We start from the raw sequence: 123,035 nt of genomic DNA, 5'->3' as shown, positions 1-123,035 counted from the left end.
TGTCTCTCTCTCCTAATTGTCTCTAACGTGTCTCTCTCTCCTAATTGGCTCTACCGTGTCTCTCTCTCCTAATTGGCTCTACCGTGTCTCTCTCTCCTAATTGTCTCTAACGTGTCTCTCTCTCCTAATTGGCTCTACCGTGTCTCTCTCTCCTAATTGGTTCTACTGGGTCTCTCTCCCTTCATTGGTTCGCACAGCAGCAGGAGCCATTTTTTTCTGCTGTTTTCAGTCATAGCCAGCGAGCCAATGAGGAGAGAGTGGGGGGCGGCACTGAGCCCCACTGTCATGGATATCAGGTACCAGAAATCAATAAATAAAGTGGAGGTTCACCCTCATAAACAACATTCATTTAAACAAAGGGGCTTAGTCATTCTTAAAACATTTCGCTGTTAAAACGATGTTTTAAAACGCTTGCATGCCTGTTTTTCCCCTATGTGAACCAGGCACTTCCTGGTCTGTGTGTTGCGGGACTGGGCGTGTCGCTCTGTTGTAGCATTGCCGCAATGCTTCCTGGGTTTACAGTGTCACGCTGCCCAGGAAAGAATTCTCAAGCGCAGGACTCAAAATCGCGCGATATTTCCGCACGCCCGTTATTTTCAGGACGCCGCCCGTAGTCAAAGCAACTGCGCATGCGTGGGATAGAGCGGTGAATGCTGGGACTACAGCATTCACCGCATCCCGGAAGAAAGTCCTGTGGGGCTTCAGACTGCCCGGACATAAGAACATAAGATGGAAACGTCCATCTCAAATTTATATAAAATATATTTTTTGGGCAATTCGTTATGTAGGTGCATACAACAGCAGGGCGGGTGAGTAGACGATTGGATGTAGTAAAAGCGGGTGAAAGGCTTTTAAAAAAAAAAAACGTAATTCGGGGGAACCACCGCTTTAATCCATCTGCACTGTTTAGCATGGATGGTATCTGTTAGATTTCTTTCATTCAGCCCCCCAGGCTTAGCTACAGAAATCCATAGTCCTTGAGTCTTCAAAAAAAAAAAAAAAATGAAATGGCAACATTGTTTCCGAGTTTCTAGCATAACTCCCAGGGGACAGCAAGAGGAAGGATAAACATAGGTAAAGGTAAAGGTAAAATAGGAATAGATGATTTGACTGAACGTACTAAAGTAGCCAAGTTGTATTTAAAATGCACTTATTTTATAACACGTACCAAACCATTGTAGCCAACATAATAAAACACTACATCTGTTTAATTAGAAATTTATTGCATTATTATTATATTTCTTATAATTATAATATACTATACAATCACAGACATTGCTGTCAAACGATCGGAGGTATATAGGAACATAACATGATACTTTGTCCATTCTGACTGCTGGAAATGAGATGGGCCTCTTACAGGACTAATGCCGCGTACACGCGGTGGGAATTTCCGATAAGAAAAGTTCGATGTGAGCTTTTGGTCGGAAATTCCGAACGTGTGTAGGATCCATCGGACTTTTTCTCTCGGAATTTCCGACAGCAAAAAATAAAAAAAAAGGTTTCTTAAATTTTCCGATTGGAAAAGTTCTTGTCGGAAATTCCGATCGTCTGTATGCAATTCCGACTCGCAAAAAGCACGCATGCTCGGAATCATTGAACTTAATTTTCTCGACTCTTGACGGGTTCTTGACGGCTGGAATTTTGTGTGATCGTTTGCATGCAACACAAGTTTGAGACAAAATTCCGTCTGAAAAAAAAACAAGTTTTTCTTGCCGGAATTTCCGATCGTGCGTACGCGGCATTACATTGAAAAATATGGGCCAAACAAAATAATGTGATTGTATGAATATATATACTGTTTATGTACACACACACTAGGTACTGGGATGTGCATCCTGCTGTACCTGACTGTGAGCTGGGCTCATATGAAGTGACTGAGCTATGATGCACAGAGAACCGGGTGTCTTGTGAATCCATCAATCAGTCAATACAAAGATGAATCACCTTTAGGAAAAACAGCCGTGGTTTGGCATATATTAAGTGTATATTATTAAATACATCACTTTACCAAAATAAATAAAATGGGGATAACGTTATATATGTACAACTGGATATGATCCATTGCATCAAAGTTAAAGTGAACCCGTTCATTCCTCAAGACATTCTAAATGACACCCACCAAAACTCTGGCTTCAACCGGAGAATCGGAATGGCTGCTAAATGACCAACTCTATGAGATAATTCTTCCTATAGAAACCCACTCTGCCCGGCCCAACCCCTAATATTAGTAACAACTCTAAGCACTGAGGATAGTTTTCTATAGGAAAGTGTGATGCTCATAGTATAGGCATGTTAGGGCATTTAGCCACTGGGTTCCAATAATCGTAACCAGGGCTTTTTTTCAGGGGAACTTGGCTCAGACCCTTGGGGGGGGGGGGCTGCTCACCACAATCACTTGTAAACACAGAAGTCCGATTTCTGTGTTTACAAGTGACAGTTCTGCCCTCTGGCCCAGATCCACAAAGAAGTTACGCTGGCGTATCTATTGATACGCCACGTAACTTCTAGGTTGCTCCGGCGTATCTTTGTTTTGTATCCACAAAACAAGATACGCCTAAAGCTGTGCTAGATCCGACTGACGTACGTCTTAGTACGCCGTCGGATCTAAGGTGCATATTTACGCTGGCCGCTAGGTGGCGCTTCCGTCGATTTCCGCGTCGAGTATGCAAATTAGCTAGATACGCCAATCCACAAACGTACGCCCGCCTGGCGCATATTTTTACGTAGTTTTCGCAAGGATTTTTTCGGCGTAACGTTACCCCTGCTATATGAGGCGTACTCAATGTTAAGTATGGACGTCGGGCCAGCGTCGAATTTTACGTTGTTTGCGTAAAACGTTCGCGAATAGGGCTTTGCGTAGAATTACGTTCACGTCGAAAGCATTGGCTTGTTGAGTGTTAATTTGGAGCATGCGCACTGGGATACCCCCATGGACGGCGCATGCGCCATTAAAAAAAAAACGTAATTTACGTCGGGTCAAGACGTATTAACATAAAACACGCCCACAACTTAGGCCCCGTACACACGAGAGGATCGATCCGCTGAAATTTATCCGCGGACCGGTTTCAGCGGATAGATCCTCTCGTGTGTACTAGGCCTAAGGGATTTGAATTGCGCGCCCTTACGCCGACACATTTACACTACGCCGCCGTAACTTACGGCGCAAATTCTTTGTGGATACGGGAAATACGCTGTAAGTTACGGCAGCGTAGTGTATCTGAGATACGCTACGCCGGACGTAAACATGCGCCGATGTACGTGGATCTGGCCCTCTGTGTGTAACCCCCCTGAACCATCCAAGTGTTCGTGAAAGTTGACTGACCACACCCACTATTTGATGTGATTTGGAGGGTGTGTGAGGGGGGAGGGGTTTTGGAGGGTCGTGGTTGAGTTCCAGCACCTATTATTTGAGGAAAAAAAGCCCTGATCGTAACAGATTTAAATAAAAATGATTAAAGAAAAAAGTGTCTTCATCACAGCCAATAAAAGTCCATGGCTTATATTCATTCTGTAGGTCAGAAAATGAAATAGTGATTGTCTGCTACAGACAACATCCTAGTTTCTCCGTCACTCTAGTTGTAGTAAATGAGTCTTTGTATATGGTGGGATTGTGAGAAGCCATGTGTGTAGAAGTGCTGTTTCCCATGTCTTTGTATATACACGTCTCTAGATTCATCTTTATACAATGGAATGCCGTCACTCATGCCGGTCTTTCTCGATCAAGGTCTTTGCACGCTACATTGTCATCTTGGGAGATGTCACTCTCTGCCGGGTGCTCCAGAACCTTCTTTTGCTTCCTCAAACATTTCCTGGAGGCTATGAAAACAGAGGAGGGTGAGTGATATATAAAAGCCCAGGCGGTGCAGGTCAGGAGAACCATGGAAATCTCTCACAGATGCGGAGAATATGAAATTACAGAATATTCCCCTTTATTATGGAAGAAATTGAGTACATTATTCTATCTTATATTCTATGGCCCGGATTCTCGTACGAGTTACGCCGATACGCTGTCGTATCTCTGAGTCTGAGCCGTAGTATCTATGCGCCTGATTCTTAGAATCAGTTACGCATAGATTTGTATTAGATCCGACCGACGTAAGTCTCTTACTCCGTCGTATCGTAACTGCATATTTAAACTGGCCGCTAGGGGCGTGTACGCTGATTTACGCCTTGAAATATGTAAATCAGCTAGATCCGCAAATTCACGAACGTACACCCGGCCGACGCAGTACAGATACGCTGTTTATGTTAGGCTTTTCCCGGCCTAAAGTTACCCCTGCTATATGAGGCGTACATGCGGCGTACCAATGTTAAGTATGGACGTCGTTCCCGCGTCAAATTTTGAAAATTTTACGTCGTTTGCGTAAGTTGTTCGCGAATAGGGCTGGGCGTCATTTACGTTCACGTCAAAAGCATTGGCTTCTTGCGGGTTAATTTGTGGCATGCGCACTGGGATACTTTCACGGACGGCGCATGTGCCGTTCGTAAAAAGCGTCATTTACGTGGAGTCACATAAAATTTACATAACACACGCCCACATCTACCACATTTGAATTAGGCGGGCTTACGCCGGCCTATTTACGCTACGCCGCCGCAACTTTCGTTTGAGAATACGGCACTTGCCTGTAAAAGTTGCGGAGGCGTAACGTAAATAGGATACGTTACGCCTGCACAAAGATACGGCATTCTACGTGAATCCGGGCCTATGTGTATAATACAGCTACAGAAGCACATGGAGATCTCAGTACCATTATTTGTAGAAATGGTGTTTTCATTAGTGAGTTTTAAATTAAAGGAGAAGTCCAGCCTGAGCGCGTTTGGCTGGGCTTCTCCTCTGGGTCACAGGAGTGCAATTAGTTTTGCACTCCTGTCACCCGTTTTCAGCAGAAAGCGGTCTGAAGTCCTCTCTCTGCTGACGTCACCAGGATCAGTCCAGGCACCGCATCATCACGACTCTGGAAGTCTGAATCAGCCAGATGCCTGGACTGATGGCCGTCTCAGCCTCTCAGCGAGCAGCCCCTCCACAGTTCAGTGCTCCAATGAGTGTGGAGGAGCAGAGCAGGAGAGCCGCTGATTGACAGGCAGCAGCTCTCTGCTCTGGGAGGTGCGAGAACTGAGCCATCGGCGGTGTTCGGTGGCTCGGTTCTCAGTGAAGAGGCGGCGGGGGACAGATCCGGCATCAGTCCAGTGCTACATCCACCTAGGTAAGAATAAATATGGGATAAAAAAAAAAATCTGTAGAAAAGAAGGTATGGACAGCCGCACTCCAAAAAAAACTTGATGGTTGTCTTTATTTTAAAAGGATAAATGCACTACAAATCACTGCAAAAAATACAGGGATGAGCCACTGACGCGTTTCGCACTATCAACTAGTGCGTAGTCATAGCTCATGACTAAGCACTAGTTGATAGTGCGAAACACGTCAGCTGCTCATCCCTGTATTTTTTGCAGTGATTTGTAGTGCATTTATCCTTTTAAAATGAAGACAACCATCAAGTTTTTTTGGAGTGCGGCTGTCCATACCTTCTTTTCTACTAATTGCCTTGTGCATTGTCGGCACCCTTGATTTCCTGAGAGGACACAGATCATTCACCTGGAGCGGTAACTCCCTTCCCATAAAAATAAAATAAAAATCCCAAACTTCTCTTTTAATGAAAGACTTAGGCCCCATACACACGATAGAATCCATCCGCAGATAAATCCCAGCAAATGGGTTTCTGCGGATAGATCCTATGGTGTGTACACGCCAGCGGATCTTTTTCCGCGGAGAAATCTCCTCTGGGATGGATTCCAGCAGATCGGATATTTGCTGACATGCACAACAAATCCATCTGCTGGAGTCCATTCCAACGGATGGATCCGCTCGTCTGTAAAGACTCACCGGATCCATCCGTCCAAAGGGATTCCCCGCACGCGTCGTAATGATTTGACGCATGCGTGGAATTCCTTATATGACAGCGTCGCGCCACGTCATCGCCAGAGGATTTCCGCGCGGATTTCAATGCGATGGTGTGTACACTCCATCGCATAGAAATCTGCGGAAATCTTTGAGAGGATTTATCCGTGGAAACGGCCTGCTGGACCGTATCCGCGGATAAATTCTCTCGTGTGTATGGGGCCTAACAGAAATATACTGTATGTGGGCTGTCATTGCAGATCTTCTTCTGAAATTGCTAGTTGCCTGTTCTTCTGTACTGTGTAGCTTCAATACTTTCTTAGTTACTGTCTGAACTAGACAATCAGTTTATGGCAAAATGGCAACATCGTGCTGTCTATGACTTCTAGCTTCACCGGGTTTGGGGTGAAGGTTGGTGATGTTACTACTGCTGCTCACTGTTCTGCATGCTGAGAAGAAAGCTGTACCTGGGAAACCTGCTAGCAAGCATCTCCCTGCTTCTGCATCATGCAGTTTGTGAATCTGTGCTTCCTCCACCAATCCTGATGCATCTTGTTTATTTCACCATCATTCATCATCACTCGGTCTTACTTTCCAGGTTAGCGTTCTCCGGCTGTTTAAATGGCTGGGCCTCAATGACGTCAGTCCCGTGCACTTGGTGTGCCGTCTATTTAGAGCGCAGTGTGCATGCGCCGGCGACGTCACTGACTGCTTCAAGCGTGAATATCTCCTAGACGCAAGTTTAGGGGACATTCACTGTACCTACAGGTAAGCCTTATTATAGGCTTACCTGTAGGTAGACATCAGAAAGTGGAGTTTACTACTACCCACTTAGGGACAGATTCACGTACATTTGCATGGGCGCAGCGTTTGTGAGATACGCTACGCCGCTGTAACTTACTTTTCAAAGCTTTGAATCCAGAAATAATTTGCGCCGTAAGTTACGGCAGCTTAGTGTATCTCTCACGGCGTAACGACGCGTAATTCAAATCGGCGAGTACGGGGGGTGTTTCATTTAAATGAAGCGCGTCCCCGCGCCGAACGAACTGCGCATGTGCCGTCCCTAAATTTCCCGCCGTGCATTGCGCTAAATGACTTCGCAAGGACGTCATTGTTTTGACGTGGACATAAATTACGTCCAGCCCGATTCACGGACGACTTACGCAAACAAAATAAAAACATTTAAAATTCGACACGGGAACGACGGCCATACTTAACATTGCGTACGCCACCAAATAGCAGCTTTAATTATAAGCCGAACGGAAACAACGTAAAAGAATGCGACGGCCGCTCGTACGTTCGTGGATCGTCGGAAATAGCTAGTTTGCATACTCGACGCGGATTACGACGGGAACGCCACCCAGCGGACGCCGAAGAATTGCATCTAAGATCTGAAGGCGTACGAAGACGTACGCCTGTCAGATATAACCCAGATGCCGTAGTATCTTGTTTTGAGGATTCAAAACAAAGACACAACGCGGGAAATTTGAAAGTACGCCGGTGTATCACTAGATACGCCGGCGTACTTCCTTTGTGGATCTACCCCTTAGTCTAAATAGTTTGTTTTAGATAAACCTGGTCTCTAAAACAGAACCAAATAAACGGTAAGATTTTGTTCTATCTGTGCAATGCAATACAGTATATTGTTTCCCCTGGCTGCTAATAGAACAGCTGTAGTTACACCTTTGCTCTGGTTCTTTGAAAGTTCTATTACACCCACCATGAGACAGTCTCTTCTTCCACCGGCTGTGATTCCTTTCACTAGGATAATTGCCTCTGGATGTCTCTGCCTGGGACTGCTGGGATCGTTCTATCTCCCCCTGGAAAACAGAATTTAGAATAAAGATGAGAATTCCAGGAAAATGTTGCCAGCTTGAAGCGGTTGTAAACCGCAGCATTTTTTTATTACCCTGCAAGGTAATGTCATAATATGCTAGTATGCATCGCATGCTAGCTCATTATGATGAACTTAACTTAAAACAAAGCCCTTCTAGCTATTCAGAGTTGCGGAAGCTCCCATCTTTACCCGTCTTGCTTCCAGGCTCGCGGCTCTGGCTCTGTGACTGGCCCGGAGCCGCGATGACATCACCAACCAAATTACGGCATGGGTGTCACTAGCTGCAGGTAAAGTAAACATCTCCTAAACGGCGAAGGTTTAGGAGATATTTACACTACCTATAGGTAAACCTTATTATTGGCTTACCTATAGGTAAAAGTTAGTGATTAAAGTTTACTTCCATACTCCTGGTTTAAAGGAACACTAAGGGCCAGATTCTCGCCCAGAGGCGTATCTTTGCGGCGGCGTAACGTATGCTGCCAGCTACCCGCGATCATGGGAACGAGAGCCAGCATGGGGACTTGTGTGTGTAGACACACAAATCCCTGTTCTGTCAGGGGAGACGAGACATATTGGGCCAGATTCTTGTAGAACGGCGTATTCCTTGCGGCGGCGTAACGTATCCGATTTACATTACGCCTCCGCAACTTAGACGGGCAAGTGCTGTATTCTCAAAGCACTTGCTCCGTAAGTTGCAGCGGCGTAGCGTAAATCGGCCTGCGTAAGCTCGCCTAATTCAAATGTGGGACAGGAAGCATGTTTTATGTTAATCTTCTGTGACCCGACGTGATTGACGTTTTTTAACGAACGGCGCATTGTGTGCATTGCTCCTAATACGCCGCAAGGACGTATTGGTTTTGACGTGGACGTAAATTACGTCCAGCCCCATTCACGGACGAGTCACGCAAACGACGCAAAATTTTCAAATTTCTTTGCGGGAACGACGGCCATACTTAACATTGGTACGCCGCACTTAGGCCACCATATAGCAGGGGTAACTATACGCCGGAAAAAGCCTAATGTAAATGGCGTAAATGTACTGCGTCGGCCGGGCGGGCGTACGTTCGTGAATTTGCGTATCTTGCTGATTTACATATTTCGACGCGTAAATCAGCGTACACGCCCCTAGCGGTCAGCGTAAAAATGATCTAATAGATATCTATGCATAACTGATTCCAAGAATCAGGCGCATAGATACGACGGCACAACGCCGTCGTATCTCCACTGAGAATCCGGGCCTAAAGGTTAGTTTTTTATTAGATCAATTGATTGCTGTAAGCTAGAGCATTTAAATATAACTTACATCGTTTTTCCTTTTGACCTCCAAAATACAGTAATCCAGGTTTGAAAATGCCATTTCCTGTCTCTCCTCTTCTTGCTTTCCACCAGCATCTGAGCTGTTTTGCATGGTGGAAAGCCTGTAAAAACATATGCCTGTAAAACTCCTGAAAAAAGCCATAGTGTACATGGACACATTGGCTAACAGGGAGAAGAGTTTTCAGGCTGAAAAAATGAGAGCTCAAAAAAGCTCAAAGGCCTGGAAGAGCTGCTTCTTTGAGCTGCAGTGTGCATGAGCTCTAAGGGCATGAAAAAGAATGAAAAAGCATTAAAAAGCTCAAAGAAGCTTGAAAACACGGGGAGGGAGGGTTTGTGAAAAAAACAAAATGCTTATGCTAAAAAAAAGCTCAAAGGAGCTCAAAGAAGCTCAAAATAGCCCAAAAAAGTACAAGCTTATTTGCGCAAAAATAAAAGCTCAAATTCCTGATGATAGCTGCAGTGTGCATGAGCCCTAAAGATGGAAGGGCATTTCAAACCTGCACCTGCAGGCTTCATCACAGTATCACTCTTTTCAGCCGGCGATTCTCTTCCATGCCGAATTAAGCCACTCGATCACTTCTGTGGGTGGCGGAAGGGGGTCCCATTAAGGTGCCCGGGAGCGATTCGGCCAATGGTGCACGTGCCCGGGAGCGAGGAACCAACGTCGTTCCCCTCTCTCTGTAACCCGGGAAACCGCGACGAGTAGTGTGTCACTTCTGGTTCCGCCCCCTTGTTTACTTGGCCACCAGCAACCAAGAAAGCAGCCAATCTGTGTCTGATCAGCTGAATGGGAAGCCAGAGGAGAGATAAAGAGGACCTGTCACGGCCCATGCTGTCACAAGGGATGTTGTTTATTCCTTGATTGCAATAAAGTTAGTACAAAAAAAAATGTAAAAAAAATATGTAATCTTGTAAAAAAAAAATTCTTTAAAGTGCCCCTTACACGCAAATGCGAACGCTATGCCCATGTGATCGCACCACACATGTGAGGTACTGTCGCAAACATCAGAGTGAGATGAATAATTCTAGCACCAGACCTCCTGTGCAACTACTGGTAACCTGTAAAGGTGTTTAAAGTGTCATCTATGGAGAATTTTAAGCATTGAAGTTTTCCGCTATTCCATGGGGAGATGCAATTTCAAAGCATGACATGTTAGGTATCTATTTACTCAATGTAACATCATCTTTCACATTATACCAAAAAATTGGCAAACTTTAGTGGTTTTTTTTTTAAGAAGATTAAAAGGCAGAAGGTTTTTCATCTTAATGCATTCCATACATTAAGATAAACAACGTTCTGTGTGTAGCAGTTTTCCCAGCACCCCCTAATTACTTACCCGAGCCCCTTATTTCTCCAGCGATGTCCATGAGTGTCTTAGCTGTCCCAGACACTCCTCCTGGTTGGCTGAGACAGCAGCAGCGCCGTTGGCTCCCGTGGCTGTCAATCAAATTCAGTCAGCCAATCAGGGGATAGGGTCGGGCTCTGTGTCTGACTCAGCTTGGGTGCCCCCACAGGGAGCTGCTGACTGAAGGGGCACTCACCAGAGGGAGGGGATAGGAGAGCAGAAGAGGGACCAGAGAAGAGGAGGATCTGGGCTGCTCTGTGCAAATCCAACTGCACAGAGGAGGTAAGTATAACATGTTTGTTCTTTTAAAAATAAACATGTTATTTTAAAAATAAACAAAAAAACAAGCCTTTACAATCACTTAATTCATGAAAGTGTTTTTTTTACCAAAAAAATTGCGTTTGAAAAACCGCTGCGCAAATACCATGTGACAAAAAAAATTGCAACACCCACCATTTTATTCTATAGGGTCTAAAATATATATAATGTTTGGGGGTTCTAAGTAATTTTCTAGCAAATAAAAGTCGATTTTTACATGTAGGAGCAAAGTGGTTATTAGAATACATTTTCATAGGAACACTACATACCTCACTATCGGATGTATCTAAATCTTCATCCATGTCTCGGTGTGGTGAATTCCCATCTGTTGCTTGTCCTTCTTCCTCCTCATCTGTTGGTACAGGACAGACATGTTATACAATTCACCCCCAATTTATTTTACTGACTGTCTACTAAGGATGAGCTCTGGCGTGTTCGCATAGAACACGTGCAGGGCCCGCCAGGAAGTGTGCACGGCGCTGCGCTAATCACAGCCAGGGAGACATTGTCCCAATGCTCGGGTGCAGGGATCGTGAAATGTCTCCCTGGCTGTTATTAGCGCGGCGCCATGCACACTTCCTGGCGGGCTCTGCACGTGTTCTATGCGAACACGCCAGAGCTCATCCTTACTGTCTACCAGGGTTGTTAACCGCCAGTAAATTTACTGACAGCTTGTAAAAATCGTCTACCTGATTCTTACCTGTCCTACACTTCCTCATTCCTCTGCCGCAGCTACTGACAAAACACCCTGTACTTCCAGAAATGGGGAAGCATGTGACCTCCTCCCATGATGCACTGCTGAGGCCTGTCAGCCAATCACTAGGCCTGAGCAATGGCACATGACGAAGGGGGTTATGTCACTGCTCCCTCTAAAGCTTTAAAAGCAGCTGAAAGAAGCCGGTATTAAAGTGTAAATAAATAAACCTAACAATACGCTTCTTTTGGGATCTGTTAAATTGAAAGTGTAATGATATCCAGTAAAAAAAAATAAAAAAAAATTCACTAAGCTTGAATAGCAATTTCACAACTTCGTAAATGTAGAGAAGGTCAAAACAAAATGGCCCAGATTCAGTAAGCAATTGCACCTGCGTAACCATAGTTACGCAGCGCAATTGCTGACTTGCGCCGGGTAACGAGTTCTCCTGATTCAGAGAACTCGTTACGCCGACTGCAGCCTAAAATCTGCGTGGCATAAGGCTCTTATGCCACGCAGATTTTAGGCTGCATTCTTGCGATGACCGCTAGGGGGCGCTCCCATTGTGATCTGTGTATAGTATGCAAATTGAATACTAACATCGATTCACCAAGCTGCTTAAAAAACGCACCTAAAGCCACGTATTGCACACATGTTCCGGGGTTTGAGCACCAAAGGATTCCATTCATTTTTTTCTGCCCATTGGAATGCATTAATTCTCAAATGTGCTTAAACACGTTCAGGCATGTCAAGTGTTTTTTTTCTTCTCCTGCGCTTGTGATGCAGCAAAATACATTTTTTAGACCTTAAAATAGGCCCCTTAAGGGTGACCGTTCTAGGATGGCAGCAAATGAAAGGAATGAGGGAAAAGGTTATTAGTAAACCTACTTCATGTGCATGGATATATTAAAGGACCTACAGTAATGCTCAATGTAACTTAATGTAATACAGGGGTGCAGTGGCGGTTCTTCCATAGAGGGCGCTGGAGCGCCACCCCCTCTGGCTCTCGCCCGCCACTGAGTCTAATAACATACATTCATTGCATTGCATGAATGTATGTTATTGTTGCCAGCTGCCGCTGGTCTATTCAGAAATGGCCGGAACTTGGGCGCCGGCCACCTGAATAACGGCAGCTGGTTGGCTGTGCAGAAGTGCCTATCAGAGCCACTGCAGGGGTGTATGTACAGGCGTCGCAGGGGTCGCCATTGCGACCCGGCCCCATGCTCCAGGGGGCCTGAGCAGCCTCCCTGTATGCTTGGACAGGAGGGCGGAGGGGGCGGCGACATGTAGAAGAACTGATCCCTCCATGCAGCCTCTAAATGTCCACTTCTTCTCTTCTCCCTCCCGCAAACATTCAGCAGCTTCAGGAGGGAAATGGAGTGCATCTGTTCATCTGGCCCCCTCTTGCCCCCCCCCTGCAGCGTTGCCAGGTTTCCCCTTCCCACCTCCTGCTGGAAGGAAGCCCCCTGCGGGACCGTAATAAAGGGTCCCACAATGGGAGTAAAGGGCCCTGGGATAAGTGGGAAGGGCCCCAGTCGGGGGCCAGGAGGGCCCTTTATGGTTTCTTGCACCAAGGCCCTAAAGCAGGGATATGCAATTAGCGGACCTCCAGCTGTTGCAGAACTAAAAGTCCCATGAGGCATAGCAAGACTCAGCCACAAGCATGACTCCCACAGGCAGAGGCATGATGGGACTTGTAGTTTTGCAACAGCTGGATGTCCGCTAATTGAATATCCCTGTCCTAAAGGTTCTAGGTATGCCTCTGATGTAATGTATGTAGCTAAGCAGTACATTCAATGCAGCTACAGTCATATATTATGTTGAATGTAGACCTGTGCAATTTGTTTCGGTCCGAATACCAATTCGGACTAATTTTTGGTTATTTGGATGCAAAATTATTAAATAAAACTAAATTTTAACGAAAACAAAATGAAATTTGACAAAAGCGAAACTAAATTAAACAAATTTTGAAAACCAAACAAAACGAATTCCATAATGACACAAAACTAGCAACATAATGGGCTAGATTCAGATAGATTAGCGGATCTTTAGATCCGCGTAATCTATCTGATTTACGATCCGCCGGCGCAAATTTGAGAGGCTAGTGCAGTATTCAGAAAGCACTTACCTCGAAACTTGCGCCGGCGGATCGTAATTCCCCCGGCGGGAATTCAAATTCCGCGGCTAGGGGGAGTGTAGTATTTAAATCAGGCGCGTCCCCACGCCGATTTAAATGCGCATGCGGCCTCCTCGCTAGGACGTCATTGGTTTCGGCATGAACGTAAATTACGTCCATCCGTATTCGCGACCGACTTACGCAAACAACGTAAAAATTCAAAACTCGGCGCGGGAACGACGGCCATACTTAACATTGGATACGCCGCATATAGCAGGGGTAAGTATCCGCCGGAAAAAGCCGAACGCAAACGACGTAAAAAAAAAAGCGACGGGCGGGCGTTCGTTTCTGAATCGGCGGATCTCCGCATTTGCATATTCGTCGCGTTTACAAATGGAAGCGCCACCTAGCGGCCGGCGGGAGATTGCAGCCTAAGATCCGACGGTGTAAGTCACTTACACCTGTCGGATCTAAGGGAGATCTATGCGTAATCTGATTCTTATGAATCAGTCGCATAGATCCGACTGTCGGATCTCAATGATACGACGGCGTATCAGGAGATACGCCGTCATATCTCGATCTGAATCTCCCCCAATGAATCTATCCGAAACTGAACAAAATAATTTTTCCGTTCTGCACATGTCTAGTGGAATGTAATATAGTGTAAGATATGTAGCCATGCAGTACAGTAGTTAATGTAGCTACAAAAATGTATTTATCTTTGGGCAGCATGACTTACTGTATCTGGCTTGGACCAGCTAAATGCCACATCTAACAGCTGATAGACGATCAAATGTGTATAGTGGATTGTTCATAATTCCTGAACAACAAGCCGCGTACACACGAAAAATGTCGGAAATTCCAACAAGAGAACCGTTGAAATGTTGGCTCAAACTTGTGTTGCATACACACGGTCACACAAATGTTGTCTGAAATTCCGACCGCCAAGAACGCGATCACGTACAACACTACAACGTGCCGAGAAAAATTACGTTCAATGATTCCGAGCATGCGTCGAATTGATTGCGAGCATGCGTTTTTTTTTGTGCGTCGGAATTGCATGCAGACGATCAGAATTTCCGACAAGAATTTTTCCCGTCGGAAAAATTGAGAACCAGCTCTCAAATTTTTGCTGTCGGAAATTCCGACAGAAAATGTCCGATGGAGCCTACACACGGTCGGAATTTCCGACCAAAAGCTCCCATCGAACATTTGTTGTCGGAAATTCCGATCGTGTGTACGCGGCAAAGGAATGGGATCCTTGGGGATTTCTTCAAGAGATATATTTTTCTGTGCATCACCCTGTTCTCTCCAGCAATTCTAGAATGCTGAGCAGCCGACAAATACTTTTCATTGATTTGCAGAACTTTTTAAGCGGTCTTCCTTTATTCACCTGATTCCCGATGTCTCTTTTTTCCCTTTCCTGGTCTTTTCATGATGGGAAGCAACTCTCTGGTCACCTCTGTGCTCATGTTATGTTTCTGAAAGAGAAGATCTTTGTTTAAGAATTGGAATCATTGTTTTTTATAGGTTGTGTTTGCAATTGACTTTCCTAACAAAAGTTAGGACAGACTTTTAAAATGAATTTAGCTTAAAAACTGGAAAAAAATTAAAAACAGCAGTGATTAAATACCACCAAAAAAAAACTCTATTTGTGTGGAAAAAAAAATCATTTGGGTACAGCGTTGCATGACCGCGCAATTGTCATTGAAAGTGTGACAGTGCTGAAAGATAAAAATTGGCCTGGGCAGGAAGGGGGTGATAGTGCCGGGTATTGAAGAGGTTAAAAAAGCTGCTAGCAGGCTTCATCACTTCTTGAAGCTTATTATAAGCCTGCTAGCAGTTTGCTTAAAGTGGAACCAGCACTCCCATTAGGATCTGTGTTCAAAATTTAGAAACTTGAGTTGAATGGCACTTAAACCACTTAAGACCCGGACCAATATGCAGGTTAAGGACCTTGCCCCTTTTTGCGATTCGGCACTGCGTCGCTTTAACAGACAATTGCGCGGTCGTGGGACGTGGCTCCCATACAAAATTGGTGTCCTTTTTTTCCCACAAATAGATCTTTCTTTTGGTGGTATTTGATCACCTCTGCGGTTTTTATTTTTTGCGCTATAAACAAAAATAGAGCGACAATTTTGAAAAAAATGCAATATTTTTTATTTTTTGCTATAATAAATATCCCCAAAAAAGATATACATTTTTTTTTCCTCAGTTTAGGCCGATACGTATTCTTCTACCTATTTTTGGTAAAAAAAAATTATAGCGTTTACAAAATAGGGGATAGTTTTATGGCATTTTTATTAATAATAATTTTTTTACTACTAATGGAGGCGATCAGCAATTTTTTTTCGTGACTGCGACATTATGGCGGACACGTCGGACAATTTCGACACAATTTTGGGACCGTTGTCATTTTCACAGCGAAAAGTGCTATACAAATGCACTGATTACTGTGAAAATGACAATTGCAGTTTAGGAGTTAACCACTAGGGGGCGCTGTAGGGGTTAAGTGTGACCTCATATGTGTTTCTAACTGTAGGGGGGGCGGGGCTGGACGTGTGACGTCAGTGATCGTCTTTCCCTATATCAGGGAACAGACGATCACTGACACTGCCACAATGAAGAACGGGGAACAGGGCCGCCATCAGGGGGGTACAGGCAGTACACCTGTAAGGGGCCCGGAGGCCCCCAGGGCCCCAGATGGCAACTCCCCTTTAATGTTTAATATATTTTTATTTAATTTGTTATTAAAGGCCCCGGATGGCAACCCCCCCTTTTTTTTTATTTATTTTTTATAAAAAAAAAAAAATTCTAATATATATATATATATTATATATATATAATTATTATTAAAGGGCCCAGAGGTCCCCAGGGCCCCGGGTGGCAACCCCTCCTTTTTTTATGAAAAAAATATTTTTTTTTATATTATTTTATTTCTTTTTTTTATATATATATATTTGTTTTTATTAAAGGGCTCAGAGGTCCCCAGGGCCCCATGTGGCAAACCCCCCCTTTTTTTTAATAAATGTTTATTTATTTATTTTTAATTTTTTTATTAAAGGGCCCAAAGGTCCCCAGGGCCCTGGATGGCTACCACCCCCCCCCCTTTTTTTTTATATATATTTTTATATATATATATATACCGTATTTGCCGGTGTATAAGGCGACCGGGCGTATAAGACGACCCCCTAATTTTACATTTTTCTTAAGATTATTTGCATGTACTCACCGTATAAGACGACCCCCCTTCCGAGGCTTCCGACACTTCATATTTCTTCCTTCTGGAGCCATATTCTTCTTCCTTCTTGCTGGAGCTGGAGCCAATCACAGCGAGCGATGTATTCTATTAATGAATACAAAGCCTGCTTGGATTGGCAGAGGCTGTAACATCATCAGCCCACTCCTCTCTGACTCTCAAAGCCAATCCGAGCAGGCTACTGTATGTAGCCTGCTCGGATTGGCAGAGGTTGTTACTCCAATCCGAGCAGGCTCTGTATTAATTTGAATACGTCACTCACCGGGATTGGCTAAGTGGTATATAATGTATATAGCCGAAGCTACATACAGTATTACCGCACATCCAGCAGGCATCCGAGCAGTTGACCCGGCGTATAAGACGACCCCTGCCTTTTGGCCATTTTTTTTAAGTGTAAAAGGTAGTCTTATACGCCAGCAAATACAGTATATATATATATATATATATATATATATATATATATATATATATATATATATATATATATATATATATATATATATATATATATATATGAATGAATGAATGAATGAATGAATGAATGAATGAATGAATGAATGAAAAACTTATAAAGCGCGGCGCATGCGAACTGAATCGCTTCTGGGCGCTAGTTGTTCGTGTCTCATGTCATCAAAAGAGCAGAGTTTTGATTCGTCTTCTGAAAGTCAGGTGGTTTTCCTCCAACCGAATGCTGGTTGGTAAAGCGTTCCATAGTCTAGGACCCTGAAAAGCAAACCTTCTTTCTCCTTTGGACTTGTATTTGGTTTTTGGTACCCTGACCAGATTTTGGTCGGTGGATCGCAGAACGCGATTCGAATTGTGAGGTTCTATCTTGTCGCAAAGATATTGCGGAGCCTTCCCATGGATGCACTTATGCACTTTAAATGCAATTCTGTCTTTTACTGGCAGCCAGTGAAGGGTTCTCAACGAAGGTGAGATTGATTCCCATTTTTTTTTCCCAGTCACAAGTCTGGCGGCCGTATTCTGTACGACTTGCAGACGAGAGATTTGGTACTTTGGGAGTCCGAGGTAAAGGGCATTTGCATAGTCCAGTCTGGAATTCACGATTGTTCCCACCACGACTGCTACGTCTTCTTTGGGGATAAATGGAATAAGTCTGCGTAGTAGGCGCAACAGATGGTGCGCTCCGCTGACTACTGACCCTATTTGTGCGTCCATTGTCATGAAGGTGTCGAAGATGACCCCGAGACTTTTGACTTTGGAGCTAGGGGTGATGATTTGGCCCAGAATGGGCGGGGGTGTCCAGGTTGTTGCCAGTTGACTCTTTCGGCTGGCGTGAAACATAAGGAGTTCTGTTTTTGAACTGTTGAGTTTAAGATAACTCTTAGTCATCCAGTTTTCTATCAAAGAGAGACATTTCTCTAAACTGAGATGATGATCCTTTTTGTTGCAGATGCGAAAATACAGTTGCGTATCGTCTGCATAAGAGTGATAGAGTAGTTCTTGGCTACTGATAATATCAAAGAGAGGGCGAAGATAGATGTTGAAAAGCACCGGTGACAGGGGGGATCCTTGGGGGACTCCACATGACACCGTGCGCTTTTCCGACGTGAAACAACCCAATTTAACTGTTTGTGATCGGTTTTCAAGAAAGGAAGAAAACCATGGTAAATCACCTTCTGCGACTTCTGCTACCTTGGCTAGTCGCATCAGTAACAGTTTGTGGTCTACCGTGTCAAAGGCTGCGCTTAGGTCCAGCAGAACCAGGAGACAAGATTCTCCTTCGTCTGCGGCCTCGAGGGCATCGTCCCATATTTTGAGTAAGGCCGTTTCTGTCCCGTGTCCGGGACGGAAGCCTGATTGTAATGGATCCAGTAGATTGTGGGTATCTAGATGCTGTTGCAGCTGTTGTACCACTACTTTCTCCATTATCTTGGAGAGAACATTAAGGCCTGTTATGGGACGGCGGTGAGTTGGGTCCTTGGGATCCAGGTTAGGTTTTTTCAAGATGGGCTGGATTGTGCCCTCTATATATATATTTTTTTTTTTTTTATTAATAAAGGGCCCAGAGGTTTCTTTTTTTTTATTAATATTAAAGGGCCCAGAGGTCCCGGATGGCAACCCCCCTTTTTTGTAATTTATTTTTATAAAAAAAAAAAAAATATTGTATGGCTTTATATATATATTTTTCTTTATTTCTTATTTTTTTTGTAAAGGCCCCCCCCCCATTTCTCAATTTGTGGCAGCCCCCCCCCCCCCACTTCAACAAAGCTTTCTAAAAACTCTGCAAATGCTTTGTTAAAGCTTGATGTTCACACTGCTCTTATACGAAACGCGTGTAAAACAGGCCTTACATTTTCTAGTTGTACCCACCATCAGGTCCTGCTCTGTGACTCTCTCGCGTTCGCTATTAGCCACCAACATGAAATCTTCTGTGCGGACTCCATGATCCAATACCGATGCCCTGTTCGGAGGTGAATCTTTATTCCTGGAAGATAGATTTGCCGTATGGCTTTCATAATGGCCCTTTGGTTCTCTGTTGACGTCACTCTGAGAGCTGTAATACCCTCTCCTGGTATCAGACAGATCAAGTGGCTTATCTGGCATGACGTCTTCTTCAGAATGGACTCTCTTCTCTGGCTCTGCACACTTGTCCTCTTTATGTGACCAATCCTTCTTCTCTTCCTCTTGATGTCTGTTATTCTTCCAATGTGTGCTTAAGGCTTGCATCAGTGACAGCTCCTTCTCAGCGGGGCTTTCTCTCATTAGATATTTAGGCCCATCGGTTGGTGAACTGGGTGATCTGAGTTCTTGGTTCTGCTTGGCTGTTGAATATTGAAGCTTGTCTCTTTGGTTGGTTAGACTCATTCTGTTCTTGTATCCTTGCTCCCTCATGTATAACATGGCGCCCTGTAACTCCGCCATTGCGGCTTTTTCCTCCCAGTCATCGTCCGAACGCTTCCTCTCCACTGGCGGCTCACGATTCTTGGCCATAACATACCGAACTGGCCCGTCACTGGGCATGCCTTGATTGCGCTGCGCAAGGCGTCTTTGTATGAAGTGGTGCCGCAGAAGGTTCAGTTGTTCTTCAGGGATGACGTGTTTCAGCGCATCCAGAGGGGAAGGTGGTTCAGGCAAATCTGTTCTGTTTTCCTTTGGATGTCTGCAAAATAGATCAGAAAGAATAACATTTTCTTTCCTAATTACTCAATAACACAGTACTAGGGCCAGATCCACAAACTAATTACGGCGGCGTATCTCAAAGTTCCCGCGTCGTATCTTTGTTTTGTATCCACAAAACAAGATACGACTGAATGAGGGATCGATCCGACAGGCGTACGTCTTAGTACGCCGTCGGATCGTAGGTGGCATATTTAGGTGGCGTTTCCGTCGAATTCCGCGCCGAGTATGCAAATTAGCTAGATACGGCGATCCACGAACGTAAGTCCGGCCGGCGCATTTTTTTACGTCGTTTGCGTTCGGCTTTTTCCGGCGTATAGTTACCCCTGCTATATGAGGCGTATCCTATGTTAAGTATGGCCGTCGTTCCCGCGTCAAATTTTGAAAATGTTACGTCGTTTGCGTAAGTCGTTCGCGAATAGGGCTTTGCGTAGAATGACGTCACCGTCGTAAACATTGGCTTGTTCCGGTTTAATTGCGAGCATGCGCACTGGGATACCTCCATGGACGGCGCATGCGGAGTTGAAAAAAAACGTAATTTACGTCAGGTCACAACGTATTTACATAAAACACGCCCCGTCACATCCATTTGAATTCCGCGCCCTTACGCCGCCAAAGTTACACTACGGCGCCGTAACTTACGGCGTGCATTCTTTGAGGATAAAAAAAAATATGTAAGTTACGGCGCGCAGTGTATCAGAGATACAACGGAAATATGCACCAGGGTACGTGGATCTGGCCCCTAGAATCTATTGGCTGAAAGCCCAACTACAGGGCGAGGACAAGGTGTGGGCAGAAGGGATGGCTGCCCTGGGCACCATGAGGTGGGGGGGGGGCACCATAAGGAGAATGGAGGGGAGGGGATTTGTGTTAGAAGGGGGAATTTGGGGGCGGCAGAAGGAAAGTATTGTTCTATGAGGGGAAATTTGGGGGGGGGGGGGCTAGGAGCAGTAATTTAGGAGGATTTGTTTCGGGAGGGGGGATGGATGGAAGAAATTTGTTCTAGGAGAGAGTATTTGGGGGTGTGATCAGTGTTGGGAGGAGAGATTTGAAGTGGGGGGGATGTACTAGGAGGGGAAATTGTAGGGGTAGAGGAATTGTGCTAGGAGGGGTGATTTTTTTGGGAGGGGGGCATTTGAGCAGGGGGGTTTTGGAGGATGGAGGGCAAATATTTGTGCTGAGAAGGGAATTTTTCAGGGGGGTATATTTGTACTTGGTGGAGGGATAATTTACTTATGCATACGGGCATAGGCGTGCGCACAGGGTGTGCCAGGTGTGCCCAGGCACACCCTAATCACCCTGTGCAGCACAGATTTGCCCTGTGGCCTTGCCCCCATCCCCTTTTCTCCACAACGCTGCAGGCTTCCCACCTCTCCTCTTCCTAATGGAAGCAGCAGGCTACAAAAAATTGGCGCTGGCGCAGAGAAAATGGCGGCAAAATGCTGTTGCTGCCAGGATGTTTTAGGATGAATGGGGGAAGGGGCCATTAAATATGTAGTTTACCGGTCCCTTCCCTTTCTGAATGAACATTGAGAGTGATCAGCAAGGTGTGTTTGAGCTTTGGGGTGCACACCCTAATGCAGTGTTTCTCAATTCCAGTCCTCAGGCCCCCCCAACAGGTCAGGTTTTCAGGATTTCCATTATTTTGCACAGGTGATTTGATCAGTTTCACTGCCTTAGTAATCACCACAGCCTTTTCATCTGAGGGAAATCCTGAAAACCTGACCTGTTGGGGGGGCCTGAGGACTGGAATTGAGAAACACTGCCCTAATGCAATAGGCTGTGCACACCTATGCATACGGGATTTACAGATTATTACTCAGTGTTTTTGTGGGGGGGATTTTTGCCGACACATAATGCTCATACATCTTGGGGGGGGGGGGGGGGGTGTAAGCAGCTTGGCATGTGCACCCTGGGCTCTAGATGAATTTGGCTCAGCACAACCCAACTATATAGAGAAACTCCAGCAATAGATTAAATCACACAGTGAAGTGGTATTGCTGTCCAGAAGATACTACAACTTTGCTAAAATCCAAAAGCTCCTAAGTTGTATGTCCACCAGACGATAAACTTGGATAGGCTGGGCCCTTAATCTGCATTCCAAGGCCTAACTGTAGTTGTAACTGCTGTGTATCTATAAAGATACCTATAGGCAAAGGACAAGGATGCCCCGTACTCACGTACTGACTTTTTGCCGCTGGGAAACCCCAGGGGAAAGCCGAGAACCGGCTCGGCAGCTTTTTCCCCCTATACACGGCTCCATCGCAGTGTTTTCCATAAGAAAAAGACCGCCGGGAATCGCGGCAGGAAAAACGAGAACATGCTCTAATTTTTCCCGCTGGGATTGCCGACGGTTTTCCTGTCGGGAAAACTGCCATGGAGCATACACACGGCCAGTTTTCCTGGCCAAAAGATGCCATGGCAGTTTTCCCGACGGGAAAACTTGTCGTGTGTACGAGGCAGGAGACACATTTCTCATGGTGGATACAAGAAGTGTGGGGAATTGTGTGTTTTCTCTCCTTGGTCTTATGTGATTTCTATGGTTTTTGTACTGTTTTGGTTTTATGGTGTTATATTGTTGTTTTATTAGTTGATTTTAACTGTGGTACATATTTTATATTGTTATTATGTTAATTTATGCCTGTAACACTCAGTCTTGTTGTGAATTGTTAAGGTCTGGAAGCGTTTTGATACCTTCGGGTGATTCTACGCTATACAAGCAATAAGCAATAAACAATAAACAATAAGAAGCAATGAGTAGAGGCATGCAGTAAACACAAATAAAGTAGATATTGCTTACACATCATTGGCAGAGCTGTGTCTGTGGATGGGTGATGATGCGCCGCTCTGTCCGCACTTAACTCCTGGTCTCATTACAGCGATGGTTCCATGAAGCTGGTTGGAGATCCTCTGCTGGTTATGAGTGGTCAGTAGGACCTTCTGCACCCCGGACATAGTCTACAATAAGACAGACTATGTTGAACCATATATCTAAAAAGACATTCTCAATAATCTCATTGGGTACGATGGGTTGTGCGCTTCCATGACCTGGTTGTGTCAGGCAACTCACTTCACCCTTCTAACAAGTTAAAATTTCAGGTAGCTGGAGGCAGGGCCGATCCGCCCTATAGGCTCACTATGCAAGGCGCTTAGGGCCCCCGCAGAGCTGCGGGGGGCCCCACAAATTACTAGAGGCCCCGCCTGGTGAGAAGTCATTTTCGGCCCCTCACCCTGCTTCTCAACTCGCTGGCTGCATGGGAGAAGAGGTAAGAAGTCAGCTACCCCCCACTTCTAACTTTAATGTAAGATGTCAGCAGAACATCCCCCCCCCCCCCCCCCTCCGTTTCTCAACTTTAATGTGACACATCACTGTCGGCAGCGCCCCCCCCCCCCTGCTTCTCAACTTTAATGTGACATGTCATTTTGCTTAGGGCCCCAGGGAGGTCAGGATCGGGACTGGCTGGAGGGGTTGGGAAGCACTGCAGAGCAGTCAAAGTGCAATTAGATCCATGGGGACTGAGCATTAGTCCTGCATGGTGCACACACGGTAGAGTATTGCCGCATACAGACGGTCGTTTTTTGTGATGAAAAAAAACGAAGTTTTAAATCATGAAATAAAACGACGTTTTTGAAACATCATTTTCAAAAACGAAGTTGCCTACACACCATCGTTTTTTCACAATGCTCTAGCAAAGCGAGGTTACGTTTCACCACTTTTTTCCATTGAAGCTCACTTCATAACTAGCTTCTGGGCATGCGCGGGTTTAAAAACGTCGTTTTATAAGTCGTTTTTTGCTACACACGGTCAATTTCTGTGAAACAAAAACGACGTTTTGAAAAACGACACAAAAAATTCGAGCATGTTCGAATTTTTTTTTGGTCGTTTTTTTGAAGACATAAAACGACGTTTTGCCCACACACGATCATTTTAAATGACGTTTTTTAAAACGTCGTTTTTTTTCATCTCAAAAAACGACCGTCTGTACGCGGCATTTGACTTATTCTGCATTTTGTTCTGTGCTCCCCCTGGTGGGTAATGATTGATACACTTTATAATCATGCATTCATAGGTGTAAGGCTCACCTTCAAACGAGGTGAAAAATGTTGTGATACATCACGTACCAAGTCAATGTTCCGGGTTTCGTTGTTGGTCATGTGGGTGTTCTTGAGCACTGGTGACAGAGTTAGGACAGTAGGACTTGTTTCTGAAATGAGATAAATGGAATGTCAGTGACCATATTTTACAATGGATACAGTGACACCGACACTGATGAACCCTGTGATTGTCACAGCATCCAACCAGATTTCAACTGCCATGTTTCACTAGAAGAGATGAAATTTACTAAAATGTCATCTCTTTGTGGCTCCAGACTCCATATTGAGGTTACATCTAAAAGGCTAGGCATATGGTCACAAAACATTTACTGAAGGGACGGCACAGTCAGGAGCGGACTGACCATACGGGCACTCAGGCACTGCCCGAGGGCCCCATGCCACTAGGGGGCCCCATCAGGGTTACCAGGCTCAGAAAAACCAGGGACAGTATGTAAAAATCTGTGTTTTTAAAAAAATCCCAAGATTATAGCTGCCCCGCCTCTCCAGTACCTTTTCAGTGTGTGTGTGTGTGTGTGTGTGTGTGTGTGTGTATACTGTGTGTGTATATTGTGCGTCTGTGTGTGTATACTGTGTATGTATACTGTATTAGCTAGATTCAGGATGGCGAGCGCATAGTTGCAGCGGCGTAGCGTATGGCATTTACGCTACGCCGCCGTAAGTTAGCGAGGCAAGTACATGATTCACAAAGTACTTGCCTGCTAAGTTACGGCTGCGTAGCGTAAATGCAGCGGGAGCAAGCGCGCCTAATTCAAAATAGGCTGAGGGGGTGTGTTTTATGTTAATTTGGGTTGACCTGACGTGATTGACGTTTTTTTGGAACGGCGCATGCGCCGTCCGCGTACATATCCCAGTATGCATTGCGGCTAAGTACGCCGCACGGTCCTATTGGTTTCGACGTGGACGTAAATGACGTAAATCCCTATTCACGGACGACTTACGCAAACGACGTAAAATTTTCGAATTTCGACGTGGGAACGACGGCCATACTTAACATTACTATTCCAGCTATTTGATGGAATAACTTTAGGCCTGATAATGCGTTACGTAAACGGCATATCTGTACTGCATCGGCCGGGCGTAAGTTCGTGAATAGGCGTATCTAGTGATTTACATATTCTACGCAGACCGCAAAGGAAGCGCCACCTAGCGGTCAGTCTAAAAATTACACTTTAGGATACGACGGTGTAAGACAGACACTTACGTCGCTCATATCTGAGCCTAATTTAAGCTCAGACTTAGGCTTCAGACTTAGGCTGGCGTATCTACTGATACGCCAGCCTAAGTCTTTCTGAATCTGGCTATATGTGTGTGTGTATTCTGTGTGGCCCCATAATCTCCTATTGCCCGTGGGCCCCATGAGTTGTCAGTCCGCCCCTGGGCACAGTTCTTTCTCAACTCCCCTCCCTTTCAATGGAGGTCACATGACAGTGCCCATGTCTTTACATATGTGGTCAGCAATAACATGAACTTTGAGGAAATTTTTCTCTAGAAAAATGAAAGAGTAATTCCCCCTCTGGGTGATCTATGTACATTTCAGGGATTTTAACAAATGTTGTTGCAGATTCCTACCTTTTGTTATAGAATGCATTGAGGTGAAAATCTGCGAGGGTTTGCAACCCCTTTAGGGGAACAGGAGTGTCGTGCTCGTCCCCAACCTTGGACTACAGGAGAGTCAGGGACGCCCACTAACACACAGCTCCTTTTTCTATCAGCAAAGTAGTGGGCATCCTGACTCTCCTGTGGTCCAAGGGAGGGGGCGAGCACGACACTCCACACCAGGGAGAAAGCCTTGCATTACTGTGTGTAGTTACAGACAGAAGAACAGGAAGTGAGGATTTCTCAGAAGAAATAAGGACATTTAAAAGCAAAATGGAAGGATGAGGTAAGTGAAGTGAAGGAGGACTGCACTAAGGTAAAGGAATCTACCGTATTTATCGGGGTATTGCGCGCTCCGGCGTATAGCGCGCACCCCTAAAGTGGACCCGCATTTCTGTAAAAAAAACGATTTTAGTACTTACAGTTTTGGTGTCTTGCATGGCGTCCATCGGCGGCCTCGGCCTCTCGCGGTCACGTCCTGTACGTCCAGGACGTGACTGCGAGAGAACCTGAGCCTGCCCGACTATACACGAGTGTACTGCGCTGGGTATATGCCGGCGCAGTAGTTCAAACTCGGCGCGGGAAGCGGGTATCGGCGTATATCGCGCACCCACGATTTTGCCCTGAATTTCCGGGCAAAAAAGTGCACGGTATACGCCGATAAATACAGTATTTATTGAAAAAAATTGTATCTTTACAACCCCTTTAAGGAAGAAGATGAATATTACAACTGGGTAACCGGCATTTTCAGACGCAAAGATCACCCAGGGCAGCCTTCACGTTTGTCCCACAGCAGGGATTACTTTTAAATCAGTGTGCTCCCTCTAGTGGCTGATACTTGTTGCTGATGGCAGAGTAATCATACCTTGAACCAGCTATGAGAATGCATATGATGCTACTCAAGTCACACTTAGGAGGCCCTATGTGGGGGTATAACTGACCTTCTGAAGCTTTGTGATCAGAAACATTTTCTTGGGCTTCGCCGTCTTTACTTGTCTGGGTTATGTGTTGTTCTGGGTTGTTTTTGAGGTTGGCAGCAGGGACCTCTGAGTGCGGTGATTGTGACGTGGCATTACTTTCGGGGCTATGGCTTCTAGATCTGTTCTTCTCACTGCAAACAAGCACAAGCCGTGTGTATTATGAGATTTTCAGCACACTCTGGTCAGAGTGACATGAGAGCCATACAAGGAAATCCAAAGTAGACAGAGGGCCAGATCCACAAAAGAATTACGCCGGCGTATCTATTGATACGCCGCGTAATTTCAAAGTTCCCGCGTCGTATCTTTGTTTTGTATCTACAAAAAAAGATACGACTGCATCTGGGCTCGATCCGACAGGTGTACGTCTTAGTACGCCGTCGGATCTTAGGTGCATTTTTCCGCTGGCCGCTAGGTGGCGTTTCCATCGAAATCCGCGTTGAGTATGCAAATTAGCTAGATACGGCGATCCACGAACGTACGCATTTTTTTACGTCGTTTGCGTTTGGCTTTTTACGGCGTATAGTTACCCCTGCTATATGAGGCGTACTCAATGTTAAGTATGGCCGTAGTTCCCACGTCGAATTTAAAAAATGTTACGTTGTTTGCATAAGTCGTTCGCGAATAGGGCTTTGCGTAGAATGACGTCACCGTCGTAAACATTGGCTTGTTCCGGTTTAATTTCAAGCATGCGCACTGGGATACCCCCACGGACTGCACATACGCAGTTGAAAAAAAACGTCATTTACGTCGGGTCAAGATGTATTTACATAAAACACGCCCCCATCACATCCATTTGAATGGCGTGCCCCTACGCCGCCAAAGATACACTACGCCGCAGTAACTTGCAGCGCGTTTTCTTTGAGGATGCCAAAAAAAAAGTAAGTTACAGCAGCGTAGTGTATCTTAGATACGCTACGCCCGACGCAAATATGCGCCGATGTACGTGGATCTGCCCCAGAATGTCCATTCCTGCAAATGGCAGCAACCATCCTGAAATAATGAGGATCTATCACTTACTCCAAACGTCTGTTTTTTCTCAGCTCCTCATAGAGAGACTTGTTTTCTTCCTTTAACAAATTAAATTGATTGGCTGAAATAAAAGCAAATAAAAGTGTGCTAAAGACCGTAAAGTAAAAAAAAAAAAAAAAAATATAGCAAAAGCTGTCAAAGATGCATTACATTACATCTTTAAAGCTGAACTCCAGGCAAACAGCTAAATCCAGAAATGCATTACATACATGAAAGCTGTAAGATTATTATTTATGTCACATAGCACAGCCAACCTGGTGACCTGACTCTTCTCTGCTGCAGTTAAATCTTTACAGCCTGGTCAGCTTCCTGCCCCCAAACCTGTGATTGGACAATGAAGAAGCACATGGCAAACCAATGGGGTCATCTCTTTCCTCCTGTCAACATGTTCTTTATTAGCATATGTGCATACACAACACCCAGATGTCGGGAGACGAAACGCGTAGGGTGGGGCTTGTCTGGATGTGATGTGAGCGCGTGCCAAAGGTCTGTGCTCGCAACCAGGTCATTGCCGCTGGAGCCATCATGACTTTAAAGAGAATACCCCTGTATCTTAGTGTCGGAGGCGACACGCTTCTTTGTAAGTGCATTTTTGTGGATTGTTAGCCAGATTCAGGTAGACGTGCCTAACTTTAGGCAGGCGTAGCGTATCTTATATACGCTACGCCGCCGGAAGTTAGAGAGGCAAGTGCTGTATTCACAAACAACTTGCGTCCTAATTTACGGCGGCGTAGTGTAAATGTGCCGGCGTAAGCGCGCCTAATTCAAATGTGGAAGAGGTGGGCGTGTTTTATGTAAATTAAGCATGACCCCACGTAAATGACATTTTGAACGAATGGCTCATGCGCTGTCCGTGGACGTAACCCAGTGTGCATGCTCCAAATTACGCCGCAAAGACTCATTGGTTTTGACGTGAACGTAAATTACGGCCAGCCCCATTCACGGACGACTTACACAAATGACGTAAAACGTGAAAAATTCGACGCGGTTCCGACGTACATACTACATTGGCTGCGCCATCTTTTTGGTGGTTTATCTTTACGCCTGAAACCGCCTTACGTAAATGGCGTATCTTTACTGCGACGGGCAAGCGTACGTTCGTGAATAGGCGTATCTCGCTGATTTACGTATTCTAGGCGTAAATCAGCGTACACGCCCCTAGCGGCCAGCGTAATTAGACAGCTAAGATACGACGGCGCCGGCAGTCGTATCTTAGCAACATTTAAGCGTATGTCAATTTGAGAATATGCTTAAATATACGACGGCGCAGATTCGGAGTTACGACGGCGTATCTACTGATACGCCGTCGTATCTCTACCTGAATCTGGCTAATTATCAATAAATGTCAGTTTTTATATGATGGAGATCACCGGTTTTCTCTTTTTATCTGGTTTGAATGAGCAGTATGAACAGGTGCTGGTATTCCCGATCAGGGAGTGAAAGTTTCCTCTGAAGATAAAAGCAGATTAAAAAGTGGGGTTCCTGTACTTAAATAAAGGGCTAAAGCACTTGTATACTGGGGTTTGTGCCGCCAGTATTAAGCCTCTGGTGAGTTATTAGATTGTCTAATGGTGGTCAGCACATCACAAGAGTTGGATTACATAAGGAACTAAGGTATTTGGGAGAAAAGCACTCTGTATGAAGTTTACAAGTTTGGCTCGGGACCAGGGGTGGACTGACAACTTATGGGGCCCCCAGGCAATGAAAGATTATGGGGCCCCCGGGCTTACAGATGGCCACCACGCCAGGAGGCAGTGCAGAGGCAGGGCAGCTAAAATCTCAGGATTTTCACATCAAAAGCACGTCGGTTTCGGACATATCAGGGACAGATGTAAAAAAAAAACACAGATTTTTACATACTGTCCCTGGTTTTATTGAGCCTGGCAACCCTGACGGGGCCCCCTAGTGGCATGGGGCCCTCGGGCAGTGCCCGAGAGCCCCAATGGTCAGTCCACCCCTGCTCGGGACACTTTCATTAATAGAGTTTTTTCACACATATGCATGGGACACTTGAAGGTGTGATTTGATGCACTGGACACTTCACTTCCCAGCAATACAGCTGCTGAATTTTGTAGCAGCAGTAAAGAGCTTCCAGTGGCAGCGTGTGAATTTTTTTTTGGGGGGGGGTGGGAGGGAGCAAACAGCGCTCAGATCGGCTGTTGTGTACAGCCGCCCCATTGCCAGTAAGGGAACCCGGCAGTGAAACCTTTTAGCTTCACGCCCGGTTCCCTACTGCGCATGCGCGCTGTGCATTTCAATTGGTCCGGCGGCGGAGAAAGGAGGAGAGGGCCGGACTTCTGATGAGGTCCAACGGAAGTGGGGACAGGGTACCTGTCAAAAACAGGTCCCCCCAACCCCCTGAAAGGTGGCAAATGTGGAACCTGAAGGGGGGGGGGGACGAATAAAAGGAAGTTCCACTTTTGGGTGGAACTCCGCTTTAAAATCAATTCACTAAAAAACACGCACATTCGTTATTTATCACCTGGTGTTTGCTGGCGGTATTTCAGAAAAGTACAAAATAACAATTAGAGGGACTCTTCACTGGCCAGGAAGTGAAAAGTATACAATGTATCAGTTTGAAAAATGTTTTGTGAATAAATGCACTTTAGAATGTTTTGATAGTTTCACAATATTGCTGTGTGCTTTCTGGTGCAGTGTTAGCATGCAAAAAAATAAATAAACAAAAAATGCAAAAAAAAAACACAAAAAATAATGTAAAATGTAGGTGCTAAAAAAATACATTATTTTACAAATGCGTTAAATATTTATGTTTTGTGCTAGGACCTAACACAAAACATAAATATTTAACGCATTTGTAAAATAATGTATTTTTTTTTTTTGCGAATAGTCTACATTTGAGATAAATAATGCATGAGTTATTATAACTCAAAAATCCATGCAGTATTTATCTCTTATGCCGCGTACACACGACTGTTTTTCATGACGAGAAAAATGCCTTTTTTTTAATCGGTCATTAAAAACGATCGTGTGTAGGCTCCAGAGCATTTTTTTCAACGAGAAAAATGGGCATTAAAAATGTAGAACCTGCTCTATTTTTTCTCGTCCTCTTTCACGTCGTCATTTTTCTCATCGTGAAAAACGGTCGTGTGTAGGCTTTAACGAAGGGGGAAAAAATGTGCATGCTCAGAAGCAAGTTATGAGAAGGGAAATTTTCATAATCAGCCCAAAGGGTGGCGCCATTCGAATGGAACTTCCCCTTTATAGTGCGGTCGTACGTGTTGTACGTCACCGCGCTTTGCTCTAACATTTTTTTTCACAATCATGTGTAAGCAAGGCAGGCTTGACAAGAATCACATCGAGAAAAACTTTGTTTTTTGCCATGACATGAAAAACGGTCGCGTGTACGCGGCATTAGAGAATTGGATTCCCCCATTCACATCAAATGTTGATGGGGGAATCAGGTCAGATTTTTTTTTTTCAACCTGCTGGTTGAATGAAAAAGCTGACTCATCTATGGCCAGCGAGTGAAGAAAACTGACTCATCTATGGCCTATCAAATGAAGAAAACTGACTCATCTATGGCCTATCGAATGAACAAAACTGTCTTATCTATGGCCAGGGAATGAACAAAACTGACTCATCTATGGTCAGCAAATGAAGAAAACTGACTCGTCTATGGCCAGCGAATGAAGAAAACTGACTGATCTATGGCCAGCGAATTAAGAAAACTGACTCATCTATGGCCAGTGAATGAAGAAAACTGACTCATCTATGGCCAGTGAATGAAGAAAACTGACTCATCTATGGCCAGCGAATGAAGAAAACTGACTCATCTATGGCCAGCGAATGAAGAAAACTGACTCATCTATGGCCAGCGAATGAAGAAAACTGACTCATCTATGGCCAGCAAATGAAGAAAACTGACTCATCTATGGCCAGCGAATGAAGAAAACTGACTCATCTATGGCCAGCGAATGAAGAAAACTGACTCATCTATGGCCAGCTTTAGACTGGACTTGGGCCTCATTTACCAAAGTGCATCAAACAGGAATTCAGGGTAACAAATCAGACGTTGTCTTCAAATTCCTAACTTCCTAAAAAATCTGATATGGAACCTGACTGGCTAAGAATGGCCAATGCCATTTTCCTTCCCACTGTTTCTTGTCAGATGCTAGAGTCTCTTGACTTTTCTGTGTCTTGGGAAGTCTACTGGGGAGATTTCTATGTTGGGTCTGCACACATGCCCATTATGAGGGGGTCCCACCATCCCGGCTGGATTTCTATTCTTTTTATATTATGGAGAATGTAACAGGTGAAGCTAGAGCGAGTGGGAAAGCTTCAATCTCCCATGTGCACAGGAACACAGCCGGGATTTATGGCAAGAGCTCACTGTTAGAGTAAAGACATATAAGAAAAAAATGGCTGACAAAGATGACCAAATTCCAACCATTGCTAAAACAGCCCATTTGGGTAGACTGACACTTTAAAATGATGGTAACTCTGTCAGTGGGGTACTCAGGGCCATGTGGGGATACTGTGGCCCTGTGATTATACTTACTGAGCGAGGAAATCTGCTGCAGATTGTGAAAGTGACAGGTCTCATATTCTTGCTGCTTCTTCTTGGCCAGTTCTTGGGTCACCGTACACCTGTCACACAGTCCGGCTCTCAACCTGAACAACAAAACAAAAAGAACCATAATTAACTAACTTGCCATGAATAATATGTAAAGTGGAACTAAAGGCAAAAAGTAAAAATGTGACCAGGCAGGCTTTTTATTGCAGAGGAAAATGGTCTCCTCCGAAATATAATACAGTTGCCTACCTGTTCGCAGGCCCCTCTAGAGTTTACACTGAGCTGCGCATGTGCGGGAGAGTGACATCTCCCAAAGCAGCCGAAGACCAGCACCCTGAAGAAACTGGGGTGCAGATGTCAACAATTGCAAGGGACCTTGCAGGCATTGGACTGTTGGAGCATAGATGAGTATTTGTGCCTTTAGTACTGCTTTAAGTTCATGTATAGCCAAAAGTTTTCATTTTTTGTGAGAGTAAGGCCTCGTACACACGACCGTTTTCCTCGGCAAAATCCATCAAGAAAAATGCTGGCAGAGCATTTTTGCCGAGAAAAACGGTCGTGTGTATGTTTGAGGAAATTGAGACTTCCGACGAGAAAAAAGACAGCATGTTCTCTTTTTTTCTCGTCGAGATCCACAACCGTTTTCTCGATGAGAAAAAAAGAGAACATGCTGTCTTTTTTCTCGTCGGGAGTCTCAATTTCCTCGTCGTGTTTCTCGTCGGGCTGGTTTACGACGAGAAACATGTTCGTGTGTATGCTTAGAAACCCGCGCATGCTCAGAATAAAGTATGAGACGGGAGCGCACCTTTGGTAAAACTACCGTTCGTAATAGAGATAGCACATTCGTCACGCTGTAACAGACTGAAAAGCGCGAATCGTCTCTCACCAAACTTTTACTTAACACGCGGTAACATGAGATTAGCAAAAGCAGCCCCAAGGGTGGTGCCAGTGGGATCAAACTTCCCTTTATAGTACCATCGTACGTGTTGTACGTCACCGCGTTTGAGAACGACGAGATTTTGTCTTGAAAGTGTGTATGCAAGGAAAGCTTGACAAGATTCTCGACAAGCCTGACAAGGAACTCGTCGAGGAAAACAACGTTTCTTTTACGACGAGATTCTCGGTCGTGTGTACGAGGCCTAAGGATTAGAATCCCTTTATGTTTTTTCTTGCTGTCTGTGTCCCTGGTAATAAGAGTCACCCCTCTATCTCTCCTGGTGGATATTGTCACCAAAACGTAAAGTGAGGGAAAATCCAAGATTTACTGCTGTCATCTGAACATGAGCTGAGGGAAAATCTATGAATGGCAGGGATGTATCTACAGGGGTGCAGGGGTCATAATTACAACCCAGCCCCATGCTCTGGGGGGCCCATGTGGCCCCCTGTACACCTGGATAGGAGCAGTGGCAGCATTTAGAGTAATGGATCACCTTCCTCCTACACCTGCTGAATGCTAGCTTCTCCTCCTCACCCTCCTGCAGCCATTCAGTAGCTGCAGGAGGGAGGGGAAAGGTTCCTCAATATGCTAGCACCCCTCCTATCCAGCTTCGTAATGCTCCCCCCCAGGCCCCCATTTTCCCCTGGGGATGTGGTCAGGATGGAGAGAGGGGAATGGGACAGTAAATATGTAATTTACCGGCCCCTTTCTTGTCTGAGTAAATAAAGTCCGTGATCCGTACCGCACAGTAAACTTGTGTTTACTATGTTTCAGTTTGTAAATAAACGGGAAGCTCTGTACAGAGCTATTTCTGACCATTCATTGTGTACAGCTGAGGCTCCAGAGATGGAGATTGAGGGCTGTGTCCTCAATCTCATTTCTCTGTCTAGAAGGTGAAACATCAGAGGTCTGTTTAGACCCCTGATATTTCACCAAAGCCCCCCAACAGGGCTCCTATTTTTTTTTTTTTTTAATAATATTGTAAAATAACAAAACACGAAAAAAAACATAAAATGGTAAAAATAAAATAACAAAAATAAAAAACAACTGACACCATTGGTGAATTACCACTGCTGCAAAGGTTGCGTTTGCGATGTAGGCAAGACCTGAATCAGACACAGTTCTCACCTGTTCTCAAGAACTTTAATATTTTCATTGAGGATTTTGTGCTGCTCCCGCAGTATGTGATTCTTAGAGAACAGCTCCTCGAGCCTCTGGGTGTCCCTAAAGGTATAGAGATAAGACAAAAACATATGACATTGGGAACAGCTAAAACATTCTCCACCTATACAAATAAAAGTGTCAACAGATATTATTCTCAATGGTTATTAGTGGTAGGAAATGCTGATTAGACATTAGGCCGCCAACAATTTTTTTAGCTTCCACTGGCATCCATGTGGGTACTCCAATATCACTACTATACATACAAAAGAGAAAAGAGAGGAGCACCAGCCTTGTGCATTATCTTTACACACTGTTTATTAAGAAGAAATAAATAGATGATATAGTCATAAACCAAAAAAAGGAGCATGCTTATCACAAATGACCAAACACAGGAACGCCAGAACTTGGGAAGTTGCCAAACGAGTCTACAGATGTTAACGCGTTTCCAGGGGTCCTCCCTTCATCAGAGCTTTAATGAGCATGTTCCTTTTTTTGGTTTGTAAATATAATCACCTATTTCCCCTTTCTTAATAAACCAGGGGCCAGATTCAGATAGGAGATACGACGGCGTATCTCCTGATACGCCGTCGTATCTCTGAGTGCCGGCCGTCGTATCTATGCGCCTGATTCAGAGAATCAGTTACGCACAGATACACCGTCGTATCTTAGGCTGCATAATCACTCTGGCCGCTAGGTGGCGCTTCCGTATAGTTACGCGAGGAATATGCTAAATAGGTATTTACGCCGATTCAGAAACGTACGTCCCGCCGGCGCATTTTTTGTACTTCGTTTGCGTTAGGCTCTTTCCGGCGTATAGTTATCCCTGCTATATGAGGCGTAGCTAATGTTAAGTATGGACGTCGTTCCCGCGCCGAGTTTTGAAAATTTTACGTCGTTTGCGTAAGTCGTTCGCGAATAGGGCTTTGCGGCGTAATTTCGAGCATGCGCACTGGGATTTTTTCACGAACGGCGCATGTTCACAAAAAACGTCAAATACGCGGGGTCAAGTGAAATTTAAATAAAACACGCCCCCAACATCCCCATTTGAATTAGGCGGGCTTACGCCGCCACACATACGTTACGCCGCCTTAACTAAGGGCGTAAGTTCTTTCTGCATACGGAACTTGCGCCCAAAGTTACGACGGCTTAACGTATCTGAGATACGTTACGCCAGCAGAAAGATCCGCTGATCTTTCTGAATCCAGCCCCATGTGTAAAGATAATGCACTAGGCTGTTCTTTTGTATGCTCTGTCCTAATCATCAAAGCTATCCATACCTACCTACTTTATTCATGTGGTATCCTTTAGGCCCCATACACGCTATTAGATTTTCTGCAGATTTTTGTCTTTAGATTTACCAAGACCATGTAGTGCAAGGGTCTGCCTGATTGCATACGGGTTGACCTCATATTATATGGTATTGGTAAATCTGAAAACAAAAATCTGCAGAAAATCTAATAGTGTGTAATAGTGAAGCTCAGCACACCTTATGGCACCAGCTGGCTCTATGACCCTATACACACTATTAGATTTTCTGCAGATTTTTGTCTTCAGATTTTTCCAAAACCATATAATATGAGATCAAACCTTGAGGCCACTTTTACACGTGCGGATCCCGGGAGGATCCGTTTTTGGACATCCGCTTGCTCAGCAGGGATTGCTCCGTTGATCCCCGCTGAGCCGGCGGATGACTAGTCCATCTCTGCACACTGTGCAGAAATGGACCGGTCAGATCTCCGCTTTCCTCTATGGGGGGATCGGATGAAAATGGACCATCTGTCCGTTTTCATCAGATCCGCAGACGGATGGAAAAATAGGGTTTTCTTCTGTCATCAGTTTACAAGGCATAGCAGAGACTGATGTCATTGGATGTCAACAGATATTCATCCGCTGACATCCGCTATCCCATAGGGATACATGTATGTCTGTTTTTCATCCGAAAATGGATGGATGCCCGTGTGAAAGGGGCCTTAGAGTTTTAATTTGTATGCAATCAGGTAGGTCCCTCTGTTCTGCCATTAATATAGCCCAGGACCAGCACTTCTCTATGAACAACTGGGATTTATAGCATGCTTAGTGCTGTCATTCACCAATGACTCTGACATTGAATGTTTTAAATGATGTAATTAGAGTGTAAAAAGAACCATTTTGTGAAAGTAAAAGCAGGTAAACAGGCTGTAAGTACATGCAGCATGGAGCAGTATTGTTGTTTATTACCACAATGACCATTTGTCACCTTGTTTTGCACTCACCTGCATTTCTCCACTGTCATCTCTGAAAGCTTTGCCTGCATTCCTGCAAAGAAAAAACATAGAAAGTCCATTAACTCGTCCTTCACCTCCAAGTGCTGGGCTCCTGGTGCTAAAGACTGCTGTGCAAGATTTGCAGCTTATGTGAAAATGTACAAACCAAAGGCTTTAAAAACATAATGCATGCTACTTAGTGCTGGTACTGAATAGGTAGGATGTATTATACAGCTCTAGGATGTATTATACTAGAGAAGGTTTTGCAAGTTAGGATTATCTTGCTAGTACTCATAAAAGACAGACTTTTATTGCTTTATTCAGCTATTGAAGTCACATTGAGAGATGATTGCATGTCTATTCACACTTCGTTAATTTTCAGACACATAAAGAAACCATGGGAAATCTGTCAGCTGAGTTAGACCTTTCCTAACTGATCACTTGAATTCCCCTTACATAAGACTAAGCCATGAATATATGCACAGTCTATAAACATGCATGCTTAATCAATAGGTGTGTAGCAACCTCTAGTGTGTGCTAGGTGTAGGGCAGGGTTGTTATTCTGGGTTTGTTAGTGGAGGTAAAATTAGTTATCTCAGGGCTAGGCCTGAGCTGTGAATCTGGCTCAGGGTTCAGTGATATGACTAACCCTGACAGCTCCTCTGGTGCCTCCCCCTGGTCTAGAAGGTTGTAGAAACTTCCTGAGCTAGTGGGTTTAGGTTAGGAGGAGCTGTATGGAATATTTATGAGGGCCTCAGCCAATCCACAGTAAAGGGCTGGCAGGGGGCAAGGCTTACCTCATAAATAGGCATCAGCTATGGCAGCAGGGCAGTCGGGTGGACGATGACGATATAGTGCTGTGGAGGCTGTTGTGGCCCTCTGGGGTACCCCCTAGTCTGGGGGGGGGGGGTGACCTTAGGCCAGAGCTCCGGTGCTGGAAGGATCCTGCCACAACACATGGAGGAAGTCTTTCCTGGAGGCACAGTAGTAAGTGGAAGGACAGTGTGAGTAGAGCAGCACTACTGCGGATTTACAAGGGGGGAGACTGCCACATGTAGTCAGTTCTCCCTGAAGACCACAGTGTGCCAAGTCTTCATCCCTTCCCTGGGAGATCTTCTGCAGAGTCAGTCTGGAGGACTGTGGACAGGGCTGGACTGGGACAGAAATTTGGCCCTGGACTTCATCCAGACTGGCCCATTTTGACAGGTCTCTCCCATGGCGGCCGGACAACTCCCGCACCCCACCGGCCACCCAAGCGCCCTCTCCCCCTTCACTAGCCACTAGCCGTTCTACTTTATTAGAGTAGAACGGCTGGAACTGGTACTCTTATAGGCAGTACCAGTGGGGAAGCTAGACATTATTTCACCCGGGGCAAAGAATCAGTTCGGTGCCCCCCCTTATGGGACAAGATTAGGCAGAAGGGAGAAACTCCCAGGCCATAGCTGTTGAGTCAGCTGTCTGTCCCCTCCCCCATGTTCCTCTGTCGTCCCCCATGCTCCTCTGTCGTTCCCCCTGCTCCTCTGGTCCTCCCCCTTCTTCTCTGTTCCCCCCCAGGTGAGCTCTGCGGGGAGGGAGAGGAGGTGAGCGCTGTGGGAAGGGAGAGACAGAGGACCGGAGAGAGGGCGGCGGTCTGCTGTCACTAAAGTCGGCCCACTGAGCCATCGGCCCACCGGGAAACTCCCTGTAGTCCCAATGGCCAGTCCATCCCTGACTGTGGAGGAAAGTTAGCCTGGAGGGCTAGAGAAAGGGGCAGCTGCAGCCAGGTGGGTTGGCAGTGCCTGAAGAGGTGGTACTGGGACCAGTAGCCACGGGAGGGGGGAAAGTATATGCTGATCACTGTGTTCTGCTACACAACAATGGGCTTCAAGTTCCTGCCTGCAAAGGGCCATTGCTAAATCTGTCTGTGCCTGTCAGATCCATTTACGGTGATCCAGCTGCAGTCTCCAAGCAAGTGTGTACAGGAGGAGGGTCAAGGAGACTGTATATAGACTGTTTATAGGAAGATGTCCCTGAAGTTGTTGCTAAAGTTTTGCTGAAGTCAACTGGGCATCCCATAACCTCCCATCCCCATCCAAGTTATTAACCCTCAATAAACCACGAAAACAAAGTCACAGACTGTTCTCTGTCTCTGGAGTGCTCGTGAAAATTTGGTGTGCCTGGCTGTGCAGGGTGAGGAATCCCAGTTTATCTGCGGCTCCTTAGGGGGTGTGCTACACGTGCATCCATGCCTGTGCATCCAACATTCTAGAGCAGGGGTCTCCAAACATTCTAAACAAAGGGCCGGTTTATTGTCCTTCAGACTCTTGGAGGGCCGTACTTTGGCCAGCGGGAGTGGAAGATTTCCTGCCATCAGTGGGAGTAAACATCTGGTATTAGGGGGAGGAATAGTGCCCCATAGCAGGTATCATAGGGAGGAATAGTGCCCCATTAGTGACGCCAGTGGGAAAAATGGTGCTCCACTGTCAGTGTCAGATGGCAGAATAGGGTCTCGTATCAGTGGGAGGGAAAGTGCCCCAAGGGCCGGATAAAGGCAAGCAAAGGGCCGCATCTGGCCCTGGGGCCGCAGTTTGGAGACCACTGTTCTAAAGGATGATCTGATGTTAGAAGTTATCAGAATGGGTTAATGACACTAGCTTTAAAGCTAGGGCTTTCCTTTAAGCAAGTCACATGTTCTGGTTCAGCCGGTACATATCCAAATGCCTCTAGTGCAGGAGAACAGGTAAAGGTGGAGGCTTATTTCATATACTTTTACATGTTTATCAAAGGAGTGGTTAATAATTATTCTAACAGCACAATTGCTGCAAGCAAGAAAGAGATTGCAGCTTTTAAACAGGGTTTGTGGTTAAAATAACTGAAAGTGATGTCACACTTATAAGTGGGAGCCTTGGAGACAGTTAAAAGGTTTTCTATCATTGTTTTAAAAGACTCGTAAACTTTAAACATTAAATGCCCTGTAAAAAAAAAGACACATAAAGGCAAATTTTCCTGTAATTTTTTTAGAATGGCAAAAACACTAAAATCTTCCAAGATTTTCAGCCATCACTTGACGGTGCGCATTCTTTGTTTTATCCTTTCACGTATTCCTCTGCGGTTCAACCACTGACCACAAGTTTAAAAGTTTTTTCTGGATTTTATTACCCATTACCTTCAATTGCAATATATTTTGGGAAGGCTCTGCTATTCATTTGGACAGCATACCCCGAGGAAGCCCCATTTTAGGGCAAAACATGTTGGGAACCACACCATTGTGCTGTACCTTTTAAGGACTGTACTGTAATGCCTTGTACACGTGATCGGTTTTCCCCCGGCGGTAAAAATCCGCCGGGGGGAAAACCAAGAACCTGCTCGGTAGCTTTTTCCCCCTTCACACAGCCGGGTTTCCTGGCAGGAAAACTACCATGAGAGCTTTGGTCGGTAAACCCGGCCGTGTGTATGCTCCACAGCAGGTTTTCCCCATAGGTAAACTACCGGCTTAAAAACCGCCAGGAATCCCGGTGGGGAAAAAAGAGAACATGCTCTCATTTTTCCCGCCGGGATTCCCAGCAGTTTTCCTGTCGGGAAAACTGCGATGGAGCATACACACGGAAGGGTTTTCCCGGCCAAAAGCTGTCATGGTGCGTACGAGGCATATGAGCTCTTTTCTAATGCAACTGCATTGTTTTTATGAATTAATAAAATGTACACTTTTTAATAAATTCTTCCTATTGATTTATTATGCACCAAAAAAATCCCACAAATCTCCAATATACAAATTAACTAAGGGATGTGGTGCTACACTGTTGGTATATTGTCCAGAAGCTGAGGTTTTTCCTTTACTCTCAGATCCATTAAAGCACAAGCAAAGAAAACGGTGAAAATCCTTTGGCGTCAGTCTGAGAATCTAAACACTCTTCAAATCAAATACCACCACAAATTTCTATACCAATAGGAAATCCAGCACCAATTTTCCTGCTTTCCCAAATACACTTAAATTAAAGAGAGTAGAGGAGAGAAGCACAGGACAGGGGAAAGGCAAGAGGAACATTGACCAGAGATAACAGGTAAATGTATAAGCAGGAGGTTGACCATTTTATTGGTGAAACCAGTACAAATGTACCCGGACCACATAAAACATGTTTTTTTTTGCCTTGACAATTGTGATTTTTTTTTTTTTCCTGGACGGGCAAAGCGGGCCTGCATCCAAATGTTTGGATCCTAACAGTTTATTCGGCTGTTTCCCAATCTGAAGCTCATTGTGGTTGTATTGAATGGAAACAGCTTGCAATATCGCAGTGTGTTTAACTCTGTGCCAAATGCATTGTTAAACGTCTGCTCAGGCTCATTGAGTATAAAATATTCAGTACGGTAACAATTCAGGCCCACGTGACAAACCCGTCTTGCAAGTTTCTGTCTTTTTACACAACTCAAACAGGTATTTGCACTTCAACTTAAACTGTGTTTGTGTTATAAGAAGAGGTGACATTGAGGGAGGTCCAAAATGCCTGTTAAATTCCATATACCATCAGCCGGTAATAGACCCACAACCTTATTTTATAGGGGTAATTTAACCACTTAAGCCCCGGATCATATTGCTGCCCAAAGACCCAAGGTGTTTTTACAGTTTGGGACTGCGTCGCTTTAACAGACAATTGCGTGGTCGTGCGACGTGGCTCCCAAACAAAATTGGCGTCCTTTTTTTCCCACAAATAGAGCTTTCTTTTGGTGGTATTTGATCACCACGGCGGTTTTTATTTTTTGCGCTATAAACAAAAATAGAGCGACAATTTTGAAAAAAATGCAATATTTTTTACTTTTTGCTATAATAAATATCCCCCAAAAACATATATAAAAAAAAATATTTTCCTCAGTTTAGGCCGATACGTATTCTTGTACCTATTTTTGGTAAAAAAAATCGCAATAAGCGTTTATCGATTGGTTTGCGCAAAATTTATAGCGTTTACAAAATAGGGGATAGTTTTATTGCATTTTTATTTTATTTTTTTTTTTTACTACTAATGGCGGCGATCAGCGATTTTTTTCGTGACTGCGACATTATGGCGGACACTTCGGACAATTTTTACACATTTTTGGGATTTTTGTCATTTTCACAGCAAAAAATGCATTTAAATTGCATTCTTTATTGTGAAAATGACAGTTGCAGTTTGGGAGTTAACCACAGGTGGCGCTGTAGGATTTGGTGTACACTGTGTGTGTGTTTACAACAGTAGGGGGGTGTGGCTGTAGTAATGACGTCATTGATCGTGTCTTCCCTATAAAGGGGATGACGCGATCGATGCGCCGACACAGTGAAGCACGGGGAAGCCGTGTTTACACACGGCTCTCCCCGTTCTTCAGCTCCGGGGAGCGATCGCGACGGAGCGGCTATAAACAAATAGCCGCGCCGTCGTCCCAGATCGCTCCCCGAGGGGACCCGACCGCCGCAAGTCGCGGGGGGGGGGGGTCCCGATCGGACCCCCGACCCACGTCTAGGCAGGGACGTACAGGTACGCCAATGTGCCTGTCTGTGCCATTCTGCCGACGTATATGTACAGGCGGCGGTCGGGAAGGGGTTAAAAGGTCACTAGTTGCCTTTTGTAAAATAGTTTTTAAAAAAGGAACCTGGCCTAAAAGATTTCTATGATAACAACAGTGTCTTCCTTGTGCTGCCTTATGTCAGCTTTTGGATTCCTGTGTTGCTGTTGAGCCCCCTTGGGTCCAAGGCAAGGTCGTACATGGGGTCTCAACTGCAGTCCTAGTGAAGATTAAAGGGGTTGTAAAGGTACAATTTATTTTTCCTAAATAGCTTCCCTTACCTTAGTGCAGTCCTCCTTCACTTACCTCATCCTTCCATTTTGCTTTTAAATGTCCTTATTTCTTCTGAGAAATCCTCATTTCCCACTCTTCTGTCTGTAACTCCACACAGTAATGTGAGGCTTTCTCCCTGGTGTGGAGTGTCATAATCGCCCCCTACAGGAGAGTCAGGACGCCCACTAACACACAGCTCCTTTCTCTATCTGCAACGTAGAGAGCGTCCTGACTATCCTGTAGTCCAAGGGAGGGGGCGAGCATGACACTCCACACCAGGGAGAAAGCCTTGCATTACTGTGTGGAGTTACAGACAGAAGAACAGGAAGTGAGGATTTCTCAGAAGAAATAAGGACATTTAAAAGCAAAATGGAAGGATGAGGTAAGTGAAGGAGGACTGCACTAAGGTAAAGGAAGCTATTTAGGAAAAAAAAAATTGTACCTTTACAACCCCTTTAAGCCCCTGAAACCACCTTCTGTCATTCATATGTCAAAGACCACAAACTTACTAGTTAGTAAAGGTTTTGCTATGTGACAGCTGAATGACAGGGGGTGGAATTACAGACATGTCACTCTAGTTATTCTATAGCTGGTGACAACCCGTGGTGTGGTTTTGTTGCTACCCAAACCAGTTAGGCTTCATTACATCCATTCCGTTTTTTTTTCTGACCAATGACGGGGTGACTTCCATTAATCACTTGACCTCCGATAGATTCCCCCCCCCCTTTCATAAACAAGCCAATTTTTTGAGATACGGCACTGCGTTAATTTAACTGACAAATGCGCGGTCATGTGACGCTGTACCCAAATAAAATGTATGTAATTTTTTCCAGTAATAGAGCTTTCTTTAGATAGTATTTGATCACCTTTTTTATTTATTTCACTATAAACAAAAACAGAACAACAACAAATAAAAGAAAACAATGGGCCAGATTTAGAAAGATCCACGTATCTTTCTGCTGACGTAACGTATCTTATTTACGCTACGCCGCCGCAAGTTTTTCAGGCAAGTGCTTTATTCACAAAGCACTTGCCTGTGAAGTTGCGGCGGCGTAGCCTAAATCGCCCGGCGGAATTCAAATTCGGCGGGTAGGGGGCGTGTATAATTTAAATGATGCGCGTCCCCGCGCCGCCTGACGAGTCGCCCCAGTGTGAACCGGCTCTACTGTTACATTGTTTACAAATCCACCCTTACAGTTTTCAGTTTACATCGTTTTATATAATAAAAGATGTGTAAACAATAAACAAAGTTCTTTAGGAAAATGCCCAATGACCGAGGCCAACAATAATTGTGGCACATGAAACTTTCCCTACCATGATTTGGCCAGTAGTTTTTTTCTTGCCTTGATATGACACAGAATCATAAACAGCGACTGACTGAGGAGGAGGACAAGTCTGTTCAAGAGCCGTTGTCTTGCGGCCTGTCTGAACGAGACACGAAACAATGCGGCCTTACCACCAGTTCTACTAGTTTAACCAACACAGCCCACAACTCACTTGCTCTTTCCCAGGGCATTTTTCTCACGATTCTTTTCAAAGCGTGCCTCGTCCTGTACCTCAGTACAGTACACCACAAAGAATAAAGGACCAACAATCCCAAACTGACACTCGATTTTCCACAAATACTCTACATTTGTAAAGCTTCCCATTTTTTTGTTTTACAGATAATAAGATATCTAACAATTTTTTTAAATATCTGTTATGCAGCCTATTATTCTATGTTAGGCCCCTTACCCACGACGGGGCGCCTCATTGGAGTGCGCCTGCCCAGCGGGGAATCTGTCTGTTAATCCCTGCTGAGCAGGCGGATGGCTGGTCCATGTCCACTCTGCTTTTGCAGAACAGACACAGACACAACCTCTATGGGTGGCAGTGGTGTATTAAGGTTTCGTGCTGCCCTAGGCCTGACTAAACTCGTGCACCCCCTAATTTAAATATGACCCACCCCTTCCTGTCAAGGCCACGCCCCTTTCTGTTTAAGACCCGTCCTGAAATTTTTGAGTGGGGATACTAGTTCTTAGGGCCTGGGGGGGGGTGGATTCCCTTAATTTGCATAGATTTCCTCTCACTGCCTGTTTGGCTATGGGGCAGGAAATGAAGGGAAATCTCTGCAATGGGACGGAGATGGTAAAAAATAAACTGACAGGGGCTATAACCCTCCCTTACTCTATCAAAAATGAAAAAAAAAGTGTTGCCTATGGTTCTAATTTAAGCACAAATTTCTGATAATTTGATGGAGAGGAGTAAGAAGATATAACCATGCCAATGGTACAGCAGAAAACATATAGCACAGTAAGGAAGGTTTGTGGTCCAGGATGATAGGACAGTCAAAATTAGAAGCAGCTTGCGTTACACTAACAGTGTAGTGCAATCCGGCAAGGACTCTTTCCGTGCTGCCCCCCTGCAATGTGCTGCCCTAGGCCCGGGCCTTGTTGGCCTAGGCCAGGATACAGCGTTGATGGGTGGTCAGATGTAAACAGACCGCCTGTGCATTTACGCCCGATGGAATCAATTCACCAGTTCGGATGTCGACGGGTGTCAACAGACACGTGTCCGTTGATGCCCGCCGCTCCATAGAGACTGTAGTGTGAATGAACCCTAATGCCACGTACACAGGACCATTTTTTATGAGGAGAAAAATGCAATTTTTTAAATTGGTCGTTAAAAACTATCGTGTGTGGGCTACAGAGCATTTTTCTCGTTGAGAAAAATGGCCATTAAAAATTTAGAAAATTTCTCGTCGTTTTTCTCGTCGTGAAAAACGGTCGTGTGTACGCTTTAACGACGGGGAAAAGAACGTGCATGCTCAGAAGCAAGTCATGAGACGGGAAATTAGCATAATCAGCCCAAAGGGTGGCGCCATTCAAGTGGAACTTCCCCTTTATAGTGCCGTCGTGCGTGTTGTACGTCACTGCGCTTTGCTCGAGCATTTTTTATCACAATTGTGTGTATGCAAGGCAGGCTTGAGAGGAATCACATTGAGAAAAACTTTGTTTTTTTTTCCATGACATGAAAAACGGTCGTGTGTATGCGGCATAACGCTGGAAACTTGCTGACAGAAGGAGTGTGCTTCTTCTAGGTTCAGCCAAGGAGGTTAGATAGCCAATTGTGCTGCTAGGTACCTGTGAGGGTGTGCCACCTGGATCACAAGACTGGATGAACTCAAAAATCCTTCAGCAGGTTGCACAATTCACATATATGTATTTGGGGATTCACAAAGCAGTATGGGAACGGTCAGTATGGATTCCCAGAGCACCGTTATAAAACTAGCCAGCAATAGCAATTCCAGAATTTCACTACAACAGGAAGTGGATGATTAAATCAGCAAGAAGTAACACCTTACCTAGCACCTCCTTGTCATGGATGTCCTTCAGTTTGTGGAGAGCTTCGCTAAAGTTCTCATTTGCCATGTTCCTGTCAGCAGTAGCCAATTTCTGTAGCAATCATTTACTTGTTGTCCCTGAAAAAAAAAAAAAAATTCTCAGAGTGTTTTTTTCTTTTTCAATTATTTGTATTTCGTTTTATTATCAATAAAAGATCTAAAACAGTGACTACATATAGAAAATGATAACATGGTGACAAGTAGTGGTGGTAAGGAAAAAAATCAGTATACAAAACATTAGTGCCTGTGACTAATAGAGCATACTCGGCACACCAAGGAGAGTCCAGGATGTAGAAGACAGAGGTAGCATGATGGTACATTCCACACGCTAGCTCCTACAATGGAGGATGAAAAGCATAACTAGTACATTTGAATAATCTAGATTAGGGGTCTGCAAACTTTCTGGACAAAGGACCTGTTTACCGTCCTTTAAGTTTTAGGGGGACCAGACTGTGGCCAGTGGGTTTAGACAATGCGCTGGTGTCATTGAGAGTAAACAGTACCCCATAATGGGTTTTAGTTGAAGGAATACTGCCCTATTGTTGGTATCAGTGGGAGGGATGGTGCCCTATCATTGTTTTTCTGTGGGAGGAATGATGCCCCATCATTGATGGCTGTGGGAGGAATGATGCCCCATCATTGATGGCTGTGGGAGGAATGGTGGCCCATCATTGGTGTATGTAGGAGAAATTGTGCACCATAATTAGTGTCTATGGGAGCAATGGGGCCCATCATTGGTGTCTGTAGGAGGAATGGTGCCCCATCATTGGTGTCTGTGGGAGGATTGGTGCCCATAATTGGGGTCTATGAGAGGAATGGTGCACCATCATTGTTGTATGTGGGAGGAATGTTGCCCTATCATTGGTGTCTTTGGGAGGAATGTTGCCCCATCATTGTATGTGGGAGGAATGTTGCCTTAACATTGGTGTCAGTGGATGGCATGGTGACCAAAGGGCCAGATAAAGGCAATCAAAGTGCCACAGTTTGGAGACCACTGACCACTGATGATCACAGAATAGCTTGTAGCAGACTTCAAGTAAATGGACCCTAAACCACAGAGATTATTATGGAAACATGGTTGGCCTTTATGTACACTAGCCCACATTTACCACGGCCATCGGAAAGCGCTGCAAAACCGCGTAACAATTTTGCTGCATTTTTCACTTTGCCGCAGTCGGCAATCAAAACGTTCTTATCCTGAAGCTCACCTGAATCCAGCAGCTCCGAAACTCTGCTAAATGTCTATGAGTACATTGACACATAGGCGGCGTACACACGGTCGAACATGTCCGCTGAAACTGGTCCGCGAACCAGTTTCCGCGGACATGTCCGACCGTGTGTACGGCCTAGCGGACAGGTTTCCAGCGGACAAAAGTTTCTTAGCATGCTAAGAAACTTGTCCGCTGGAAACATGTCCGATAGTTAGTACACCTAATCGGACATGTCCGCTGGTTATGACGTGTAACCAGCGTCCCGAAATCCCGCGCATGCGTCGAATTGATTCGACGCATGCGTGGAAGCATTGCACTTCGGTTTCTTCTACGTCACCGTGTTCTCTGTCCGCTGGGATTTTGGTCTGATGGTGTGTACACACATCAGACCAAAAGCTCCCAGGAGACATGTCCGATGAAAACGGTCCGCGGACCGTTTTCATCGGACATGTCTCCTCGTGTGTACGGGGCCTTAGGCTTTTATGGGGTTGAGTTAAGGAGCGTTGGCAAAAAAATGCCAAAGTTCCTAAACTCAAGTTTAGGGGTTGCCAGTGTAGACCAATGTACATGAATTCTTAATCAGAGATGGTGAATGAATGAATGAATGACTTGTATAGCGCTACACATGTGAACTGAATCGCCTCTGGGCGCTTTTCCAGCCAGTGTCTGCTTGGCTGGTGCGGTCATTTTACCCCGTAGGACCTCGACACGCTAGGGACACACAGTCATACACACATATATACATATATATACTGGGCAATTTTGGACAAGATCCAATTTACCTATCAGCATGTCTTTGGAGTGTGGGAGGAAACCGGAGTTCCCGGAGGAAACCCACGCAGACACAGGGAGAACATGCAAACTCCAGGCAGATGGTGTCGTGGTCGGGATTCGAACCAGCGACCCTTTTGCTGCTAGGCGAATGTGCTACTCACTACACCACTGTGAGAGGAAACCCAACCCACCCTCCCCACACCTTATCAAACTTACGGGGTACACTGCTATTCAAGTTGCCTTATAAAAGTGAAGGGCCCTGTTGACCAACACCTTCCAAGCTGCTAATGTTGAAACTGCAGCTTTTTTCAGGATATATCATTTGTGTAAATTGTGCAGCTGTAAAAGGGCCCTGAGGGACCCATTTATGCTAGATGTGGGTCAGATGGGCGCATGTAGACCTGGACTTGGTTCAATCAAGCTAGAAATTGATACAAAGTAAATCGTTTTAGTTTTTTTTTTACTTGGCCAGTGGTTTGATGGGGGGCCCAAAACTGGCCTTTGTGAGCCCTTTAAAGACAGGTAGCTACAGTTATACAGCTTTGTCTGAGTGGGGTCATCACACGACTAATTTGTTTATCTTCTTCAATCATTTTTAACATTTTATACCCAGAAGGAAGATCTCTGTTGCATTGTGGTTGTGTGCAGCTGACAACGGAATGCAGCATACTAAGATAAATGACATGAACGGCAGCTTGAAAATCATATAATGATTTATACTACTGGATTGCGCCTATTTAGCCCATGTGCAAGTGTAGGCCCAGCCATCTATAAAAGTGGGAGATCCTCGGGGTGAATGGGCAGGGACGGCAGCAGTACAAGCTGGGATCTTAGGTTGTAGGGTGTGTTTAGCTGACAGTTTTGGAACTGTATGTAAAGCGTGTCCCTTGACTAATTATACAGAAAACTCGTTATTTCAGTTCATGTTGACTGTCTGGTTGAACTTGTGAGCACCGACGTTTAACTCCACTCATTATAACAAACATGCTTAAAAAGTCAGTCTGTATTTAATCATAATGTCTGTCAGTGGCAGCCCGTCCAAAAGGGGCGCAGGGTCACCGCCCTTCATATACATGCGTCCGCCCCCCTAATCTACATGCGGGCCCTGGACGCATACATTCCAATGGGGTGTTTTTTCTTTTTTTAAGCACGTGATTTGAGCCAGAGGCTCTAATAGGCTTAAAAAAAGGGTGGGCTTGGGGGTGCCGAGCACTGCACCCCGAGCACACCTACTTGTGTGACAATAGCTATTGTCACACTAATTCTCCTCCCGGCCAATCAGGAAGCGGGTCACCCGATTTACCGGAAGGAGAGGTGATCCAACTGGCCGCCTAGGAGAAGGAGGGAGGAGACTCACGGCGTGATGCAGGGGAGGAGGAGATGCAGGGGAAGCCACCACCACCCAGATGGGGTAAGTGCAGGGCCCATGGACCAACCGACTGGGGGAGGGTGGCGGGTTGGTGACCTAGCGACTGACCGGTGGGGGGAAGTGTCTGTGGGTTCATTGTTTGCTACTCTCCAAAAAATATACCACCAGCTGCCACTGATATCTGTTACTGAGACATTTTTAGTGCTTTTATCCTTGAATCAATGAATCCACTGTGTGGCGTTAAACTGCCCATAGGAATGCGTCCACGGTCTTCCAACATGGTGGACTTGGCCAAAACGACTGTCTCTGTGGTCAGCCACATGCCTATCTGCTTTTGGGGGTAACATCTACCAGCAATTAATTTGCGGGCTTGAAATAACAATCGAGTAATAGGGACATATGTATTTTCTGGTAAAGTAGCCTCGTCCAACATGTTCAATAAACATATCCCTGGATCTTCTGCTAAAGTAACCTGAAAAAACGATGTTATAGTAGTCAGAACCTCTTGCCAGTATCTATGAAGTTTTGGACATCTTCACATCATGTGGATCAAAGTGGTAGGACCACTGTTACATTTAGGACAACAGGAATTCTCTCTATGATGCTGGGCAAATGTGTTTCTCCAGTGATATCTCCTCCTTGAAAGGTCTCTGGCATTTGCATGGACACAATAAACACCAAAACAAAGGTCCACGCTTCACAATCGGCAGACTTACTCCATGTTTTCACACCTGGAATGAGCATTCCATTCCTAAAGCCCCTCTGTCAAAACTGTGCCCAACTTTGCAGACATAGCTAAGTGTGGCGACTAATGTTGCCCCGAGATATCTGGGCAGTGAAGGGACACACCTAACCAAGCATGCATGAGAGTAGGGAGTGCTTGGTTTTGGTCACAGACATTATTTAACAGGAATTTATTTTTTCATGCATTTCTGCGGTTTTCTCGCTTGGTAAACCACACAGAGTCTGATCACACCAGTTGCAGAACTGAGGTAGTGTATGAACACCCCACAGTTGGCTACATAGACACATTTTCAAGTTGCGTACAAAAACTATACTTAAATAAGTGCCATGCCAGTGCCCGTACGCATACAGTATATGTCTGACTTGGCTCTGGCTTCATGCCTATTCTGGGTCAGAGTACGTTATAAAGCAAGGGTGAAGATGACAGCCCTGGGGTGCTTTTGACACCTTCTAGTGAGGTCTTTGACTTAAAGCATAAGCTGCATTGACTTGGGAGCTCTGAACACTAGTTACATAGTTACATAGTTAGTCAGGTTGAAAAAAGACACAAGTCCATCCAGTTCAACCACAAAAAAATAATCAAACGAAATAAAAAACACAGTACAATCCCGTACACCCAACTCCATACCCACAGTTGATCCAGAGGAAGGCGAAAAACCTCAGCAGAGCATGAGATCCAATTTGCTACAGCAGGGGAAAAAATTCCTTCCTGATCCCCCGAGAGGCAATCAGATATTCCTTGGATCAACTTTACCTACAAATGTTAGTACTCAGTTATATTATGTACATTTATGAAAGTATCCAGGCCTTTCTTAAAGCAATCTACTGAGCTGGCCAGAACCACCTCTGGAGGGAGTCTGTTCCACATTTTCACAGCTCTTATGCCGCGTACACACGATCAGTCCATCCGATGAGAACGGACCGATGGACCATTTTCATCGGTTAACCGATGAAGCTGACTGATGTCCGTCGCGCCTACACACCATCGGTTAAAAAACCGATCGTGTCAGAACGCGGTGACGTAAAACACACAACGTGCTGAAAAAACGAAGTTCAATGCTTCCAAGCATGCGTCGACTTGATTCTGAGCATGCGTGTATTTTTAACCGATGGTCGTGCCTACTAACGATCGGTTTTGTGCTATCGGTTAGGAATCCATTGGTTAAATTTAAAACAAGTTGGCTTTTTTTTAACCGATGGTTAAATAACCGATAACCAAATTTACTTTCCTGCTTCTGTGATTGGCTGACTGATTTTCCCAGATGTTTGCACTAAGATACACTAAGATACAAGTAAGATTTTAGGCATCCTCTGCAACAGAGATTCAATACCTAAAGGGAGTAAACTTCTAATGCAATGCAGATCAGATGAACGACTCATTTATGGGCAGCCTAAAGCCCCGTACACACGATCGAGCTTTTGTCCGGCCAAACTCACATCGGAATTCCATCGGCGGTAACTGCAAGGTGTATTTTCACCCTAATGCATAGGATGTATTAAGGTGAAAAAACAGGAAGCCTGGTACACACTATGAGTCATTTTTAACTGTCAGCTCCGGCCAGAGCAGATGTACTGGCGATCCAACTTATCTCCCCCCGGCTGAGCTCTTGTGTTTTGACAGGGGGATAAACGCCGTCCCATCCCCCCGTCCCCCCACCAGAACACTCTGATCAACGCTCTCATTGTCGGAGTGGGCGAAGGCCGAATGTCAGACTATTTTAAATTGAACTGGCTGATGTCGCCCGACATTCGGCCTGTGTGTACAGAGCTTAAGGCAAAGGGTAGATAAACTGACTTCCAGTCAGTGCCCCACCATGGTTTTCTGCTGATGAAGAGCTGCTGTGTTCCAGGCTGGTTGGACAATGGTTGGAGGATCTCCCCATCACCACTTCTTTTCAGGTCTCCGGCATGAGAACAGATGCTGCATTGCGGTCATTCTCAGGTCCCCTTCAACTTTACTTTGCTGCAACATTCATCTGGAGGTATCTTTATTAATAACTATATGCTTATACCAGGTTATTTATATGTGCACAATTCCACCAGGACTTTTGTTATACCATTTGCTGATAATACTTATTTTTACATTGGATGTATACTACGGTAGTAGTTCTTCTGCTCCCAATGAATTTGATTAGTTTACTGGTTAATTTCCCAGGAAGAAAATCTCCTTCGTTCACAGAAGCCCTGTTCTGGGCGGAGGCACTGCCAGCTTTATTATCAAACTCACTTTTCCACTTAGCGTAGATTCTGGTTCTCTTATTTACCCACAGGTTTATCACAATATCCCATTCGGGGAGGGCCATTTGTCATAAACCCTTCCTTCAAAAGAGGTCTACACATGTCTGTTAAATACCTAGGGCCAGATTCACGCCGGGAAAAGCAGACTAGCGACGGCGTAAGAGAATGCGACGACCGCGCGTACCTTCGTGGATCGCCGTAAACAGCTAATTAGCATACCGGATGCGGAAAACGACGCAAACTAAGATCTGAAGGCGTACAAAGCCGTACGCCTGTCGGATCTTACCCAAATGCCGTCGTATCTTGGTTTGAGAATTCAAACTAAAGATACGACGCGGGAAATTTGGAAGTACGCCGGAGTATCAGCAGATACTCCGGCGTACTTCTTCTGTGAATCTGGCCCCTAAATTTTAGTGTTTCTTTAATATATGTCTAAAGCCTTACACTTTTTTTTTTGTTTTGTATAGAATATGTAAGTGTTTAGATCCCTGTCAGGTTGTCCTTTCTTTTCCTGTTCTGGTAAAATCAAATTTTTGATGTTCCATTACGTTCAGTCCTGCTAACAATGGCCAGACAAGGACAAAACATAGAGGTTGGCTTTAGATACACTTTAAATAAACAGAAAAAAAAGATTCAGAAATTCCTTATAAAACTACCAATCAAGACACACCGACAAACAATGTCAGAACGATCGTAGAACCTTTTAATTGCCAGCTGACATTCTGGGAGAGCCAGGAACGCCGTCATGCTATTAAGAGCATCAGGAATGGGCTCAGGTTTTGCACAGCATAAATGTTCTTCAGATCATTAGTGCATAGCCAATAGAAGGCATCCTTCACGCAGATCAATTTTGTAATTCTGCCAACATAACCACCCGGAAAATAAACAGATTCCCTGCAGCAGAGAACATAGCTGAATCAATGCTGTTGTATATACAAGCGGTGCAGTCCTGAGACAGTAAATTCGTCCAGTATTAGGGTGTGACCCGTCTGCTGGGTTTCATTAGCAGGAAACCTGATGACTTCTCAAAAACCTTGCTGTGGAAAAACACCCCACACGACACAATGGTGAGCAGCCTGTAGGCCATAATCTTTGGAATATGATGCCACAGTTTACTTCCATCATGTATCCATAATTATACGACATTAAAAAGGTGTTGTGAAGGTACAATTTTTTTTCCTTAAATAGCTTCTTTACCTTAGTGCAGTCCTCCTTCACTTACCTCATCCTTCCATTTTGCTTTTAAATGTCCTTATTTCTTCTGAGAAATCCTCACTTCCTGTTCTTCTGTCTGTAACTCCACACAGTAATGCAAGGCTCTCCCTGGTGTGGAGTGTCGTGCTCGCCCCCTCCCTTGGACTACAGGAGAGTCAGAATGCTCTCTACGTTGCAGATAGAGAAAGGAGCTGTGTGTTAGTGGGCGTCCTGACTCTCCTGTAGTCCAAGGGAGGGGGCGAGCACGACACTCCACACCAGGGAGAAAGCCTCACATTACTGTGTGGAGTTACAGACAGAAGAACAGGAAGTGAGGATTTCTCAGAAGAAATAAGGACATTTAAAAGCAAAATGGAAGGATGAGGTAAGTGAAGGAGGACTGCACTAAGGTAAAGGAAGCTATTTAGGAAAAACAAATTGTACCTTTACAACCCCTTTAAAGCGCAATTCCTGACACTTCAGTACACTTTAAAATGCACATATCTGTACTGTTTTAGCTACTAAAATATTTGCCATTATTCTGTGCATGCGGTCTGGTAATACACACATCCCTGCCACGTAGGGTTGCCACCTCATTCCTTTAAACCCGAACACATAATAATTACACAGGTTCTGAGGTTAATTTAAAGCAGGTAAGGCACCAAGTGACTTTAATCACCACTTTAATCAGCCACAGAACCCGTGTAATTAAACGCATTTGGGTTTAAAGGGATGAGGTGGCAACTCTACTGCCACACTATGTAGCCAGGAAGATAAGACCACGCTCAGAGCCTGCAGCTTCCTTTGTCTCACTCCTGTCCCAAGCCTGCTCAGTGCCATGTGACCCTGCCTAAGCACCTCCCTCTCCAGCAATGAATGCCTGAAACATGTTAGTGTGACCTGTCAGAGCCCCACTGATTTCTATGGGGAGAATGAACAACAATGGACAGCATGTCATCAGATGCAATCCGCCAGACTGATGGCGAACGTATCCCCATACATGTGTTTTGAAGCGTATCTTGATTGGTTTACGCGAAAGTTATAGCGTCTAGAAACTATGGTATATTTGAATTTTTTTATTTTTTATTAGTAAAATAAAAACTTATAGCGAGACTGCGATATTGCGGTGGACAGTCGGACACTAACTGACACTAACTGACACTTTGTGGGAACCAGTGACGCCAATACAGTGATCAGTGCTAAAAATATGCACTGTCACTGTACTAATGACACTGTTCCTAGCCAGCGTTTTGTGTACTGTTGGAGGTGCTTTTACAAGGGGAAGGCATGGGTCCATGTCCCTGCTTTGCAGAGACACAGGATCCATGCCTTCCTTGGTAAACAAAAAACCCAATAAGCGTATATTGATTGGTTTGCGCAAAAGGTATAGCGTTTACAAATTATGGGATAGTTTTATTTGTTTTTATTTATTTTTTCTATTTTGTTTACTAGTAATGGCGACGATCAGCAATTTTTAGCAGGACTGAGGTAGTGTAGTGGACAGCCGGACACTAAAGCCTCGTACACCGAAATACCAGATACCAGATTTCACATCTACAAGTCGTCCAAAACACGGCAGCCAGACTGGTAACAGGTAAAAAGCCGTGGGAACCAATCTCCCCGGCCTTGAGGTCCCTCCACTGGCTGCCCGTACAGGACCGGGTGACATTCAAGACACTCTGCCTCACCCACAAATGTACACAGGGTAAAGCTCCTCAATATTTAAGCGAGAAAATAAAACCCTACGTCACCCAGCGCGTGCTCCGATCAACCAACCAAAACCTTCTCCAAATCCCCAAATCTCACTACAAATCTAAGGGAGAACGTAGATTCTCGGTCCAAGGACCACGGCTCTGGAATGCTCTACCCACGACTATCCGCTTGGAAGAAAACCATCGGGTTTTTAGGAAAAAACTGAAGACCCACCTCTTCTGAAAGACCTGTACAACTTTGGATGCCAAGCGCCTTGAGGCGATTAAGTTCGCATTTGTTGCGCTATATAAGTTTCTCACTCACTCACTCACTCACTCACACACGATCAGATATCTGATGGAATCTAATCCGATGGATTTTTTCATCAGATATCCGATGAAGCTGACTTTCATCAGTCTTGTCTACACACCATCAGTCAAAAATCCGACTGTGCCAAAACGCGGTGACGTAAAACAAGACGACGTGCTGAGAAAAATTAAGTTCAATGCTTCCGAGCATGCGTTTACTTGAGTCTGAGCATGCCACTCCCACCATAAGTCAGATTTTTGCTTCCAGCTATTATGTGACAATGCAAAATTTCTGGTAACTACACAGATCAGCTAAATAGTATTTTATATGTTCTGCAGTTATCCTTTTCGCCTCAATTCTACAAATCTAGAAGACATCCATATTGTTCCCCTGTGTATTGTGGACCCTCCCGGCACTTCCTGTATTTTTTTTTTTCTCCCCATAGCTCTTCTGTTGCACGTTTGCAAACCTGCCAGACCAGAAAAGCAAGAGAATTTCTCAAAAAGCTGCAATGAAATCTCACTACAATATGACAAACATGACTTTGAAAGAAAAAAAAGAAGAAATTCTTTGGGTGGATTTCATATTGTGTGAATGAATGGGTCCTGTAACTCAAGATTGCTATAGAAATTTCTGACTTATATTTCTAGTTCTGTCCATCTATCTATTTACAAAACCATTACGAAATATTACGGAATATATAAAGCTAAATCTTTTTTATTTTAGTTCCAAATGGAGTGGAGAAGAGTTAGAACTCTTATATTGTGCCCACTGGGAAGTTTCACGCTCTTTACACTGGTGACCACGAATAAAAAAGCAAAACGTGAAGGAAAATTTGAAAGTTTCATCAGAACAGGAGGTATATAGAAGTCTTCCGGGTGGGGACATCTGCTCTGGTGACAAATGTCCCTTCAATTTGAAAAAAATCCCCTAATTTCCTGTTGTGCCTCCAGGACAGAAAGTGAAGGGGAATCTCCCCAATGACAGCAAAAAAATAAGGACATGGGTTTTAAGTATTACCTCAAAGTGGCCCAGATTCACGTAGATCGGCGCATCTCTGCAGCGGCGTAACATATCCGATTTACGTTACGCCGCCGCAACTTAGACGGGCAAGTGCTGTAATCTCAAAGCACTTGCTCCGTAAGTTGCGGCGGCGTAGCGTAAATCGGCCGGCGTAAGCCCGCTTAATTCAAATTTGGATCAGGGGGTGTGTTTTATGTAAATGTACTGTGACCCGACGTGATTGTCGTTTTTCACGAACGGCGCATGCGCCGTCCGTGGAAATCTCCCAGTGTGCATTGCTCCTAATACGCCGCAAGGACGTATTGGTTTTGACGTGGACGTAAATTACGTCCAGCCCCATTCACGGACGAGTTACGCAAACGACGCAAAATTTTCAAATTTCGACGCGGGAACGACGGCCATACTTAACATTGTTACGCCGCACTTATGCCACCATATAGCAGGGGCAACTATACGCCGGGAAAAGCCTAACGTAAACGTCGTAACTTTACTGCGTTGGCCGCGCGTACGTTCGGGAATTTGCGTATCTAGCTAATTTGCATACTCGACGCGTAATTCGACGGAAGCGCCACCTAGCGGTCAAAAATGCAGTTTCGATCCGACGGCGTAAGAGACTTACGCCTGTCGGATCTAATGGATATCTATGCGTAACTGATTCTAAGAATCAGGCGCATAGATACGACGGCGCGACTCAGAGATACGCCGTCGTATCTCTTTTGAGAATCTGGGCCAGTGTATTCAACTTTCTTGATATGGTGGGACTCGAGTACAGCTCTTGGCATCATGAAAGGGTCACTAATAAAAATCCATTGACTATTCATTGTCAGAGACAGCAGACACATAACAGTGTATAGACAAAGACTATGGGCTTGATACAGAGACTGCGGATACAGAGACTGCGGACATGGTAATGGAGATGGTCAGAGGTTGTGGAGATAATTCAGATGTTCAGAGACTGTGGACAGAATACAAGATATGACCAGAGACTGCAGATGCTACAAGAGATGGTCGGAGACTGAAGACAATGATACCAGAAATGGTCAGAGACTGCAAACATGATAAAGAGATGGTCAGAGACTACAGACATATTACAAGAGATGGTCAGAGACTGCAGAAATTCTACAAGAGACCATCAGAGACTAAACATGCTATAGGAGTTGTTGGAAACTGGGGAAATACTTCAGGAGACTGTGGACAGGATACAAGAGATGACCAGAGACTGCAGATATGCTACAAGAGCTGGTCAGAGACTGAAGACAATTATATTAGAAATGGTCAGAGACTGAAAACATGATACAAGAGATGGTCAGAGACTGAAGACAATTATATTAGAAATGGTCAGAGAATGCAAACATGATATAAGAGATGGTCAGAGACTGCAAACATGATACAAGAGATGGTCAGAGACTGCAAGCATTATACAAGAGATGGTCAGAGACTGAAGATAATGATATCAGAAATGATCAGAGACTGAAAACATGATACAAGAGATGGTCCGAGACTGAAGACAATGATATCAGAGATGATCAGAGATTGCAAACATGACACAAGAGATGGTCAGAGACTGAAGACAATGATATCAGAAATTATCAGAGACTGCAGACATGATACAAGAGATGGTCCGAGACTAAAGACAATGATATCAAAAATGATCAGAGACTGCAGACATGATACAAGAGTTGGTCAGAAACTGCAGACATGCTACAGGAGACTATCAGAGACTGAACATGCTATAGAAGTTGTTGGAAACTGGGGAAATGCTTCAGGAGACTATGGACAGGATGCAAGAGATGGCCAGAGACTGCAGATATGCTACAAGAGATGGCCAGAGACTGCAGATATGCTACAGGAGATAATCAGAGACTGAAGTCAATTATATTAGAAATGGTCAAAGACTGAAAACATGATTCAAGAGATGGTCAGAGACAGCAGACATGATAAAAGAGATGGGCCCATATTCTCTCTAAAAATCCGCGGGCTGCGCTTAAGGCACTTACACTCCGCTGTCCCAACTTACAGGAGCAGGTGTTGTATTCCCCAAACACTTGCTCCGTAAGTTGGGACAGCGGAGTGTAAATGCCCCGGCGTAGCCTGGCGGATCTCCAAGGGGGCGATTGTATTCAAATTAAGCGCGCCCCGATTCTAATGAACTGCGCATGCGCCGGGCTTCAAAAAGCCCAGTGCGCATGCTCCAGTTCTCGGCGGAAAACGTCAATGACGCCGACGTGTGCGTCATTGACGTAAAGTCGTATTCAAGAACGACTTACGGAAACGACGTACCCGACGAAAAAACACGACGCGGACACGACGCCATCCGTAACATGGCCTACGTGGGACTGGCGGAAATGTAATCCTCATATAGCAGGACTAAATTTCCGCTTACGCAAACGGCGTTAGCGACGGTTACGCGACGCGAACTCGTTCGGGAATCGGCGTAGAAGGATCATTTGCATACGCAAATGAGTCCTTCACGTAAATGCCATCTAGCAGCGGCCGGCGTCATTACATTTAAGATCCGCCAGTGTAAGTGACTTACAGATGGCGGATCTTAAGTGTATCTATGCGAAAATGATTCTAAGAATCAGTCGCATAGATACACTGGCCAAAAAAGGGAGTTACGATGGAGTATCCTGAGATACTCCATCGTAACTTCACTGAGAATATGGGCCAATGTCAGATACTGCGGACAGAATACAGGAGACCATCAGAGACTGTGAACATGCTATAGGAGTTGCTGGAACCTGGGGAAACGCTTTAGGAGACAGTCATAGACTGGAGACATATTACACGAGACTTCTAGAGATCACCGCTATAACGAATCAATCGGGGTACATAGATTAGTGTCTGCAGGAGCCCTGAGGGCCACACAAAAATTGCTAAAGGGCCACATGTGGCCCCTGGGATGCAGGTTGGGCACCAGGGCCCTGCTCTATCCAAAATAAAAAAAGTATTGACTTTAGAAATTCTTTAACACCCGAATATGATAATTCACATTAAACAGACCATGTTCAGACCATGTTTAGAAATATTCACTATAAGAGGATTTCCAGTTACTGGTAAGAATCTGTGTTATTATCATATGTGGCAGGCTTCTTTATTATGTTACTTTGATTATGTTGTAATAACGTGAAGAGAATAGACTGTTTATTGTTCTGCTCTTGATCCTGTTGGGTGGCTTCTCCTGCTTGCAGGTCGACTACAAAGCTTCTCTTATAAGGCGGCCAAATCTCCTGCATTTTTGTGCAGTAACATGGGAGTCACAACACAGTCATGGAGATACGTGCAGTCAAATGCATTGGTTAACCCTTATAGCTCTGTTGCATTGTCACTTCCATTGCCCTGAATGACAAAATGAAGAATAACGTACCAAAAATGCATCACAAAGACATAGGGGCAGATTCACGTAGATGGGCGTAAATTTGGGCGGGCGTAACGTATCTGTTTTACGCTACGCCGCCCCAAGTTTTTCAGGCAAGTGCTTTATTCACAAAGCACTTGCCTGTAAAGTTGCCGCGGTGTAGTGTAAAACACCCAGCGGAATTCAAATTCGGCGGGTAGGGGGCGTGTTTCATTTAAATGAAGCGCGTCCCTGCACCGAACGAACTGCGCATGCGCCGTCCCTAAAATATCCCGTTGTGCATTGCTCTAAACGACGTCGCATGGACGTCATTGGTATTGACGTGGACGTAAATTACGTCCAGCACCATTCACGGAAGACTTACGCAAACAACGTAAATTTTTTAATTTTCGACGCGGGAACGACGGCCATACTTAACATTGACTGCGCCTCATAGACCCAGGGGCAACTTTACGCCGGGAAAAGCCTAACGTAAACGCCATAACTTTACTGAGTCAGCCGCGCGTACGTTCGGGAATTCGCGTATCTAGCTAATTTGCATACTCGACAGGGAAATCAACAGAAGCGCCACCTAGCGGGCAAACAAAAAAATTGCAGTTAAGATCTGACGGCGTAAGAGACTGTCGGATCTAAGGGATATCTATGCGTAACTGATTCTAAGAATCAGTCGCATAGATACGACGGCGCTAGGCAGAGATACGACGGCGTATCTGGAGATGCGCCGTCGTATCTCTTTTGAGAATCTGGCCCAAAATTCCCAACATGCGGCTGTGTTGACGTAAACTAGTCCCATTAAAGGTAATGGGGGGGGGGATTCATAAAAATGGATTGGACCTGCTAGTTACTGTCTGTAAGGTCATGTATAATGCAGAAGCATTGCCATGGATTTTCTTTCCCTTCTGGGCACACCAAAATACTTGGACAAGGCAAAGTTTATTGGGGGGAATTTGCTGCTCAGTGATTGGAGTATTCTAGTCTGTATCTCCCCAAGGTAATACATAAAATCTGGCCTGTCAGTGGGCCCTGAAGACAGGGTTGATGGCCAATGCTTTATAGAATGCCATATGGATATAGGTTATTGCTAATGTAGAACCCTCCTAGATTAGGTAAATGTAGTTCTGGCTCTCTGTAATCAGTGTAGCTGTGTTTGATTGTTCTGGTCTGTGTTTCAGTGACTGCAAGTTTACCTGCTTTCCCCCTGTTTGTCCAGAACTGATCTGGAAGATAGTTGGCAGGAAGAGTCTGATCAGCAGCTGAATATTTTTGCAGCCCTGGCCAATTCCTGGGGTGAGGTGCCCAGATGGTAGCTGGGAGTGTGTATAAATACTCTGAGGCTGGGAGCAGAGAGTTTTTTTTTCCTAAGGAGGAGATAACAACTAGGCAATTCGGCCATGTGCCTGCGCTTCATTGTGGACTAAGCTGGGCTAGCTGGAGGCCTACTTTGCTGAGAGCTTGTCGAAGCTGATTGCCCAGACCAATTTTCAGCTTTCGCACTTTGAATGACAATTGCGCAGTCATGCAGCACTGTACCCATATGACATTTTTATTAATTTTTTAGACAGATAGAGCTTTCTTTTGTTGGTATTTAATCACTGCTGGGTTTAAATTTTTTGCTAAACAAACAAAAAAAATCCAAACTTTTTTTTTAGTTTCTGTTATAAAATGTAGCAAATAAGTAATTTTCCTTCTTTACTGATGTGCGCTGATGAGGCTGCACTGATGGACACTGATATGCAGCACTGATATGAGGCACTGATAGGCGGCACTGATGGGCAATGATAGGCAGCACTGATGGGCAATGATGGGGCTGCACTGATAATCCGGGCAATGATTATCAGTGTAAACAATGTGATGAGAGGCTTGCCAGTAATGGCTCTCCTTTTTTCACACAGCATGGGAAGAAAGAAGAGCCGATAACCAGCAAGTCTGTTTACATGTGATCAGCTGTGATTGGACACAGCTAATCACATTGCAAAGGGCCGCTGTGATTGCCCTTTTATCCCAATCTGTGTGACCTTCGGACACAGCGGTCACAGAGCATGACCAATGCGTGCTACAGAAGGCGTGCAAGGGGCGGGGTTCTAGGAGGACATCTATGGATGCCCTCCCAGAACTGGACAACTGCACTGTAGCCATCTTTTGGCTATAGCACGATTTGGAAATGGTTAAAGGGACGTTGTGTCTGGTGTCCCAAAGAGCTCAGTCTATTTAATTCTTAGACCCCTTTCACACTGGGGCACTTTTCAGGCGCTATAACGCTAAAAATAGCACCTGCAAAACGCGCTGAAACAGCCGCTGTTGTCTTCCCAGTGTGAAAGCCCTCGGGGCGGTGCGCTAGCAGGACGGTAAAAAAAAGTCCTGCTAGCAGCATCTTTGGAGCCGTGAAGGAGCGGTGAGAGGAATTTGCCTGGTTAGAAAGTTTGACGTCTTTGTAAAATTTCCCCTTACTCCCTCTTCTGGTGGCAAAGATTTTGCTATAGCTTTACCTTGGTGACAACGGTCATCAGGATTATTACAAAGAGTGACTCTACTTAAAAAAGGACACATACAGCAATAAAAAAATTACTCTATCCAAAACAAAATAAAAAAAAGTTTTGTATGTACGTTTCCTTTCATACTTCATACACACTAACAGCAACTTACTACTTTATAAATCGTGTCTTGTATTTGTGATAAAACTGGGCAAATACAAGCATAGTCATTGGGGGAGTACTATAAATCATTCCCCCAGTATCCACAGAAAACTGAAATGTGAAATGTAAAATCACGGCCAGCGCGTCGCTGGAACATGAAGCAGGTAAGTGTCAGTTTATTAAAAGCCAGCAGCTACACTTTTTGTAGCTGCTGACTTTTAATAAACTTAAAAAATGGGTGGAAAACCCCTTTAAGGCCCATACACGATCTGACTTTTTGACAACAAACCTCAGACGGACCTGTTTTTGCAGACAATTCGACTGTGTGTACACTCCATCGGACAAACTGTTCGCTGTGTGAACAGACAAACTTTCCGGCAACACGTGTCCGATGGAGCAAATTTGATTGTGTGTACACAAGTCCATCGGACTGAAATCCAAAGTACAAACACGCATGCTCAAAACCAATGCTAAAGATCAGACAACAATAGCACAAGTTGCCCAAAGGGTGGCGGTAAAGAGCAGAAAAAACACGTAGTACGTAAATGACGTCACTACGTTCCTGTTTGTCGGCTGAAAAAGTCCTACTGTGTGTGTGCATACTAAGTTCACGGACAACGCCCTTCGGAGAAAAATCCACGGAAAAGTCAATTGGAAGTCCGATCGGGTGTATGAGGCTTATCACTGACCACCAAAGTAAGGGGCATTGTTCCCACTGACCCCCAATGAATGGGTTTCATCAGTGATTCCCCGAGACCTGAAAATAATTTTAAGGGTTCCCCATGGCTAAAAAGGTTGAGAAAGACTGTATTAGACTGTTACACAGACACATTTATAACAAAATACAATACCTTGGATTGCGGGCCTAGTCTTCACGTGAAAATTCTCTTTCTGAATATTAATATTTTGTTCCTGAAAAACTCATGCAGTAACTGTTCAACTTAATGAGAGATGTCCCCAAAACAAGAATAAAGAAAAAAATCTTCCAATGGGAACACTTGTCCTGGTGACAACTATCTAAGAGGGAATCTCCCTCACTTTGGAGAGAATTCCTCCTATTTTCTGTTGTGTCTACAGGACAGGAAGTGAAGTAAAATCTCCCCAATAGGGCACACATGGTAGAAGAAAACTACTGGTCTTCTAGCCCTTCCTAAAACCCTATCCAAGATGGAAAAAACGTTTTGGCTTTAAATATAATTTCATCTATAGGAGGACACCTGACATCTCACAGAACATCATTTAACGTTTTTGGTGGGCCCCAGGCACAGAGGATCATTCAGTGAAATCATCAATGCGCATAAGCCTAAATAAAAAAATTGGCGGGAGATGAGATTTATCAAGCAGGATATTGACAAATGAAGCACATGCCTAATACTAACTAATATCTGCATTGAAGCCACTACAGTTTTGCCCAAATCTGTGATAGATTCATCACGCTCCTTAAGCCCTGGTTCACACTGGTGCGTTTTGAGACTGCACCGTCCTAATCGGTGCGCCGCCGCATCTGTGACGCTGCACCGATTTCAAAAAGAAAACTCCACAGATGTCTCTGTAATCGCGGCTGAAATCGGGACTGACCAGCTGAAGTGAAATCGTGCGAGTTCAGCTGAACTCGCACGGTTTCATTCCCGCAGCCCAGTGTGATCCTGGGCTTAAGGAACTTTAATAAGGGGTCAGGTCATGTTGGATGCTGGAACACGTGCGTATTGGAGGGAATTTATTAAATAGGCCCGGCATTTATATAAAAAAGCACTCTCAAAACTATCACTGCTCCTATACTGTGCTGCCTTGCTCTGTCGCAAATCCTGTAAATCCCCCAATTATGTACACTTTCCCTGCTGTCGCCTTCCCTGCTGTAACCTTTCCTGTTGTCACCTTCCCTGCTGTAACCTTTCCTGTTGTCACCTTCCCTGCTGTAACCTTTCCTGCTGTCACCTTCCCTGCTGCCACCTTCCCTGCTGTCACCTTCCATGCTGTACACCTTCCCTGCCGAACACCTTCCCTGCTGTCACCTTTCCTGCTGTCACCTTCCCTGCTGTAACCTTTCCTGCTGTAACCTTTCCTGCTGTCACCTTCCCTGCTGTCACCTTCCCTGCTGTCACCTTCCCTTCTGTCACCTTCCCTGCTGCCACCTTCCATGCTGTACACCTTCCCTGCTGCCACCTTCCATGCTGTACACCTTCCCTGCTGTCACCTTCCCTGCTGCCACCATCCATGCTGTACACCTTCCCTGCTGTCACCTTCCCTGCTGTCACCTTCCCTGCTGTCACCTTTCCTGCTGTCACCTTCCCTGCTGTCACCTACCCCATACCTCCCAACTTTTTGAGATGGGAATGAGGGACACCTATCAGCAAGAGTATGCAGTCATAGGACACACCCCTTGCCACGCCCCCTTAAAGGAGAACTGTACAAAAAAACAAGATTGGTTAAACCCACAAGTGCTTTTTTTTACCACTATTATTCCTTTATATTGGCTTTTAGAATTTACAAACGCAGCATCTTTGCAATCAGATGAAAGGTTTAGCGCTGGGAAACACTTTTTGATAGATAAACAGTGCATTTTATATACAACTTTATAGATCAGACCAAAATGAGGGACAAATGAGGAGACTGAGGGACAGAGGGACATTTCTCCAAATCAGGGACAGTCCCTCGAAATCAGGGACAGTTGGGAGGTATGCCTTCCCTGCTGTCACCTTCCCTGCTGTCACCTTCCATGCTGTCACCTTCCCTGCTGAACACCTTCGCTGATGTCACCTACCTTGCTGCCACCTTCCCTGCTGCTCCTTTCAATGCTGTCACCTTCCCTGCTGTCACCTACCTTGCTGCCACCTTCCCTGCTGAACACCTTCCCAGATGTCACCTACCTTGCTGTCACCTTCCCTGCTGCCCCTTTCCATGCTGTCACCTTCCCTGCTGTCACCTTCTATGCTGTCCCCGCCAGCCTGCAGTAAGTTCACCTGGACTACCCACTTCAGAAAGTCCTCTACAGCTCTGTGCTGATTGCACCCAGTACCCATCTACATTGACTCTAAAAGCTAGCAATAAACTTTGTATGGCGGTCGCACGATCTGATTGGCGAAAGATCTCCCTAGGAACATGAGAATACAGCTTGTAAGAGCATGTGTGCTTATGCCTATTAATGCCTCCTAATGAGAGGTCAGCTAGTCACGAGCTGTTTGAAGGAGTTGCATGGTGCTCATAGACATACAATCTGCCTTTAACCAGCTGAAGTATGCATCTACTTTATATCAATGGAAAAGAAATTTTTTACTTTATACAGCATATAAACAGCAGTTGAATAGAAGAAGAATAGCAGTTATCTCTGGGTGCCCCCGGATTTACGAGATCCAGGGGCAGCTGCACTTTCTGCACCCCCCCTGTAGTTACAGTGTAGGCCCTACAGCTTTTAAGGAAACAAGCTAGCAGGACATTCTGGCAATTGTAGTTCCTTGATCACTGGATAGCACTAAGTTACCCTACCTTGATGTGTAGTCAGGACCGTGGCTCCAAAAGGCATAACAACTGGCACTTACGCGTGCCTCCCAGGTTGGTCCTTTAACCCCCGTTGCAGCATCCACATGGAAATTGGGATTTCGGAAAGACAGATAAGAGCCAGCAGTCTGTCCGCACAGACACCAAACACACAAATAAAATAAATTTGTCTTTTTTTTTTTCTTCGTTCTTTTTTTTTTTTTTTTTTTTTTTTTTTTGACAAACCAGTTGGACAGGTTTAAGTTCCTTCATCCCTGCAGCAGGAACGAGGCAAACCTCACCGGGAGTAGACAGACCGGTTCTGCTGTTTCCCAACAAAGCTGCAAAACTTGTATGGTGCTGGATCACATAGAGATACGATTGTAGCCAGGAAGGAGCGCAGGAGGTGGAGGCCGTGCGGTAGAGAGAAAAAAAAAAATGTGACACCTATTTGTGTGCATGTAGCAAGGTATCGATTTAGAGGACAATGTGACTTGAATGTTTTTCATGCCTCTTTGCAAGCTGACTCCTGGTCACATTAAGGGGAACTCTGTCCAGAGCTCTTCAGATCACCCCACAGATGTTCAGATTCAGGTCTGGGCTCTGGCTGGGCCATTCCAAAACTGTAATCTTCTTCTGGTGAAGCCATTCCTTTGTTGATTTGAAATTGGGTCGTCATCATGCTGAAAGATGAAGCTCCTCTTCATGTTCAGCTTTCTAGCAGAAGCCTGAAGGTTTTGTGCCAATATTGACTGGTATTTTGAACTGTTAATAATTCCCCTTACCTTGACTAAGGTACAGCCCCAAAGCATTATGCCGCCACCACCATGCTTCACAGTGGGTATGGTGGGCCAGATTCACATATATCTGCGGCAGCGTAACGTATCCCCTTTACGTTACACCGCCGCAAGTTTTCAGCGCAAGTGCCTGATTCACCAAGCACTTGCGTGTAAACTTACGGCGGTGTAACGTAAAGGCGTCCGGCGCAAGCCCGCCTAATTCAAATGGGGCGTGTACCATTTAAATTAGGCGCGTTCCCGAACATTCTGCGCATGCTCCGTATGAAAATTTCCCGACGTGCTTTTCGCGAAATTACGGCGCCCCGACGTATTTTTTGAACGGCGACGTGCGTTACGTCGTTTCGTATTCCCGGACGTCTTATGCAAAAAAAATTAATTTGAAATTCAACGCGGGAACGACGGCCATACTTTAACATGGCTGTTCTAAATATAAGCCATGAAAAAGCAGGCCTAAGTTTGCGACGGGAAAAACCGACTAGCGACGACGTAAGAGATTGCGATGAACGCGCGTATCTTCGTGGATCGCCGTAATCAGCTAATTTGCATACCCGACGCTGGAAAACGATGCAAACTCCACCCAGCGGCCGCCGGAAAATTACACCTAGGATCCGAAGGCGTACGCCTGTCGGATCTTAGCCAAAAGCCGTCGTATCTTTTTTGTGAATTACAAATAAAGATACGACGCGGCAAATTTAAAAGTACGCCGGAGTATCAGTAGGTACTCCGGCGTATTTCCTCTGTGAATCTGGCCCGGTGTTCTTTTGGTGATGTGCAGTGTTGTTTTTGCATCAAACTTATCTTCTGGAACTATGGCCAAACAGTTCAAACATGGTTTCTTCAGACCACAACACATTTTGCCACATGCAAAATTGGGAATCTTCAGATGTGCTTGGATGTTTTTCTTCATAATAAAAAAAGTTCCGTCTTGCCACTCTACTCCACAGCCCAGACATATGAAGAATACGGGAGATTGTTGTCACATGTACCACACAGCCAGTACTTGTCAGATATTCCTGCAGCACCTTTAATGTTGCTTTAGGTCTCTCGGCAGCCACCCTGACCAGTTTTGTTCTTGTTTTTTCATTAATTTTGGGGGGATGTCCAGTTCTTGGTAATGTCACTGTTGTGCCATATTTTCTCCACTTGATGATGAATGCCTTGGAAATTATTTTGTACCCTTCTCCTGACTGATACCTTTTACCAATGAGGTCCCTCTGATGTTTTGGAAGCTCTCTGCGGACCATGGCTTCTGCTGTAGGATGCGACTAAGAAAATGTCAAGAAAGACCTACTACAACAGCTGAACTTTATTTGAGGTTAATCAGAGGCACCTTAAATTATGGCAGGTGTGTACTAACTCCTATTTAACATGAGTTTGAATGTGATTGCTTAATTCTGAACACCGCTACATCCCCAGTTATAAGTGGGTGTGCAAACCCACATTATTCTTTTTTTTTTTTTACTTTTCCCCCTAAAAGATTTCAATTTGTTTTTTAATTGCGTTGTACAGTTTATACGTCACATTAAAAAGGTGGAAAAAGTTTAAACATTTTTTTTTTATCTTTGTATCATTTCTTTACATCACGGAAACTTAACATTCTATCAGGGGTGTGTAGACTTTTTAGATTCACTGTATATATATATATATATATATATATATATAGTGGAACCTTGGTTTAAGAGTAACTTGGGTTGAGAGCGTTTTGATTTGCGAGCAACTTTTTGTTTTTTCGAGTGTTGACTTGCAAGACGAGCAGAATTCAAGCTAAATAGGCCTGCAGTACCTCATTTGGCCTGAGGTACGGGGGCACAGGAAACAAGCAGAAGTGTCCTCTGGCCTTTTCGGACGTTTTCGGCTCTCTCTGGCGCCCCCCACCTATGGCCGCATTCGGTGTTGCATCCCATTGAAGTCATTGCGGAACAAATTATTTTTGTTTTCATTGACTTCAATGGGAAAACTCGCTGTGATATGCAAGTACTTTGGATTACGAGCATTCTCCTGGAACGGATTATGCTCGTAATCCGAGGTTCAACTGTATATATATATATATATATATATATATATATATATATATATATATATATATATACTTTTTAAGTTTTTAAACACATTGTTGCTATTAATTATTTATTTTAATTCTGTATTCTAAAAACCTTCTTTTTATGTCATGTGGCCGGCATAGCAGCCACAGATTCATACATCAGCAAAGAATTAGAAAGTCCTGAGAAATGTCATGTGACCTCTGAGCAGCAATGATTAAATAAGGCACTATTAAATTAAATACTGCAGCACGATCTTTATACATAAATAGAAGGGATAATGACAATTAAACATTGTGGGGCAGATCCACATACATCTGCGCCGGGTGCAGCGTATGTGAGATACGCTATGCCGCTGTAACTTACTTTGCTTTTGTTTGAATCCTCAACGAATTTGCGCTGTAAGTTACGGCGGCGTAGTGTATCTCTCGCGGCGTAAGGGCGCGGAATTCAAATGGATCTAATGGGGGCGTGTTTTATGTCAATACGTCGTGACCCGACGTAAACAACGTTTTTTTGGAACTGCGCATGCGCCGTCCCTGGGGGTATGCCAGTGCGCATGCTCAAAATGAAACCGGAACAAGTCAATGTTTAAGACGGTGACGTCATTCTACGCAAATCCCTATTCGCGAACGACTTACGCAAACGACGTAAAAAAATTCAAAATGCGACGCGGGAACGACGGCCATACTTAACATTGAGTACGACTCATAATAGCAGGGGTAACTATATGCCGGAAAAAGCCGAACGCAAACGACGTAAAAAAATGCGCCGGCCGGATGTACGTTCGCGGATTGCCGTAACAAGCTAATTTGCATATTCGACGCGGAACTCAACGGAAACGCCACCTAGCGGCCGCCGAAAAATTGCTCCTAAGATCTGACGGCGTACTAAGACGTACACCTGTCGGATCGATCCGAGATGCAGTCGTATCTTGTTTTGTAGATACAAAACAAAGATACGACGCGCAAAATTTTAAATTACGCGGCGTATCAAGAGATACGCCGGCGTAATTCTTTCGTGGATCTGGCCCTGTATGTTTAGTATAACTTGAACACTGTCGTATAGCATGAGTCACATGCTCCTCCATTAACAGTAGTACCAGGTATATCCTTAGGCTCATGGCACTGCATGGAGGATCCCCAAAACTGTCTTCTGAAATAAGAGAAAACACAGAACGATGAATGAGTGATGTCGGCACCCTCCTTTACATATGTTGGAGCTGCCCATTGATTGTCCCGTTCTGGTAATCTGTCCAGCAGCTGTTTGGGCAGCCTTTTCAGGACTACTGTCCCTATGACCCTGGAGTCTTTCTTGCTAGGCCTCTCCCCGGAAAAAATACTCAAAGTCTGTGGGAAGTTGCTTCGTCACGTCCTTACGGCTGAACGATGCCTCATTGCTCTTAGCTGGAAACGGCGGTCTCCTCCTTCCCCACAGGCCATATACGCTAGAATTAAAGATGTGGAACTGATGGAGAGAATGACTGCTAAATTACAAGATAGAATGGAAGTTCATAATCACGTCTGGAAGTTATGGCATCTCCAGGAGGACCCACCCTGAACCAGAGAACTAGTTACCGTGATGATCTATTTTTCTTATTTCTTCTTCTTTTCCTTCCTTTTTTCCTTTACTATCCAATTACAAATTGCATTATCACTTTAGTGACGACTTACTTTATATTGCACTATAGGTTATTTTTTTCAGTTTAGATATATTCTGTAGCGTCATTGACTATGGTTGTTGTATTTTTCTCCTATATTTTGACTATGGTTGTTGCATTTTCCTTTTACCTCAAATGGATTTCTTTTGTGTACATTTTTCTTCGGTTCTTTTTTTCTGTTCTTTTTTTCCAAGTCGATTTCTTTTGTGTACATTTTTCTTCGGTATGTTTACATAGGGCTAGATTCAGGTACAATTGCGTTTTTTTTACGGAGGCGCAAGGCAACGTTTTTGCCCTGCGCCGCCGCAAATTTACTGCGCTGCCCTTAATTCACGGAGCAGTAGCTCCGTAAATTGCGTGGGCGCGCCGGCAAAATGCCCGACGTAAGCGCGCGCAATTTAAATGATCCCGTAGGGGGCGGGAATCATTTAAATTAGGCGCGTTCCCGCGCCGATCGTAGAGCGCATGCTCCGTCGGGAAACTTTCCCAACGTGCATTGCGGCAAATGACGTCGCAAGGACGTCATTTGCTTCAAAGTGAACGTGAATGGCGTCCAGCGCCATTCACGAATCACTTACGCAAACTACGTAAATTTGAAATTTCGCGACGCGGGAACGACGGGTATACGTAACATTGGCTGCCCCTGCTAATAGCAGGGGCAGCCTTACGCGAAAAACGCCGTACGGAAACGACGTAAACTGCGTACGAAGGGCTCGCGTAACGTTGTGAATTGGCGTTAGTATGATATTTGCATACTATACGCTGAGCACAACGGGAACGCCACCTAGCGGCCATCGCAAGAATGCAGCCTAAGATATGCGGGCATAAGAGCCTTATGCCGCGCATATCTTAGGCTGCAGTCAGCGTAACGAGGTTCCTGAATCAGGAGCATTCGTTACGCCGGGGCAAGTAAGCAATTGCGCTGTGTAACTATGGTTACACAGGCGCAATTGCATCTTGAATCCAGGCCACAGTTTTTACTTAAAGCGGGAGTTCAACCAATTCGGTTTTTGTTTCTATTTTCCCCTTAGCTTCCTGCTCGTTTTGTCTAGGGGAATCGGCTATTGGTTTTAAAATATGATCCGTACTTACCCGTTTTAGAGATGCATCTTCTTCCGTCGCTTCCGGGTATGGGTCTTCGGGAGCGGGCGTTCCTTCTTGATTGACAGTCTTCCGAGAGGCTTCCGACGGTCGCATCCATCGCGTCACTCGTAGCCGAAAGAAGCCGAACGTCGGTGCGGCTCTATACTGCGCCTGCGCACCGACGTTCGGCTTCTTTCGGAAAATCGTGACGCGATGGATGCGACCATCGGAAGCCTCTCGGAAGACTGTCAATCAAGAAGGAACGCCCATTCCCGAAGCCCATACCCGGAAGCGACGGAGAAGATACATCTCGTAAACGGGTAAGTACGGATCATATTTTAAAACCAATAGCCGATTCCCCTAGACAAAACGAGCAGGAATCTGAGGGGAAAAAGTGCCCTCTAAGGGTGAACCCCCGCTTTAAAATCTCTTAAAATCAATAAAATTTGCTATTTAAAAATAAAAAAATAAAACCTACTTTTGTCATGTGATTGGTTGACACAGGCAACCCAGACACCTCTGCAGATTTTTTTTAATGAATGAACCACTGTCTGTATGATTTCAGTGTTTTATGTGCTTTATGCTGTGGGCAGCAGGGAAGGAATGAACTCTAAAGACCTGAGTATAACAGTGATCCTATTATAATGGGATTACCACACAGAGTGGCCTGATAATTGGAGGAGGAAATCACTGTACGTCTCACCATCATTGAAAGGAGCTGCTCAAGATCTGTGTGTAAGGTGATATGCCGACAAACTTAGCTGACCACACCTAGCTTGGAAGAACCGGTCCGATATAGTCCTTTCATGAGAAAAAAAAAACACACACAAAAAAACAAAACATGTATACACTATACCAGCTGCACTGCAAGGACCAGCCGGGAACCCACCTACAGTCATTTTCACCACAATACGTAGACAGACTGAGAAGATGCAGGAGACATTGTCCATACAGTGTGTGTTGATTAGTGATGAGTGTGAGAAAATAATGAATTATTGTCAAATAATTTGTTGAAATAAATGAATGAATACCATTGGTTGTGGAAGACAACACTAGCAGCTGTCAATATCTTAAATTTTTTATATTTTGTGTTGATCCAGGAAACTTAGAAAAGCCTGACAGCGTTTCTAACCCTTCCCTGCTCTATTCAAAATGGAACATTCAGCCTAGAGTTTGACCACACAATAAAAAAAAAATTGAGATTTGTGGGAAAAAAATATTTGATGGTATCTTCAGACCTGTATGCTCTCAGGAAATGTGAATACATTTGTATTTTTATTCCTTTGTGTGGTCCTCAGCTTGTTTTAGATGAGTAGCCTTGAGCCAAGTGTAAGTGAACCTGCGCTATTGACCAACATTGTATGTTTATTGCCACCTTTTGCTGCTGTCCTTCTTTCCGATGCTAAAAGTTGCTATATTGAACAAGGCTTGGCAGGTGTATTTTGGAACAGCCTTTCAGCGGCCTTCTGTCTAAAATGGAAGCCTGCTGAATATTTCTACTGCCCCCCAGTGGAAGCTGCCTTAATCACCGACACAGTCTCCTGTTTGATCTGAACATTCAAAGTGTAACCCCACTTTCGTAAGAAAAAAATAGCACCAAAAAAAAAAAAAAGTTGCTACACAAGTCCTATTGTAATCGAATGTTATTATAAATGATGTACTCAAATAGTCAAAAAGGTAACGGGACTTTTACCCCTTCCATACCGGGCATTTTCACCCCCTTCCTGCCCAGACCAATTTTCAGCTTTCATCGCTGTTACACTTTGAATGACGATTGCGCGGTCATGCAACACTGTACCCATATGAAATTTAAATATTTTTTTTCCCACGAATAGAGCTTTTTTTTGGTGCTATTTGATCACCTCTGCGGTTTTTATTTTTTGCGCTATAAACAAAAAAACTGCGACAATTTTGAAAAAAAACACAATATTTTTTTACTTTTTGCTATAATACATATCCCATTTTAAAAAAAATGTTTAGTTCAGTTCAGTTTAGGCCGCTTTTTATTCTTCTACATATTTTTGGCAATTTTGTTTGGGAGCCACGTCGCACGACCGCGCAATTGTCAGTTAAAGCGACGCAGTGCCGAATCTCAAAAACTGGCCAGGTCCTTTAGCTGCCTAAAGGTCCAGGTCTTAAGTGGTTAACCGATGGACGTGCCTACAAACGATCGTTTTTTTCTATCGGTTAGGTATCCATCGGTTAAATTTAAAACAAGATTGCTTTTTTTTAACTTATGGATAAATAACCGTTGGGCCCCACACACGATCGGTTTGGTCCGATGAAAACGGTCCATCAGATTGTTCTCATCGGTTTGACCGATCGTGTGTAAGCGGCATTAGTGTTCACAGCAAATAACTATTAATACAAGCAGTGGTTTGGCCTGTTGCTGACAAATGTGTGTTTTCATGTCTTTATTTTGCAAACCTTTACTTAAAACATTTGCAGAATTAGACCAGAAACATTGTTTAGAGGCACAGCTCAGGTTTAATATTCTGCCTTGCAACGAGATGAAAGCTAAATGGTTGTCAAAGGCAAAAGTATTTATTCATTTCCAAGAGGAATCTGGAAAACAATTATTTTAACAATAAAAGTAATAGTACAATATCTAAAACAGTTTATAAACCATGGGGTAGATACGACGGCGTATCTCTGAGTCTGGGCGGTCGTATCTATGCGCCTGATTCATTGTAATCAGTTAGGCATAGATTTCTGTTAGATCCGACCGGCGTATGTCTCTTACGCCGTCGGATCTTAACTGCATATTTACGCTGGCCGCTAGGGGCGTGTACGCTGATTTACGCCTAGAATATGTAAATCAGCTAGATACGCGAATTCACGAACGTACGCCCGACGCAGTACAGTTACGCCGTTTACGTTAGGTTTTTCCGGCGTAAAGTTACCCCTGCTATATGAGGCGTATATGCGGCGTACCAATGTTAAGTATGGCCGTCGTTCCCGCGACGAAATTTGAAAAATTTACGTCGTTTGCGTAAGTCGTCCGTGAATGGGGCTGGACGTCATTTACGTTCACGTCGAAACCAATGATGTCCTTGCGGCGTACTTTGGAGCAATGCACACTGGGAAATTCCACGGACGGCGCCATTCGTGAAAAATGTCAATCACGTCGGGTCAGGGTTAATTTACATAACACAAGCCTACCTCTTCACAATTTGAATTAGGCGAGGCTTACGCCGGCCTATTTACGCTACGCCGCCACAACTTTCTTTTGAGAATACGGCACTTGGCTGTAAAAGTTGCGGAGGCGTAACGTAAATAGGATACGTTACGCCCTCACAAACATACGCCATTCTACGTGACAACTCCAGGCAAATCGAAACAAAATCCGTAAAAAAATAAAATACTGCTATTATAGTGCCTGTTAACTTTGTATTATATTGCTACAGCATACTTAATTTTTACAATAAAGTGTACTTATCATTTAATGTATTTACAGAAGCCATCAGATCTCCGGTGATTGTAATATTGTCCCTCTGCTGACAACTGTTCAATGGCTTCAATTGCATTTTGTATTAACAAAATCAAACAAAACAAAAGCTGTGGTATAAAAATAAATACTGTTCACGACAAAAGGCGAAATGACAGCATCTTATAACTGCATTGAAATAACAAATTTCAATTTATAGGGCAGCAACCTGATATTATTAATACGTGATGAAACGAGGAGACACAGTGGGTATTAAAATAAGAGGATAAAGAATAAAAAAAACATGAAAACACAGGAGATTCGCTTCCATGCAAAGTTGTCCCGATAACACTTTTTAAGACCAAGACCAAGTACAAGTACCAATACTTTTTTTCAAGTACTTGCCGATACCGATACTTTTTTTTAAATGTCATGTGACAGTAGCACTGATAGGTGGCACTGATTATGCAGCATTAATGAGCACTGATAGGTGGCACTGACTTATGGGCACTAAAAGGTGGCACTGACTGATGGCTGGCACTGATAGATGACTCAGATAGGTGGCACTGACTGATGGGCACTGATAGGTGCCACTGACTGATGGCTGGCACTGACTGATGGGCACTGATAGGCGACACTGACTGATGGCTGGCACTGATAGGTGGCACTGACTGATGGCTGGCACTGATAGGTGGCACTGACTGATGGGCACTGATATGTGGTACTGACTGATGGCTGGCACTGATTGATGGGCACTGATAGGCGACACTGACTGATGGCTGGCACTGATAGGTGGCACTGACTGATGGCTGGCACTGATAGGTGGCACTGACTGATGGGCACTGATATGTGGAACTGACTGATGACTGGCACTGACTGATGGGCACTGATAGGCGACACTGACTGATGGCTGACACTGATAGGTGGCACTGACTTATGGCTGGCACTGATAGGTGGCACTGACATGTGGTACTGACTGATGGCTGGCACTGACTGATGGGCACTGATAGGCGACACTGGCTGATGGCTGGCACTAATAGGTGGCACTGACTGATGGCTGGCACTGATAGGTGGCATTGACTGATGGCTGGCACTGATAGGTGGCACTGACTGATGGCTGGCACTGATAGGTGGCACTGACTGATGGCTGGCACTAAGATAGGGAAGGGGATATCCCCACTCTAGGTAGGTCAAACAGAGGTGAAAACCTCTCCTCCAGTTTAGACGCCCAGGTACTGGCAATGCATGTAGCAATAAAACAGGAAGAAGTTCTGGACAGCTGCACTCCAAAAAAGTTTTTGCCTTTAATTAAAAAAATGAAATCAAAAATACATGCCACAGAAGAACGGACAGAAGGGTTGACGCGTTTCACACTAACAAACAGTGCATAGTTATAGCTGTTTTATTGATGGCTGGCACTGATAGATGGCACTGATAGGTGGCACTTATGGGCAGGGCACTGATGGGCACTGAAATGTAGCACTGATTGGCAATTTCTGGCCTAGCATAATAAATTACATGAATGATGAGAGGAAAGGAAGGATTTTGCAATGCATATCGCATTGCAAAATCCTTCCTTTCCTGTCATCATTCATGTCATTTATGATATAGTATATGCTGAGATGCCCATCTTGGTACACCTTGCCCTCGGCCGCAGTAAGCAGACTATATGGGCTGGGTGTAACAAGATGTCCGTTGCTGGATTACTGTGGCTGAATGCAGGGTGCACCAAGATTAGCGTTGGGATGTTCAACCTCTGACAGAGACACGAAACATCCTCATTCCTAGGTATCACATTAGGCATCGGGAGCATTTGTGCCAGTACAAGTACTTTTCCACTGTATTGGCTTGACAAGTATAATTTGTATGTGCAATTTTCTCCCCCAAAAAAGTGCTTACCATTACAATCATTTTTTACCAGAAATCCCTGCAGATGCCTCCTCCACTGCTAGGGGCTGCAAGTCATCAGCGAGCAATGCAGACATGTGGATGATCTGCTCCTGTTCCTGGCAAGCTCTGCATGCAAGTTGTGACAAAAGAGTGAAGAAGAGCTAAAGTAAAATAAGTACATTTACAAGATACAATAAACTTATAAAATGTATCTTCATGAAGCATGACCATTCATTTTGACAGCAATGTAGAATGACGAGGAGTGTACTGTACATTGTACATTCAAACTCCCCAGATTGAGTACCTCCTCCCAGTAGTGGGTTTTTTCAGAACTATTTTAAAAGACTAAAAGGAAAAAAGTGTGCTTGTACTTTCAAATTCTTCTTTTACAAAAATAACTATAAAAAAAAGGGGGGGGGGGTATAGTTTTGATAACCTGGCAAAGGCCAAGATCTCTAGTGATAAGTTCTATTGGGAAAAACAGTAGTGATTACTAGTCCAGCCCCTTGATTCTACCATAAATGGTAAAGATTAATGTCTACAGCCCTGGTGCCCAATGTACTGCTCAATGGTTGCATTTGGCCCTTTGCTACTTGTTGTGACATTTTCAGACCTCTGTAGTCAGCAATGGGGATAAAAGTACCGGGACTGTCACGGCAGTGATCTTCATCAGTCTCTGTTTACTGAAAGCATGCTCTCATTCTCCAACCACTCCTGTAGCACATTCACAGTTACTCGCCAACTCCTGAAAGATGCCAGCAGTCTCTGACAGTCTTTCTTAGTGTTACATTTATTGAATATTTTATGCTGCCCCTTTGGGGAGGTCAAGGAGAACAGTTGAGGCCCCCTATGTCACTGAGCTGTTCATACAAGCATAGTCACCAGTTTTAAAGTGGTTGTAAACCCTTACAGACCACTTTGACCTGCAGGTAAGCCTAGATTAAGGCTTACCTGTAGGTGCAAAAAATATCTCCTTAACTTACACGGTTAAGGAGATATTGCCAAGAAAGACCAAGACCAATGTCTACATAGACAACGGCACGTAGGCGCACTGAGCATGCTGCTACTAACGGCATCATGCCGTTAGTGGCGGCTCCTGCGCTTATGCGAGGGAGTGACGTCATTGCTGCTCCAGCCAGTCACAGCGCCGGAGCAGCGATACCCGGAAGTCACTCCGGGTATCATGGCGGCGACGGAGGAGGTGTCCGAGGACCACTGCGGGGGCTTCGTTCTCAGGTCAGTAATTCATAATGAGCTAGGATGCATCCTAGCTCATTATGCCTTTGTCTTGCAGGGTTTTTTTTTTTTTTAAGAGAGAGTTTGCTTCCTCTTTAACTTCCACTCCTGCCAGAGTTTTGTATCCAGGAGCCTATGCTTTAAATCCAATAGATACCGTTTGCTATATTGTCTAAGCCCTAGATGAAGGAGGATTTTTGGCCCCCAAAATGTGTTGGCTGCCTTTTGTGTTCCTGTCATACTTGTGATTTAAAAAATTTACTTTTCGCCTCGACGTGAGATGATCATTTTGGCTCACTTACAGGAGATTTCTCAATCTGGGTGACATTTTTTTCTTTGGAGGTCCCCCAGTTTTGTAAACAGCAGCCAAAGCCAAGCCCTTAGGCTGAACCGATGACTTATTTTGAAGAGATCTCAGTGCCTCACCTCCAACCTTCCCTTGAACATCTCCTGAAGAATATCAGTAGTCTGACAGTTTTCACTAGTCTTACATGTACTAATTATAGTGTGTGCCCCTTTGTGAGATCAAGAGGCACAAATGAGGTCCCCTATTTCTAATAAGTTGATCACCACTGGTAAACAACTTCCTCACAGAGATCATTGCCCAATCTTGGCAAAAAAAAAAATGGGGATCAGATGAAAGTCCTCTTTCAGCTACACCTTAAAATACATTTTGTAAGCAGGATGCAATCAGGTGCCTGTATCCTCAGCAGGTGTGGGAAACAATTCCCGATTATGACCGTCTCTGTATGACACATTTGTGACTTTCTGCGCGGTTGCAATCTGTGGCATTAGATTGTTTTTCTTGCTGTCCTTTCTGAGCCACCTAAATGAGGCCTTTATCAAGCCAGAAACACTCCTGAGATAAGACTTCAAACAAAACACAGCCTAAATACACCTCTTGAAAGCCTCAAAAAATGTTGTTTCATAAATGTTTGTTATGCGATTTATAGATAAAGGCTGGGGGCATTGTCCAACTGCATTGTGTTCCCCCTGAATTCTGACCAAGTGGCTTCTCCTATCAGATAAATAGCTAACTTATTACACCATATCAGAATATAATGTCTAATTGTCAGCTAATCTCCATTTGTATACACACCAGCTGGAGTATTTAATTAGCCCTTACCTGGGGAGAGAGAGAGAGAATGAGAGAGGAGGATAGAACACTCTAGACTTCACCTGTAACCTGCCAGAAGAGAAGCACAGGAGCTGGTGCTGCTGACTTATTTTTGAAGTTGCATGCTTCAGGGCTGCTCTTGTAATCATTTCTTCACTACTAGGTTATTCACTATTGAAGAACAAATATGTGTATATCAGGAGTCCTGACAAACCAATAGCTACATGCTTGGTCCAGGGCAGTGACTCAATAAGCAGTGAAGCAAGCACTGGAGTGACCCTCTTATGGGATTTTTGAGGCAAACAAAAATGAAAAAAAACACAACCATTTATATATAAAACCACATTTTATTACAAAACTCTAAAAAGACATAGCCTTGTTAAAAACTCACAAGGCCATATTTAGGCCAGGATCCTTAGCATGTATGATGCCCAAGCAAACTATCTGCTGAACATCAAATCCTCCAAAGAGATATGTGACATTGCCAAAGTATCAACTGGATATTGATGTGTACAATGGATCTTGGCCTAAATATGGCCACGTGTGTTTTTAAGGTTATGCCATTTTAGTAGGGTTTCGGAAATTAACGATTAATTCCTCGATTAATCGTTAATTTCTTTGATCGATCAAAATAATTTTGATCAAGTACGATCCGTGGATTGAGCTCCGCGGTCTCGCCCATAGGAAAGGCCGTGGCTTCAGCCTAGCTCCGGAGCCGTGGCCATATTGGTACACCAGGCGGTGGCCTAGTAGCGGCGCGCTGATGTCATCGTCTGCTGCCTGCTGTGAGTGTGCTTTCTATTCTGGTAGATGTGTGGACATTATAGGGGAGATGTGGACATTACAGGGGAGATGTGTACATTACGGGGGAGATGTGTGTACATTACGGGGGAGATGTGGACATTACGGGGGAGATGTGTGGACATTACGGGGGAGATGTGGACATTATGGGGGAGATGTGTGTACATTACGGGGGAGATGTGTGGACATTACGGGGGAGATGTGGACATTACGGGGGAGATGTGGACATTACGGGGGAGATGTGTGGACATTACGGGGGAGATGTGGACATTACGGGGGAGATGTGTGGACATTACGGGGGAGATGTGAGATGTGTGGACATTACGGGGGAGATGTGGACATTTTACGGGGGAGATGTGTGGACATTACGGGGGAGATGTGGACATTTTACGGGGGAGATGTGGACATTACGAGGGGAGATGTGGACATTACGAGGGGAGATGTGTGGACATTACGGGGGAGATGTGAGATGTGTGGACATTACGGGGGAGATGTGGACATTTTACGGGGGAGATGTGTGGACATTACGGGGGAGATGTGGACATTTTACGGGGGAGATGTGTGGACATTACGGGGGAGATGTGTGGACATTACGGGGGAGATGTGGACATTACGGGGGAGATGTGTGGACATTACGGGGGAGATGTGAGATGTGTGGACATTACGGGGGAGATGTGGACATTTTACGGGGGAGATGTGTGGACATTACGGGGGAGATGTGGACATTTTACGGGGGAGATGTGTGGACATTACGGGGGAGATGTGTGGACATTACGGGGGAGATGTGGACATTACGGGGGAGATGTGTGGACATTACGGGGGAGATGTGAGATGTGTGGACATTACGGGGGAGATGTGGACATTTTACAGGGGGGGATGTGTGGACATTACGGGGGAGATGTGGACATTTTACGGGGGAGATGTGGACATTACGAGGGGAGATGTGGACATTACGGGGGAGATGTGTGGACATTACGGGGGAGATGTGAGATGTGTGGACATTACGGGGGAGATGTGGACATTTTACGGGGGAGATGTGTGGACATTACGGGGGAGATGTGGACATTTTACGGGGGAGATGTGGACATTACAGGGGAGATGTGTGGACATTACGGGGGAGATGTGGACATTACGGGGGAGATGTGTGGACATTACGGGGGAGATGTGTGGACATTACGGGGGAGATGTGGACATTACGAGGGGAGATGTGGACATTACGGGGGAGATGTGTGGACATTACGGGGGAGATGTGTGGACATTATGGGGGAGATGTGGACATTTTACGGGGGAGATGTGTGGACATTACGGTTAAAATGAATCGAAATTAGTCGATTAATCGATAAAAAAACAAACGATTTTAAACAGTAACAGCCCTACTTTTTTAGAGTTTTGTAATAAAAAGTGTTTTTTATATATAAACGGTTATGCATTTTTCTTTTTTGATTGCCTTCAAAATCCCATAAGAGGGTATTTTTCCTGTTTTAAGTACAGAAATAGGGATGGTGGCAACCACGTCCTAGAACAGAATAAACACACATTAGAAACAGGACTGGTGCCCGAAGCTATTCAGATACTGGGTGGAGATAATAGATAGGGTCAATAAAATATTTAGGTCCTCTCTTGAACCAGTGGCCACAACCTGCCTCCTAGGGTACATGGAGGAGAATAGAGGCCCACCAGGTAATTTGGAAGCAGTATTGAGATGCCTATTTCAGGCACGCAAGATAATTGCCCAGAAATGGCAGGCACATACCCCCCCCCCCCCCCCCGTCATTAGAAAACTGGGTAGCGACCATTAACTCAATAATTTGCAGCAAAAGAGTGGGGCTTACTAGACTATGGGAAGTTTGCGAGAATGTGGGGACCTTGGCTGGGGGCATTGGGATACCCTTTGTAGGAGGCTGGTGGTGCCCTCTGTCCTGGGCCCTTAGGGCTCTGTCTCCCTCTCTCCTATTGTTCTTCCCGGGTCTTTTTACCCTGTCTTTTGACCCTTTTTTCTACTGTTTCCAGGCTATGGAATATCTCCACTTTCCACAATTTAAGCCCATACTGAACCCCCTCGGGTGGATTATTTCTATCCTCATCTAGGCAACCACAAAGAACACACACTCACAAAGGATTGGGTAGGGGGGGTAGGGAGGGTTGGAGGGGGGAAGTGGGGTTAGATAAAAGCGGAAATAGTAGTAAGAAAGTATTTTTTGATGTATTAAGCTACTCGTAAACTGTTTCTCTTTTGTTATTCTGTTACTTGTTTTGATAATTGTTGGGTAAAAAAATATAAATAAAAAAGTAAAGTAAAAAAAAAAAAAACAGGACTGGAGTGTCAGCCTCGGAACTTGGACCTTCAAAAACAAGTGAGCAATGACAGCTCCTGTATTTATATCCTGACTTGATGTCTTTACCCAGCCTTCCATTTTCAGTGACAAGTCATTTTTAGTTATTCACCTTAACTTGCCTGAAATGTATATCTGTTATGAAAGAATTATGAAGGCTGCCATTGCTAACATCTACCTCAAAAACAATTGAGTACTGTCTGTGATACATTTTTTATTTGCACTAACATCCACATTTTCAGGACAAGCTTTCAGGAAGTACTGCTCAGACCTTCAAATGTAAGTTCACCTTTACAGAAAATCTGTAGGGTGACCTTACACTGGACCCCCTCCCCATACCACCCGGTCCCGCTTTACCAGATTGCTGCAATGCCCCACTGTCAGACATTGAAAATCCGATTCACAGGTCTGGGGATTTGAAACCCCCACGGCTTGATTGCGTATCCTTTTGCTAAGCCATTACGAATTACGGGGATTCTAATTAGTTAGCACCATCGGATGGATGGCACTGACTAATCAGAAGCCCATACTGAACTGCGAGGAGAGTAGAGAAAGCAGCTGCATCTTTTAATCCCCGGAGCAGTGAAGTGGCTTTTTGGTGTTTGACAGCAGGGGATCACAGCAATCTGTTACAGAGGGACCAGGTGGGATGGGGTCCAGTGTAAGTTCACCTTTCCAATTTTCTGTAAAGGTGAACTTACATTTTCTATGATCTGTGATCATGATTTGTGTATGCAAAAATGTATGACATGAAAAACGCTGCTATATTAAAGCGGAGTTCCACCTAAAAATGGAACTTCCGCTTTTCCAGTTCCTCTCCCTCTCCGGTGTCACATTTGGCACCTTTCAGGGTATTTTCTTCCACTTCCGGCAATAGATTGCCACAGATTCCATGGATATTTACACAATGTCCGGCCCCTCCTCCGCCCCCCTCCGCTGTCTTCTGGGAGACACACAAGTCCTAGAAGACAGCAGGGACCAGTGAGAACACACAGCGTGACTCGCGCATGCGCAGTAGGGAACCAAGCTGTGAAGCCGCAAGGCTTCACTTCCTGATTCCCTTATTGAAGATGCCGGCTTCGGGTGAGGACATTGCGGGTGCCCCAGACAGGTAAGTGTCCTAATATTAAAAGTAGCAGTATTTGTAGCTGCTGACTTTTAATTTTTTATGTTTTCGGTGGAACTCCGCTTTAAGAGGGAGCGATCAGCTTGGGCATCCTCAAAACTCATTGAACTTTAGAAATTATTTTGTATGGATAATTCAATAAAGCAAACGTTTTTTGTATGGTGGATATCTTGGCTTGAAAAAGCAGTTTAAGAGCTGAGTGACCACAGGGGGGAGCAATAACACAGTTAGAAAGGACACATTACTTATCAGCGTTGTCAGATCTATGAGTCTGCAGACCCACACATTGGTCTGGCTGTCTATCTTTCCTATGACAGACCAGCACATTAGGAGTCACTTCCATCTTTTGATGTGCTTTAGGTTAAGGCAGCCCATTCAAAATCAAGGATGTGTAAGCGCACCAAAACGCAGCGCACTGCAATGCACATTAGTACGCTGTGCTTGGGGTGCCATTCATCACACCAATGAATGTAAGGTGCTACAATCTACATTAACACAAAGATATAAATGGGCTCTAAAAGTTTTAAAGATGGCCCCTTCACAATATGTGTACATGGAAAAAAAAAGTAGACAGCCATGCAGGGCATTGGGCTATCCTGGCTTCACGTCCACCAGCATTTAGAGTGGAAAAGTGGAAAAGTCACAGATAATTCCCACTTTCTTGAAAAAATAATGATTTCTAATAAGGGGTAAACGATCCAATTAAATTTGAAGGGATGACCATGTACTATCAAATAATTGTTCACACAGTTACTTACACATAAATGCCAACTATTCCTCACTTGAGGGACTGCCCATCTTTTTCGGAACTAAACCCTCTGTCCTTCTTTGTTTCTCCGGTGTCCCTTCATTTGTTCACCTGATGATGTACACAAAGAAAAAAGAATGCACACTTTAAAGGGTTAGTTCACCATTACATACTTTTCAATGTGCATTGCAGTGTCATTAATACTTTAAAATTCTGTGCTTTTGTTTTTCCAAAAAAAAAAAAAAAAAGATTATATTTATTTATTAACCACTTGACCTCGGGAAAGTTTTGCACCCTTCATGACCCTTCGTAACCAGGGTGTTTTTTGCTATTCAGCACTGTGCTATTTTAACTGTCAATATGTATGCAAATTACATTTATAATTTTTTTTTCACACAACTAGAGCTTTCTTTTGGTAGTATTTGATCACCACTATGGTTTTTATTTTCTATTGCATAGACTGAAAATTTAGGGAAAACAACCCTGAAATTTTCAACTTTCTGTTATAAATTATATCCAATAAAAAAAAAAAAAAAAAAATTCTTCATAAATTTAGGCCAAATATAGTCTGCAACATGTCTTTAATAATAATAATAAAAAACGTAACCACTTAAGTACCAAGCCAATTTCTTACACTTGTTGCTTACAAGTTAAAATCACTATTATTTGCTAGAAAATGACTTAGAACCCTTAAAACATTATATATATTTTTTTAGCAAAAACTCTGGATAATAAAATTGAGGCTGTTCAAACGCAATTTTTTTGGGAAAAAATACACTTTACTAAAAAAAAAAAAAAACTCAACAGTAAAGTTAGCCCAATTTGTTTGTATAATGTAAAAGATGATGTTACGCCGAGTAAATAGAGACCTAACATGTTATGGTTTAAAATTGTGCACACTCGTGGAATGGAAAAAAACGACGGTACTTTAAAATCTCCATAGACGACGCTTTAATTTTTTTTTAATGGTTACCAGTTTAGAGGTACAGAGGAGGTCTTTTGTTAGAATTGTTGCTCTCGCAGTGATACCTCACATGTGTGATTTGAACACTGTTTACATTTGCAGGTGCGACCGCCAGCTCTAAAAAATGGTACTGGGTAAAGCCTGCAGGTGCAGGCTTCACCCCGGTACAACCACTTCCTCAAAGCGACATACAGGTACGTTGTTTCATGTGAAGTGGTTAATAAGTGCTTTGTGTGAGTGCTATAGTCCACAAACTATGGTATATATATATATATATATATATATATATATATATATATATATATATATATACTGGAATTTATGCAGCTATAGATGCTATACTGTAATGGAGGTGATCAGCGACTTATAGTGGGACTGTGATAGGGTTGCCGCCAATCTGGCGCTAACAGACACTGGCCGAGAGGGTCACTAACTGACACTGACGTCAATAGTGACACTAATACAGTGATCAGTGACAATACTGTATACTGACACTGGACTAATGACACTGACTGGAAAGGGGTTAACATCTAGGGGCAATCAAGGGGTTATCTGTGTGCCTAACATTGTTTAATGTGTGCCGCTTACTAAGCTGCCAGCTTTTTTCTCCCTGCTTTTCAGGGAGAAGAAACAGCCGGATCACTGTTCCTATGTGCACAGAGTTCAGTGTGTTCGTAAACACAGAACTAGGTGTGTGATTGGGCACAGCTGATCAGCTGATATTAGCCAAAATCATTGGTTGAAATCTGCCGCCAAACTTGTGCTGTAGCCAATCACAGCACAAGTCAGCAGGGGGCACACGCATGTCATGCACACTTTTTGGGGAAAAGTATGTGTTCTGCCCCACATTTATGTAACTTTTCTCTGTTGTAATAAAGTGTATGTTGATTTTCATTAGTATGCTGACATCTAGTGACAGTTTGAGGCCACTGCCACTTGTTTACTATGTAATTTGGTATCTTCCTCTGTCCTCCTCGTCTGTATAGTGTTAGTAAATGTAATCCTAACTCTCCATTCCTCCATGTTCTATTGCCGCGTACACACGATCGGTCAAACCGATGAGAACGGTCTGATGGACTGTTTTCATCGGACCAAACCGATCGTGTGTGGGCCCCATCAGTTATTTATCCATAGGTTAAAAAAAAGCAATCTTGTTTTAAATTTAACCGATGGATACCTAACCGAAAGAAAAAAAAAACGATCGTTTGTAGGCATTTCCATCGGTTAAAAATCCACGCATGCTCAGAATCAAGTCGACGCATGCTTGGAAGCATTGAACTTCGTTTTTTTCAGCACGTTGTTGTGTTTTACGTCACCGCGTTCTGACACGATTGTTTTTTTAACCGATGGTGTGTAGGCACGACTGACCATCAGTCAGCTTCATCGGTTAACCGATGAAAACGGTCCATCAGACCGTTTTCATCGGATGGACCGATCGTGTGTACGAGGCTTTAGAGACAGTGTTAGATAACATTTAATGATAGTGATCATTGGGTTGGTCTTACAAATTTGGTGGCATAGGGCCGACCTGAGGATATATAAACTGGAATAGGGCATAGGGTAAACCTGAAAGACCCTTGTCTTATGAATCATGTGTCCAATAATTAAGTTGTATAACAGTGATCTTATTACAGTCACTTGCTCCTTCCATAAACACATGAAAGACTTTAGTCCCCCTTCTAAAGAGCTTAAAATCAAGAGGATGGAGTGGATAAATAAAGGAGATAAGGGAGATCTGCCAGCAATGGTTGTGTTGTAGGTAATTCAGAGTGACAGGCGCAACAGTTCAAGAAAAACAGGTGATAAGAGATTTGGTATAGAAGTGTGTTTCTTTACGTTCCCCATGATTCCTCTTGGCCTACGTGGGCAACCTCCCTACCAGGTTATTTACCATTGTTATACCTTACGATTTCCTCTGTTTATTGTTAAACTGCTTGAAGTTACGTGGCGGCTGCGTCCGCGACAATGCATATCTTCAACTTACTATTCGTGCCTTGTATCCTTTGTATTGTTTATCATTTGTTACAATAAAAGATTGAAACAAAAAAAAAATATTGTAATTATCCTGGCACCTATTGTATTTTTGTACCACCCTTTTGTACTCAATAAAAATAGTTTGTAAACAAAAGTAAAAAAAAAAAAAAATAGAAGTGTATCTAAAGTCAAAATGAGTTTTTAAGATTTGGATACAGCAGGGAATGGCTGAAACCTCTGTCAGGTTTTTATTGCTCCCACAGTAAAGTAAAGTTTAGCCGGGACCGGCCGTAAATTGATCAGTGTGACAGTCCCTGCTCGACAGAGGTCCATTGTTTGATCAATTTCTGTTGAAGGGACATGTTGAACATTTTCTTCTCGGTCAGCAGGTCAGTGTATTCTGTCAGCGGCGGGTGTAGCTGGTTAAAATTGTCGCTCTATTTTTGTTTATAGCGCAAAAAATAAAAACTGCAGAGGTGATCAAATACCACCAAAAGAAAGCTCTATTTGTGGGGAAAAAAGGACGCCAATTTTGTTTGGGAGCCACGTCGCTCGACCGCGCAATTGTCTGTTAAAGCGACGCAGTCCCGAACTGTAAAAACCCCTTGGGTCTTTAGCCAGCATATTGGTCCGGGGCTTAAGTGGATAGTTATATTTCACAATCCAATATAAGCTTACTTGAAAAATCTTCTTTCATGTTGTGAGTTCTGCCTGTCTGCTGGCCGTCTCTTTCCACAATTTCCTGGATTTTCGGCATGCCTTAAATTGGAACTACACTGCATCTGAAAACAAAACAAATCAAAAACATTATTTAATTCCTTTCTAATATCCAAAGTACTTGACATGATTGTAGCCGTATTAGAGCAATTGTGAGAAAATTGAGTACTGTCCGTGATCCTTTCTTTATTTGCACTAACATACAGTTTTTCAGGACAAGCTTTCGGGGTATGTCACCTTGAAGAAGGGGACATATCCAAAAGCTTATCCTGAAAAATTGTATGTTAGTGCAAAAAAAAAAAAGGATCACGGACAGTACTTCATTTTCTCTAATATCCAAAGCAAACTCACCCATCCATCTGTGTCTCAATGCTTTATTTTTCTGAGAAATCACTTTGAAAAACACCCCCTACCATTTATAGCTGTGGCCATCTTTAATTGGACAATTTATCTTTTTATGCTGCAGCATTTGTATTTGTTTTTAACTATATAAATAAATACCGGTACTACACTACATTAGTATCATTTGGGTTCACGGTGGTGAGCTTTTTTATACAGCATATGGTCTCATAGGATCACTTTATCCATTTCATTTCATAAACAAGGCCTGGTATACTCGTCCACTCCAGTGCAGCAGTTAAAGGCATATTTGTGCTGATTTCTGGTGAGTGTACAGATTGGTGGAGGCTCACGAGTGATGAGACAACTTTCACTACATCGGGTGGAATATAATGATATTTCAAGGCTTTAAATGTATTAGTTTCTGGTGGTGAGTGGTTAGACACACTACGTCTTATCACTGGATGATCTTCTAGTGGATCTTCTGGTGCTTAGACAGAGTTGCTCACAAATTTAGTCTGGCAGGTAAGAAGAGTACTGGCTAATTGTTAGAAGAGTTACTAACTTTTCCCTAAATCTGTGTTTACTGCACTTCCCTCTTTTGTCACTGGGTGACAATGTTGCCGGTGACATTGGATTGACAAGGGCATAGCAAAGCCCGACTCTGAGTGGGTGGGTTGTCTCGGCCAATTGGCAGGGGTCTTTAGCTTCTTTTGCCTGCTGGGAGAGCCAATTTATTTGGGCAAAGTCAGGTGATCGCTGTTCTGTGCCACCTGGACAGCTGTCTGGGAGGACGTGCGTTAAAATGCTCCGAGTTGCTAGGCCAGAAGCCTGAGGCCTTTCTTGGAAGTACCTGTCTGCTAGGCTGCCGGAGGCTTTTCTAGGATAGGAGAAGCAGTGCGGGGTTGGGAATTCAGGCCTGGAGTCCAACCAAGTTGCAGAGGTTCACCAAGTTGTTGCTATAGTATAGGGAACGATCATTCCTGTTGCGCAGTCGCCACTAAGAGACCATCTCTCCTTTTGTCAGAGGCCAGTTTATGGAAGCCTCAAGGAAATGTACCAGAGCAGCCTTTTTCACTAGCCGAGGACGGGGAAGAAGTGGGAAAGCTTCAGCAAGTGCCAAGCCAGGGACCAGCAGGTTAGCGGGGTTGGCACTCGAGGAGTATATGAGCTGTGGAAGAGCTCAGAGGTTCCAGTGATGTCTGGGGTCTTGAAGTCTAGTGAGAGACTGGGAGCTTAGTGAGTGAATATATACAGTGGGACACTGTAGATGTAAGAGGGGATCTATACCGAGTTACTGTGAGTTACGTGTAATCATCTCTATTGACTGTTGCATGTTCAGTTGCCAAAGGAGACAGCAGTTCTACAAATACATTGGCCATTTCTGACTGGAAGTCCCAGAGTCTGCCAAGTACCATTGCATCTGCCTAAGGGTGTCCTGGCCCTAACCCTCTCTTCCCCAGTTCACAGACAATAAATCTCTTCTCTTTGCATCCAAAAAGTGTCTGGCGTCCAATAATTTCATCTTGCATTACACCCACTATGCCTAGTAACCCACTCTACAAGGAAGGATGTCAGCTCTCCCTGATTCTGGAGGTCACCATTAGGCTTCTAGGGGTCAGGGTCAGCACTACAAATACACTCAAGTCACGTCACAGACAATTTTTTTACAGCATCATTTTGGGACTTTAATATTTGTTTTGGGATGATGTATTTAATCTTTTACATTGTTTATTGTTATTTAGCACTGCACAACATTTATATTATTGGACATTTTGGAGAATTGTATGATCACTCTTGTGTCCTGGCAGCTGCAACTTGTATAGCGCTCGCTTCTTATTTTCATTTTTGAAATGAATAGATGATTTAAAATTGAAAACATACACTAACACCTCCAACATGGACATTCTCTGTTCAGAGCACTGGGCAATCACCCTTTTCTATCCCAAGGTAACATAACCTGGAGGCAAAAGAGAATTTCCATTGGTTGCTTCTGACAGTCTCCATATACCATTTTTCATAGCAAGACTGTTGCAGAGCTGCATCAGAAGCATTTGTAATTGTATACATCCTGTTTGTTGCCTGGTATTTTTTGGACTTATCCCAGAATTCAGTTCCATTTCCTCCAACACTCGCTCACATTTCGTATTTCCAGGCAAGGGAGATTCGTGTAATTCCTGCGGTCTCAAAAAATAAACAAGATGTTTAAACATTTTTCTTTCCTTTGCTCCTTTTTTTTTATTCTGTCACTCTTTAGGTCTGGCATTTCGGTGACGTGTTCTCTTTGAAGCTTGGAGCTTGTCTATATTTTTGTTGGAAGAAGATCAGAAATTTGCTCACAGTCCACGATTTGGTAATATCATGTACACCAATACTTGTGAGGGCTTAAGGACACCCACATGCGTCATGTTCATCACAAGTGATGCTCAGATCAGGCATAACATCTGGGCTGTACCAGGGATTGGTACCAAGATTGGTGCACAGAAGACCAATATTATAGATCTGAGTAGATCAGCTGCTGCTTTTGAAGGTGTCTATATGATATTGAAAACTATTTCAGTATGGATGGGCTTGATTAAAAAAATTCTACTAATCAGACTAATTGTTAAAGTTCTCGCAGACAAAAGAGAAAGATCTGCCATTTTAAGATGTCTAAACACCCATTGTCAGAGAAGTTCCCATGTTGGACACACTGTTGGCCACTCTGGCGCGCGCCTATGTGTTCCTGTGCGCGCTGGTGCGCGTGTGCGCTGGAGTGCATGCTGGTGTGTGGGCGCCCAGCGCTTGGTGACAGTCAGTCTATTTAAACTGTCAGTGCACCTTGCATCGGTGCTGTTTGATCTGCAGCTCCATGTCCCTTGCTCCCGTTATCTTCTCTAAACATTGACCTCCTGACTACCCGGCTTGTTACTTGGATTTCCCTTAGTCCTCCGCCTGCACCTGACTTCAGCTTGCCTTGACCCTGAACCTGCCTGTTCCTCTGTACCTCGTTGCCTGACGGTTGCCAACTCTGCCTGTGGCCTGACCAATCTGCTCTGCTCCTGCTCAGCATCACTCACGGTATACCTGTCTGCTGCTAAGTGGGTCATCATCCCCTCTGCATCCAGATCCAGAACCGCTTCTCCTGCAAATACCCGCCAGGCTCTCTTACCACTCTGCATCTCCCGTGCCTCCTGTCTACACTACCAGGGGCCGCGAGTCGGACACGTATGGGAGACCTTCCTCTGCTCCATTGGGCAGGTACGTGCAAGTCTGACAGCCATCCTGTGAATGCTTCCTTCTTTCCAGTTCACATCTCTACCCACCTGCTGTAACTCTTACTGGAGAAATTTGAATTTTGGAATAAGAGCTAAACTGCAAATTCCAGCACAGAGATCTCTAAACTTATTTTGGAGTCAACCATATTAGGTCCTGTAAACTCAGACCACAAAACAGGAGCAGGTGATGCTTGTTCCTCAGGTGCTGGGGCTGAAAGGGTATACCTGAGCTGAAAAGTGTCCATACTGGTTCTGTTGGACCCCTGCAGTACCACTAAACTTTAACACCTCTTCTATGTGGGCTCTTGTATTTTGCAGAGTGGCATGAAGGAAGCTGAATTAAACATTTTAAAACACAACCGCGTAGTGTGGTTATGTAGAACAATGTCAAACTTATACCTTCCCTGTGGCAACACAAGGCCTGGAGTGTAGGCATAGGACAGTTTACAACAGAGCTCCTGACATTGGAGTTGGGTTTTACTACATGGTGGTACCAGGTCGCAGCTCTCAGAATTGCACCACCAAGGGATGAGTAGGAACAGGGTGGCTATGATGTGAATATGGAACACCAGGAAATTACTAGAGAACAATTGGGTCCAGGCAAAGATCGACAATGGGCTAAGCAGCAGAAGAGGGATAAGGAAAATCAAGGTCATTAGTGGATAGTATGGGCAAAAGAGTGGTCAGGTTCAAGCACAGGATGTGGGCAGCTGGCAAACATGAGAGTAGTAAGGCCAATTCTTGTCAGCAAAGAAACAGGCCATCAGTAGTATAGTATACCTCTTTTACACAAAGCGGGTTGGCTGGCAAGAAGACACAGCACCAGCCACATTCAGGGCTGATACTTAAACAACCATCTGGGTCAGAGGACAAGCATCATTTTGGAAGCATGGGAGCCCTGACAGAGATTCTGTGAGCACCATTGGAAGTACTGGCAGAGTTTCTGTGAGTGCCATTGGAAGTACTGAATGAGACTCTGCAAGTGCCACTGCAAGTACTGGCAGGAATTTTGGAATTACTGGCAGGGATTCTGTAAGCATCATTAGAGGTACTGGCAGGGATTCTGTAAGGATCGTTAGAAGTACTGGTGGGAAGTCTGTAAGCATCATTAGAAGTACTGGTGGGGATTCTGTAAACAAATTAGAAGTACTGGAGGAAAATATGTAAGCATCATTAGATGTACTGGTCGGGATTTTGTAAGCATCATTAGAAGTATTGGTGGGGATTCTGTAAGTGCTGGCAAAAAGTCCTAGTGGACCCAAAGGTACAACACTCTCACGCACTTTCAACCCTGCACTACCTGAAGCTCCCTTAAAATTTCTCAATTTCATTGTAGTAGAGATGAGTCACCATACAATGCTTAGTGCTGACAGATTATCGTATCATCTGGTGATACTGTCACTTCAGAATTTTTTTTGCACAAATGTCCACTTTAAGCAGTCCACTGCCATTCTGTCATGGATATGCAATAAAGTCTGGAAGCCTACCTGTCTCCATGTGTTCATAAGAGGCCTGACCCTTCTGGCTGTCTTTTATCACCTTCCTCCCTGTATGGCTCCACCTTAGGCCATCCCAGGAAGCCTATATTAACTACTGCACTGCTAGTCTGCTTTGCTGTTCAACCTTTGTTTGTAGCTTGTTCCTATCTGCAGTGTGCTACGTTTACCTTCCTGTGTACCGACCTTGGCTCGTCTCTGACTTCTCCTGTTTGCCTGTTTCCCTGACCCTTGACCTGTTCCTTGATTACCCTTGTCTGCCTGTTGCCCCGACCTCGGCTTAGCCATCACTATGCTTGTCCTGGTTGCTGCTTCCCCTCTCTCCCTGCGGAGCGTGACCTTAGGGACCCCAGGGGTCGCGACCTGGATCCAGCTGAGGCGAAGGCCATCTTCACCACCAGAGGCTCTGGTGAACACAAAGCTGGGTCTTAGACTCCGCGCCCTGGGGAATCTTGAGCTCACGCTTCCTCTCTGATCGCAGCAGTCGGCCATATGGTTCACTACCCTGTGGTGCATCCCTGACCCCAACGGGGTGCACTTGTCACCTGGCCACAGGTGACCTGACACATTCATTTTTGACAAAGAGGACTGAATCCGTTGTTTGGGTTCAATATCCTAGCTGAACATACCTTGAAGAATGTTTTGTGGAGGGCAGCTCTCTGGAGAGCCAACGCCATGGTTATAGTCCAAAAATGGTTTAGCTTTGTTCAGAACAACCAAAATTGATCTAGCATCCTGCTAGACCTTCAACATAAGCAGACTCTGTGCCTCTGACTTCATTCCATAACAGAATATCAATTCTCTATCCAGGTACTCCTGATGAAGGGGTTTCTGTAGAACCCTTGAAACGCAGCTCCTCTGTACAAACGATTTCTGGACTATGAAAATAGTCTTTCTAATTTTTTTCAACACAACACTGAATTGGGTGATGATGTCCTAAGTCTGCTAGTGGCAGTTTCTGCTTGCACTGGTCTTTTTCAACCTTCTCCCCATTCCACTGACCTATACATGAGCCAACCTGGCACATTTATGGAGGCCTCCGCTGCCCCTGAAGGAGGTTTGTGTGCCATCTGCAAACAAAATCCGCCTTCTAAGGCTTATAACAAATCTTAAATGCTAGCTGTGGATGGAGTTCTTTTTTTAAATAAGCCTAATATCCTTTTATTTATTCTGTAACACTGTCATGCTCAGAAGAGAAAAAAAATATGTTGCATTCTTTATTAAAGTTTAAAATAACTTCTTCAAAGGCTCAGCAATGTGTGTCTATATATTAAACATTTTGTCTGTAGGCTCCCAGTGATGTGGACAAATTAAGTGGTTTGGATGGCGTCTCATCAGCTCAGATACACCCCCAGGAATTTTGTTAAAAAAAAATGTCTACATTGACTTAAAATCAATAGAAATATTCATCCCGATTGGGGACAGGAGGTATAGAGGCATATGCAGTGTTTATCATTGATCAGTGCCAGACATCAGCTACATTCTGATATCTATACAAACTGGGTAATTTCCAGAGTGTCAAGGGCAATGTGTACAGCTCAGTTTACTAGAGTCAAATCAGTGAAAGATTAAATATGGTTGGCTGGCAAGCATTGCTGCACTTTACACATTGCCCTCTATACCTTATTGAGTGAACTGCAGTGAAAAGCTGGGCCATAGCTGGATCGAAATTCAGTCAGTTCAGCAGGGACCAGCTAAATTAAATCCATGTGTGGGTGTCCCTGTTAGACAGAAGTTGATCATTAGATCAACATTTGTCCAACGGGAATGTTGGAAAACTTTTATCAAACAATGACCGGAGCCGCTGATCAGTGTATTCTGAGTCCCACTCTCAAAATAGAAAAATCACAACAAAGGAGATTCTTTCATTCACCTTGCTTGTGTGAAGGAAGGTGTAAGTTTTTTCGTTAATTCAACCCGCTGGCTGAACGAAAAAAAAAATATATATTTTCAGATTTTATTAATAGATGCTGATGTTATAAAATATAAAATCTTTTAAGGCTTGCCTGGCCTAGAACATTGCTTATGGTGTCCCAGTGCTATCTACTTCATGTGTTACCACTCAAGGGACAATTCTGAGAAGTAGCTACAAAGCGAAGAGCGTCCTTACAATAAGCTTGAAAAAAAGGCAACCCTTAGACTGTTTATTTGACCCAAAGGAGTAAATGTTGCTTGGCTGCTGCTACAGATAGGAAAAATAACCTGGGACACAAATCAGCAGCTCCTGCTGGGGTAGCGCTACACAAGCAAATCATGTTTGAAAATAAAACCACTCACCTTTTTTCCTGTTTCCTGCAGCTGGGATCTTGCCAGATTTCCCTGTATTCCCTGACAAAGTCAGCAGCCACAGAGTACTCTGCATATACTTAAGAAAGGACCCCCTGTCACAGATCATGCTAAGTTAGCTTAAGCGGAGCTTCACCCTAAAGGGCTCCACTTGTTTGCACCCTCCCCCCCTCCACTGCCACATTTGGCACTTTTTTTTTAGGGGGGTGCACCTGGTTTTGATAGGTACCCGCTCCCACTTCCTGCTCAGATCGTCGCAGCTATGATAATGTATGGCCCCTCCTCCTTCTGGGACACACACAGGTCCCACAGCCCAGGGCTGTGGGACCATTCAGAAAGCTCAGTACGTCTCGTGCATGAGCAGTAGGAAGCCCGCAAACACTTTCCTGCAGGTATTTTCAAACTTTTTCTTTCTCTCATTCTCTCTCCACAGAACTTGTTTCCAAAATGCATCAGGCTTGTCTATATGTTCATTTGCAAAGTTCAAACGCTGATTTTTGTGGTGAGGACGTAGAAGAGGTTTTCTTCTGATGACTCTTCCATGAAGACCATATTTGTACAAGTATCTCTTTATAGTGGAATAGTGTACCACAACTCCAGTGTCTGCCAGATCTTTCTGGAGGGATCGTGCAGTCAAACGTGGGTTTTGAATTGCTTTTCTCACAATCCTGCAAGCTGTTCTGTCTGATATTTTTCTTGGTCTTCCAGATCTTGCTTTAACTTCCACTGTTCCTGATGACTGCCATTTCTTAATTACATTCCGAACAGAGGATATTGACATCTGAAAACGTTTTGCTATCTTTATATAGCCTTCTTTCAGTTTCAGTTTTCTAGATAACTGCTTAGAAGAACCCATGGTGCTGATTGTTGGGGCAAGGTCAGATGAGTCTGGGCATTTAAAACCTTTGAGATTGACATCACCTGGTCTTCCCAGACGATGATTGAGAACAACCCATGACACTGGCAGGTCTCAGCTTTGCAAAGGGGGCAGTGCATGCTATAAATTCTGCAATTTTTTTGTTTTCTGTAATTTTGAAAGTGTAAATGATAGAAATAAAATCTAACTTTTTTTGACATATTATAAGAATGTCTAATCTGTAATGTGATGCCTTTTGGAGATTTTCCCATCGTTCCTTGGCTTCGTTATGCACATTAATACAAATTTTTACCTGGGGTGCCCAAACTTTTGATCCCCACTGTATAATATGTTTTCTTAGAGGATTTTTTTACCTTTCTTGTTTTTAAGGTTTTGTACAAATAAAAGGTATTGATTTTACATGGACTAGTTTTGAGTAATTACCATGATCTTGGCACATTAAATCCCCCATCCCCCATGAACCCTGTGCTATAGGGGATTTGTGGGAAATACTTCCCTTTCCATAGTGTTTAGTGTGCCAGAATTATGTAAACCGTCCCCCACCCAAGCTTTATTTTCTTTCTTTGAAACCAATTGAGAGCTTCCTTGGCTTTGTTTTTGCCAGTACCGTATGCTGAAAAACAGTCCCACATCATGATGTTCCCACCTTCAAACTTTACTTTTGGTATGGGGGTGTTTTTGGGGTGATGTGCAATGCCATTTGACCTCCAAACATGGGGTGTATTATTGTTGTATCCAAAGAGTTTCATTTTGGTCTCATCTGAGCAGACGATATTCTCCCAGTATTTCACAAGCTTGTTGTGCAGCAAACTTTAAATGAGCTTTAACATGCTTTTTCTTCAACAATAGAGTCTTGTATGGTGAGCGTGCATACAGGCCATGGCAGTTAAGTGCATTACTTATTGTTTTATTTGAAACAATTGTATCTGCTAATTCCAGATCTTTCTGAAGCTCTCCACAAGTGCTCCTTTGCTCTTGGACAACTCTTCTGATAATTCTTTTCACTCCTTTGTCAGAAATCTTGTCAGAAGTTATCATGCTGATAATAGGATGGAGCAGCAGAAAGACACAGGACTTAAGGCTATGGAGAGAGATAAGAAAACACTACAGATGTGCTTAGGTAAAATTTCATGGATCAGGTTTACATCCACTTTAATTTCTGAACGTATTTGTTTTGGTTTCTTTGTATGCATAGATTGCATGGGTTGTTACCGACATGTAGTGAACATTTCATGTCAATAGCACCTTTAGAAATATATTTACCTACAAAAATCGTGACGTGTTCAATACTTATTTTACCTGTTATACTATATATATATATATATATATATATATATATATATATATATATATATATAAATATATAATTTTAGGCAGTATAATTTCACATTTTATATCCTATTTCCTCTTGGGCATTATGAATAGAAAAATGAAGAAAATCAGAAGCCAAAAGTAATTGTTTTCTATAGCGGTCATTTGTTACTTTTATTTTTCCAACCTCTATTGAAAAAAGTGACAGCTGCCATCTGATTGGCTGCTCTGGGCAATAGAAACTCTTTTTTTTGTTTCCTCCTGTTAAGTGCTCAGCAGCATCTCCAGGCTGTCTGACATGTTAAATGTTTTAATACATTTGGCAGCTCTTGTTTTATTGCTTGCTTGTTCTCGCTGATATAAACACAACACAGAAATGCTCGGTGGCAATTCTCCCAGACCGATTAGCCGTGCCTGGAAATGATACTCCACAGAGATCCTTGATCCGCTGGAATTTATATGAGTCTTAATGGGGTCTGCAAGGCTTTGTCACTCTAGGTATCTCCAATTCATCTTATGCTGCAATATCAGAGGCTGGGGGCAACTAAAGAGTACCTGTCACAATTCAGCTTATAAAGGAGTCTGAATGGTCAGTCTTATACAGGGCTTTTTTTCAGCGGGAACGCAGGGCAACGCAGTTCCGGCACCTCCTGCACTAACTGTATGTAATGGCAAGGGGTGCTGGGGTGTGCTTCAGGGTATTAATGCTCACTGCTGGGGATCTATTTTTGCAGGGGGGGTCTATTGTTGCTGGGGAGGGTCTTATGTTGCTGGGGGGGTCAATCGTTGCTGAAAGAGATCTACTCTTGGGAGAGGGGTCTATTGTTGATGGCAGCCAGAGAGTCTATTAATGCTGGCTGTGCGGAGATCTGTTGATGCTGCCGAGAGTCTATTGTTGCTGGGGGGGGGGGGGGATTTTGTTGTGGGTGGTCCATTGTTGTTAGAGGGATCTATTGTTGCTGGCTGCAGGGGGTTTTATTTTACTGTTTTTCTTGATATCATTACCAAATTCCATACAAATTACTTAGCACCACAAAATGATACTTGGTTCTATATTGTCTAAAAGGGGCGGTATTAGGAGGTGGGTAGGGGCGAAGAAAAGGGGTGACTTGAAAAGGGGGAGTTCCTGCACCTATTGTCTGAGGGAAAAAAGCCCTAGTCTTATATAATTATAATTGCAAAAGCCTACTTTTTAAATATTTTTTTTACCTGGAAATTAAATGTTTAAATATGCTTTCTTATTTAGCTTCCTTAGCATGCTCTTGAGAGTCGGGGGTCAAATGCCACCTAACTTCTGTCTGTAGGTCAAACAGTACAATTGGTATTCTTCCTCTTTGGCTGCTGAGATAAAATCAGTTACAGGATAACCCACTTAGACAAACAATCAGATATTCATATGATCACTTCGAAAACAGTATTTTTCGTACAATTTTCTTATTGTGTGTTCTAGGCTTCAAAGTCTATTGGCAAAACTTTTTTTATATGCTTGCACTGAGATAAAAGAAGCAATGAAAGCATATAATGCACATACATTGTACTGTGCTACTACAGTGAGGGGAAAAAAGTATTTGATCCCCTGCTGATTTTGTACGTTTGCCCACTGACAAAGAAGTGATCAGTTTATAATTTTAATGGTCTGTATATTTTAACAGTGAGAGACAGAATAACAACAAAAATATCCAGAAAAATGCATTTCAAAAAAGTTGATTTGCATTTTAACCACTTCCAGCCTAAAGACGTCATATAACCTCTTTGACATTCAGTCGGAATAGCTGAATGATGGGTGCAGCTACAGGCATCATTCAGCTATTCTTGTTTTCAGCCGGCACCATAACAATGATCATATTGGCAGTTCCGCCGCTTGATTGTTCTTACAGGTAATGGGAGGGGACAGCCCCTCTCCCGCCACCATCCTGTGCTTCTCCGGGCTCTCCCGTGCCATCGGGGACCTGGAGAAAAAATCGGAGGCCGCCTGACGACCATAGAGATTTCATCTCTATAACCGTCGGAGGCCTGTGCGTGATGTTATGACGTCACGTCTGAGCCGCGGTTGAAAATAAATCACGATCTCATGATTACCAGCCGCAATCGCGGCTTTGTTTACAGCCGCGATTGCAGCTGGTAATCATGAGATTGTGATTTCTTTTCAATCTCATGCTTTCCAGCCTGGAGGAGAGATGTGGGGTCTTATTGACCTGTCTTATTGACCTGTCACGAACCATTACTATTACAAGGGATGTTTACATTTCTTGTAATAAGAATAAAAGTGATAAAAAAAAATGTAAAGCCTCGTACACACGATAGGTTAACCAGAGGACAACTGTCTGAAAGGACCGTTTTTATCGGTCAAAACCGATCGTGTGTGGGCCCCATAGGTTATTTAAAAAAAGCCAACTTGCTTTAAAATTAACCTATGGATTGGTAACCGATAGGTCAAAACCGATCGTTAGAAGGCACGACCATCGGTTAAAAATCCACGCATGCTCAGATTCAAGTCGACGCATGCTTGGAAGCATTGAACTTCGTTTTTTTCAGCACGTCATTGTGTTTAACGTCACCGCGTTCTGACACGATCGGTTATTTAACCTATGGTGTGTAGGCGTGACGGGCCATCAGTCAGCTTCATCGGTTAACCTATGACAGCGGTCCTTCAGACCGTTGTCCTCTGGTTAACCTATCGTGTGTACAAGGCTTAAAAGAAAGTGTAAAAAAATAAAAATAAAGTACATTCTTTTTTTAAAACGCCTCTGTCCCTGACAGCTTGTGCTCAGAAGCGATCACACATGTAAGTCCCCCCCACATATGTATAGCTGTTCAAACCACACATGTTAGAGCGCAAGCAGCAATTCTAGCACTAGACCTCCTCTATAACTCTAAACTAGTAACCTGTAAAAAAAATTAAAGCGTCGCCTATGGAGATTTTTAAGTACTGAAGTTTGGCACCATTCCATGATTGTCCTGCCTGAAATAGCCAGGGCTATCCTTTAAGCCACAATTGAAACAGCCATCTAATACTGAGCTGGGCGCTCGCTCAACAGCGCCACAACAAAAGTGTCTTAACTGATGAAGCTGACAGTGACAGACCATATAAAAGAGCCAGCCCCTGGGCAACAGCTCACACACACATCGTAAAAGATAGATTGGTCTAAGAAAATACTAATATTTAAATTTTCTGAGTGATGCTTTTTTTATATATATATATATGGAAAGGCACACATTTTACTGTTTCTGGAGAAATAAAAATGTTAAATGGCAATAGAGAAAGTCAAGTAATGAGGTTATTAGATACCAGATCTAAGGAGGATTTAGGGAAAACCATTTTCAATAAAATGAAGGTTCTTCTGGAAGTGTAATATGCTTGGTTTTAATGACAGAGTAAGGAAATCTTTATTATTTCTCTTGTTCGATTGTTTTTTAAAGGAAACCTGCACTGGGAGATACATGAAGAGCCATTGATGACTTATTTTTAGGAATGCTAGTTGCCTTACTGTCCCCGACTACAATAATTGAAGAAGTATGTAAATTAGGAAAGTCCGTGCAAAGTAAAATATTGTGACCTGCACACTTGTTCGGAGCAAGTCATTATTGAAGCCATTGGATCAACATGATAGGGTAATCATAAACAGCCACATTTTCACCTGTGTGCTTAGATTCATTAAAATTGTGGCATGGGGGCTGCTAGTCCCATGCACCAAGGGTACAAGCTCTGGGTTCCTTTGCCTGGTTCACCAGGTCAGCAACACTCATAGTCTGCAACTATGCAGGAGTTGAATTAATATGAATCCATAACAGGAAGGGGGGCCGACATATGGCTGGCAATTTGTGAATTTTGGCACCAATCACTGCTATAATAACTGGTATTGACCCCACAGCTCTTTAGACGGTGACAGGCTGGCGCGTTGTTATTATCTTGCAGGTAGGTTTCAGCTCACAGAGCAGTCATAGGATCCTCTTCTATGCAAGACCTTTTATTGACAAGCTCTTACTTATCCTTACTTGGTCTTACTGTGCCAAACTGGGGGATTTCTAGTATATGCCATTACTTTGGAGATTTTGATTGGCTGTGGTGGAGGAGAGATGACTGGAACTGGCAATGCTAATTTGGCAGGTAATTTTATAGAGAGTCTAACTAACTTCTTTTTAGATGAGTAAATATATTCAGATGGGATATGGTCTCTTGTCTATTTTTGCTCAAGTCTGGCTTCTATTATGTTTAGTTATCATTGTTTTTGCTTTTTTAATATAGGTTCTGGTATACCTCTATTTAACATGTATCACCACAACATGGTCAGCTGACTATGCCAGCTACATATTGAAACCTGCTAGTTGATCACTGTCTCTTTGCCAGACTCCCTAAACGTTGCGTAAGTGGCACAGATGATAATGAATAATGAGATACTATATGTTATGACATTGTTATATGTTCTTATTGTATATTTTTTTTCAGTTAGGCCAACTTTCTTTGCTACCAAGATATTAAAGGTCCTGAGGAAGCCATTGATGTGAAACACGTCAACCTCTTGGTTAAGAATATATATGGCCTGTACTGCTTTAAAGGGAATTGTTCCCATGAGGTTTCAATATATTATTTTCCATATTTGCAATAAAATTCATATTTTTCATATAACTTTATGTGTTTGTCCCTTCTAATGCCAGTAAAGTCTGACATATATGGTTCTTTGAAATTAAATTTGATCAGTTAAATGATGGATTATATGATCATATTAATGCAGGTGTATCCACCATGAGGGTGTCCAAGGGTGCTTCAGGTCTTTTAAAATCCTTGCAACAGCCCCAAAATGGGAATGTGCTAATAGAATGCGTGGGTTTTATCATTGTGTGTCATCTCTTGTGTACATGGGTTCTACCATCACAGGGTGAATCACTAAACATAGCAAAAGAGCAGGTCCTACTGATATATGCTGGACAGATGTTGATTGACTTTGACCACTCCACAAAGTGGCCAAAATCACATGGGTGTACATGGATGCTACCAGCACAGGGTGAAACACTAGACATGGCAAAAGAGCAAGTCCTCTGATATGTGCTGAATGGATGTTGATTGACTTTGGCCCCTCCCCAAAGTGGCCAAAATCACATACAGTAGGAGTACATGGATGCTACCAGCACAAGGTGAAACGCTAGACATGGCAAAAGAGCAAGTCCTCCTGATATGTGCTGAATGGATGTTGATTGACTTTGGCCCCTCCCCAAAGTGGCCAAAATCACATATAGTAGGAGTACATGGATGCTACCAGCACAAGGTGAAACGCTAGACATGGCAAAAGAGCAAGTCCTCCTGATATGTTCTGAATGGATGAAATTTGACTTTGACCCCTCCCCAAAGTAGACAAAGACACATGGGAGTACATGGGTACTACCACCACAGGGTGGAACACTAGACCTGGCAAAAGAGAAGGTCCTCCTGAAATGTGCTGAATGGATGATTATTGACTTTGGCTTCTCCCCAAAATGGCCAAAATCACATATCGTAGGAGTACATAGGTGCTACCAACACAGGGTGAAACACTAGACATGGCAAAAGAGCAAGTCCTCCTGATATGTTCTGAATGGATGGTGTTTGACTTTGGCCAAAATCACATGGGTTTACATGGATGCTACCTTCACTGGGTAAAACACTAGACATGGCAAAATAGCAAGTCCTCCTGATATACGCGGAATGGATGTTGATTGACGTTGGCAACTCCAAAATTCCCATCTACATGAACCCTACCGCAAGCGATCACCTGCATCTCTCTTAATTTATCTAAGGTAAATCGTTTTTAACTATATCTTTAAGCACATACCAAGTGGATTCCTTGTGTGGTCCAGTTCTATATTCTGCCTGTTGCCTGAGCATAAACGGTGATAACACTTAATAAACATTGTTTTATCATGCTCAGTGTTTGACAACCAGCTAAAAAACAGCTGCCCGATACACACAGGAAATGGAGCAAAAACAGGATAGTTTTGATCGAACATCAAAGACCTGCAATAGCTATCGCCATGATTGAAATTTCTTTGGAGATTGCCGGGATGAAACATTCTGTTGCAATGAGATTAATGCAAACAATAAAACAGAGTTTCTTTTTTAGGTTATATAAATATTTGGAAGGATTCAAATGATGTTTGGGCAGAACAGCTTTGTATCTAAGTGAATATTGGAAGCAAGAAAAAACAGATACCAACAATAGCAGGTTGTGTTTGGTAGGTGAGCAAACTAGGCATTGGTCTGAAGGGGGTAATTCATGATCAAAAAACTACCTGTGCAGGTTTTTTTTCTTTTTTCATTCGTAGGAAATGTGAATTAAGGATTTCAATTTAAATAATACATTTAGCTGTGAAGAGGTGGAAATTTGATATGCTAATCAGAATTCACCCAGCTGATCAGGAACCCTCTCTCCTCTCCCTGCTCACATTTCTCAGTATGAAGTTTCAATTAGACAGAGACAGACCGAAAGCAAGCAGCCTCTGCTTGGCTTTCAATGAGAAAATATGTACTGAAAGAAATATTTAGGTTTCCAGTGCTGACCTCCTACTTAAAATGAAGGCTGCCTGGCTGTACTAGCTTATTACTTTTGGAACGGGAACTAATATGCTTATAAGGAAAGTGAGGCCTCGTACACACGACCGAGTTACTGGTCGGGTGAAACACATAGTTTTCCTCGTCGAGTTCCTTGTTAGGCTTGTCGAGGAACTCGACAAGCTTGCTTTGCGTACACACTGTCAAGACAAAATCTCCTCGTTCTCAAACGCGGTGACATACAACACATAGGACGGCAGGGGAAGTTCGATTCCACTTGCACAACCCTTGGGGCTGCTTTTGCTAATCTGACGTGTTTGCGTGTTAAGTAAAAGTTTGGTAAGAGACGATTTGCACTTTTCAGTCTGTTACAGCTTTAAAAATGTGTTCTCTCCATTTCAAATGCTACTTTTACTCCCGTCTCATACTTTATTATGAGCAAGCGCGGGTTCCTTAGCATACACACGCTCGAGTTTCTCGTCGGAAACCAGCCCGACGAAGAACTCGCTGAGCCAATTTGACTCCCGTCGAGGAAAAAGAGAACTTGCTCTCTTTTTGGCTCGACGAGTTCCTCAACAGTTTCCTCGATGAAAAATGTACACACGACCAGTTTCCTCTGCAAAAAAACTCTCCCACCAAGTTTCTTGATGGATTCTGCCGAGGAAACTGGTCGTGTGTACGAGGCCTCAGAGTATTGTCATTCCAATGTTAATCTAAATGCCATAAATGAAGGTCAACAGGGCAAGATCTATACTATCTGCCCAGCCAAGCTATCTTATGGCATGCCCTTCCTTCTGCAGCTGACTGCCTAGCCTTTCTATCACAATAACAAGGACAGATGTCATAGACAAATTTTGCCATACAAAAAAAAGGAAAAAAGGTTTGGCGAAATCATGCAAACACTGAGATTACTAATCACAGAGAATAATCGCTAGTAGAAAATCTGTGTATGGACCATTTAAATACCGAAGACAAATTTTCAGCTGATAATCGTATATTTTTTTCCATATTAGAGACAGGGACAAAACTAAAGGAAACAATTCTACCAGTGAAATCTGTAGTGTATTTATACTACATTTATCAGTGAAAGCTTGTACAAAGGTGGAGTTGCTAGAGAAGGATTGGGACAGTTGATGGCATCTGGACAAAGTGACTGGCACCGACTGAAATAGCGGATGATCTCAGGCAATTTGTTTGGGAATAACAATTGGGCTGAGCTGTTGTTGCTGCATCCTTAAATACCAGTAGCAGCAGCCACTATCAGCTTTCCCATGTCAAGTTGAGGTTACACACCAGAACTTTCCTTGTTCCGTGTGGCACCACATCACACAGCACTGGTGTTGTTTTTTCCAAGACACAAGGGGAAGGCTTGTAACAGGCTCCTTCAGCTCCCACCGTTCCCAGCTAGTAGGATAGGGCTGCTGGACTACGGAGGAGCCAGTCTGACTGCTGCAGGATCTGCAGGCTGAACTCAGATAAGCTCCCCTGACATAAATTACTTTAGACTTTGACAGGGGGACACTGACCAGAGCTGCTGAGGGAGAGCCAGGCCCACTCAGATACTTTACAAGAGACGTCACGTGGGAAGGAAAGAGAGAGGCTCTTGGATTTGGGTGGTGGGGGCTGTTCTGTCACCTCAGGCCTGGTCCATAGTGTCCAAAGAAAAACTTCTCCTTTGTATATAGCCAACCAAAATGCTCTATACTTTGCCAGATAGAGGAAAAGGAAGAAATGTTTCTTAAAATGTATCTAAAGCCTAAACATTTTCTTTGTTTTATATAGAGTAGGGAAGGTTAAGCAACTATGTTGGGTTTTTATTTTTCCATGCTAGTCTCATATCGAAAAATAAAGAGGTTGATAAACTTACAAAAATTCTCATATGACAGAATACAACTTCAGAAGTGATGTAATGTGTTGTATTGTATTGTAATGTATTATTTAGTTCCCGAGCTTTACGTGGTCTTGCTCTTCCAATTTTTTTGAATGAATACTGCACAGATTAAAACAAAAAACGTAAGATCTGGCATAGTACGAGAACAACTTTCATGTTTGTCCCTTCGGATAATTTCGGATGAACTGTCGTGATCGGCTCTCAAACGCTAATGAACAGATTATCGTATGATTGCTTTGAAAGTGGTACTAGGCTTAAGAAAGGATTTCCTCTCGCTTTGGAGAGATTTTCTCTACATTGTTTTGTCTACAATATAGAACACGAACAGGAACAGGAAGTGAAGGGAAATTTCCTCATGGATGGAAAATAATCAAAAGGGGTTTCAGCTTACTCTAAACAAAAAATAGAGCAATTTACAAAGTTTAGTAAATAAACTTGTGCTGTTTATTATTACATTTTTAAATATTTTAATAAATATTAATTATTTATTAAAAGAAACCTTCAATATACAGCTAAAGACAGCAATAAAAAACAACAGTGGTTTTCAACTTTAATTAAAAAGTAAAATTTTTGCATGGAGGAATCAGCAATTGTCTTCTCCCAGCAGGGGGGCAGGCAAGGAAAGACAAGGATTATCGCTATCGGCTATAGCATCACAAGAGAATCCCACAGGTCGGTTGTACCCAAGTTCAGCCTACCCATTAACGTTTCGAATGTCGGCTGGTTCCTGCTGAACCAGCTGATCCTGTGATCAAGTCTCTTTCAGACGAAACGTCGGGAGGCGACGTTCTGACGTCACCGCGCGCTGAGGGCGAATCCTCGTTCTGCTACGCCGGCCGGCTGTTTCATGTTATGCTGTTTTTTATCTTCGCAATTGTAAGTGTATCCGTTTATTTTTACATTAAATTTCTATGGCGGTATTACACTATGTGAGTCTCTTCTTGTTTTTGGACACTCTGCCACTTCATTGGTGACCTCGAGGACCTTAAACATCTAGGACGTTTCATTCCCCCATGCTGGATTACACCTTCCCTGCTCTGTCTGATCCCCATTGGGATCATTTGTTCTGGATGTTCTGTGACGTGATCGGTGGCTACTGAGGACCCCGCTAGGTGGCGCGCTACATCCATCCTTTGGATTGTGATACTTCCTGCACTATTTGATCCGTTAGGATCATTGATTCTGGTAAGGGTCAGTATTGTCGTTTTGGGTGGTCTCCACATTGTCATCATCCATTGCAGCAGTGGTCTTTAACATTTTTTAGACTGAACACCTTTTTATATATCATAGACTTTGCAAGAAAAGTTTTTGTCTTCTCATCATTACCTTTTTTTGGACTATATATGAAATTTTTTTCACAGATATTTACACATTTAATATTTTACTTTTTCACTAAGGTATTCTCAATCTTTTTTCAGCGCGATTCCAGCTTTTTTCTTTGTACTATATATGTTGTATAACATTTTTGAGTCGCTGCTCTAATTTTTGTTTATTATCTATGTGGTATGCGCACTATTCTCTCCATTTTCCATAATATACAATGCAAAATCAGTCCTGTTGACCTTTTCTGTTTTAGGCCCCACTATAGCAGTAAATTGCCTGCAATTGGGAGCTATGTATACTGCCGATAATTATGAACAATGACCACATACACCCTGAATTTTGTATAAATTTATAATATTATGGTGCAATCCCCTTGTTGAACCATTGTGTGTCAAAGTTCTGGAGACCTGCACTGGAACAAAGGATTGCTATGGGTAATAAAGTTGGGATCAAAAAAGAAGGCATACCTACTAAATAACCCTGGGTCTGACTTTTAAGGCACAGTAATCAATAAAGTAGCAAGAAAGAGAACGGGTCTCACTGTCTAAAATAAAACACATGTGTTTTACAATTGTAATAACACACATCCTAAAAAGCACTCTTTTTGTGGACAGATTAGTGATTTTTAGGATGTGTGTTATTACTATTATCACAATTGTAAATCACATGTGTTTTACTTCAGACAGTGAGACACATTCTCTTTCTTGCTACCCTTGAACCCTGACGGTGTCCTGATGAAGCCTAATGGTGAAACGCGTTGACGCACAAGGGCTCACTGTATATTGTGTATCAATTTATATGATTTTTAAACGTATTTTGAATGCTCTTTTCATGCTATGTACTTTTTCCAATAAACATGTTGTTATTTCTTCTTGTGATAATAGTAATAACACACATCCTAAAAAGCACTAATCTGTCCACAAAAAGAGTGCTTTTTAAGATGTGTGTTATTACTATTATCACAATTGTAAAACACATGTGTTTTATCTCAGACAGTGAGACCCATTCTCTTTCTTGCTACTTTATTGTTTACTGTGCCTTAAAAGTCCGACCCAGAGTTATTCAGTAGGTATCCCTTCTTTTTTGTTCCCCTCAATTTGCGGATGTGGCAGTGTGAGTGCTTTCCTTCTTATCTTCGGGTAATAAAGATGCTTTCCAGCCCAGGAAAAAGAAAAGAGGAACAGTTTTCCATCACATGGACCTCTTGGTCCATGTTTTGGTATTCTTTGTGACATGGGCTGAGGGCAAACCAACTATCTCCACCCTACAGCCATGATGGAGTGCCTCTATTCTTTCCCCTCACTCCTAGATAACTTCTTTCTGCCTTCCCATCCTGCCTTCTACCGAATTAAGTGTTGCCATTGCCTATGGAATGAGTTGTGATCCCACCAGGGATTATTCTTTGTAAGCATAAAACGTGCGCTATTACAATCATTCTATGGCCCGGATTCACGTAGCTCCGCGCATTTTTACGGCGGTGTAGCGTATCGTATTTACGCTACGCCACCGTAAGTCAGAGAGGCAAGTGCTGTATTCACAAAGCACTTGCCTCCTAAGTTACGGCGGCGTAGCGTAAATGGGGCCGGCGTAAGCAGGCCTAATTCAAATGAGGATGAGGGGGCATGTTTTATGTAAATGTTTGGTGACCCGACGTGATTGACGTTTTTTTTACGAACGGCGCATGCGCCGTCCATGTACATATTCCAGTGTGCATTGCTCCAAATTACGCCGCAAGGACGTCATTGGTTTCGACGTGAACGTCAATTACGTCCAGCCCCATTCACGGACGACTTACGCAAACTACGTAAAATTTTCAAATTTCGACGAGGGAACGGCGGCCATACTTAACATTGGCTACGCCACCTATTGGGCAGGTTTATCTTTACGCGGCGTATCTCTTACGGAAACGGCGTATCTTTACTGCGACGGGCAAGCGTACGTTCGTGAATCGCGTATCTAGTCATTTTCATATTCTACGCCGAAATCAACGGAAGCGCCACGTAGCGGCCAGCTAAAAAATTACACCCTAAGATACGACGGCGCAGACCGTCGTATCTTAGCTAGGTTTAAGTGTATCTCAGTTTGAGCATACACTTAAACTTACGACGGGCTTAGATTCTGAGTTACGTTGGCGCGTATCTAGTTATACGCCAGCGTAACTCTTTGTGAATACGGCCCTATGTTTCTACTATATGTACATGTATCCTGACCCCACTCAGGATTTTGAGTATATCTCAATTACGATATGGTTTGATTTACTTAGTATTTTGTTGTGTTATGTTAAATGTACAAAAGAAGGCCCCAATGAACCTATTGTAACTGTTATGAACGTACTTCATGTCTACGATATAATTGTATATCTTTAATTTAATTTTGAAATGTTAATATGGTCTTGTTTCAATAAAATAATATCAAACTAAAAAAGATGCTTTCCAATAGGCACAGTACATCCACTCTGGAATTAAGAATGTGCTTTTATTTCACACATCCCTGCTTCATGCTAGGTTATGACCATGACCTTACTTAGCAGGGGCTATTTTAATGTGTTCTTTAATTCATATAAGAGGTACACCGTATCTTCTCAAAGCTCCTGGAATTTAATACAAGCAAACCTCAGATCCTCCTCCACTATGAGTTCTTTTTATGCTCCTAGCCCAATCAGCTCAACACTTCCTCCCTTCCTTCTCTCCACATTACCCAAACTTAATTTCATGCTTACCACCGAGAAATATGCTAGGCACAGCTGATCAGACATTGTCTTTAGTAAAAAACATTGCATTCAGCGTGTGATTACTCAACCAAAGATCAAAGAAAAGAAAAGCACCTTTCCTCCGTAGAGTTTTTCTCATGCCAGCCATGCTAAGCTTTATCTCACTGTTTTCCGTACAGAAACATTTTAGATCTATGACAATAACAAAAGATTGCACACTGACAGAACTGTTTCATGAAAACAGCTGGACTTTACTTATTAAAGTGTCTGGCAAACTATGGTCATTGCCTTTACCAGCCAAAGAGATTGACCCATTTATTGTCCACTAGTCATTTTCAAGTGGTTTGGCTCTAGCTGAATGCTATGGGTCAACGCAGGGAGCTTGCACTTGTTTTATGTGTCACTTTCATGCAGTGTTGCCAACCGTCAGTATTTTTGCTGGCAGCCAGTAAAAAACAAGCAATTTTCTCCTGCCAGTAAAAAATATGGCTGTGACGCTTGGCTAGGTCTGGCCGAGACCATCCGAATGCCTGCTACAGTGTGTTTGGGCGGCTCTGGCGGAGGCGGTGCCTGAGCATGTCCTGTGATGTCATTGTGCAAAGGAGCGGAGCAGAGTGGCCAGAGCCTTGTGTGCGGGGCGGGAGCAAGGCAGGCCGGGAGCAGGACTGTCAGTGCTGTTTAGACTGGAGTGGACTGGAGGGATCACCTGGCGTGGAGAGTGACTGTCGCTGTGACTCAGGAGGGGACATGTCGTGTCGGTGATCTGTGCTGCTGCACACTGCAGTCATTGTCACTGTGAGAGTTTCATATGTGTGTGCCTGACACAATCTAATTTCTTATCCTCCTGAGTCCTGTCCCTGAGCTACTTACTTACTATATCGAAAATAAAATAAGAAATATGTTTTTTGCATTATTATGTATCTTAAATCATATTGCTAATTGCATATTGTACTTGTTTGTAGCCTAAATACTGAAATTTGCACTTAAAACTTTTTGTTTAACAAATTGTTTAACTTTGGGAATTGCCAGGAAAAACTTGTCTGTGCCAGTAAATTTGGGGTGGTTTGTCAGTAAATTTAAATCTGGTAGGTTGGCAACACTGCTCTCATGTCTATGTGATTATACTGTTAGGCCCTGTACACACGATCAGTCCAAACTGATGAAAACGGATGGAGTTCAGTTTCATCGGTCCAAACCGATCGTGTGTAGGCCCCATCGGTCTGTTGTCCTTAAGTCCAGAAACAGAGAACTTGCTTTAAAATTGGACCGATGGACGCCTGACCGATAGGTCAAAACCGATGGTTAGTACGCAAAAGCATCGGTTCCAAACCCGGGCATGCTCAGAATCAAGTCGACGCATGCTTGGAAGCATTGAACTTAATTTTTCTCTGCACGTCGTTGTGTTTTATGTCACCTTGTTGGACTCGATCGGTTTTTGAACTGATGGTGTGTAGGCACATCAGACCATCAGTCAGCTTCATCGGTGAACCGATGAAACTGAACTTCAGTCCGTTTTCATCAGTTTGGACTGATCGTGTGTACAGGGCCTTATTGTCTGCGGAGAGCTTTAAATAGACAACATGGCCACCAACTAAATCTGAACACTTGCATACATTATTGAGCCTGTACAAGCGCAATGGAACAAAGGAATACAAAAGGCCATGAATTTGATTTGCTACTGTATATATGTAGCAACATTGTATTTTTTTTAGAAAAGCAGAGCTCCCCTTTAAAAGCCATTTACATTAGTAAAAGACTATAGTTAAAGATAAAAATATTACTGTGCCTAAGTTGGCCATAGATGGATTGAAATTCGGCTGGTTCAGCAAGGACTGGCCTAAATGTGATCCATGTATCGCTGTTCCCGCTCAAGAGAAGCTCAGTCTAATAATTGGCTTGTCTCAGGCAGGAATGTTGGAAAATTTTAATTTCACATCAATCGGCTGCAGTGTTGATAAATGTATTCTGATAGCAGAGGAGTCCCCTCTGTCAGAATACAATAGCACAGCAGGGAGGATTTCCCCATCCACCAAGCTTGTGTGGATGGGGGAATCTGTTGGATTGGCTGATCAAAAAAGATGATAAATATATGGCCATTTTTTTACCTTTACTTTGCACTCTTCAAAGAATACTTGTGAATTGCAGAACATTTCTCAGTTCAAAGTTATTATCTGTTTCTCAAAATATTGTACCTAGGTAGCGGTTGCACTTTTTTCTTTTTATTGTATTCATCATTCTGTTGCCATCTCAAAGTACTAGTGATAGAAATGGTAAAATTAACTTTCTATTAACAGCTTGCCTTTAATGTAAAAAAATAATATATTTTTTTTCAATTTCTTTTTACTCACTTCTATCTGGCTGTTACTAGTCAGATTTTGTAATCTGCCTACTTCCTAATCCTAGGTGGTTCAACTTCCTTTCCTAAGACCCCATTGCCTCCTGGGAAATGATGACACTCACGTCCCAGGAGTCTCTGGTCAGTACTGTGCCTAAAAATCACCCAGCATGCACCTCTCCCTGAAAACCAGGAAGAAAAAGGAACTGAGCTTCACATGCCCACACATAGGATGGATACGGCCACAACATGAGCTGGAGGATATAAGGCAAGTGTTTGCAATGATTTCTGGAACGATTAGGGAGCTATTAATATGTTTTAGGGACTATTTAATGTGATTCATTTTAGCTTGCAAAAAAAAATGATGCCCGGAACCCCACTTTAATGTGTATTAATGCTTTTTTGAATAACTTTAAATATATATATATATTTTTTTGCATTAAACTGAATTCTTATTCTCTTGAAAATATTTTCATTCATTATCTAGCTGACTTGTATGTGATACTATTGCAAAATACAGAGTAATAAAGATTTTACAGAACTGCAGCTTTTCAGACCTTTGTAACCAATTTATACTGCTTTATACAGGAAACAATTTGTAAATTAGCATAAAGATATGACCATTGTGGTATACAATGCAATTACACATAAATAAACTGAAGATAAAATAATTTTCTAGTAACTTAAAGGGGTTGTAAAGGAAAAATAGTTTTTTTCATAATAATCATCCTTTACCTGCAGACATTCCTCTTTTCACTTCCTCGCTGTTTGTTTTTGCTCAGAAGTTGCTCTATTTCTTCTCTGTTCTGTTCACTTCCTGCTTGTCTGATTGTTACTCACCACCGTGATGGGAGGCTTTACTGCGGTGGTCAGTGACGTGCTCGCCCCCTCCTGGGAACTACATCTGTGCGGCAGGACGCTCTCTACGTGTTAGAGACCTCAAGGAGGTGTGAATTACTGGGCATGCCGCAATTCATACTGGGAAATGTAGTTCTTACATGAACAAACGATGCAAACCAGGAAGTGAATGAGAGAACAGAAACTAGAATGCCGGAGGTGATATAGATGAAGGAATTTAATAGGTATTTACTCGTTTTTTAACAGAATCATTACACTATTCTGTCTGTCTACCTTGCAGACATTAATTTTAGGCAAAAAATGTTTTCCCTTTACAACTCCTTTAAAGAGGAACTGCAGTCGGCTCGCAGAATTTGTAATAAAACATCTTTGCCATTCCGAAGCTTCCCTTCAACCACTTTGCATATTTTATATGTACTGTGATTCTGTACTTGCCAAATATGCTGCAGGAATCTTCCTCCACTGAGTCTGGCTCCTTCCATTTTAACTGTGGGCAGCTGAAGCTGCTGCCTGTTTACTTCCTGGATTTACACAGACACACATAGGCACACCTCCAGTGCTGCAGCTCTCATTGGCCCTCTTATGAATCATCTCCCCTCCCTTCCTGGCAAACTCTCATAAGAACGAGAGAGAGAGAGAGTTGTGCATGATGTCATTAGGCTAGGCTTTTTACCAGACAAGAAACAGGAAGTGGGCTGTATAAGGTATTTACTGGCAGAAAAAATAGGATTTTTTGTACTCACCGTAAAATCCTTTTCTCTGAAGTCCATGGACGGACACAGCTCCTTAAATCTTGACAAGTGGGTTATGTTCCCTGTTTACAGGAGAGGACTAGGCAGAAACATGTTAAATAGTTAAATACATGTTACATTAACAGAGTTGAACAGCCCCGCCCAGGGGGCGGTCCCTCCAGACATAACCCTCCTCACTGCAGCTTGCAGCCTCAGTTCGTAACAAGCAGTACAAACCTAAAAAGGAGGGGTGGGAGCTGTGTCCGTCCATGGACTTCAGAGAAAAGGATTTTACGGTGAGTACAAAAAATCCTATTTTCTCTTATCGTCCATGGACGGACACAGCTCCTTAAATCTTGACAAGTGGGACGTCCCCAAGCAGTGTCAAAAAACGAGGGGTGGGAAATATATCAGTAAAAACAATTTTAACTTCACCCCAAAACAAGCAGAGCTCCTCAACGGAGGAGGTGCAACTTTAAACAGCCGCCGGCAAAAACTAGCGGCTGAAAAAAACATCATAAGATGCACTCACAGCAACCATGTAAATTCTGGAAAAAGCGTGAACGGACGAGCAAATCGCCGCCTCGCACACCTGTGAGACCGACGCATGATGTCGGGAAAAAAAAAAAAAAAAAAAAAAAAAAAAACCCAGGAAGCACCAATTGCCCTGGCCGAAAGTGCCGTGACCGGAAAGGGGGGCCCGCCCTTAGGAGCATAGGCCTGTATGACGGCCTGCCCGATCCACCGAGAAATGGTGGTCGACGAGACCGCCAGGCCCTTTTGTGGACCAGACACCTGACACAAAAGAGAGTCAGAAGCTCCGAAATGGAGCCGTAGTAGGCTGGTATACCCGCAAAGCGCGTACCACGCCTAAAGTATGAAAGGCCGAAACCTCCTTCGGAAGAAGGGAAGGTCGCGGGCGCACCATCACCTAATCCTTATGGGGGATCAAGCATGGCGGCTTGCAAGACAAGACCGCCAACTCAGAAACCCCTCTAACAGAGGTAAAGGCCACTAAAGGGGCCACCTTCTGAGATAGTGTCAAGAGAAAATCTCTGATGTTTCCAAAAGGAAGGTTCCTGAAGAACCGAGAGCACCAGAGTCAAAACTCATGGGGGAAGAGATGGGCCAAGAGGGGAAAGTATATGACAAACCCCTTGCGCACAAAAAAAGGGGACCCACCAGGGAACGGGCCGCAAAAAGGCCACTAAAAGAACACAGCCAAGGCTGAAATCTGCCCCCAAACGGTGCTTTAAGCAATTTTTAGATCCAATCCAAGCTTTAAAAACAGCAGGACCCTGGACATTGAAAGTACGCCCGTGGACGTCACTCCATCCCTTCGCACCAAGAGAGGTGCGACGGTAGATCCTCCGGAAGAAGACTACGGTGCCCTGTTGAGATGACCGAGTCAGACAGACCCTGGTCACCTAAAGTCTGGCTTCCAATAACCATGTTAAGCAAGTCAGTGACTGTACAACAGGAGGAAGTATGGGACCTTGAGACAGGAACCTCCTGCCCTGGCAATCGCCAGGGTGCCTCCGCTACCAGGCGCCCGATATCAGCGTACCAAGGACGCCGAGATTAATCTGGAGCGATTAGAATCATCGGGATCTCCTCAGCATCCACTCTGTGGAGCGGCCGAGGAAGCAATTACCATGGAGGAATGGCAAAAAATCACCGATACAGACAACACAGGGCCACCAGCGCGACTGACGCGTCTGTACAAGATCACTAGACCTGGCCACTAACTGACACCCTTGCGGCGGAGACAAGCTGCCAGGAGATCCATGCCATGTGAGGCTCACCTCCTGCAAGGGAGCCGAAACACCCCAAGCACAAAGACCAGTCGCCCTGGTCCAGCATCTGGCGACTCCAGTAGTCTGCCTGCCGGCATACCTGATGGTAGACTGAAGCCACGGCCGTGGCGTTGTCCGGCTGAAACCAGATTGGTCGACCACAAGGAGAAGCATAGCCTGATCGCCTAAAATAGTAGGACAATGAACAGTAGACAGCACCTGGTATTCCCAGGCGGTCTTCCACCAGGCACTAGCCAGGCCCGACCCTGGGTAGCTACCGAGACCAGACACATTCAAGGAGGTGTGGTCATAGGTCCACGCAAGTCCAGCGACTCAGGGCCGACTGGACCCCCCAGTTTTGTGAACCTCCAGGTTCACAACCCGTGAGCTGGCATTCGTCGTAAACACCGACCACTGGAAGGAAGGAACAACTTCCCGGACCGAAGAGTCGGGAATCTCTGTCACCAACTCAGAGAGACTCTGACTAGGTGGCGCACAGGAATCTAATGATTTCAGAGACAAGAGATTTTTACCACCTGGACAGTAGTTCCACTGGAAAACCAGGGTGTGGAACTGGGCATACAGTACCACCTTGAAGGAGGCTACCCACAGACCCTGAACCAGCAGGCGCCCGGAGAGAAGACCGATTGCGTGATGCCAATACCTTCTCCGCAGACTGAAGAGTCTGCAATTTCTCCAGGGGAAGAAGGACCTTTGCCACTGAGGAGTCTGGATCAACACTAGATACTCCAACGCTGAGTCGGAACCTAGCATGTCCATAATTTGAACCCTGGGTCGCACACATGTAGGGCAGGCTTGCTGCCACTGAGCTACACTTTCTGGCCTAAACGTTTAACATCCACCCGAATCTTCGGAGGGTCTGAATGGGAATAACCCATCCACTAGGTCGGAGACAGAAGCTGCTCTCAGAAGAAAGTCGTCAAAGTAGCCAATGAGGCAAAGCCTCGCTGTCCCAACAAAATTCAAATAAGTGCGAGCTCCTAGCTGAAAACCCATGGTGCTGACGCCAGATCAAAAGGGAGGGCCACAGGCTGACAGAGACCCTTCTCTCATCACGAAGCACAGAAAAAAACACTGTGACATGTGCAAAACGGGACATGCATGTATGCGTCCCTGATGTCCGAGGACGGCAGGACATCCCCCGGATGAAGCGCAGCTACCACCGAACAAATGGATTCCATGCGGAACTACCCGACGTTCACAAAGGTATTTAGGGCCTGAGGCCCATAGAAAACCCCAAAACTCTCGTCCTGCAGGAAAGGTAAAATTACCTTGCAGCTTAGCAAATCCCACACTGCCCAAGGCAGACCGACGTGCCGGGAGGGGAAGACACAAGGACAGAACTTTGTTCTGTGGATAGGAGGAAACCCTATCTAGTACTCCGAAGAGACCACCTCGCAGACCCACTAGTCGGAGAGCAGGGAGGTTTCACTGAATTGTGAACCTGCAAGCCGCCCCTCCCACCTAGAGACAGGGAGGGAAGGCTATATACATTGGCAGGATTTGGGTGCCGGCGTGATCGGCTTATGCACCCAGGGACAGATTAGTCCCCCAGCTGGGCCTTTGACGGCCTGGGAGGGTTGCCCCTAAATAATACACACACATAGTGTGTATGTATATTATGTAGGTGTATGCACACATGTCTTTGGAGGAAACCGGAGTACCCGGAGGAAACCCACACAGACACAGGGAGCGACAATGCAAGCTCCAGGCAGATTGGCGTCAGTGTGCAGATTGGCGTCAGTGTGCAGATTCGAACCAATGACTCTTTTGCTGCCAAGTAATGGAGTTAAGCACTACACCACCGTGTGCATAAAACCATTCTGAAACAGACACCCTGGATAACAAGGGCGCAGCATTCAATGAAGCATCACAGACCTATATGAGGCCCTGGACCAGCTGGTCCGCTAGGCTAATAACCTCAGGAGAGAGTCGGTGCTCCTCCACTGTCTGGTGCAAAATGCTCACTCTGTGAGTTGTATACAGCACTAGGGGTCAGGACTACTCCAAGATGGCCGCCGAGCGTTCAGAACGCGGCCACAGGAAAAAGGCCAGCACAATGTAAGCTGCGCCATAGCGTGGCTACGACAAAATGGGCGCCAATGGGAGTCTTCAATGTAATTGAAAAATCTCCCAAAAAATAGCGCCAGCGACCACTGAGACCCCAGTGTAGTGGCCACAATAGGCCGCAGCATGGTAAACATGGAACGGGTCAGTACTTCGGATCTTCTATCAGTCAGATCCATACAAGTAGGGGTTCCCGCCCGGCGGTGAGGGACTACAAAAGCCCTCAGTGGCTTTTCTCATTCCGCATCTCAGAAATTATCAAAGAAGGGCACAGAAGGAAAAAACCTACACAGCGGTCTGATTTGTGTGATCCAAAAAAGACCGAGCCCTCAGCGGAAACCCAGCTGCACTATGCAGCTTAGGAGAGTCCCTTGCAGCAGTAAAAAGCGCACCCATAAATGCCTTATTCTGCCTTTTTTTTTTTTTTTAACTAGGTACCTAATCCATGGCTCCATAACAGAGCATTCCCCAGGGGATAACGGGGGAAGGGGGCACTCTTTTACCGCCCGCCCGCAGTCCACCCCCACCCTGGCACAACTGTGTCCAGGACTAACAATAAAAACTCTGTGGGAATCACAGGTGCTAACACCTGCTGCCACCACCAGCATGTGGGGAAGGACCCAGATACTGACTCCAATATTTACATATAGTGTGTATTATAATATGCACACCTGTCCATACAAATAGACAAAAGCTCCTAGAGCCCTATTCAGGGCCTCTCACCCACTTGCTGCGCTGACCAGGGGTAACCAGGGGACTCCCTCAGGAGGAGACTGCACAGCGCTGCCTGTGAGGAAAAGAACCGTGAGGTAACTTTTGCAGGGACCTGTGTTTAAACAGGAAAAGCCTCATAGGGCTGTTTTATTTAAGGATAAGACACAGATACAGCATAAAAAGCAAAACCATTACAGGTGTCACCAATCAGTCAGCGTCTGCTGAAGTATAATCATAAACATCTGTGCTCATCACAGGGCTTTTTACCTCACAGGAAAGCCCAATACAAAAAGAAAAAACACAGGCCAGATAACAGTCCCCTCAGGAAGGCCCCCTCCCCCCTGACAGCGGCAATGTTAGCAATGCAGCAAGGGAAAGGAGCAGGGAAGTAAGGGGAAGGGACCCCCGAACCCCAGGAATGCCCAGCTGTACCAACCCACCGAAGCAGGAGGGACTGTACTTACCCGTCCGAGCGAGGACTCGCTGACGCATTCCTGACAGACCTACAACCGCAATGGAGGTAGCTGTCGGCCCGGTCCACTGTGATTGAGGCAACACCACAGCTCAGTCATATGTGGACCTCGGAGCAAAGCTCACCGGCCACCTCAGGAGTCATGAGGTATGGCGTGGCAGACCAAGCCTCTTTGCAAAGGTGTGCCCACGCTTGCTGGTCGGACTGAGTAGACTACAAGGATCTATAATATCCAGCCTGTCTCTCAGCCAACAGTTGAAAGAAGATTCTTCAAGAAAAAGTAAAGTAAAATAAAATAAAATAAAATTTCTCCTCAGGGCGCTGGGCCCAAAGGGAGCCATACGTCCTTCTCCTTTGCTAGGCAGAACGAAACTGAGGCTGCAAGCTGCAGTGAGGAGGGTTATGTCTGGAGGGACCGCCCCCTGGGCGGGGCTGTTCAACTCTGTTAATGTAACATGTATTTAACTATTTAACATGTTTCTGCCTAGTCCTCTCCTGTAAACAGGGAACATAACCCACTTGTCAAGATTTAAGGAGCTGTGTCCGTCCATGGACGATAAGAGAAAAATGTTTTACTATCCAAAGTTATAACAACAAGGGCAGAAGATTTAATAGTTGGAAAGATGAAAAAATTACTGAAGGTCCGCTTTAATTTCATCCAACTTTCTGAGATGAGAAAGAAGGACACCTTTTAGCCAAAAGTACGTGGCCAAAGGACACACTTCTGACACACCCCAGGTTATGTAGCACAGAAAGAATAAATACACAAAAACTGTAATGCCGTGTACGCAATTTTTTTAATTGGTCATGAAAAACGGTCGTGTGTATGCTCCAGAGCATTTTTCTAGACGAGAAAAATGCCCGAATCTTTTTAGAACCTGCTCTATTTTTTCTCGTCGTTTTTACACGTCGTGTGTACGCTTTAACGAGGGGGAAAAAAACACGCATGCTCAGAAACAAGTTATGAGACAGGGAAATTAGCAAAAGCAGCCCAAAGGGTGGCGCCATTTGAATGGAACTTCCACTTTATAGTGCCGTCGTACATGTTGTCGTACGTGTTGTATGTCACCGCGCTTTGCTCGAGCATTTTTTTTCACAAAGGCTTGAGAGGAATCACGACAAATCACGTTGAGAAAAATTACGTTGTTTTGCATGACATGAATAACGGTCGGGTGTACGTGGCATTACAGCTAAAAGCCAACACTACTTTTCCCTCATACTGGATTTTCAAAGTAGAAATACAATAATAGAGGTTTGTTGAAACACTGAATGCACTATAACACGTTTGATGGTTAAATATTACCATTTTTACAGAAGTCTATGGATAAGACCGAAAAGAGGGGCAACTTTGGAGGAAAGAGTGACAGGGGGATTTGGTTTGAAAAGAGGAACAGTGCCTCCAAATTAGGGGAAGTTGGAAGATATACAAAGAGAAACAATTTAATAATTTCGGAATCGAAATTTAAAGCTGATTTAAGTATTCATTAAAACAAAAAAAATTTTTTTTTTTAAAAACCTTCAAGTACTATGACTGCCCTGTAATATTTTTATGATATGATTGTGTTTTTTACCTTGTTAAATCGAAATTCTAAAAAAATTCCCCCAATATATATGTTTTTATGCAAACATCAAATGCAAAAGAACCCTTGACAATTCTTACTGCTATAGACAGTCTACATTGTAAAATTTGGTCCCTGGAATAATTTAAAAATACATTCTTTGCCTAGTAACATAACATTCCCCATCTATTACTGAACTGGGATTTTGTGTTTAACTGCATTGATGAAAAGCATTTACATCACAATATCAGCATTTTAGTTTTATACATTTGTCACAGATAGGTATACAGACTTTTATTGTAACCAGAGACGCTAAACCTTAAAAACGCCAGCTTAGCTGGGAAATGCTCTAAGAGGTGATTTTAATATGTTTGTATCTTCGGCATATACACACAATAGCTACATCTATCATTTAACATAATGTATTTTTTGCTAGTAAGTATTAGTAAATGAATTAAAGAAATGACTAACGAGTAGTATAAAACAGATTTGCAATCTTTTTAAATATTATTGGTATTATGACAGGATCCCTTGTGATACTTTGAAGGTTCTATATCTTATTAGTAAATATTAGGGTTCTGGAAGAAGATACATTTTGCTTTATCAGTTTAAATGATATTTTTAAAGTAGGCAAATCACATTTAATGTAATACTGTTTGACAGTATTTAAAAGCTAAATGTAAATAATTTATAAACGCCACTAGAACTTTTTTTATAAATACTTGTGCTAAGCATACATGGATAAATCAGGTCAAATAAATATTTTTATATATTTATAGCAGTGTTTCATCAACGCTCTGCAAGCTACAACAGAAAGAAAAAATAAATAGGTGGTATTTCAAAAAAAATATTTTTTAAATAGCAATTCTGATCTATATACCAAGCTATTCCATCGTATGGAAAATGTTGTTGGTCTTATGAATTTATATGTGATATACTTACTACAGAAAAGTAAATTTTCTAATGTCAATTTGACTTGTTTTGTGTTTTGTGTTTTGACCTGTATATTTTGAATGAAATAAATAATTTATAAAGTAAAAACAATAATAATAATACATTTATTTTGTCTCACTAAAAATTTGATCTTAGAAAAAATAAAAGTAAAACATGCAAATACATAAAAGTTAAAATGCACATTTGGTAAATACTTAAACATAGAAACATTTAACATTATAATCTGACTATTGCCTATGGATTTTAAGTTCAAATATACAACACCTTTTACTTACATAATTTACTACATTTGTTTATGTAAATGCTTTCAGCCTTGTGAATTAGTACACTTTAAAATGACCTACGTTAAATTAAATTACATGCAAAACTGTGAAAATACATGTAAAAAAAGGAATGTTTTGTTGCATTTTAATTTTAATATTGATATTATTATTAATACTACTACTATATACTTGTATTTCATACTGTGTAACTCAGTATTAGTAAAATAATAGGTCATATATTCATTAAATGAGCTCATTGCTTCGACTGACTAATTCACAATTATAGTTTTACAGAACAAAAAAAATATCATTATTATAATAATATTATTAATAATACTACTACTATATATTTGATGTATTTAAATATCATGTTGTGTAACTCAGTATTAGTAAAATAATAGGTCATATATTCATTAAATTAGCTCATTGCTTTGACTGACTAATTCACAATTATAGTTTTACAGAACAAAACAAATATTATTATTATAATACTATTATTAATAATACTACTACTATATATTTGATGTATTTAAATATCATGTTGTGTAACTCAGTATTAGTAAAATAATAGGTCAGATGTTCATTAAATGAGCTCATTGCTTTGACTGACTAATTCACAATTATATATTTTTTTATTATTTGATTTATTATTTGATTATTTCAAACCAATGATTGATTAGACTACACGGACACATGTTTAGTAGGCACTGGCAACAAATGTACACATTAATGTGAGCATCGATACTACATCACAGGGGTAATTCTAGCTCTAATAAAAGGAGTACCATAAAGATTTATATGTTTTATAAAGAATTGCAAGTAATGTGCTTGTTTGCAAGAACATACCATTAATCACTAAATCATTTTGTGGATTTTTTTTTTTTTTACAAATCGTCCACTGCAAAAATAATTAGGAGTGTTTTTATTCTACAGAGTTTTGGCATTGTACTTTCACTAGCTCTTCTTGGCTTTTTTACATAGAGTGTAGAGATAACAGCCCCTGTGTGTGGGATCCTCCGAAATCTTCCTGCCAATCACTGGATCCTCCTCCTGCCCTCTCTGGCGTCTTCAGGCTTTCTTTCAAAAATCTCCTAATTTATCATGGAGCTGCACAGACACTGCTTGGACCACTGGGGTCTAGAAGCTGTCAGCAGAGGCACCTTATCTATCCAAAATGTTTAGCTAACCCTTTGTCATACAGGCCTCCGAACAATGGACATGTAATCTGTGAAACAACATCAAATCCGAAAGCAATCACTTCAAGAGACTGTCTCTATGGCCCTAACTTAAAAAAAAAAAAAATTCTCCACTATAAACAAAAGAAACAGACTTTTCAGATGCTAAACAATAAATCTGGAGATAATCAATGTGAGCAATAGCATTTTGACCTCTCTAAATATATATTTGGCCAGAGTTACATGGTTTGATATTTGCCAGTTATGAGATCAAAGTATCATTTGCAACTATTATACTGTTAAAGGGTTAAAGGGCAATTTAATTTAAAACAAAATCATCTTTCATTTTTCTTGTTTGCTGGCAAGTTGAATCACATGCTGGTCTCCTATCCACTTTCTGACCGCAATACGTAGGTATACGTTGCAGGTTGCAAGTGGTTTACCGGGATTA

At 43.7% G+C, this 123,035-nt stretch overlaps 1 protein-coding gene across 2 annotated transcripts; it reads right to left on the bottom strand.

Annotated features, from left to right (window-relative positions):
• Positions 1–3,223: 3,223 nt before the first annotated feature.
• RBBP8NL (RBBP8 N-terminal like) lies at positions 3,224–66,293 on the bottom strand. 2 transcript variants are annotated; one of them, XM_040331808.1, is made up of 14 exons: positions 65,721–66,293; positions 45,654–45,770; positions 36,536–36,578; positions 34,248–34,343; positions 32,168–32,280; positions 27,637–27,709; positions 26,581–26,750; positions 24,011–24,132; positions 22,728–22,885; positions 19,121–19,910; positions 14,921–15,008; positions 10,987–11,069; positions 7,620–7,719; positions 3,224–3,819 (listed from the first exon to the last, which is right to left on the bottom strand). In XM_040331808.1, exons 2-14 carry the CDS (start codon positions 45,718–45,720, stop codon positions 3,704–3,706), a joined length of 2,019 nt encoding a protein of 672 aa, XP_040187742.1. In that variant the 5' UTR covers positions 45,721–45,770; positions 65,721–66,293; the 3' UTR covers positions 3,224–3,703. The 2 variants fall into 2 exon arrangements, with proteins under 2 accessions (XP_040187742.1, XP_040187743.1); XM_040331809.1 differs by having other exon boundaries at positions 24,050–24,132; positions 65,721–66,292.
• Between the last annotated feature and the right edge of the window lie 56,742 nt (positions 66,294–123,035).

This window comes from Rana temporaria, chromosome 12, assembly GCF_905171775.1.
Source record: "Rana temporaria chromosome 12, aRanTem1.1, whole genome shotgun sequence".
Lineage (NCBI taxonomy): Eukaryota > Metazoa > Chordata > Amphibia > Anura > Ranidae > Rana > Rana temporaria.
Note: the sequence above shows the minus strand (reverse complement) of the source record. Positions and strands in the feature narration are given on the sequence as shown.

Bases quoted from the DNA above. Each gene is read 5' to 3' on its own strand.
- RBBP8NL (XM_040331808.1), bottom strand. From the start codon at position 45,720: ATGGCAAATGAGAACTTTAGCGAAGCTCTCCACAAACTGAAGGACATC. The intron at 36,579-45,653 runs GTAAGGTGTTAC...TTTTCTTTGCAG, and splicing joins CCATGACAAGGAGGTGCTAG to GAATGCAGGCAAAGCTTTCA. The intron at 34,344-36,535 runs GTGAGTGCAAAA...CTATACCTTTAG, and splicing joins ATGACAGTGGAGAAATGCAG to GGACACCCAGAGGCTCGAGG.